At 37.7% G+C, this 144,179-nt stretch overlaps 2 protein-coding genes and 1 non-coding gene across 3 annotated transcripts; 1 reads left to right on the plus strand and 2 right to left on the minus strand.

Annotated features, from left to right (window-relative positions):
- Positions 1-3,013: 3,013 nt before the first annotated feature.
- On the plus strand, positions 3,014-4,342 carry GJA3 (gap junction protein alpha 3). Its single transcript, XM_069467460.1, has one exon. It carries the CDS (start codon positions 3,014-3,016, stop codon positions 4,340-4,342), a length of 1,329 nt encoding a protein of 442 aa, XP_069323561.1.
- Positions 4,343-33,149: 28,807 nt separating this feature from the next.
- Positions 33,150-116,022, minus strand: ZMYM2 (zinc finger MYM-type containing 2). The gene is made up of 25 exons (XM_069467461.1): positions 115,982-116,022; positions 109,225-109,726; positions 108,870-108,963; positions 101,622-101,907; positions 100,089-100,254; positions 99,097-99,309; positions 84,798-84,869; positions 76,186-76,336; positions 75,595-75,710; positions 72,309-72,425; positions 69,994-70,144; positions 67,329-67,501; positions 59,954-60,119; positions 59,255-59,289; positions 52,482-52,611; positions 51,354-51,469; positions 50,671-50,842; positions 49,237-49,362; positions 48,059-48,153; positions 45,888-46,056; positions 45,512-45,663; positions 36,529-36,643; positions 35,641-35,892; positions 35,192-35,312; positions 33,150-33,494 (listed from the first exon to the last, which is right to left on the minus strand). The coding sequence occupies exons 2-25, from the start codon at positions 109,714-109,716 to the stop codon at positions 33,302-33,304; spliced, it is 3,873 nt and encodes a 1,290-aa protein (XP_069323562.1). The 5' UTR covers positions 109,717-109,726; positions 115,982-116,022; the 3' UTR covers positions 33,150-33,301.
- Positions 116,023-143,105: 27,083 nt separating this feature from the next.
- On the minus strand, positions 143,106-143,213 carry LOC138383070 (U6 spliceosomal RNA). The gene has a single exon (XR_011233524.1). It is a non-coding gene; the product is annotated as a U6 spliceosomal RNA (small nuclear RNA).
- Between the last annotated feature and the right edge of the window lie 966 nt (positions 143,214-144,179).

A 144,179-nucleotide genomic window follows, 5' to 3' on the forward strand; every position in this document is an offset into this window, starting at 1 on the left:
TGGTAGGTTGCACAAGGAGGCACATATTTGAGCGTTTTGCAGCACCTGGGCCTAAAGGGCTCTGGGGCAGGCCAGGCCGGCAGGAGGAGTAAGGAGGAGCCGTGGTGGGCTTCCCCAGCCCCTCAGTCTGGTTTACCAATTGAGTAGATAGTTATCGAGCCCCATTTTCTCAACGGGGGCACTGTGGGCATTTGGGGTGGGACAGTTCTTTACTGTGAAGTCACCCCAAACACTGCAGGACGTTTTGCCTCCCTGGCTGCACAGGGATCTGCTGGCAGCACTGCCCATTCTGTGACAAGCAGAAAAGTCCCTTCCCTCCCTGTGCTCTGTGCCACCAGCCCTGTGTGGGAAGCCCACCAGGCCCTCAGTCCCAGCACGTCACAGTAACTGCTCTTTAGCAAGAACTGCCTGAGCATGGGGCAGCAGCCACTAAGTACCCACACCGACCTCTCCTCGGACCCCTCCAGAAAGGCAGGCTGCCCAGCTGTTCTGCCTGCGGATGCCGAGAAGGAAGGGCTGCACGTGCCAGCCCCACCCTGAGGACCAGGCTTAAAGGGGAGAGAGCCCACAGCGGTCGGTGCTCTCTAGAGACCAGAGGCCATGCTGGTCCTGGGAAGCTCAGCAGGTGGGGGTGTGGGAGGACGGAGGGAACCTCCTGGAACAGAGAGGGGTGACAGCCATTAACCAGGGCATGGCAAGGGGGAGAGAGAACCCAGGGCACAGGTGTGGGCCTGAGGTGGCCACCCTCAAGGGGACTCTGGAGGCAGGTCAGCAGGCCGGTTCCCGGACAGGGCCGGGGGTAGGTTGGAGAAATAGCACATGCTGGGCCAGGTCCTGATGTGCCTTGATACTACCATGGTTTTTGTCCTGTGCAGTGTCCACCCAGAGACCTGGCGGTGCCATGCTCAGGGGGGTGTGAGGAGATCGGCAGATCACGGGGTCAGGGGGGAGGGCAGAGTCGACATTTGGGGGCGTTGGGACAGTCTGTGGGGAGCTGCCACAGACAGGCACTTGGTGAAGAAGCAGGGAGTAACTTAGAATGGCTCCCTGGCATCCTTCAAGGGGAAGAATAGATCGTTTCGTGTTCGGCAATTAAGTTTCTAAAGTAAAACGTTCTACTCCCTAAGAACACGCCAAAAGGGGCAGCCGCAGCGCGAGATGAGGAGATTGGCGGGACGCGTGAAGGGTGCGATTTCTCTACAGAGCTCCAATGGTGGAAGCAAAACATTGGAAGTTTATTCCAAGAGAAAGTTTTTTTTTTTTTTTAAGAGAAAGTTGACATTTAGATGTTTCTTTAGATTGTTAGTGAGTTAAGTTTTCTTTTGTTTATTTGCCTTTGAACCAACTCATAAAAATTAATGTTTTTAAAACATTTTAAAATTTAAAGTGAGAAGTGTTTTCTTTGGTTCCACTGGGGCCTTGAGTACATTCTTACAGCCGAGGTCACTTTCCCCACCGCAGAGAATGGAGCTGCCTTTCGGTTCCCCTTGGCAGCCTCTGGCCTGTTGAAGCAGCAGTGACACAGGACTTATCTTTGTCCCTTGTGTCTGCAGGGGCTGCTGCCATCTCAAAAACAGCCCACAGTCTCACCTCCCTCCAACCCTGTGCACGACTGTGGTCCCTGTTGTACATGGGCTTGGAGAAGAAGCCCCCTGCCTGGGGACATTTACCTAATACTGGCTGAGTGGGGACCGAGGGTGGCCACTGCCTCTGTTGTGTGGGCACCTCTGAGCCCAGGCGAGTGAGGCTGGTGAGCCCTGCCCAGCGCCTGTGGGCACTCAGCCCAGAAGAACAGGTCCGGTGCCGCCCCCCAAGGCTGAGTCCAGGTGTGATGCTTCCCGCTCTGCACGCACTGGGCACCCACGAGTGCTGTTGGCTAACCGGCCACTGCAGGCCCTGCTCTGCTGGGCTAGACCCTGCTCTTGGCAGAGTGACTGTGCCCGCTTCACCCCAGGCACTTCCTCAGGCACTTAGCACCACCCTGGTCCCTCTGTGCCTCTGCCCCATCCACCGCCAATCCAGCTTTGCCAGGTGTCCAGTGTGGACACTTGATTTTAGGTGGTCATCAACTGACATTGAATCACAGGATGAAAAGATCATTCCCTTAGTTCTGTTTCCACCTAATGGCAGCCTTGGAGAAGGGCTGAGTTTGATGCTAGTCTATCTTTAACACCTCCTAATGCGCGCAATCCTTCTCTTTTAACCAAAGAGAGCTTACACCCAGACCTTTTGGCAAACAATATCCAGTAGAATGTAACAATTTTGTTGTCATCAATGTATTCATTATTTTTTTTTAAGAGAAATAAGATTTTAGTTTCCTTGTTTCGCAAATAAAGCTGGCTGAGTTGCTAATGTATTTATTTTTAAAGCTACCATCCATTTAAGGTATTAATGCCAATTTTCCATTGACGGTAATGTAAAACTTCCTATTTAAGATAAATTTAAACATAAAAAAAGTTGATGTGAAGACAGGAAAAGCAAATAATACGAGAGAGATTAGTTACGAAGGTGGCATGGGCATGGGAATGACAGCAACTTGGGAAGGGTTGCTGTAATCCCACATGAACAGAAGGGACGCCACCAGGAACGGGCCCTACACCCCAGAGGTGCTGTAGGGACTGGTCTGGCAGAGATGGGCCGGGAGCTGGGAGGCCAGGGGCAGTCATTTCTGTTCCAGCTCTGGCTTCCTCATCTCTGAACTGAAGGTTGACCTGTGGCTCTCCGGTTCATGCCAGCATTTGGGTAGTGTAGGAGCAGCTCAGTAGCGTGCTGGTGCCACAGACGTGTATCACCCTGCTCGCCGGATAATGGGGAGATGTCCGATACACACACATTCTTGCGGGGAGCTGCTCAGGCCGCCCGCGTTTGGAAGTGGGAGCACAGCCACCCAGAGAACGATGTTCTGGCACCATCCGTGACAATGGCCTGTCTCTTGGGTGGGGACTCTGCAACCCACCTGTCCAGCCTGCGTATTAACGAGCGTGTTCCCCTTCCAGGTTAGGAATCGGGAGCAATGGGCGACTGGAGCTTTCTGGGGCGACTACTGGAGAATGCGCAGGAGCACTCCACGGTCATCGGCAAGGTCTGGCTCACCGTGCTGTTCATCTTCCGCATCCTGGTGCTGGGCGCCGCGGCCGAGGAGGTGTGGGGCGACGAGCAGTCGGACTTCGTCTGCAACACCCAGCAGCCCGGCTGCGAGAACGTCTGCTACGACAGGGCCTTCCCCATCTCGCACATCCGCTTCTGGGCGCTGCAGATCATCTTCGTGTCCACGCCCACGCTCATCTACCTGGGCCACGTGCTGCACATCGTGCGCATGGAGGAGAAGAAGAAACAGAGAGAGGAGGCGCTGCCGAAGGGCAACGGCCTGCAGCAGGGCGCGGCCAGCCCGAAGGACAAGCCCCTGGCGCGGGACGACCGCGGCAAGGTGCGCATGGCCGGGGCCCTGCTGCGGACCTACGTCTTCAACATCATCTTCAAGACGCTGTTCGAGGTGGGATTCATCGCAGGCCAGTACTTCCTGTACGGCTTCGAGCTGAAGCCGCTGTACCGCTGCGACCGCTGGCCCTGCCCCAACACGGTGGACTGCTTCATCTCCCGGCCCACGGAGAAGACCATCTTCATCATCTTCATGCTCGTGGTGGCCTGCGCGTCCCTCTTGCTCAACATGCTGGAGATCTACCACCTGGGCTGGAAGAAGCTTAAGCAGGGCATGACCAACCGCCTGGGCGCGGACCCCGTGGAGGCCGGGGTGGCGGCCGCGGAGCCTCTCGCGCTCCCCGCCGCCTCGGGCCCGGCCGCCGTCACCATCGGGTTCCCGCCCCACTACACGCGCTCCGCCTCGCCCCTGGCGCAGGCCGGGCCCGCGGGCTACCCCGGGGCCCCGCCGGCGGCGGACTTCAAAGTGGTAGCCCTGTCCGAGGCGCCCGGGAAGGGCCACGCCGCCAAACTCTACAACGGCCACCACCACCTGCTGATGACCGAGCAGAACTGGGCCAACCAGGCGGCCGAGCAGCAGGCCCCGGCGCGGAAGGCCTCGCCCGCCGCGCCCAGCCCCGCGCCCAGCCCCGCGGGCAGCAGCCCCCCGCCGCTCCCGCCCGAAGACGCGGACGCGGAGGGTGAGGGCGGGGCGGGGGGCGCGGCGCCCCTGCTGCTGGCGGACGGCAGCGGCAGCAGCATGGAGGGGAGCGCCCTGGCCGTGACTCCCGAAGAGGAGGAGCAGGCGGTGACCACCGCGGCCGAGATGCACGCGCCGCCCTCGGTCCCTGAAGACCCCGCAGAGCCCGGCCGGTCCAGCAAGGCCAGCAGCGGGCGGGCCAGACCGGACGACTTGGCCATCTAGTGGTGGTCTCTCCAGACAGCTTTATAATATTCTTGTTTCTAGAAACCAAAACCAAAGTGCAGTTCAAACCAGCAGGTAGAGCCTGAAAGTGAACCGCTGGAGGCCCAGGAGGCGGACGATGGCGCAGAAGAGATCAGGTTTCCGTGTTTAATGCTTGCTGTTCTTAACACTGTGAGTTATAGTGGGGGTGACACAATGTTTCTGAGATAGAGGGGTGGGGGGACACAGGGGAAGAAAGGTTACTGGCCTTTAAAGATCTTCACGGCAGCCCAGCAGCCCAGAAGCCCGGCTGCTGCTGGGCCTGGGCTGCGCGTCTGTGTGGGTAACTGTTCTATTGCGGCAAAGCAACAGGTGTCTGCAGTCCCTTCGGCTCCGGGCAATTGGGTTTTCCATTCCGAAGCTCTGCAGAGCCTCTGGGCAGCCCAGAGTCCTGGACACACTTAGCTCTATCTCTGTTTGATACTTTTAACTTAGAGTTGAATTTCATTTGGGCTGTTTGCCAGACTGCACTAAAAAAAGATTTAGAGCAAGTCTATCTAGTGTCATTTGGGTTTCTGAAATTGCATGTGAAGCCCAGGATATCAAACTACAGGCTTCATGACAAGTGACAAAGAGCATTTACCCTCCAGAGGCAGATTCTATGGGCAAGGGCCACAGAGGTTGCTGGCAGAAGGCAAGAGGAGATGCAGGGACATTTGAGATCCTTTTTAAACTGCTGAGGAAATTGACATAAAAGTGTGTCAGGTATGCCTTAGGTATTTATTTTTAAAATGATACTTTGTGCTTTGATCTGAATGGTACAGATAGGTCTATTTTCTCCCGCTTTCAGGAAAAATGAAAAAGAAATAGTACTGTTAAAATGGGTACTGACTAAGAGTATGCTAATTTGTCCGAATACATATTAGTAAAGATTTTGAACTTTCTTTTTAAAAAAAATTCTTACACTTTATGAGTCAGCTAATCACGATGAGAATGTACCATATAAAATAAAAGCAAGGGAAAATTTTAAGTTCATTTCAAATACCTGAAGTTGTGAAGTTTTTGAATGAGAAGTTAAAAGTTAACTATGTTGCCAGGAAAATTATTTATACAGATGAATCAATGACAATCTACGCGTTGTTGTTTTTTTTTTTTTTTTAAGACAGTACGGAATAAAACACTTCAAGTTTCCTAACCATCCTTTGTGGGCAGCCTATTTGCTTTCTAAAATGTAAATAAAAGTGTCTGGGTTTTCCTGCCTGGGGTAGGCATGTGCCGACGCAGGGTGTACGCCCTGTTCTCCATCCACAGGAGAGCCGTCCTGGCAGGGAGGCTATTTCTGTGTGTGGGCGTGGCTCCAATGGCAGAATTTTCTGTACAGCACACACTGCCGTAGCATCTCGGTCACTATTTGTTTATAAAACCATGAACAATGGTAACGTTGAGCCTGTTTCTACTCACACTTTTCACTTCCAACTTCCACTGAGTACCGTTAGCCCTTATTCAGCTAAAGAGCATACGCTTTCCAATTTAATTTATTTCTTTTTATCAGTTACTTTCATTTCTGGATGATTCATTTGGGGCCACACTCCACAACATAGTTTCTGTTTTATATTATAAAGGGTGCTCCACTAACAATCTGATTAAAAGAATGCTATTTCCAATTCTCAGATTTCTGTGTGCTGCTAGTATTTCATGTCAGTCAAACATAAGTAGTCTATTAGCGCATTCTGCTTGCAGTAAGATGCACTGGACAATAGAAATGCTAGCTTTCCATACATATCCTTGAAGTCTTTCTCAACCAGCTTGAGAAAGAGAGAGAGAATTAAGCCCTTTGGAAAATTATTTGAGTGACTCTTTTCTCACTTCTCCCCTGACTAGTGCCTAACTAGGGCCATTCTAGACGCACAGCTTCTCTCCAAAGTGAACTCATCATGTGCAGTGGATGCCTTAGGCTTAGGGCAGCAGGACTTAGTTCTCCTGAGTGAGAAGGGCGCTAGAAAATCCTAGTGTGAAAGCATTCTGATAAAAGCTTTAGCCATTTTGGAAACTGCAAGAGCAGTCATCAGAGAGCACAAGGACAGTTCACAGAGTGGATGTGAATACTTATTTGATTCTCTAAGTTCTGCCATTATAAATGTTAATAATAATGAGCTTCTTGTTTATCCACAATTTGGTTTTGATTGGGGTTGGAGAGAGTGAGAACTATAATCATATTTAGTTTTTACATTTTAAAATTGAATTCGTTCACAATATGTGTATGGAAATGCTAGTAATATATGATTGACCATGGTCTGGCCCATTTAGTGAATGTATAGGAGTGTAAGATTAGATTCATCTACTTGAAAATCACTAACATATATAAAGAAGTGAGATTTTGCAGTAGAACAGTGCCTGTGCTATTTTTTTCAGGCTAGTGTACTGATTTCAATTCATCTAACAAATGAAAGCATGCCTTGCATCATGTTGCTATGTGAGGTATTCATGATCCTGAAGGCTAAGTCCTTCTCCCTCATGGGCAGTGTACAAGTGTTCTTATTTAACTAGTCATTTTAAGCAATGAAATGTGCAATAAAAATAGAAATTGCTTCTCCCTATGGGCAAGATTCCAGACATATTTTTCCTATCCTGTTAATTATTTGGAAATTGCACTAAAACTATTTTTCTCTTGATGTAATAGAAAAATTTTAAAAATCCCTAAGCCAATTTTAAAACTCAAACTCGATACCTGTTATATTTACACAAATGATTTTTAATCTGTGGTATACAATTACTTATTACATCCCTGTTTTTATAAAATGTTAAACATCACTATAGTCACAGTACCAAAATATATTTTTTAAAATTCTAAAACATTCTTATATTATCACTTTCTTTCTCCTTTTTAAACCTTATTTTACTGAGTTGTTCTTGGTTTTTTTTTTTTTTTATTATTAAATTGACACACAAAAACATCCTTCAATTTAAAACAAAAAGAAAAGGGGAGAGAAAGGGGCAGAGCAAGCCACCATGTATCTGGTAGATCCTGACTTTCTTTGATCTGGACAAGTAAACGGATAGATCGTAGAGTTCTTATTCAAGAATACCTAGAATAATAACTATGAATATAATTCAAACATCACTGTACAAAAGAATAACCTAATAGGGTTTAGGTCTCTTTTCAGTTGAGACTTGTTAAAAATTATTAATGCTTTCTTTAATTCTTTAGTATTGCTGAATAAAGTTCTGTTTTGTGAAATTTTTTCTTTTAAACTTTTTCTCTGATATCTGTAACATTAATTCATGGATCTCCACCAAAATAAATACTTGTAGAGAGTATTACATGATTGAAGAGGGTAAATGGTTTTTGTAAAGGTCAACAGAGTCTTACCACCACCCCCACCCTGCCCACACGTTTTGGATATTCTAAATAACCCTTAAATATCACATATGGACATTGTACATTTACAGTCAGGGAATATATTTCTCATCCTGATTTTATATTACCCTGCAAATCTTGAGCTGATGCACTCTAAGATTCCTTACTGCCCAAAGGATTGTTTCCCTTTACCTTACAGAACGTCATAATACTCTTGATGGTCAGTTAGGGATTTAAATAACACCGAAAGCCGTGAACTTTTTCTAGAGAGTACTATATTTGAAGATGTTTGGTGTGTAAATATTAACTTAGCTCATATATTTACAAAACTCTTACTGAAACTTAATTTTTGTGCCATAACACTGTCTTTCCCAGATAACATTGTAACTGAAAACAAGTATTTTCTAAAATAAGTAATAAAACGTGGCCTTAAATTTAAATTGCTAGTTCTGTAGTTGGTTAATTGTTTTCATTGACAGACTCCCTGAGCAGGTTTTCAAAATGACAGGTTTTATTACATTAGAGCTGATGACGAGCAGCCGGAGAAATCCCTGCGGCGGCTGCGGGGACATTTCACGGACTGTCACTTGAAACAGGCGGCGTCCAAGGGTTCTAGCGTCGCTGACCCTGGCGATGTCTCTTGAAGAAACAATCTCGTAAAAGTTCACCTTTCTGTCGCCTTAAGTCCCCCTTTCTCCATGGTTCTCTCACGCTTTCCTGGGGCTTGGAGAGCTAGCGATCTGGAGTTTGGGTGCTCGGGGGCTTTCGCGGAGAATTGCGCGCAGCCTGCAGCGCACCTGTCCCCGCCACGCTGTCGCCGGTGCGTCCCACGTGCCTGGCGTCCACGCAGTTGCCGCTGACACGGTTCCCGCTCCGTAAACGCACGCGGGCACTGAATGCCGAGGTCGCAGCCTAACACAGAGGGGACCCGCCTGGCTGCTCCGAAGGCTCTCAGAAGGTGCCACGTTCAACACGCGGCCCCGCCAAACACAAATTGGGAATTTGACGTATTTCAGACGACACGTGTGAACGCCCGTGGGATGGACGGTTTGGGGAGATAAGACTCTGCCCTGTGCGGGGCAATGTCAGACCGTAGCCCCAGGTCACAGCCTGGCGGGACCCTCGGGGACCTGGCACCCCTGGACGGGTAAGCAGAGCCGAGGGGTGCAGAGCGCACCCAGGCCCCCGGGAGGGCCGGGCCCAACGGCGAGGGTGGCGACCGGCCGGAGGAGGCCGAGTCCGGGTCTGGGTTCGGGTCAGGGGTGGCCGGCGCGAGCCCCCGCGCCCTGCACACCTGCAGGCTACAGCAGCGCGCTGTCACTCGCGCTCCCGTCCGCTAGCAGGTGTCCTCTCCTGTCGCCGGGGACCCACCGTCCCGCAGGGACCTCCGGGGTCATCACGGCGCCCTGGGGCTGAATTCTGCACCCTCCTCTCCAGCCCTGTGACGTTGGGAAAGTTATTTCCGCACTCTGACTTTATAGGTGAATTTTCTCGTCTGAGAACGCAAATAAAGTTTCAAGGAGCGGATGAGGATGGACGTGAAACGCTTTCCCGGGGGCCCGGCCTGTAGTTGCGCTCAGTAAACGCACACTTCGGCCCAAACGCACGGAGCAATCCTCAGGCTGGCCAGGATTTTCTACACCTTTTTATGTTTTACCTTATTTTAAAACAAAACAGTTTTATACGCACCATGGACTATTATGCAGCCTTAAAAAGAAGAGCCTTGAGGACACTGTGCTAAGTGAAATAAGCCAGTCACATGATCCACCTACGGGAGGCACGGAGGACAGTCACTCGTGGGGACAGAGTGGCGTGGAGGCCGCTGAGGCTGGGGGAGGGGGGGCTGCAACAGGGACAGAATTTCAGTTCCAGCAGCCGGAGAAGTTCTGGAGCTGGATGGCGGCACAGTAGTGTGGATGTACTCAAATGCCGCTGAACTGTGCACAGAAAAATGGTTAAAATGATAAATTTTATGCCATATATATTTTACCACAATTTTAAAATATATAGATTCAAAAGCCCCCCACCCACGAAAAATCCATTTCAAATTGAACGAAAATATACACATTAAATGGTGCGGTGTCCACTGACAAAGCTTGACCAATCTGAACACACCCAGAGCAGGCGACAGAAAGAACATGTCTTCATTTCAAAGTCTCCTCTCTTTTTCCTTTGTTTGTGTCATGACTGCCCTCTTTCTGTCATCGTTATTGACTCTAAGATGCCTCAGGGCGGCAAAGCAGGCCGTTGGGCAGGAGGCAGAGGGACAGATTCAGAAGGCAGGTGGCCAAGGTAGGCATCTGCAGCTGTCCCCATCCTGGACACTTGACCAGAGTCACCCCAGTACTATCCTGTGTCAGCTTGGCAAGCTCTGAGCTCACCCCAAAACACTGTTATTGGCCTTGATATGGAATCTGCTTTGAGCCATTTTATGAGTTTTATTACCTTTTATTTTTTTCAATTTTTTTTTTTTTTTTTTTTTTATAAAGACAGGGTCTCTCTGTGTTGCCCATGCTGGATTTGAACTCCTGGGCTCAAGTGATCCTCCTGCCTTGGCCTCCTGAGCAGCAGGGACTACAGCTGTGTGCTACCGTGCCTGGCCTCATTACTTTTTGCTAAGAAAAACAAAAAGGTGTATAATTTTTTTTCAAAACTCCATACTAAAGGCAGTTACTAAGGAGTTTTCAAAAGAAATTGCACTGGCCTCAGAAATCAGTCCATCTCAGGAAGTAGTGCAGGTTCCTGGGCTCAGAAGGTGGCTGCCCCCTGGCCCTGCCCTAAAAGGCCCCACACTCATCTTTGGAGTGAGCCACTCAGCCCCACCAGACCTCAGTTCCATAAGCCGTTGGTGGGGCGTGCAGGGTGGGGACTGTTGGCCTTACTGCCTAGAGGTGGAAAGAGACCAGTGAGGACACCTCCTTGCCCGCCTATGCTCCAGACAGGCTGGGACTGAACCTGCCTAGACCACAGCTCAGCATGCAGTAGGCACTTAACAGTGATCGAATGAGTGAAGGAAACCTTGGGTTCTGTTTGGAACTTCATCTGACACAGATTGGATTATCAGAGATGCTCAGAGAAGCTGAGTCCCTTGCCAGGGCTGGACAATTCTTTTTTTTCCCAATCAACTTTATTGGATTATAATTTGGCTTTTGCCAAATGCATATGTCAAGGGTGTATGTAGCCAACACCACAATCAAGAACACTCCCAACTCCCCAGAAGTTCCTTGTGCTCCTTCTGGTCAGTTCTTCTTCTCCACCAGCCCCAGGTAATCAATCGCTGATCTGCTTTCTGACACTCTAGATGGGTCTTTTCTAGGGTTTTTGTAAATAGGGCTATACTGTATGAACTCTTCTGTGTCTATCTTTTTTCACCCAACAGAATATTTTGAAGACTCATCTCTGTTGTTGCAGGTTTCAGTAGTTTGTTGCTCTTTATTGCTGAGAATTCCACTGTTGGTCCATCCACCTGTTAATGGACTTTTGAGTACTGCATTAGTCGGGTTCTTCAGAGAAACAGAACTAACAGGATGTGGGTGGGTGGGTGGATAGTTAGATGGAAGGAGATTTATTATAAGGAAATGGCTCATTATGGAGCTGAGAAGTCCCAAGAGCTGCAGCTGGCAAGCCGGAGACCCGGAAAGCCGAAGCTGTGGCTCCAGTCCAAAGACCAGGAGGCTTGAGACGAAGGAGAGCTGATGTTTCAGTGTGAGTCTGAAATCAGGAAAAAACTGATGTCCCAGCTCCAAGGCCATTGAGCAGGAGGAATTTCCTCTTCCTGGCAGGAGGGTCAGCCTTTTTGTTCTATTTGGGCTTTTAAGTGACTGGCCAGGGCCCACCCGCATCAGGGAGGGCACCTGCTTTACTCAGTTTGTGACTCAAGTGTTCATCTCATCCAGAAACACCCTCACAGACACACCCAGAATAAAGTTTGACCAAATATCTGGGCACCCCATGGCCCAGTCACGTTGACACATAAAACTGACCGTCACAAGTGGTTTCCAGTCTGGACTAGTATAAGTTATTCGCACACATCTTTGCAGAGACATACATTGTTGGTTCTAAGAGTACAACGGCTGGGCTGCACAGTGAGTGCATATTTAACTTATTAAAGAAACTATAAACTGCTTGCTAGAGTGGGTGTATGCACCATTGTACACCCCCACCAGCAGAGTAAGTGAGTTTCTAGTAGAGCTGCCTAATTCTTTTTTAATGAAGTTTTTGTTTTCCCAAATACGCAGTTGGATGGACCTGCTCGTGCATCTCTACCAGTGGCTGGGGCACCTCCACCTTTGGCATTTCTTGGAGCTGCCTAATTCTTGGTGAACAAATGATTGTGAAGATAAATATTTTTATTGAAAATAAGACCCTGACAGTGTAGGCCTCACTGGAAAAGCGACATTTGAGCAAAGCCTTGAAGGTGTGAGGTGTCTGGGTGCAAAGTGAGACCTGTATGGCCAAGGAGGCCCTGGGGAGGTGCTGGGTGTTGAGCTCACAAGTGAGGGGGTAGCAGCAGCTCAGGAGGCTGGAGGGGAAGGTAACAGGGAGGCCCTGGTATCAGGTCGCTGTAAAAACCTTGCTTTTGATCTAAGTGCAATGAGGAACCATCTCAGGGTTCAGGGCAGAGAGGTGACATTATTTGACTTACAAAAGGGCTGCTCTTGCTGCTGTGCTGAGAACAGACCACAGGAGGGCAAAGGCAGAAGCGCGAAGGCCACCTAGGAGGCTGGCAGAACCGCCAGGCTGGAGGTCACAGTTGAGGGGATGTGAAGTGGTCAGGTGCTGGATATAACTGGAAGGTAGAACCAGTGGGATTTCCTGTCATATTCTCTGTGCAAAATGCGGAGAAAGAAAGGAGTCAGGATGAACCTGAGCTTGTTTTCATGGTCTCATGGGGCACTGGGGTGAAGGGGTCAAGGGTGAAGTCCAGGGATCATCCATGGAGTCTAGTAGGCACCCAAAGCTGGTGTTGAAAGGACTACACGCTAGCTTAAAGATTAGAGAAAGAAAAAGAGAATTAGAAAACTCCCTCCCGAGACTGCAAGAGACTTTGCCCTTTATAATCCTTGGTGCTGAGTGGAAAGGGGTCGTCCTGTCCCAGATGACTTAGCACCATAAGCTAGTTCTCGTGCGTATTTGCAGCCTGAATCCACATAACTAGCTGGACAAAATTCTTTCAGGCTGAGAGTTGGGTTCACGTTGTTTCCAAACTGGGAGAGGCACCTGCAAATCCCCTCGGAAGAAATCATCTTCATCCTTCGTCTCAAAGAAGCTCACAGATGATTTTCCTGCAAGCAGTTATTGAAGAAGTAATGGTCTCTTTCCCTTTCAGCAGCAAGGAAAATTCATTTTTATTTACCCTTACACAGCTCACAGAAAAAAACTTAGTACATGCACAAAGAAATGAGGCCCCATGGATAAGAGCAAACAGGAACAAGACACAGTAGAAATAGACCTGCAATGACATCAGATTTTAGAATTATCAGACACAGAATGTAAAAATTTAAAGGACTAAAAGACAAAATTAGAAATATGTGCAGAGAACAAGAAATGATAAGTAATGGCCAAAATTAAGTTCTTGATATTAAAAAATAATAATTAAAATTAAAAACTCAATAGATGGATTTAACACACAGCTGAAGAAATAATTGGTGAACTGAAAAATCATCCAGAATGCAGCATGGAGAGTCAAAGAAATGCAAAGTGTGAAAAAGCGGCTCAGAAACATAAAGAATGGAGAGAGAAGGTCTTGTATATGTCTCATCGATATATTAGAATGAAAGGAGACAGAGCAGGAAATCCCCTCTCTGGACAATATTTGAAAAGATTACAGCAGAGAATTTTCCAGAGTTAATGAAAGATCCAATCCATAGATTCAAAAGTCCAATAAATTCCAAGTTAAAAGCAAACACATACACACACCCCCAAATCAAGACACATTATGGTGAAAGTACAAACACCAAAACATGAAAAGGTTTTCAAATTTTCATATTTTTGTGTAAATTCATGACAGGTTGGTGGATTTATTCCCCACATCTTAACTGACTTTCATTTGTGCATCTATCCAAAACCAAAAGACCCCTGATGCTTATAAACTAGTGAAAGGCCACGCTTCACATCTCACTTAAGAAACAAAGTAACCAAAATCCCTCAGGGACACAAAAATATGAAAATTTGAAAACCTTTCAGCTATTTTTCAGCTTCGCTACTGTGTTTTCCAAAATGACCGTGCTTGGTTTACTTGAACAAAACATTTTAAAATGCAGTTGTCATCTATTCTGTGCCTCCCCGAGCTGGGCAGTTTGTTTTAGGATAAATGGTGGCCTTAGCTCATATCACGTGACTAGAGGGAATTCAGCACACGTCCCAGCCTCTAATCGCAGCCCATAATGGCGTTTTCGCATCTCGCTCTGGTCATCCTCCTCGACCCTGCTGACTGAAGCACTTCCATTGTGCCGGGTGAAAGGCCCAGGGATTGAGCCCAAACAAAAGTGAGTCTGAGAATTGTTTTTACACCCTGTGTCCCGGCCAGCTCGACCGCGAACTGAATAGAAACCATCTGGAGTCCAGCCAAAGCCACTTGATGGAAAACTCTGACTTCCAAAAAGTATTCCTGGTGCTTTTTTAAAACATCACAATTTGCCCGTGTTGAAAGAGAGAGCCCGTCTGCTCACAGGGCGCAGCTAGCCAGCCCGCCAGCCACACGGCCCCAGATCCCACAGACCTTTTCTGTGAAGGGCTGGATAGTAAATATTTTGGATATTGTGAGCCAAATGGTCTCTGATGCTGCTACACAATCCGGCCACTGTCACACGAAAGCAGCCATCGCTAATGTGCAGACAAATGGATGTGGCCGGGCACCGCACATCTGCGCCCAAAAAGGGCAGGACAGGCTTGGCCCGGGCAGTGGCTGGGCTCATGCCTGTTTATAACCCAGCAGTTACCTCTGAGTCCCCTTCCAACCCGGAGATTCTTTCCATCTGTCACCTTTGGGGCACGTGTTGCCCAGGATGGGTGGTGTCTGGGACCAGAGCGGACGGCCGGGCGGGCAAGGAAGCTGACCTTCAGTTTCTGTCCCTTACTCTTTTCGCCGAGGTGTTAACGTCTGAGCTTTGCCCACTCGATTGCTGTTGGTTTCTGCAATCAGCGGGGAATCTTCCCGAGCGCAGACGGGGGGATCCAGCCGCGCTGCGGGAGGGCGGGCGCCAGGGCGAGTCTGAACCAGCCACCCACCGACGGCCGAAGCGCCAACTTCCCGGACAGCCTCAAAAGAGAAATCGAGTTCTTACCTCTCCTCTCCGCTTTCACCAGCACATGCTCAGAAGGGGCAGTGTCACTTCTCAGCTCCTGGTCCGCTTCCAGCTCAGCATCCCTGTCGGCCCCGCCATGTTTGACGTGGTCCCCCCCAACGCCTCCTCGGCCCCCACAGCAGAGCATTTAGAGGCGGCTCCTGGGCGTGCCCTCTGTCTCTTCCTCCTCTCCTTAAATGTGGGCACCCCAAAAGCTCCCTCCTTTGTTCCTGTCCCTTGGAACGCCCTCCTGAGAGCGCATCCATCTAGGTCTGTGTCTCTTCCCTGCTCCCGCCTTGCCCCGAGCTCAGCACGCCACCTGGACCCCACAGGTGTGACAGCTGGATTGAGGGCCGGCCTCAAACTGGGTCCTCCTCCTGAGGGTCCCTTTCAGTCTGTGGCATCTGCCATCACCCCAAACTCAGGACCTCAGTGTAGCCGTTGACCTCTCCTTCCCCTGAAATGCCCAACCCTGGCTGTTCTTGCGCCTGGGTAGTTCCTACCTGGCCACCTCTCCCCCGCCCTCCGCCTGCCCTCCGCCTGCCCTCTGCCTGCCCTCCGCCTGCCCTCTGCCTGTCCTCAGCCGATCTTGAACAAGACTGCTCAGATTCATGTCTTGAAGCCCATTTTGAAGTCACTCACCTGTTTAGATGCCATCTTTAAGTTCCCGTTTAAGTAAAGTTTCTAGGCCCTCCGCGCTGGGCTCCGCGCTGTGGGCCTGCACCGTGTCCCGAAGCCGCGACTCCAACCTTCAGCCAGCGCAGACTGCTCACTGTCCTTCTCCCTGGCCTGACGGGTCCCTTCTTCAGTGACTTCGCTTTTGTTGATTCCTGATAATTGAACGTCTTCTCTGTGTTTTTCCATATCTGTTCCAAAAATCCCTCCACGGTATCTCCCAAATCACTGTGGCCAAACTCAATTCTTTGTCCTCCTTACTCTGTGTAGCTTAGTGTCCCTCCCGTGGCAGGTGCCTTCCTGAGGGCAGGCCCTGGTGTTCCTACACACACCCTGCCCACGCACGGTAGGTGTCCAATTAATATTGGATCTGATGAATAAGTATGAATTAAAGAGGGATATTGTTTTCCCCATTCCTGGAGAAAAGATCCACAAAAACCTGTTTGTTTGGGGGTTGGTTTTTTGTAGCTTTTAACCCATTCCATAGATGAGTATAGACATGTATTTCATTGGTGGTTCTTAAGAAATGTCAAATTAATCTTAACAATAAAGAGAAGAACAGTATGGCAGCCCCTTCCCAATGACTTTATGCTTAAAAAAAATTTTTTAAGGTGTCATAGTAAACTTCAGAAATATTTTATATAATCAACACTCCTCAGGGGAACAATATAAAAGCACAACATGCCAGGGGAAAGGTGGAATATATGGATGATTATAGTTACATAAAATAATATGAACATACGGGTAAGGACCAGACGGGGGAACAGTAATGTGCTAAGGGGGTAGAACTTCAGATATATTTGCTGAATTAAAATGTTTCCCCTTTATGATTACAGTCATATATCCTTCATTGCTTCTACAAAATATAATGGCTTGAAAAATTTTTAGATCTAAAGCAGGATATTTTACTGATGAGAATGTGAATTGTCCAGAAAGCTGTTATTTAGAAATCCTAGCTCCCAAAACTAATTAACCACTTTCTACCATCTCTGACACAAAACTCTTCAATATCTTTTTTGCTTCATGTCTCTAATTTCACAGGTTTCACCAGAATGTTTCCACCAGCCTTTGAGGACAGCGTCGCCTGCGGCTGCAGTTCTCCGCTGTTCTCACTGAAAGCTCGGCCACGTGACAGTCTCAGACGTTCGCACAATAGGACGCGGAAGCTTCTGGGCCACATCATCAGACGGGGGCAGGGAGAAGGGCAAAGAAGAAAGAGGATGTAAATCGTTACCTCTTATTTCAGAAGGCTTGGTTCTTTAAAGCAAATTCTTTGATTGAAAACCCACCTAGGTACTACACATTGATAATCAAAAACTCAGAGATGTGACTCTTATTTTCTGCTTGCTGTAAATTAAGCAACCACGCTATAATAAAAACACAATGAAGGGGAAAAAGCCCACCTAGGTTTTTAGAGTTTCTAGGATTTACCACAGAGCTGAGATTTCAGTTATGAAATAAACGCAGTTCTCTCTCGGTCTGTCCCCTCCCTGCCACTGGCTGGCACCCTCGCTCACACGGAGGGCCCCGTCCCACTCTGCCACAGAGAGAACCCTCTCCTCTCCCGCGCTGGGCAGAGCAGCTGTAAGTGAGGCCGGCAGACGCGTCCAGTAGGCGGTGTGCGGGTGGGAAGCTGCCGGACTTACCAGCTTAAGTCCAGCACCGTTTTCCTACCAAAGGAGCAAGCCCAGGTAGAGCCAGGTGGGCTCGGGAGATGACAGATAATTCCCCTGCAATCCTCGGTTCTCGCCCCCGGCTCAGGACGCATAGTGTCACGTGGGAGTGGGTTTGTTGCAAGAGTGAGTTCGGCCCCCTCTTGCTCTCGCTCTGCTCTCTTGCCCTCCCACCTCCCGTTAGGGGACGATGCAGCTTGGTATTGGACTTCCCAGCCTCCAGAACTGTAAGAGAGAAATTTCCTTAATTTATGAACCACCCAGTCTGTGGTATCCTGTTACAGCAACACGGAACAGACAGACACCTTCCCAACACCCCCCGACACACACTGTCTCGAGCACCTGTTTGGGCACCTCGTCCCTCTCAGGTGAGTCTCTGCTGATGAGTTCACTTTGCAGAGAACGAGACGCCGGGTGCTGTCTCCAGCCTACGGCAGGAGGCTGAGCCTGAGCGAGCACTTAACCCGGCCTCGTTAACCCGCGCAGGTTGGAAATTGACTGATCTGCAGTAACAGCAGATTCGGAAGCAGGAACATGCACAGGTGCTCAAAAGATGCTGGGCTTCACCTTCGTACCTGTGGCCACGTGACAGACTCTCACTTGCCTGTGAAGACCCAGTCCCAGAGCTCCATGGTGCTGTCCTGAAGCTCCTCTCTACACGCAGACCAGACAGCACCCTCCTGGGCCACCCGTGTCCTCTGCCCACCGCGTGCTAACCTCAGATCGCATTACACTGCAGGCCCTTTCTGTCTGTCTCTCCTATTAAATTGAAGGGGATATTTTGAGGAAATATTATTCATCTTTTCTTACCATGTGCCTAGCAGCCATGGTACATATTAGATCCTCAAATCCTCCCTGAATGGGGTCTAACATTTCCCCTTGGCAAGTCATTAAATGTCTTATCGAAAGTTGCTCTTTGGCCAGGCACAGTGGCTCACGCCTGTAATCCCAGCACTTTGGGAGGCTGAGGTGGGAGGATCGCTTGAGGTCAGGAGTTTGAGTCCGGCCTGAGCAAGAGTGAGACCTCATTTCTACTAAAAATAGAGAAATTAGCCAGGCATCGTGGCATGCACCTGTAGTCCCAACTCCTTGGAAGACTGAAGAAAGAGGATCACTTGCACCCAGGAGTTTGAGGTTGCAATGAGCTATGACAATGCCACTGCACTTTACTCAGGGCACAGAGCAAGGCTCTGTCTCAAAAAAAAAAAAAAAAAAAAAAAAAAAAAAAAAGCAATGAGAAAAAAGAAATTGCTCTTTGATGTTTATGTGTTTTTCTCTGGTGTAAATATGTTCGAAATAAAGGAAGCAAAGTGTGGCTATTTAATATGTAAGACAGAGGAGAGACAACTTTGGCATGGTAAATAATAAATAAAATGAAATACCCCAAACATCTTTCTCAATTTACTCACAGATGATAATATTGTGAGTCATCAAGCATGAATTAACATTCTTTCTAGCAGAGACTCATACTGTGAATCCACTAATTTTATTAAATTTAACTTTTCTTATTGTGGCAGAATAAACATAATGTTAAATTTACCATTAAACCATTTTTAAGTGTACAGCTCAGTGGTATTAAATACATTCACATTGTTTTGCAACCATCACCATCATCCACCTCTAGAACTTTTTCATCTTCCCAAACAGAAACTCTGTCCCCTTAAATAGTGATTCCCTGTTCCCCTTGTCCAGCCCCTGACAGTAACTCTAGTTCCTGTCTCTATGAATTCGCCCACTCTAGGTACCTCACATAAGTGCAATTATACAATATTTGTCTTTTTGTGACTGATTTACTTCACTTAGCATAATGTTTCCAAGGTTCATCCATGCTGTAGCGTGTGTGAGAATCCCTTCATGGCATGTCTGTGCCACATTTTGCTCATCCATTCATCTGTTGATGGACATTTGGGCCGTTTCCACATTTTGGATATCATGAATAAATTAAAAATTTTAAAATAGTACATTTAAACAATTTAAAAATAAAGTAAGTAAAGCCCCTCCTTATCCTCGGTTTCACCTTATGCAGTCTAAAACTATTAAATGGAAAATTCCAGAAATAAACAATTCATAAGTTTTAAATTGCATGCAGTTTGAGTAGCATGATGAAGTCTTGTCATCCGCTTGCCTCAGCCTGGACGCCAATCACCCCCTGCCCAGCCACCCACGTTGCACACGCCACCTGGTCACTCATCGCTCAGTAGCCACCTGCTTACAGGTGGGAAACACACACAGGGCTCGGCCCCGGCGGAGGTTCGGGCATCCGCTGCGATCTGGGAACGCACCCCCAGGACGGCGGCTATGGCAGTTCTAAAAGGCATGTAACCAAAGCTAGCAGTTCTCCGCCCACTGCCGACGCCTCTCGGTTGCTCCCCAAAGGCAGTAACTTCCACATCATCCAGCTCTTTCTTCTGGTCATGACAGCCGGGCTTCTAAACGTACTTGTAGTGTACTTTCTAGAGTTCTCAAATTTTTTGTGTAACCTAGTGACTTCTCTCCACAGAAGAGCGGTGTCCTCCATGCGGCCACCCCCACACATCCATGCGCAGACACCCCCTCTGCTGTGGTCCCAGTGCGACTACACGGCTCATTTCCACGCACTAAGGTTTCTGTGTTTACAGCCCTGTGCGTGTCAGTCAGGGTCCAGGCAGGAGGCAGAAACCACACCAGTGATATGAACAGAGGAGATCTAATATAAAGAATTATTAACTAGTAATTAGGAAATTAACTACTAAGAGGAATAAAAAGAACTCTAAAGAATGCAGAAGTAGCAGTTGTCGGGAGCAGCTACTACCTCTGGGACCCACAGAGCGAACCCGAGGCAGGGCCGGGGCGAGAGGCCGTGGCTGTGGCCTTCGGGGTAGTGGAAAAGCCAGTGAGCTTGAGGAGCTGAGGCCGAGCTGTGGGTGAAACTCGCTGGGAACCTGCCCGCTGGGGTCCTGCTGGTAGCCTCGCCAGGAAAACAAAAAAAATAAGCCTGAAACCCACGAGAAGGCCCTTCCTCTTGCAATGTCCTCACATGCCTTCTATGACAACGCTTGACACTGTGACCGTCAGCAAGGGAGAAATGTTTGTAGGTCCAGCTCCAGCACCACAAGGAAAGGTGGAAGGGTGAATTTCCAGCTGAGCGACAATGATACTGCTGCCCTGGTCACATCACACAGTTGTCCTGAAGCCCCTCCGCACCTTCAGCACCTCTCACCTGGGTTAGACTGCTGTTGCCTGGACCCGTGTCCTTCTCTTTCCTCATTCACGATCTCATGTTGGTGGAATAGAGCCCCTTCTTGACATAGGCTTCTCAGAGGCGAACCTTCTGAGAACGTGCAAATCTGAAAATGCCCTTCCTCCACCTGGTAGTTTGGCTAGATATAGAATTCTAGGCTGGAAATAATTTCCCCTCAGACATTGCACCATCACTTTCTAACTTCAGCACTGCTGTTTAAAAGCCGGATCATATTCTGATTCCTGATCTTCTGCATGGGATCTGTTTTTTGGATTTTTTTTTTTCTTCCTCTGTGGAACTGTTAGGATCTTTTCTTCACATCCAGATTTTTGAAACTTCACAATGATATATCCTGGTCTGAGTCTTTTTAAATTGATTGCCCTGGGCACCCCATGCCCTTCCAATCTGCATAGCCCTGTTCTCCCATTCTGGGAACTTCGCCTGTGTTATTTCTTTGCCATTTTCCTCCCCTCCACGTTCTCTATTCTTTCTCTCTCGGGAACTCCTCCTCCTCCTCCTCCTCCCCACCCCCCCTTTTTTTAACAGAGACATAGAGACTGAGTCTCACTATGTTGCCCAGGCTGTGGAACTTGCAGGTGTTTGATGTTGGACCTCCTGGGTTAAATCTATAGTTTTCTCTTTCATACTTTGCCCTTTTTCATATTTTTGCTCTACTTTATGCAAGATTTTCTTAACCTTGTCATCCAATCTTTCTACTGAACGTTTTATTTCTGCTATCATATTTAGAATTTTTTCAAGTCTTTCTTAATATTCCTTTTTCATAACTTCTGATTCTTGTTTCCTTGACATTTCTTTTTAAATCTCTAATTATCTGTAATTTAAAAAAAAAAATTCCATTGCTTTCTACATTGTAGCTCTTCCTTCTGCTTTCACTTTTCTTTTACTTTGTTTTGATCCTCGTCTTTCATGTCGAGAGCTTTCTCAAATGTCTAGTCCATTCTTACTCAAGAGTGAGAAAACCCCTGAAGGGAAGCTCTGTGGGCCACAGGAGGGTTTCCTGACTGCTGGGGTTGGTTCTCTGTGAGGTCACCGTGCAAGGTTGAGATGTCAGCAGCTGTAGCTGTGGCTGCCTTCCGTCCTGGGCTGGTCAGTCTCCCCAGAGAGGAATCCTCAGATCTTCTGCCAGATGGGCTAGAAAACCAGCCTGGAGCATCCTGGGTGCCGAGAGCTGGGGCTCTCGCTCTTAGCTGTGGACTTGCACACAACCCTCCTGCCTCAGTCGTGCCTGGTCTCTGAGTCCCAGGCCTCTCTGCTGCACCCTCTCCTGAGACTAAACCTCGACTTCCATGGGTGTGGGGAAGGGCTGCAGAGGCTGGGGAGAGGATCTTGGAAAGGGCTTAATAGTTACTCTGATAGATTTTTAAACCATCTCCTATAACCAGTCTTCAGAGTGTCTGATGCTTCCAATTTCTGCCAATTGGGGGGGGCGGGGATTCTGCAGCACAAATCACTAGCTTGTGTTTAGCTTTACTTTCCACAGACAGACGTTTTAACTTTCTAGGCAGTGTAGTGATCACACACAGACTCCAGAGCCCCAGCTGCCTGCTGGAACCCGTTTCATCATTTGCTAGCTAGTGGGCTTGGACAAGTTATTCAGTCTCTTTGTGCCTCAGTTTATCCATGTGTAAAACAGGGATAATCATAAACTACCCTATAATAGCTTTCGGCGGGAGTTAGCACACCACAGCCCACAGGGCAGACCCAGCCCACAGCCTGTTTATGTAGGGCTTGTGCACCAAGAATGGGTTTCACATTTTTTTATAGTTGTAAAAAAATCATAGAACACTCAACAAAATGTTAGGAGGCCCATAAAGCCTAAAATAGTTACTCTCTAGCCCTCAACAGAAAAGTTTCTGATGCCTGGTGTATAGGGAGGTTGTAGTCACTGAGTTAACACAGGTAAAACACTGGAACAAAATAAGATCATTCATGCATTTATTCCCTGGGTTGGAGATAGATAATTTAATATATTTAATGGAGTTTTTAGTGTACTGATGGCATTTAAAGCCATTGAGACCACATGGAAACTCCAAAAGATTGAGATAAAAGAGAAGGGACCCAAGAGCTGAGCTGCAGGCACCAAACTTGAAAAAGTGAGGAGATGAGCCAGGGATCAGCAGAGTACTGAGCGGAGTTACATGAAGCAGGAGAAAAATCAGGAGAATCTGTAATACTGGAAGCTAAGTTTTTTTTTTTTTTTTTTTTTTGAGACAGAATCTCACTCTGTTGCCCGGGCTAGAGTGAGTGCCGTGGCGTCAGTCTAGCTCACAGCAACCTCAAACTCCTGAGCTCAAGCGATCCTCCTGTCTCAGCCTCCCGAGTAGCTGGGACTACAGGCATGTGCCACCATGCCCGGCTAATTTTTTCTATATATATTTTTAGCTGTCCATATAATTTCTTTCTATTTTTAGTAGAGATGGGGTCTCGCTCTTGCTCAGGCTAGTCTCGAACTCCTGAGCTCAAACGATCCGCCCACCTCGGCCTCCCAGAGTGCTAGGATTACAGGCGTGAGCCACTGTGCCCGGCCTGGAAGCTAAGTTTTGAAAAGTGTTTTAAAGAGAAGTAGTGATTTGCAGTTTGTAACGACTAAGAACTGCCCATTGGATTAGACAACATGCAAGTCACGGGTGACGAAGGTGAGAGCAGTCAGTGGATATTGGGACAAAAACCTTGAAGCTTAAGAGACAACAGAAGATAAATCAAAGACCATGAGGATAAACAACCATTTTGAGAAAATCTGCTACAAAGAGAAGCAGTGAAATGGGGTGGAGGGAAGTAGAGTTAAAAGAGGGTTTTTGGACAATGAGTTCGACAGCAGCTTGTGTGTACGTCAGTGTGAATAATGCATATGCTCCTAGGTGGGGACAAGTGATGGTGGCATCTATGGAAGTCATTTCTGATTGCTTTAAAATTGCATTTTCTTTTAAATTGAAGTAGAAAGCAAGGTAAGCAACTTATGCAGGGATTGACAAGCTACAGTCTGCAGGCCAAGTCTTACCCACTGCCTGTTTTTGCATGGCACACTAAGAGTGGTTTATGTGTTTTTAAGTGGTTGGAGAAATTTTAAGAACTATTTTGCGACAAGAGCAAGGTCGAGTAGTTGTGACACAGCGGTATGTGGCGCTGTCGGCTTTGCACCCGGCACACTGCAAACCGCACTGAGGTCTATGACGTGACAGAGCTTCCGGTGCCATGCAGGTTGCCACAGGCCATTCTATTATTTTCATCACTGCGAATCCATCGTGTCAAAGCAACCGTTCTCTGAATGTCATGCTGCTAAGGCGCCGTGCATACGGACCGGGTTACCAGATTAGACTGCACCGTGCTGCTTGTGAAATGACGTTGTAGCTGTGCTAAAAAAAAACAACATCCACCGACATTACCAGACCAAGTCCTCATCACGGTATTTCCAACACACAGGAAAGCAAAAGCCAGAAAAACTAGAAAATTTAAAACAATATCTCACTCCAGCAGAATTTCCTCACAGAGATGAAAAATTCAAATGAGGCTATGACTAAAGTAAGTTTCCAAGTGGACCATTTGTTAGCTAAGCAAGGAAAGCCGTTTACCAATGGTAAATTAATTAAATTGTATTTGATTGGAGCAGCCAAAGAAATGTATCCAAAGAAAATAAGCTTGTTTAAGATTATTGGCCTCTTGGCAAGAAGAATTGCTTGAAGAGTTGAAAAGAAATTTAAACATTTAAAAACTAGGTAGAAGTTTTCAGGTAGAGTGTTTTTCTTCACTCTTAATGAGTTGAGAGTTCTTACCAATGCTGCTTAGTTGTCTTTTCAAGAAGTCAATGCCAAGTTTGAAGTGACTGAAGAATCGGCCTCTATTAAGAGATCTGTAGGTAACAACTACAGGCAAGAAAATTTTCAAAGAAGTGGAGAAAAACTGAAAGTAGAATCTGCTAAGATGTGTCCAACTTTTTGGCAAAAACGTGTATGAAGTAGAAGTCCTAGTTGAAACGTAAATGTTCAAAGCCTAAGATTGTTCATGATATTATACATCAGCAGGTACTTTGCAGTAAACATTTGAATCTATCACGTCACTGAACCAGTAGTGTCAAGGGTGAACCTCGTTCACTTTCGTGGATTTAACCATCCTTCGTTGTGAATTTTTGTCAGATAGCAAAGCTGAATGTCCTGACTTTGCTACTCCACAGCAGATCAAGGCTTAGCAGCACGTGAGTTTTATTGTGATGTTTTGAGCTCAGGCCCAAGACTGAAATTTTTCTGAATCAGATGAACCACACTCAACCACTATCACTGAACACTGAACAGCTTTGGAAATTAGCTTTTGTTGCAGGCTTGATAATGTTTCTTAATGAATTCAGCCTAAAACTACAAGGTAAAACAGTGCTTATGTGCAAAATATACTGCAGTAAACTAATTGCCAACAACTAATGTTACTTCAATCACAAGGTAACATCAAGCTGCTTGTACACTTCTCAAGCTGTCAGAAGTTAGAAGCAGTGACATTCCCATCCCCACACCTTGACAGCGGACACATTTTCCAATCTCAAACTACAGTTCCAGCAGTGTTTTTCAGAGCTCAATGCAAGTGTAAAGGAAATTTCCATACTTCAAAATCCACTTAATTGTGAAAGTGAGGAGATTCCATCTAACCTTCCATTGAAAGTGATTAATCTGCAACATACTGACATGTTGAAAGGCAAATATCAAGAGAAGAATCTAATAGAATTGCACAAATGCCTTCCAAGTGATGACATGAACATGCTCAATTCAAGTCATATGCTCATGCATCGATATCAGATGTTCTAACCTACCTGTTAGAAAAGACATTTTCAAAGATGAAATACATAAAAGCTAACATGAACATTTGCAATCAATTTCGGTAATAGCAAACTACCTTACTTTGAACCCCAATTAAGCAAAATGGATACTCCCCCCAAAAGCATTCCATCCTTCTCATTTAGATCTGACTAGAAAAAAAAAATTGTACTCAATTATTATTTTGAATTATGACAGTAAAAAATCTGTGGAAATTTCTCTCTTGTAAGTACCTATGGAACATCCTTGACGTTGCCTCTTGGTTCGCAGAGCCTACAATATTGACTTTCTGGTCCTTTACAGAAAATGTTTACTGACCCCTGAGCATAGGACGGAAGTATCCGGAATTTGGAGCAGGGACCCAGCTGCCGCCGGTCGTTCCTCTTGCACATTCAGCTGCGGGCGCACGTGGGGCAGGCGCGCAGTGTTCGGGGCGTCCGTGTCGGAGTCCATTTCCACGTCCATCTGCTTCCTATCTTCCAAAATCTTGCTGCATGCTCACTTATCATTTTTGACTTGCGCTCACTAAACATTTGTTTTATCAATGAGAAGAGGTTCATGGGCGCCTCGAGTAGCCTGGAAGGATTGCCTACTTCATGTCTGTCACAGAAATGGACAGCCAAGTGGCTCAGGAGCACACACGTGGGCTTTTAGGCACAAAGACCTACATGTGGCTCACAGCTCTGCCATTACTAGTCGTGTGACCCTAGGCACTTACTGAGCTTTAAATTGGGGATAATGATACCAACCATGCATCATGGATTGGTGCACAGAAAACACTCCAGGAACTAGTGCTCTTATCCCCACAGCAACTCTTGGGGAGGGGGGGGGGGAATCATGTCTCAAACTTCTGGCAAACAACCAGAGAAATGGGTCTGTTTCAAATATTCCACCGCAATAGTTTCGACTATTACCTATTAAGGCAAAATGAAAAAGCACGTGTCCCCATGAGAGGTGTTCACAACTCTCTGGAACTCAACGTAGATAAAATTATGAAAACAAAATAGGAGGCACAGACTAACACCAAACCCTTCCACAGTGCAGGGTTTCTCTTAGTAAGTCTCCTAGGGGAGGGCTTTCACACTCTGAACACTATAAAAATATATTTTACACTTGCCACCCAATGAACATGAGTATAAAATGTGTTTCATGAAGAAAACAACGTTATAGGCCAGGAGTGGTGGCTTATACCTGCAACTCTAGCACTTTGGGAGGCCAAGGCAGGAGAATTGCTTGAGGCCAGGAATTTGACAACAGCCTGGGCAACATAGCAAGACCCCACTATATCTACAAAGATTAAAAAATTAGCCAGCTGTGGTGGCACATGCCGACAGTCCCAGTTACCCAGGTACTCAGGAGGCTGAGGTGGGAGGACTGCTTGAGCCTGGCGGTGGGGGGGGTGTGTCAAGGTTGCAGCGAGCTATGTTAGCACCACTGCACACATCAGCCTGGGCAACAAGCAAGACCCTGTCTCTCAAAAAAATACCTTTATTACATTTATTATGTTCTATTCCATGCGATTCTATTTCATTTTTTAAAAATGTAAACCCACCTTTGGACTGTAGGTCTTTGGGTTTTTAGCCAAGGCATTAAAAATACTGCTCTCTGGGACTCACCCGATTTACTAAACCAATCTCCAGAGAGTATTATCAGAAATCTCCATTTTAACAGACTTCCCAAGTGATTTTTAAGTGTTAGTATTTTGAGGACTACAAACTATCAAGTCCTACAAACTATTAAGCCCTACATCTCCTTCCCCTTGGCCACCATAAACTAAGGTTAGAGGAACTCAAGTGGCACTAGAATGCTGGGCAAGTCAGAAACGACACACATAGGGCAGAGGAAGGTGGCAGGGAAATTAAAAAAAGAAAGAGAAGACACACACACCCAAATATAAAAGCGCTCAAAGGCACATCAAAAAACAGGCATTTCTCAGAGAGCATGGGTCCTACTTCCAATGGTTCCTTTATTTCCAAAGATCTTGAACTTAACGGTACTTATGATCATGGATTCATTCAATAAACATTGATTAACACCTGTGCTAGGAACTTTTCTAGGAGCTTGGGATTCAAACAGGGACAAAAAAAAAAAATTCCCTACATCACATTCTAGTGAATTATGTTCTGCTCCTGCAGCAAAGTAACTGGTTAAAAACTGAATGAACACTAATAACCTGTAAATGTCAAGCGCCTTGATTACTGCTGTTCTTCAATTTGCATTTTTCTGCATCCTAAAAGTAGTTGGCACCTCTCCCTTTCCAAAAGGGGAAACAAATGGGTATAATTAAAGTCTGGAAGCAGTCAGGAAACAGCTGGCTGGTCTTACTAAAAGTAGGCCCTTGATAAATTACTTGACCTGAGTATTTTACTTTAAAATACAAGTGATCGTGCTTAGTAAGGCCTAAGTGCCCATCTTACTCTGATATTCCATCCCACTCCCATTTCTCCCCAACTAGACTAAGCCCTTGGGAGCAGGGGCTGGGTCTTACATCCTATTGTGTTCCCAGCACCTAGGTTAGTGCCTGAAAGCAGAATCATTCCAGTATTTGTGGAATGAACGGCTCCTTCACGTGACTGCAGCTCTTCATACGGTTTATTGTATTTATGTAGAATACTTAAAATGCCACAAATATTGAGGCCGCATGGAAAGTAAGTGAAGTTATTTTCAAGTGTTTCAGAATTCAGTGGTTCTAGAACTGCCATTTATATTTGTGCCTATTCTAAGCATCTCATGTATTTTTATAAAATCTAATATGCCAATTTTACAGAAGAAAGCCATCAGTTACCTCTACCAAAACTGAGCAATAAAAAAAGAGAAAAACTAAGTATTTTATTAGAAGGAAAATACTAGATCTGACATTAGTTTTCTTATACAGGTCAGCAAACTCTTACCAGCAATTCTGAGATACAGATAAACTCTGAAAACCTAGCTTTTTCCTAAAGTCTGTAACAAAAAATTGACCTCAACTATGTAAGGCTATCTAGAGATAGGCTTCCATAGCCTATTCCGGTTATGATGAATGTCTGATTTATAACTGCAGAAATATTAACCTTTTTGAATTGTGGGGTGCTGCCCCAGACCCCATTCAGGGTGTTATGTAATCTACAGGATATATGCTATATTATCTTTGAAAAGGAGAAAATTCTGAATTCTAAAACTCCCAAATGTTTTTAGTATATTTATAAACAAAGAAAAGTAACTGAAGCCTTGTGCTGTATAATATTGCCATCTGCTGACATCAATTTAGAACTACAAATACATAATCAAAATGAAAAGGTTTCATCTTGCTGATAGGGTTAAGAGTTTTCCCATGACTTGGAAAACAGTTGAGAGATTATGTCTATTTTCAAAAGTTAATTGTTATGAAAAAAAATCCTTAGTGAATTTTTAAAAAACATACAATATGTGCTGGACTTTATGTGTTCCATCCATCCTACATAACCCAGAAGCTGGACTACTTGTCGACTTCAATGCAGTTGAAGACCTTATCTCTAATGCAGGGTCAGGGTGCTCTAGCTGCCCCTCTGGGTACTATTTTTAACCACTCTTGTATTGAGCTGGACTGGAAGTCAGGGATAACTGAGGCCATCAAAACCGTAGCATCAAAATATTCAGAAATTGCTGTGCTGACCCTTTCTAACAGAGCTAAAAGCAGTATCAAGGTTACAGGGATCCCATGTTTTATACACTGTATAATCACAGATGGTAGTAATGCTCTCTATGAAACCTAGTCTGGGCCATAATACCCTTTTGGAGTATTTCTGCGTGTCCACAATTATCTCTATGCTAAACTATTAATTATCATGAATATATTCTCTATACATTCCCTAGGAGTTAAATGTACAGTATACCAGTATCCCAAAAGATGTAAGCTTTGGAACACTAATGTCTTCTTAATCTTTTATTTTCTCTTTCTCCCTAACTACCATGGTTAGCAGTTCTTTGGCACAGAGGAAATATGTAACAAATATTAAGTTTTGTGATAATGAATTTTAGTATGCTGAGTTTACTTCTGAAGAGTTACCTGAATTGGACTTTTAAAAATTAAGTATAATATGTTCTCAGTGCTAAGGCTATTTTAGAAAAGATCTTTTCCCTCTTCAAAAAAAAAAAAAAATGTGCTTCTAAATAAATCAGAAAGATTCAAATGTAAGCCTCTATAAAATTTACTATTAACCATGCTCCATTTAAAACTCCAGAATCAGAAATCAAGGTAATGCCTTCATTTTGCAGATAAAGAAACTGAAGTCCAGAAAGGACAAAGTACCTAAAATCCTGAAAAGAGCTATAATTGTTCTTTTCAATGTACAATAGAAATTATACTCATTTAGGATTTACACCTCCTAACTTATGTTCTATTCTTAATATTTTATTTACAAGTTAAATCTTAGCTTCTCTTTCTCAAAATGCCTAAATTCATGAACTTGCTTAACTCAATAATTAATTAGGGCATCACCTGTCCAGACTTCAGTGACAACTTTCTTCTTCCCAGTTCATTACAGGCCTCAGACCAGAGCCACTTATTTGGAGTGTCCCTGTAACGTCTAACTTCCAAGGAAAGAAAAAACAGTATTAATTGAGACATTACACTTTAGGTGTTTCTATTCTCAGATCCAGACTGATGCAGCTAAGCTCTTCTGCACATCAACTTCTAAACTGACAAGATTTAGTTAGTAGTATCAAGTACAATACACCCAGAAACAAAAAAAAAGTACTTGAATAGTAGAAAACAGCATTAAAACTAGTCTAACCCTAACAATACAGTAGAATTAAATAAATGAAATTCAAAATCTTCTCTAAAAATGAGTAAAGGACTTATTAAGGGGGGAAATCCAAAAGTACTATAATTTAAAGAAATTTATTCTTTAAAAATATTTTCATGTACATGTTCATGACTATTTCGTTTGAAGGGAACAAGAGAGATTACCCTAACAGTCGGTGTTAGCTTAGAACATAAGTGACATCTGTATAACAATACATTTTGGGAATACCTGGCAAAATAAAAATGTAAATGTTTATAGTAACTTAAGACTGCAAGATATTTAATATCTCAGATTAAATGGACCCACATTAGAGTATCGCAAACCAAAACTTGCAATTTTATGACTTCTCCATTACTGTAAGCCTAATACTATGCATAAACAAGTTAACCCCATTCCCAAATCACCACTGGCCAGGACACAGGGAAAGTCCATCAGAAAAACAGTGATAAATTTGAATGCATAGTATAATATGATATGCACCCTCCTCCTATTTCAATGCTTAACACACTGGTACAACTCCATTTAATAAAAGGAAAACATGAATTACTATTTAAGCAAAAAGTATTTTATGGGAAAAAAAAAAAGTTGAGCTTCTTGCCTAGAAAAATTCTTTAATATCTTATGTTCTCTAATACAGTAAAAAGCCTAAAAAAAATGCGTTAATGAAGATTCAATTTTCATGGGAAATCCACTTTCTGCAATATGGATAAATGTTTTTCATTGGATCATTTCAAATGGCAAAATCTTCTTCAGAACAGAAAAATATAGCATCTTAAATAGACAATAAAGACAATAAAGTTGTATTTACAGGATGCTATCTATAATCAGAGATCACCAAGAACCAAAAAGAAATTGCTATCATTTCATTGTCCTTTTTCTCAGCAGTCAGCTATGACATATAAACTAAGAAGATCCAAGAATCAATGAAATGTGTTCTAGGTAAGTTTCACAGAACAAACAATTCTCATAAAATAGGTTTTTTTTTTCTTTTCCCCCTGAGAATCAAGTTAATCTATCGTTGGACTGCAATCAAGATAAAGACAAGAGCTCTAAATCCTCAATCATGTCAAGATCAGAATTATGTAGACATTTCCGCTTAGAAAAGCCAAAATATACAAATGAAGAAAATGTAAATAGCAAGCCAAGGTGCTTAATAGTAGTACTATGGCAGAAACTTATGGTATTTGGTAAAATATACATTAAGTGACATTTGGGAAAAACTTTATTGCTCTTGATGAAATATAGCACCACTTTGAAGAATAAAAGATGGTTAGGATCAACCACCTTTTAATCAACAACAGGCATTAATAGGAAAAGTGCTTAAAGAATTAGTTCTGGAAAAAGGTAAGTTTGAGGAAATTTTTATATTATATATTTTAAATGTTATCCACTTGTCTTCATTAAATAGACAACCGGCAACCGATTTTAGTAATGTAGTATCAGATTTGCTGTCAGTCTCATTATCACTCAACAAATATAAAATCAAGGGACAAAAAAGCCATTCAAACTTATAAAACAAGTTAGAACATTATAATTTTTTATGCCAAAAACATTTCAGATAATTATTGCTTAAATATACAGTGATCACACCTGTGAAATTTTCTAAATCACGATTGAGAAAATTTCTTTGTGTACTAACATTTATCCTAAGTGAGAGAGAAATATCTAAAGAATGTGTAGACATTGCCTAACAACTGTGGAAAATAGCCCAATTTCCCCCTGAACAATTTTTAAAAACTAATGTCACCATGATTCAGGAATTAGAAACAAGAAAACATGATTATACACATGCTATATGAAGTCAGCCAAATGATTTATGATAATTTGCAGCTAGCACTTTGCTTAGTCTTCAGGAAGTAGGATTTTAAATAAATTTCCTTATTCTAAAAGAAAAATGTGAATGGATAAATTGCTATGCAGAAGCAAAGTTTTTTAATGCAATCTTCTATAAGAAGTAATTAAATTTTAAAAGCCAAACAATCTAACATCGAATTCGATTTCCTCTAAGATAGATTTTATCCATCAGTTTCTTTGTCCTTCAATCATCTGAAATATCAGAATTACTATACTGATAATCATCATAATAAAATGTGATGCTATCTTATTTAAAGTAGCTTGACTTTCTAGAACAACTATTTCAGGAGTGGCATTTCTAAAAATAATTTTATCTAATGTATGCATCAGTCATATTTGGAAGCAGGCACAAGAATTCTAATAAAATTGGTAAAGTTTTAGAGTACTACACAGGTAACATTGCAGCATGATCTGTATCCCTAAGGAGGAAAAATAAATAAATAAAAAAAAAAAAAAACCTCTATAAATGAAAGGGATTTCAGATACTTATGGCTGACAAAGAAGAAAACAGAATTTTATACTTTCATCAGACATTTTTACAAAGAAAATGTCTTGATGGTCTTGTTTCCAACTTATAGTCATTCTTTATATATATACATATATATAATTTTTTTTATTTATTAGGGTGATGCAGAAAGCCACAAATGAGAAAAGGACACTAAGGTTTTAATAAGGGAAACAAAAAGTTGTTTTCACCAGTATAGATTCACATTACAGTACACCAATATTGACAGCATTCTCTTGTCTATTTTTGGTACAGAAGATGGTTTCTCTCTACATAACCTTGTAAGGCTTCAGTAACTAAAACGTAAAACAAAACAAACAAACAAAAGAAACCCCAAAACAAAACAAAAACCCCAGCCTATTAGTTTACAGTTTATTTTAAAAATTCTGAAAGACACTGCAAGTTTCTAAACTTTTAGTAGTGCTACCCATACACAACCATCTGGTTAAGAACCCAGTAAAACAGCCCCCTTTCGAGGAAGCTTTGCAACAGTAGAGTTGTGCAATATGGATGCTTCTTACTACAAGAAAAAAAATTATACATGGCACATTCTCATTCATATTTCGTAATGTAAAAAGTTACAAACATACCTAATCAAATAAATAATAATAAAAAAAGAATTTGAATGTATTTGTTAAGTATCCTAAACCACTACATAGAATAATGGCAACTTTCACTCACAGATTATTTACATGGTAATACCCAGTGTGGGTACACTGCTACAAAACTCGAACAGAAGGAGTAAACTTGAAATGTTTTCCATAATAAAGATCTAGCAGCATGACTATCTAATGCTGTTTTATCCTGATTGCTTCTGAAATGTTCCTTTTTAGTCTGTGTCTTCATCCAGTTCATAATTGTCTTTATCATAAATATCTTTTACTAGAAGAACCCGTACGAGCATATTTTCCAAGGTGTTTCGGTCCAGTGAAGTAGATGTGTACCAGATAGGGCTATCTGTAGAACCAGAGCATTCTGGTTGCAAATAAAAAACATCCATTCTCTGATTAAGATTCTGTGGACTTTGGAGGAAAGGAGAGAAAAAGTCAATTTCACAAAACACATACAAAATTTCCCACAACTTTCTTTTTTTCTTTCAAGAATAATTCAGATCCCACTAATCACATTATGTGGCCAGACCCTAGGCCTCATCACCCACATTAAATATTGTCATTAGAATATTCTCAAAAGTTATTTTCTGTGATAAAGAGATTGCTTCCTACCATAATTTAAACTCTGTATTTCACTGAATCCAAGACATTATCAATAGACACACTATTTCTTATTTTAATGTTACCACTAAGCAGGCAAAACACTGCCAATTGTAATTTTAAGATGCATCAATTTAAACATGTATACCAGTTTTAGAAATAGTGAGATGTGAAAAAAAGAAAAGATGTGTCTTAAAATTGAACTATGGCAGCGCATAAAAATCCTTACAGCATTACACAATAGAAACTTAATTTTTTAAAATACCAGTAAGATAATACCAAGATAGGAATTTCCACCTAACAAATAGTTACTATCATTGGAAGAACCCCGATACTGTTGCAGCTGAATAGGGCTACCCTAAAACCATGGTGAGAAATACAGGTTGAACATACCTAATCCCAAAATCCAAAATCTGAAACTTTTTGAGCACCAATACGACACCACAGTGGAAAATTCCACACATGACTTCATGTGAAATAGTCGTAGTCAAAATGCAGGCACATAACACACAGTTTTTTCAGCATCCCCAAGGAAAAAATAAAATTACCTTCAGGCTATAGGTATAAGGTATATATGAAACATAAATGAATTCTGTGTTTAAACTTTGGCCCCAGGCAGGCACAGTGGCTCACACCTATAATCCTAGCACTCTGGGAGGCTGAGGCAGGAGGACTGCTTGAGCCTGGAAGTTGGAGGTTGCAGTGAGCTGTGATGATGCCACTGCTCTCTAGCCAGGGCGACAGAACAAAAGTCTTATGTCCCCCCTTCCAAAAAAATCCTTTGCCCCATCCCTGAGATCTCTCATTATGTATATGCAAATGTTCTAAAATCTGAAAAAAATCCAAAATCCAATACACTTCTACTCCCAAGTATTATGGATCATGGACAGTCAACCTGTACCACTATCACCCTACAGGTGACAATTATTGTTCTTGAGGGTCATCCTGGGGACCTAATTGTGATTTATAAAATTGTTTATATAAGGAAGTACATTCTGAGTTCATGATAAGCTTTTGAAAATTAGGGAGTGCTTACTTAAAACAATGGACAAGGATAAAATAATCTATGGTCCCTAAACATTTCATTGGCTTAAATTTTTAAAAATGCCTGTTAGTCTCAGATGGGGAAAAACAGCAATGGTAAATTGAAAAGTATAATACTTTCAGTACACTAATGTATCTTTCAGACCTTCTTAAAAGGCTACTTTCTCATGTTTGTGTCCCTGCTTTGCAGAGTCACTGAAATTGCCATAATTTAAAAGAAGATGACAGCAGTAGTAATTTCATTAATAGAGAGTGACTTCTTAGTATATGCTTGAATCCTAAAGTATGAAGTATATGCTAGGTATTTCATATAAAAAGTTATAACTGAATGGACTTGGATATATGTGAGAAGAGAGAAAAATCTACAAAAAGGATCAGTAAAAACATGACACCTCTTGCTAGGGTTAAATTCAAACCAACTTTATACTACCATTATAAAAAGTTAAAGTATCATTAATACTCACCTTTTAGACAAGTAGCATTCAAACATTTTCACAGGACATCTAGAAGGATTGGCTGTGTTTTCAATTTGTTCAAATACTGGCTCATCATCTTCATGTTTTCTTTTTCCAGTAGTAATTTTATCTTAAAAAATAAAAATTAAATAAACCTCCTAAAACTAATCTTGAAGAACAGAACAGAAGCAAACATCCAGACAGTACTATTCATTCCTAGATCTGTCATACCAAAAGAATGGGACTAGGTGTCCTTCAGAGTTCTAAGTTACGGCTTTCGGTAATGCATAATTTTTCAAACAGAAGGAACTAAGACATCTTAAGAAGACATAGTTTGCCTTATTTTATAAAAATGACAATCCTTAGGCTCTTAACAAGTGACCCAGGTAGTCTTTAGTAAGGCAAGATTTGTATATCCCCACCACATACAATCTGAAAATAAAACATAAACACACTACCTTCATTATCTGTTCCACATAATGAAGACACTTGGTATCGAAGACACGCTTTGTTTTCCATTGTTAAAGGATTTTTTTTCCAATGCCTAAACACAGTGCCAAAGGAAAGTCTTAAGTGTTGTTCCACTGTTTTCAGGCCAAAATACTTAGTGTTAAAGTAGAACAGTGTATTCAGGAGAGCTACTGGAGAGTGTGATCCTAGTTGTTTTATCCTCCAGAGATAGTCTTCTTCAACTCGAGAGAATATTGACCCTTAAATAGAGAGAACTATTTTTAAAGAATTATAATCAATACAACAGTTTTCATTCAACCATCTAGAAATAGATAATGTTAACTTAGGAATAAACCTATTATCAATCCTCCATTCACACCAGGTCAACTGGAATGAATTTTGGAATTACCTATGCAACTCTTTAACAACACAGAGGGCTAGGAAACACACCAGACTATGGAACTATCATCTCTGGAATAGGGACTAGATGTTTGCTTCTCTTCTTCAGTAGGAGAAGCAGACAATGGTCAGAATGGAATTTAAATCTGTAGAATTCCTGAAAAAACAGGTGATTTCATATACATACACATTTTCTTCACACATCTAAAACAGTGGTTTAAGAGAAATTTACATCAGCATCTCCACTGTAGACCTTAAAACACAACATCCAGTCTCTTATTCCAGATAAAGTCACATTTCTTACAAAGTTCTTCATAAACACTAGTTAATAACCACATTCAATTCTAATTCAACAAGAGGTAAACATCAGATCAGCTCATAAGTACTCAGAAAAATAAGTTATCTAATTTAAATGACTTCCTAATTATTTTAACATATTCTCTGTAAAAATAATCCCAGTATCTAGTTAGCAACACCTTTATTTAAAATAGCATTACCATCTGGAAGTATGCTTGGTTGCCAACTTCGGAGTATTTTATTCAATTCTTGCTCAAATGTCTGGTATCCTGGATCAATAAATATGTTGTCTTTTCGATTACTACCACACAAGTACTATAAGAAAAACAAAAAAATTATTGAATGAAAACCAGCCGATTTTAAACAGTGAACATACTATATTCTGTATTTCTTAAGAAAAAAAATAAACGAAGATTTATGTCTAAGAAAACCAAGTATAATAAATAAAACATGAGAGATGACTGGTATTGTGTATGTACCTAGAAATCATAAAGAACCAAACATTACCAACTAATCTGTTGCTCAAAACACTCAAAGTTGAAATATACACTCCAGAATCCAGAATGTAAAAACTGAATGAGAATCTTCAGTCTTTCAGACAAACAAAATAATACCTGACTCCAATGTTTATTATACAGTGCATGGGGAAAATTTAAAGAGTAATTAACTATTAAAGAAAAACATCAAGTAGTAAGGATGGGATGAAATGTCCCTCTGTAGCAATCAGAAGCTCTCTTCTAACACTCTGACTTTGGCTAATGTTTTTTTTCCTTATTGTCTCTATATGCTTAACTCTCTACCTGTGAGCCTGTACTAATTTATGAATCTTATAACTTACTGTCACAACCTCAAATCTTAACAGTGAAGGCTGTTACAGAGTAAACACTAAAGTTTAAATACTAGTGGGATTTAAAAATAAAATAATATAAAATAAATAGTATGGTAACAACAGCACAAAGAATGGGAGATAGAATTGGGAGTACACTGAGTATACTGTTGTAAGGCTCTTTTACTCCACGTGAAGTGGCATAATATTATTTGAAGGTAACTAATGATTAGTTAAATATGTATATTGTAAATCCTAGAGCAACCAATAAAAAATTTTTTAAGAGGTACAAATAATAAACCAGTAGTGGAGATAAATTCAGAAGAAAGCAGAAAATGACAAAAAAAGAAAAAAAAAAGAACAGATAGAATACAAAACAACCAGCAGGACAACAGATTTTAATTCAATGACAGCAGTAATTATATTAAATGTAAAAGGTCTAAGCCAGGGTTGGCAAAGTAGAGCTCTTGAGCCATATCTGGCCCACTGCAAATAAACAAAGCTTTCTTGGAATACAGACACACTGGCTCATCTGCATAGGGTCTATGCAGCCTTCATGCTATAGTGGCAGAGGTGAATGACTGCACAACACAAACATGGCCTATAAAACCTAAAACATTTACCATTTCGTCTTTTATTTAAAAAGTTTGTTAGTCTCCAGTCTAAACGTATCATTTAAAAGATAATATCAGATTGAATTTTTTTTTTTGAGACAAGGTCTCACTCTGTTGCCTGGGCTACAGTGCAGTGGCATCATCATAGCTCTCTGCAACCTCAGACACTTGGATTCAAGCAATCCTCCTGCCTCAGCCTTTCAAAGTAGCTGGGACAACAGGTATGTGCTACCACACCTGGTTAATTTTTTTATTTTTCATTTTCTGTCAAGATGGGGTCTTGCCATTGCCTAGGCTGGTCTTGAACTCCTGGCCTCAAGAGATTCTCCTGCCTCAGCTTCCCAAAGTGCTAGGATTATTGGCATGAGCCACCACACCTTGCCCAGACTGGAATTTTTTTTTTTTAAAGTAAGGCTCAATATGCCGTCTACAAAACCTATTTTAAGTAAAAACACACAGATAAGTGAATAGTAAAAGAAAAATAGGCCGGGCGCGGTGGCTCACGCCTGTAATCCTAGCACTCTGGGAGGCCGAGGTGGGCGGATCGTTTGAGCTCAGGAGTTCGAGACCAGCCTGAGCAAGAGCGAGACCCCATCTCTACTAAAAATAGAAAGAAATTATATGGACCGCTAAAAATATATATAGAAAAAATTAGCCGGGCATGGTGGTGCATGCCTGTAATCCCAGCTACTCGGGAGGCTGAGACAGGAGGATCGCTTGAGCTCAGGAGTTTGAGGTTGCTGTGAGCTAGGCTGATGCCACGGCACTCATTCTAGCCTGGGCAACAGAGTGAGACTCTGTCTCAAAAAAAAAAAAAAAAAAAATATATGTATATATACCATGTATACATTAATCAAAACCTAGGCCAGGCGCAGTGTAATTACACCTGTAATCCTAGCACTCTGGGAGGCCGAGGAGGGAGGTCAGGAGTTTGAGACCAGCCTGAGCAAGAGTGAGACCCTATCTCTACTAAAAGTAGAAAGAAATTAGCCAGACAACTAAAAATATATAGAAAAAATTAGCCAGGCATGGTGGCACATGCCTGTAGTCCCAGCTACCCAGGAGGCTGAGGCAGGAGGATCGCTTGAGCCTAAGAGTTTGAGGTTGCTGTGAGCTAAGCTGACGCCATGGCACTCTAGCCCAGGCAACAGAGCGAGACTCCGTCTCAAAAAAAACCAACCAAATAAACAAAAAAACCAAAAATCAAAACCTAGACTAGCTGGGTGTGGTGGCTCATGGCTACAACCCCAACACTCTGGGAGGCTGAAGTGGGAGGATCGCTTGAGGCCAAGAGTTCAAGACCAGCCTGGGCAACATAGTGATACCCCATCTCTATAAAAACAGTAATAATAATAAACCCTAGACCAGTGTGTCATCATCTGGGTTGATCTAATGTTTCTCCTACTAGTCAGAAGGAATATTAGCCAGCAAGATTCCAAAATAGAACAAAAACTCCTAATTAATGTCTTTCAAATAGGATGACAGACCAACTGATAAAAGCCTGGCGATCAACGAAGTGATAATGCCAGCTCCCTTCCCTGCTTTTGGGCTAGTCAGAGGGTAGGAGTTCTAAAATACCATTTCCGGCCGGGCGCGGTGGCTCACGCCTGTAATCCTAGCACTCTGGGAGGCCGAGGTGGGCGGATCGTTTGAGCTCAGGAGTTCGAGACCAGCCTGAGCAAGAGCGAGACCCCATCTCTACTAAAAATAGAAAGAAATTATATGGACAGCTAAAAATATATATAGAAAAAATTAGCCGGGCATGGTGGCGCATGCCTGTAGTCCCAGCTACTCGGGAGGCTGAGACAGGAGGATCGCTTGAGTTCAGGAGTTTGAGGTTGCTGTGAGCTAGGCTGACGCCACGGCACTCACTCTAGCCTGGGCAACAGAGTGAGACTCTGTCTCCAAAAAAAAAATAAATAAATAAAATACCATTTCCTAAACTCTGGAGATCCTCACTGTTATATGTATAGCACTATTGGTTAAAATACAGTATCATGATTCAATCTATTTAACATGACTAAATTTTTGTAAAGTATCATCTCTAGATTTTTTAAAAATGGAAACTTAGTTGCACATTATATAAAACAATCACTAAAGTAAAACCTCCAAGTTTAGAACAGCGATTTATGTGTTTTTCTTACCATAAAGCAAGATAAATGATAAAAAAAAAAATGAGAGAAATGGTCCAGAAATAATTATTTTCATCTGTGAGTCTAGCAACGAAGGGAAAATAATTTCTATGTATTTTCACAACTTTAGCAATAACAATGATCAGGTGGGGGCATTAAGGAAAAAGGGTATGTACATTTCCATTTATGATAAATTTGATGTAAGGGACACATGTTCACTTATGTAAAATAGTATATGAAAGACTGGTCTTGAAATCTTAATGATGCTCATTATAGGATTCTGAGATTTCACATATTTCTTTCTTCCTCAAACATTACTATATTATGTATATTATGTGAACATTTAAGAATAACCATGATTCCTTACACAAAATCAGGGGGAAAATTCAGCTATTTTGTTTGTGACAGAGAAAAAAAAGCTGTGCTCCCCTTTTATATAGTATCAGTTAAACGTTCACGATCATATTTAGATTTTCAATGTACAAAACAGAAGTGGCTACTTAACTCTTGTATACATTCACAGGACTGAGTCCTTACAAAAGATGTTACTCCGTCTATAGATGTATCGAAGAAAATCATACTTCCTTTTCAACAGTATTGCAATAAATGCAACAGACAGAAAAACATGACACACTCCTCCAAAAATAGCTTCTATTTCTGTACACAACTCTGAAGTAACATTAAACAGCACTGATTTCTGGAAAGTATATTTTAGATACCTTATCTTCACAGAGTTTTAGGATTATTTTTAAAGCTGCTTATAAATACCATAGTCTTTGAAAACAAATCAAGTCTGTGAAAATGTGTCCAATGATGAGAAAAAAATAGTATGCAATTTTTAAAAATTGTGGTAAACAGAACATAAAAATTACCATCTTAACCATTAAGTGTAAAGTTCAGTAGTAACACAATTTTTTTCAGGTAACATTTATCATTACATAACAAACCTATTAAAAAAGGAAGGAAATTCTGACAATGCTATGACATGGATGAATCTTGAGGACATTATCCTAAGTGAAATAAGCCAGATGCAAAAGAACAAATACTGTGATTCCATTTTTATGAGCTATCTAGAGTGGTCAAATTCAGGGACAGAAAGTAGAATAGTGGTTGCCAGGGCTTGGTAGAGAAGGAAATGGGAACTTATTGTTTAATGAGTATAGAGTTTCCATTTTACAAGATGAAAAGAGTTCTGGAGATGGATGGTGGGTGAATGTACTTAATGCAATTGAACTGCACACTTAAAAACAGTTAAAATGGTAAATTTTATGTTATGTAGATTTTACAATAACAAAAATGGAGAGGAAACCTATTTAAAGATGTAATTAAAAAAAAAAGATGCAATTCATAATCATTCATTAGGCAATCCATTTAGCTCTCAACCCTCTGATAGTATTTGGAGCTCAGATATTTAATCCATCCAACAAAAAAACAATCCAAAGATTCAATTTCCTCTGACAGCGTTTTCCTTACTTGAGTAAAGGAAAATGAAAACACAACATAAAAAAATTTGTGGAATATTGGTTATTTTAGAGGGAAATTTATAGCTTTAAATGCTTTCCTAAAAAAGAAAGGTCCAAAACTAATGATCTAAGCTTCCATCTTAAGAAGCTGGGGGGGCGAGGGGGGGGGGGAGAGGGGAAGAGCACATTAAGAAAAGAAAAAATAAAGATCAGAGATAATAAAAACAATACACCTTTAGTTAGGTAAGTGGGCTAGGCAAACTACAGCCCTGGCCCCACTGGGCTCAATCCCACCGGCCACCTGTTTTTCTGTACAGCCTGTGAGCTTTGTTTTGTTTTGTTTTCATTTATAAATGGTTACATTTAAAGCAGATTCTAGATTTTCACCTCTTGTTCCGAAAAGCCTAAATTATTTACTATTTTGCCCTTTAACAAGAAGTTCCTAAGCTAGACTGTTCAATAAACAAAAGGTACAAATTACCAATACTAGATACAAAAGAAGGATAAAAAGGGGAATACTATCAACTTATGCTAACAAATTTAACAACTTTAATGAAATGCATAACTTCTTGAAAGACAAAATTGCCAAAACTGGGTCAAGCATAGAAAATCAAAATAGTCGACATCAACTAAAGGAATTGATTTAGTGATTTAAAACCACACCCACTCCCCAACCCACCCACCCCTACACACATACACACACACACCCGCTCCCCAATCCCAGGAAGAAACATTTAAGGAAGAAATAATACCAATCCTTACAAATTCTTTCAGAAAATAGGAGAAAGGAATATTTCTCAATTCACTTTATGAGGCCAGTATTGCCCCAAAACAAAACCCAGATAAAGACAAAAATACTATGGACTATTATCCCTAATGAACATCTGCAAAAATTATAAACTATATTACCAAATCTAATCTGGCAATATATAAAAACGACAATATATCAAGTATAATTTACCCAAGGAATGCAAGAAAAATCATATGATCATCTCAATAGATGCAGAAAGTAGCTGACAAAATTCAATAACGATTTATGATAAAAACTCAATTCTCAGCCAACTAGGAATAAAAGAGAACTTCCTCCACCTGGTAACAGCTACAAAAAAAACCCCCTAGAGGTAGCATCATACTTAATGGTGAAAGATGGAATACTTCCCTCCTAAGGTTAGAAATAAGGCAAGGGTTTCTGCTGTCACTACTTCCATTTAACACTTACTGGGGGAAACGGACCTCAAGCAATGCAATAAAACAAAGAAAAGAAATAAAAGATATGCAGACTGGAAAGAAGACTGTCTTTATCCACAGATAACATATCTGTGTATATAAGATATCGAAGATGTTAAAAAAAAAAAAAAAGCAAAAAACAAAACCATCTACTAGAACTAATTGTGAATTGGCACACAACAGAAAACAAATATATAACAAAAAGTAAGGCTGGGCACGGTGGCTCACGCCTGTAATCCTAGCACTCTGGGAGGCCGAGGCGGGAGGATTGCTCACGGTCAGGAGTTCGAGACCAGCCTGAGCAAGAGCGAGACCCCGTCTCTACTAAAAATAGAAAGAAATTAGCCAGACAACTAAAAATATATAGAAAAAATTAGCCAGGCATGGTGGCGCATGCCTGTAGTCCCAGCTACCCGGGAAGCTGAGGCAGGAGGATAAGAGTTTGAGGTTGCTGTGAGCTAGGCTGATGCCACTGCACTCTAGCCCGGGCAACAGAGCTAGACTCTGTCTCCAAAAAAAAAAAAAAAAAAAAGTATTTGACTTTAGGGGAAACTAGTGGACTAAAGATGGGTGGGACAGAGAAGCCCCCATTTTGTTGTGCTTTAGTACTTGATTTAAAAAGTTACATTAATTATCGAGATACTAAGTTTTTAAGCTATGTTTCTAGCAGAAGCCTTTTTTTAAGTGAAATTTTATACAGAACCCCAAAATATAGCAAAAAAGTGGAGTTGAATTACAAGAGAAGGAGCCTAGAACTCAATCTCTCTCTTTCTTACTGAGTAAACTTGGAAGAACCCTAGTACTCTCTATAACATTTTAAAAAATAGTTGAAGCTGATCTAGACAACAGAACTATGTCTAAGATAGAGACATAAATGTTCTTTTTAAAAAACATTGTTCTGGCCAGACGCAGTGGCTCACACCTGTAATCCCAGCACTCTGGGAGACCAAGCCCGGAGGATCACTTGAGCTCAGGAGTTGGAGACCAGCCTGAGCAAGAGCGAGACCCTTGTCTCTACTAAAAAATATAAAAATTAGCCAGGCGTCCTGGCGCATGCCTGTAGTCCCAACTACTCAGGAGGCTGAGGCAGGAAGATTGCTTGAGCCCAGGAGTTTGAGGTTGCAGTGAGTTACGACGACACCATTGAACTCTATATGGGGCGACTGGGCAAGACTCTGTTTCAAAGTAAATAAATAAATAAATAAAAATTTAAAAAAGGTAATGAAAGGAATAGAAAATGGGGTTTATAGGTTTGTTGTATAAAAGTCATGACAACCATCCAGCTCAACAAGTGCCTGCCTACTATGCGGATAGCCATGGCACAAGAAAGGGAAGAGTAAGACCTAGTTCCTATTGGCTTTTAAAAGGATGTATATGTAATAAATAACTTGTTCAAAACCAAAGGATTGAGATGCTCTCTCTTACACTCAGTACAATATTTATAATAAAAGAGGAAGGGGGAAATGTACACACAGATATAGAGCTGGGGTCGTATATTTTAGAATTCATAATATTTTGGATTTTACAGGGGAAATACCAGGGAATGTACATAATTACATAATGGTCCCACAGTAGTCTGGGTAAATACCCAGTACTTGTTTAGAAACATAAACAATTTTCTAGTAAATAATGTAGTTCATAGTCTGTGAATGGATATTAAGTGTAATAAATAAAGACAACAATAGCTTCACAATTCTTCAAGCCAAGTTTTATTGTCAATGCGTTTTCATGAAAAAATATGTTTCATGTTTGGAGATTTTGGTATGGTGGACCTATATTACCATCTAAGCCTGAGGCTCAAAGTACATGTAAATCTATCAAAGGGGAATAAGAAAAAGTAAAACCTATTATATTTCTTTGAGGTTGCTACTTAAAATTTGTGGTGGTTCTTGAATACACAGTAATTTACAGCCATGCACTATTTCCCTACTACCACTTACATAATCTTAGGCAAATTTCTATCCCGAAGAGAGAATAAGTAAAATACAAATTAAGACAATTCTGGTTTTCTTCAGTAACTTATTTCATTATTTAATACCTGTTGACAGAATAACATTAAATTTTAGGCATGTAAACAAAACTCTTAAAGAGATCTCCCCTATAAACAAAACTCTAAAGAGATCTCCCCCGTGATCTACCATATTTCAAAATACATAGGATGTGAAGCTGGAGATCCTTTCCGACCTCTGGGCTCAAGCCTATAGAACTTGTTCACAACTAGAGATCATTACTTAAAGTTGATCTTCATGTTTGTTGCAGAAAACAGGGTTACTCAGATTCATAGACATGTGAATGAAGTTTATTTAAAACCCCGAAAGAATGACCTATTTTTATGAGATGATTCCAAAGAATTAATGAACAGTTATACTATTTAACAAGTCAGTAACACATCAGAAGCCATATTTGGTGAAATAGACCTAATATTCATAGGTAAGACATATTTGTTTACATGTAGATTAGCATGATCTATAGCCAAATGTAGCTATACATCATGCTTAATAATGTGAATTCACTTATTTGCAATTGGTAAGGAAGGAATGGTGTCATCAATTATATAGTATCATTTATAATATGGTGGCAAATATACAACTTTGTTAGACAAAAGATGCATGAATTCTGAGTAGCCTGCCCATACCCTATTTTTCCCATAAATTCTTTCTGGTTTTGGTACACAGTTTTGGAGAACTTGAAGGTTTTTAGGAATATATATACATTGCACTATAGCAAAAACACAAAGTAGCTAAGGAAATTCTTTATAATATTCTAGTATTTCCAAATAGATTAAATTCTTCGTTGTCTTTCTTAATAAGCCAATAAAGGTTCCTTAATATTCTGGAAGCACAACATTCTTCTCTCCAAGAACTACCGCAACAACTTTTCTTACACACGTTGTATTTGAAAGCAGCCATCAAAATACTAACCTCCTGTATTCCAAGGCAAAGATAATAGATGCTGTCAGGTGCATAATTCTCTCCATTTGGCCGTCGGATCTCATTAACAAAATGAGCTAACCCATAGTTAAGCTCAGCTGTGGTGTGGGAGAGCAGGTCCTCTTTTAACTTTACTGATTTAGCTAAAAAGAATTAAAATTAAAAAAAATCAATAATTGCTATTAATGTCTTAATGTTAAGAAACTTACTGAAATTAATTTATTCTTTATAAGAACTTTAAAGTAAAATAAAATGCATTCTTACAATTATTTTAAGCTACATTTTTGTTTTTTAAAATCAAAGGTAGTCCATAACAGAAATCTTGATTTTAAATAGGACTTAAGAGAAACACAATCAAAACACTTACGAGATTTTAGCTCATCTAATACCAGAAGATCTTCATCAAGTTGCCTAGTTTTTACCCAGTGTTTCCATGCATTTACACCATATGTATATTTGAAAGGAAAGCTGCACTCCGAATTGTCAGAACTATCATCATGAGACTGGTATCCCGATACAGCTTTTCTCTTGGCTCCCTGTTAGTAAAACACCACAGTAAAATCTTTTTTATTAGTCTACATTATTTCAGGACTTTATGTAAGCCACCTCTCAACAAAGGCAAATTACAGTTGACCCTTAAACAACACAGGTTTGAACTGCATGGGTCCACTTATATGCAGATTTTTTTCAATAAAGGTTACACTGAGTGTGCCTGCCTCTCCTACCTCCTCCACCTGTGCTGCCCTGAGACAGCAAGACCAAGCTGCCTCTTCCTCTTTCTCAGCCTACTCAACATGCAGATGTCAGGAAGAAGGCCTTTATGATGATCCACTTCCACTTAATGAATAGTAAATATATTTTCTCTTCCTTATGATTTTCTTGATAACTTTTTCTCTAGCTTACTTGAAGAATACAATATATAAAAAAAATACATGTTAATCAACTGTCTATGTTATGGGTAAGGCTTCTAGTTAACAGTAGGCTATTAAGTAGTTAAGTTTTGGGGAAGCCAAAAGTTATATGCAAATTTGATTGCCTGGGGGTGGTCAGTACTCCTAACCCCCACATTGTTTAAGCATCAACTTTAACATTTACTTTCTTAGAATTTGCTGGTATTCCTGAATCTGAGAATAGTCAGTTCCCAATAACATTTCTTGAAATGTATTTCCAGGAATATGATGTTTCTACGCAAATCACTTTGTACAACAAAATCATATTAAATTCTGCTGTGAGAGTCACCAGTGATAAGAAAATAATTAAATATAAGACAATTAACAAACTAATAACCTAAGTATTAATGTAAGAGAGAAAGTGAAGAACTTTTCAACCAACTCCTTTCCACTTTCTTGATGGTATTGTTCGTGTTGCAAAAGTTTCTAATTTTGATGTAGTCCAATTTATCTATCTTTTTCCTTTTCTTCCTTGTGCTTTTGAAATTGTATCTAAAAAAACTATGCCTAATCCAAGGTCATCAAGATTTAAGTCTATATTTTCTTTTAAGAATCTTACATTTAGGTCTATGACCCATTTTAAGTTAATTTTTGTGTATGGTGTTAAGTAGGAGTCCACTTTGATTTTATTCCAGGTACTCCTTTTTTAGTTCTTTCTTTCTTTTTTGAGAAAATTTGTGAAAGCCATCTTTTCTTTCATAGAAAGGTGTTTTTTGATCTTGGTTTATGTTGGAAATTAGAAACAAAAAGTTCTTGATAAAATATTAATATAATTAAACCTGATAATACATTTAGAGGTGGTCTATCTGAATGATCAAACTGTCTAGCATGTCTATGTTCTGGCATGCTTAAAAGAGACCAGATATAATAAACTGGGCACCTCAACCTCATTGATTAATCTCATCAAAAATAATGATGCAAGGCCGGGCGTCGTGGCTCACACCTGTAATCCTAGCACTCTGGGAGGCTGAGGTGGGTGGATTGTTTGAGTTCAGGAGTTTGAGACCAGCCTGAGCAAGAGCGAGACCCCGTCTCTACTAAAAATAGAAAGAAATGATTTGGACAGCTAAAAATATATAGAGAAAAAATTAGCTGGACATGGTGGTGCATGCCTGTAGTCCCAGCTACTTGGGAGGCTGAGGCAGAAGGATCGCTTAAGCCCAGGAGTTTGAGGTTGCCGTGAGCTAGGCTGACGCCACGGCACTCACTCTAGCCCAGGCAACAGAGCGAGACTCAGTCTCAAAAAAAAAAAAAAGATGCAAAAAAACAGCTCAAGAAAATAATCTCAATTCTTACCAAAAGAATTGAATTTACTTTGTTAGCAACTGGTCTTCTATATATCGAGATAAATTTAAAAAGAAAAACTAAGTAGCAATATTCACTCTTCTATGATGCAACAACTAAATCTGATTTATTTTTATGACTTAGAAATAAATTAATTCTTAAAATCTTTTTCAACAGAGAAAACTAAATATCTTCCCATATACTCAGGCACACCAAAATAATCACTGTATCATTCTCAGTAGCTATAGAGATATTGGTATACAGAGGTATTAAATAAATGCAAGAATACTATTAAATTTTGTACCTTTTTTTTAGATCGAGGTCTAGGCTGTTCCTCATATTCTTCTCCAAAAACTGGTGGTAATAAAAATTCATTTTCCATATCAAGCTCCTCAGCAGCTGACAATCAAATCAGAGGAATTTTTATTTCAACTGTAACAGCACAGGTTTATGTGACATAAACACAGCCAACAAAGACACAGAATGTGAAAAAGTATTTGTACATGGGGATAAGCTCGGCTGGGTTGAGGAGAAAATGATGTGCTGTTCCTAATATGGTCTGTGAATTCTGATAAGCCCTGTTCAGGCTCCTAAAAGACCGTATGTACAATGAATATTAACATGGAATTTTCACGGAAATGTGTTTTATCAGAAAAATTACTATAATCTGAAATTCAATTATTAGATCTAAATGGTCTCAGTGCAAATCTGTTTCCACCTATTAAATTTTTTCCAAAAACAAGATGTTTTACATTCTACTTAACATGCTCACTAGCCATCCACAGATAAAATCAACAAGGAAAATTCTGACACATTTCTTTCACAAAAGACCTGAAAACAGTTTTTGCCTCTGAAGATGAACTTATTTTTCAAAACGATCTTAATGCTAATAGTATTTTTAAATTAAAAAAGACACAAACACTTCTTTATTCTTCTAATCTTCAAAACTTTCCATAATGAATTACTTTTAGAAAGTCTAATCCCAGCACTTTGGGAGGCCAAAGTGCAAGGATCACTTGAGCCCAGGAGTTCGAGACCAGACTGGGCAACACAGAGCAAGACCCCATCTCTACAAAAATAAAAAAATTAGGCACGCTGGCATGTGCCTGTAGTCCCAGCTACTCGGGAGGCTGAGGCAAGAGAATCGCTTGAGCCCAGGAACTGGAGACTGAAGTGACCTATGATGATGCCACTACACTCTAGCCTGGGCAATTTCTCTTAAAAAAAAAAAAAAAAAGAAAAAGAAAAAAAAAGATTTTTTTTTTTTTTTTAAGGCTCTAAGAAATTCTTAAGTCCATATAATTCATAATTCAATCCCATGTCTCAATCCAGAAGTTAACTGTTAAATTTTATTTCAGTAAAAAAGAAAAAACAGATATGAACACTAAAGACCAATGACATGAACATTAAATGGTGAATGCTCATAACCATAGTATGACTCCATAACTACGTTCTATAACCACAAAGTAGCATTTTGAGTACCTCTGGGAAAATCTATCTCAATATCCAAATCTGGTTCATATGGTACATCAGGCATGTTGGACTGTGTCTCTGAGTCGGGGTTCTTCAAGAGATCTGAACCAATTATATCTGTCTCAATAATTACACCTGTAATCAATCCATAATATCATTAGAAATCAAAATAGAAAACCCCAACAGTATCTATATTTAATCTGGCAAAGGGAAGTAATTTAATTGTAAATGCAATAAAAACATAAATACTTATGTCACAAAAGGAAAAGGCATATAGCTATCTGAAAATGTAAACTACTATAAATTTCATAATTATAATTAGATAATTATTAAGTACATGAAAACTTTTAATCCTATAAATGTTGACCACACCCCTTCAAAAGCTAACAGGTGTGCTTTGATACCAAAACAAGTCCAATATGTAAAGTATTTCTAAAAGCAATCTCTTGTCAGAAATAAACCAATGAGGGTAGATAACTGCAAATTTCAACACTCTTTTTTGAATTCTGATCTAGATTCTCCACATCATTCAATATATGCTTATGCACAACTGCCTTCTAATGTTTTGATCAGTTTCTTTTGAACATTTTTATATTGTAACCATAGTAAGAAATGCATTTTAGCCAGTACATACTACAGGGTGATTGTGGGAAACAGAAAGACACACGGGAAACAAGTTTCACAAAACAATACTTACCCTTTCTATAGGGGATTCACGCTGCCTTTTTTCCCCCCTGTTCCACTCCATTTTTTAAAACAACAAAAAACACTAGTAGCAACCCACTAAATTAATTTCACAACTCCTTAACACACTGCTTCAAAAACAATGTCACATTATGAAATACAGAGAAAATTATAGTATTTTGATTGTCCTCTAAGGTAAAGTTGAATAGAACTCTAGGTGTCACCAGAGGGTTAAGGATAGGAATAAATATTCTAGGCAACTGAGAACCTCTACGACATACTCATCGTGCTGTACCATGCAGTAAGCACTGCCCAACAGAGGCTAAGATAAGCCCTGGTTTAGATAATGCCAATTACTTCATTAGTATAAGCAATAAATCAAAATTGGGAATAACTACTACAAAATAAAGAGTTTGGATCATTATTAGAACCTACTACAAGTTAGTTTTATGTCTGTGCTACTCCATTGACAAGAGTAATTCTTAGTTGATTTTTTCAGTCAAATCCTGTTAAAATAGGGACCATACACATTTCTGTTGGAGATCGGGCTTGGCTTAAGAGGGCACCCTGGCTATATATAGTGTAGATCTCTTAATATACATTTTTGATATAATGATTTCCCCCATTGCCATGTTAAGCTTAGCACAATCATATGCCCTTGGAAAGTACTGCAACAATTACAACACTTACAAAAACCCAATATACACTTATTCACAAGGTATAATATAGATTCACAAGGTATACTACAGCGTAGCTCACTATTAACATTGGTGGTCTCTGTTTTCCCCTCATCTTCAGTCATCATATCTGTCATTGTAAGCAACTCTGTATCAAGAGGATCTGAAGAAACTTTGCTTTTTAGCTCCTCAATTGCTGCAGGGATCTTCTCACTGCTATCCAGTGGAGCAGGCAGAAAAACAGGAACTGGAACCTAATTAACCAAAGCATAAAACACAGTATGCACAGAGCAGATATAGACATCTGCTAAACTTCACTCTCAAGGACAAACATACACCTGATTAAAGCCAAAGCAACAACAGAGATTTGACCAAATCTAAATTAATTGCTGGAGTAAAGTTGGTTTTACTAGCTTCACTAGGCTAGTAATTGCAACTACAGTCTTCCCCCAGTATCTGCGAGGGATTGATTCTAGGACTACCCACAGAGACCAAAATCTAAATCCATGTGTACTCAAGTCCCACAGTCAGCCCTACCTGTACGCACGTATTTTGCATCCCTCAAATACTGTATTTTCAGTCACGTTTAGCTGTGGCTGTGGAACCCACCAATACAGACACCCAACCATATTTATTTTTTAAAAATCAATGTATAATTGGACGCGTGAAGTTCAAACCCTTGTTGTTCAAGGGTCAACTGTACGTTGTTTTTCCAGCTGTACCTGATAAATCTCAAAATGAAAAAGAACTTAAACTGTGACTTACAGGAACAGGAACTGTAGTAGGAACAGGAATATTCTGGCTGTACATGTGCATAGGTACTGGGATATACACAGGCACAGGGATAGGCACTGGAACATACTCTGTCTTCCAATTATCATCTACAAACACAGAACATGTTTAAGTAGCAATGTTAACCAGCATTTATATATGGCTGCTCAATGTTAAATAATTTGATAATAAAGAAAAGATTTAACTACCTCAGTACCCACTTAAAAGAAATTCCCAGTTTTTAAGTTAGGTAACTTAACAACAAAACAAAACAGAAGGCAGCAGCTGTTCTAACTCATAGAGAATACACATAGGATTCAGGCTTTCTTTTTTTAAAGAAAGAAAAACCTCCTTTAAAAACACTGTATAGTTCCAGACATCCTGCCAGACTCCCCTCAACTCCCTCCAAGGCTTTATTTAATCAAACAATTAGAATACAGCTAACATAAATTATAAATTTGATGAAAATATATATTAGAATTATTCCATCTCTTTCTGATAGGAAAATAATAGAATTATTAACACTATAGACCATGTGTAAAGAGATGATTTTTCTCAGAGGGAACACTGTAATTTTTTTTTTAAGAGACCAGGTTCTTGCTCTGTCGCCCAGGCTGGAGTGCAGTGGCACAACCATACATAGCTCAACCACAGCCTTGAACTCCTGGGCTCAAGCCATCCTCCTGCCTCAGCCTCCCAAATAACTGATATCACAGGCTCATACCATCAGGCCCAGCTAATATTTTTGTTTTTGTTGCCCAGACTGATCTCAAGCTCCTGACCACAAGCAATCCTCCTGCCTTGCATTCCAAAGTGCTGGGATGACAGGTGTGAGCCACCGCACCTGGCCTATTTTAATAGGTCTTAGCCCCAAGGCAATTTCTGATACAGTATTTTTTCATTTGTATGCTAGGTCTTTATCAGAGATTGAATGATCATAAATGATTTTAAATGATATGCTGTCTTCAAGGTAATGTCTAAAATTAGATAAGCAAAATCAACCGAAAATGACAAATTGACCAAACAAATCTATTCTGTAGCCTGTCATTTGAGAAAAGCATGTATTTCATTAAGTGAGGTGGTAAGTATAGGGAAGTATGTAATCAAATTTTCCTAAGTTACCTGTCTGACAAGATTTGGTCTGCATGTGAGGTTTACAATAAGTAGCTTTTGTCATTGTTAAAGGTTTGCAAAGAACTGCTTTGTTCTTCATCTCTTTGTTAGGTGTTGGAGAAGGGGGTGGTGCTGAACCCTGTAGAAAAGCAAAGAGAAACATTTTTATTTTTGTCTCAAATTTTCATTATCTCCTACTGCTACCAAATTTCTGGTTTCTAAGCCCTAAAAAGGTAACACACAAAAGTGGAAGAGTATAACCAAATTATGCTATTTTTTTATGTTCACCACAGTCTTAATCTAGAAGGATCAATGTGACTCTATTCTAACTACTGGCAAAATAGCAGGAATTATTCATTCTATAAATTTATGTCACATTCAAAGGACACCATCGGAGTGTTTTTATAAAAATATAAACAGACAATTCTGACTTTTAAGTACAAAATCAAGGTTGCAAGCCTGAAGTATGAAAATATTAATAATTAGGCTTTTAAAAATTTATTTTAGAAAAAAATGTCCTTGTAGTTACTAGGATTACTTAATACTCTAGCTTCTACTGGATAAAACAGTCTGAAATGATACTAAATGTGAAAAGACAAGAAAAATGATGCAAAGAATTACCAAAGGTATCACCAAACTTTAAGTTGTGGATTTCCTGCAGCGTAGCAATTGCCATTTCAAAAACCTATCCTACAGATGCAGTCTCTCATATATTTTATATTAGGTTCACTGCAGCATTATTTACATTGCAAATAAAAACCAACATAAATAAAATCTGAAATAAGCTGAAATCTGAATGCACAGGACGAAAGGTAAAGATGTTCTCCATACCACTTATCAATATGAGAAAAATGTAGGTACAGAATTCGGGATAGTTATGTTCTACAGTTACCCCAAACACTAAATTAGTGAATATTGAACCACTGCTGCAAGGGGAAATACAGGGATAGGTTCCTGTGAGCTTCTTCAACTGATCAATACATAACCTTGTTAAAGATGCTTTTGTAGTATTTCTTTATATAATATTATTTCATTATAGCATTTCTGTGTAATATATTCTATTGAGATTATCAATTCTTTGACTCAATCACATACACAGTACACAGATACAATACTCACACACAGCACACACACTGTACAGCACTCACAAAGACTTGAATACTGTACAATACTCACATGGAACATGCAAACCGTACAACATTCATAGCACACACTGTTGACGCACACTGCACAGCACTCACGCAGTACATGCACACTGTACAGCACTCACGCAGTACACGCACACTGTACAGCAGTCAGTACACGCACACTGTACAGCACTCACGCAGTACACGCACACTGTACAGCAGTCAGTACACGCACACTGTACAGCACTCACGCAGTACACGCACACTGTACAGCACTCACGCAGTACACGCACACTGTACAGCACTCACGCAGTACACGCACACTGTACAGCACTCACGCAGTACACGCACACTGTACAGCAGTCAGTACAAGCACACTGTACAGCACTCACAGTACACGCACACTGTACAGCACTCACGCAGTACACGCACACTGTACAGCACTCACGCAGTACACGCACACTGTACAGCAGTCAGTACACGCACACTGTACAGTACTCACACAGTACACGCACACTGTACAGCACTCACGCAGTACACGCACACTGTACAGCACTCACGCAGTACACGCACACTGTACAGCACTCACGCAGTACACGCACACTGTACAGCAGTCAGTACACGCACACTGTACAGTACTCACAGTACATGCACACTGTACAGCACTCACGCAGTACACGCACACTGTACAGCAGTCACGCAGTACACGCACACTGTACAGCACTCACAGTACATGCACACTGTACAGCACTCAGTACACGCACACTGTACAGTACTCATACAGTACACTGTACAGTACTCATACAGTACACTGTACAGCACTCACAGTACACTCACACTGTACAGCACTCACACAGTACACACTATACAGCACTCAGTACATACACACTGTACAACACACAGTACACAAACACACTGTACAGCACTCACAGCACACGCATACTATACAGTACTCACAATTAGTAAACATGATACTGTGAATACATACTGTACATTAATACAAATAAGGTTTGGGGAAAAATTAAAGATTAAGCATTTAAAATTTTATAAAAATATTAACTAGGATTTTACTGTGGATGGAGCTGCAGAATGTGTGATGGGGCAGTGTACTGTGTGGTTCATTGGCACGTCCCATGAAAACCAAGTTTGGCATAATCAAACAGGCTCTGTGCCTTGTTGACAGGATCAGTGATTTTCCTCCCCAAGCTGGCTCGAAAAATGTGTCCACCTTGTGTGCTTTTCACCTCAAATCTTTTAAGCATCTCAAGGCACATTCAAAATGGTGCTTAAATTTGAGGCTGTTTTCAAACATAAGGTCACATTTTTCCATGTCATTAACAATTTTTCTCAAGACAGAATTCCATTCCAGTATCATCTTCTTTTATGTCACCAAAGCCTTCTCCATTCATTTACTGTGTGATACATAAGTTTTTAACATTGTTCTTTATAACTTCTGTAACTCCTTCAAACCCTTTGAAATTTTTAGTCTGGCCAAACATTTTCCCAATGGTTATTGATAGTATCCAGCTTGATGCTGTCCTCAAACTGTGTCACCATAATCAAGAAGTTATGCGTTGTGACTGACTTCCAGTAGTCCATCATGGTGGTTTCCTTGTTGGCACCAAGAGTCTCACAAGCCTTTCTAAAAAGCTTTGTCATGTAGTACACCTTGGAAGTTTTTAGTATGCCCTGATCAAGGGATTGGAAGAGAGACACAGTATTTTGGGGGCATGAAAAGAATTCCTATATTGGGGTTGGCATTTTCGAGTTCTTCACAGCAACGATCTAGGTCATCACCTAATAATAAAACCACCGTGAAGACAGTTTTCACCTGGAGATAGATAGTGTTTAACTCCTAAGATGAAGCAGTGGTTGAACCAATCCCAAAAATATTTCAGATGCCATCCATGCTTTTTTGTCCCATCTCCAATGGAAGTAACATATGCTTCAGGTTTTTCTTTGTAAGAGCTCAAGACTTTTGAGCTCTGTACATCATCAGGGTTTGCAGTTAAAGCTGCCCTCAGCATTAGTACACAATAGCAAGGCTGCACTCCTTGAATGAATCATGGGCTTTAGAGACCGTCTGCATTTCATGGGTTCATTTGCCAATGACATTGTAAAAGTAAGCCAGTCTCACTGATGTTTAAAACTATCTCTTTCATATAACCTTTTTCCTGCATAACACTGCACAGATATTCTTCCATGCTGTCCTGATCTGCAAAACCCACCTCACCTTCAAGTTTAACATTTTTCACACCATACTGCCTTAAAATGTGAGAGCCATGAAGGGTTCAACACTTTCCTAACCCTGGGTAACATGCTGGGAGCTGAAAGCCTCACAACAATGCTGTTCACTATGTTTCTTTAAGATTCGTCATAATCTCATGAATCCACAAACTTAGTCACTATTCCATCTTTTCCATAGATTCACCACATACTATAGATGTTACTTCAGCACTTGGAGGGGCCTCATGTATAGACTGGCAAAATTCCTCCTCCTTTCTTTAGATGTGCTGTATTGTTGATTCATTAATATTGAAATCATACCAACAGCACTTACATAGCTTATCCCTAAATGAAACTTATCTAACACATACTTTCTCCATGAGGCACATCGAACTTTCTTGCTCTTCAGTGACACTACACATCACTTCACACCATGCTGTGGGCCCTTATAAATAGCAAAACCATCAAAACGCACAAAAATGCAAAAAACATGGCACTAATTAGACCATGAATAGGACAATCGTTCCTAGCATCAGAGCTGAAATAAGAAAGCACAGCATTGCCTTGCTCTACCTCAAGTGGGAACATTTGCATCAGGTGACTCAAATTTTTCACCACTCTGCATATCTGCAAATGACTGTGAAAGTGTCATAGGTATTGATTTAGGGGTTACAAATAAATTTTGGCAAGTAGGCAAATTCCAAACTCACAAATAATGAAGGTTGACAGTAATGCTGTCCCTCAGAATTCTTGGGAGACTGGTTCCAGGGCCACACTCATCCCACCCCACCTCCTGCATATAGTAAAATCCATGCGTACTCAACTCCCACAGTCAGCCTTTGTGGAACCAGTTTATACGAAAAGTAGGCCCTTTGTATACACGGGTTTTGCATCCCCCAAATAATGTATTTTCGACCTGCATTTGGTTGAAAAAAATCTGTGTAAGTAGACCCTCACAGTTCAAACCAGTGTTGTTCAAGAGCCAACTGTACTTAAAAAAATTTATCTGTGAATTTCTTTAAAGATATGGAAGGGTGTATATTGTTTATAGTGAATATCTTACTAGTTACAAATACTACACATGGCCAAAGGGCTGGCACTAGAATGAGCTTATTTCAGATCATCAGGATTTCAAACCACATACTTACCCAGCTATAAGAGCCAGAGTCCAGAACAAGGAGCTAAGGGACTTGATTCTAACACTATTACTGTGTGACATCTGGCAAGTCACTCAATCCCTTGTGCCTCAACTGTATAATGGGCAAAATAACTTAGCAAATGATATCCATTTACCAGGTACTAGGTAAGCTTGGTCTAAACTAGAGAATACTCTGATATCCCAGAACACGGGGTCTAAAATCATGTATGTCCTAGGATTGCACAGAGTCGTACCTCTTGCCATTTTGCAAACATTACCTCAAGTCAATTAATTATGCCAACTTCCTGAAAACCTTCACTTGACCCCAATCTTTTTGTTTAAGAATACTTCTTACTTTTCTAGTTAACAGGCAGGATCCATAGTTATTTATGCCAGGGACTGTGTAAAGTACCAAATCTTATTTCACCCTCCAAACACCACAATCCAGAAGTCAGGATTCAAAAGTAAGAGTCAACTTATGTCAAAGCCTACGCTCTCAATACTATACATGCTGTCTCTATGAGATCTGGAAAAAAACAGCTACCTTGTATTTAATACTTACTTTGGGACAACCCTGAGGTAGGTACTATATTCATCCTGAGTTTACAAATAAAGAAACTCACACTAAGAATAGTGAAGTAAACAGCCCAAAATTATATAGCTAAGCTCCCATCCTTTGAAGTTTGAATGGAGAATTAGAAGATTCCAAAAGCTTACAAAGGAAAGAGGGGGGAGAACTTTATATGACAAAAGGCAACAGCTGCAGTGGCAGCCAGACTTAATTTTCCCTATTAATAATGCTTCCTCTATCCTTCCGTCTGTCATATAATCTGTTTCAAGGCCTGTAGAAGGAGAAAAATATTTAATATTGTGCCGGTAAAAGGGGTTTCTTGAAGCCTTGGTCAAAACCTTGCACCTTGGAAACAAGGTTGGGGAGTTGCCTAAGGCTGCAAAAAGATGATACAATAAGGAGTAATCATCTTTATGCTCCGCAGTATGGATAAAAGTGTCTGGTATTAAAAATCAGATAATTCAGCTGAATATTCTATGTACTTCTTAATTATCTAACTTAAAAATGTTATTTCTATAAGGAGGGAATAAAGAAAAGAAAGCAAGGACAACACACTCTTATGTTTCTAGGGTTCTGTACAACTACTAACATCAAAAACAAACATTGAATGGAATAAACATAAAAACACACCAATCTTTCATCTGTACCAGTTATCCTCATTTCTGGTTACATATTAGAATCACATGAGGAACTTTTCAAAAATACAGTATTTCTGGGTATGGGGCCCATGCATTGGAAGGTTTTGAAAACTTGCCAGGTGATTCTAATGTGTAGCCAGAACTAAGAAACACTGATCTATTCTTTCTTACCGTAAGAACAACTACCCAAGAGACTTATTGTGATGCCAATTAATGACTCCTGAAGAGCTTCCCTTGGATGAGGATGCCAGAAATACCAGGACCCACCAATGGGTCACACACAGCACGCAGAGGGCAAGCAGGGCCCCAAGGCTCGCTCTCCACGTGTGGCAAAAGCACTGCCTGTTCTCTTTTGAAGTCATTACACATCAATGGGGGCCACTTTCAATGTACAAAACTATTAAAATGCTTACATAAAAGCAGAATTTGACGTATTATTCCAAAACAACAAGGCTAAATCAAAAAAATGAGAGAGAAAAGCCCAGATACACACACTGCCTTATGTATTACCCAAATTTGAAAACTCATAAATCCTAGCCACCAACATAGATCTTCAGATCTCTATTTGCAAAATAAATGCATAATGCAGTTAATAATCTGGCTCAGCCTATTCTTTCAGTCTCATTTCCCGTATTCCACCAAAGATCCCCTTCAAGCTAGGTACTCACGAGTAGTTTGCCAAATACACATGTGCTTTGCACTTTACTATTCTTTCTACTTTTCATTGCCTATCTACCTGGCAACCTTCTACTCCACTATGTGGTAATCAGCTTATTCACATCCTTCAGGAAAAGATACAATCATTTCAAACATACTATTGCTACTGTCTTAAAGATACATCTATTATGGGAACTTCAACTTAAATACCATTCATATGTCTATCTCCCCACTGTGGGTATATAATTAATTCTCCTTTAGCATGTATAAAAGTCTCCGGTATTAACATAATATCAGCTGAATACTTCCAACAAATCAAGAAATTAAAAACTCTTTTACTGTTATGATCAGATTAAATTGGCTTCATTTTTCACCCCCACATTACAAAACATCACAATTTAGCACTCTACTTAAGCAACACATACCGTCATTTTGGTTCGGGATGTCTGACAACCCTGATCTGAAAAAAATAAACAAATTTAAAACAAGACAAATATACGTTCTTCCAAATTTTCTAAATCCCTATTTCTCATTAAATCTCACTGATTTAAAATGTTACTGAAGAAAATATTTTACACTATTTTAAGTGAAGAATCTCAAATTTGAAAAGTATAGAAATACAAAGTAAATAAATGGAATTAACCCTTTTCTTATTTCATCCCCTCCGAAAGTATACATTGCTTTGGGGGAAATACTATATTCTTAGATTTCTCTCTTAAATAAAATATAAAGTCACAGCTTCTAAATGTTTTGTTGTTGTTTCTCCCAACCTACTCTCCCAGAACATACAATTTGCTAAAAATGTACTTCATTTAAAATTGCGTATGACACCATAGGTAGATGACTGTTCTTTTAAAGTTTTTGTTACAAATTCTGTTTAGCTTCTCTCCACCCCAAATTAGGCCCTGTTTTCTCAATTAGCATTAAATTTTTAAAAAGGAATAAAATAAAAAGTAATACATTTATAGAAATATCATACAGGGTACTTCAGCCCAGAGAATCTATGGAATTTAAGTTGCTGTTAAAATATCTCCCTGATTCACGATCAGTGCTTTGGATTCAAACCTACGAATATAAAGACTGATGTTCAGAGTTTTCAATTTATCACCTAAATTATTACATACCATAATGTAAGTTTTCGGGTCCTTTCTGAGTTGTCATGTTGGGCTCGTTTTGCTGACAGTAGAAACGTAATAAGCAATGCTGATCACAGAAATGTTTCATTTCCCCACGCCACTGCACTCGCTCTTTCAGAGTTCCTTGAGATTTACAACAGTCACATCTTGCAGCCTTAATAAAAAAATGAAAGTTTCAGACATTTCAAATTAGAAGATTTAAAACAGCAAACATGTGTATGTATTTTTAAAAATTTCTAAAAGTTTATCAGTGATGATTATTGCCAAATGTGATTAAAAAAAGTCTGATAAAGAAAAAATATCATGTTTTATATGTTAATGTTTATAAACATTAAAATCCATAATAAAAAGTAAAACAAAAACAAAAACAAAAACAAAACGGAGCAATTTTATCTAATTGAAAAAATTCCTTTGTATACTTACCAGAAGTCAAAGACCAGCATTACAAAGATATTATAACTAAGTGAACACTGGTGGGCCAAATTGATGTTTCAATATTTTAAAATAATAATTTTGAGGGACAGAATGATATACTGCTAGAAGTCTCCTACAATCACATTAAACTGAAAATTTCTGATTAATGAACAGACTTTCCAGTTTAGCTGTAGAAGACCAGGGTAATTTTGAAGCAAGCTCTTATGGGAAACTTATGGATGTTAACTTGAAGTAATTTAGTTTTTCAATAGTTTAATATAAATTTGAAAAATCTTTAATGAACACACTGACTTAATTTTAATAACAAGAACTTCAAGTTCATTGAGTTTTAAAACAATCAATGTTTCATTATTAAAAAAACATATCTTAAGACAACCAATTTGATATATCTAGAAAAGCAATCAGCCCTACTGGTCCATAACTTAACATGCAAAAATAAAAATAAAATCAAACCCCTAAAATTCATATATAGAGTTATACTTTATAAGGGTAAATCAATAATCTAAGGACAGATTTTTGCTTTTTTGAGATCCCATTTTTGCTAGATTTTGCCCATTTTCACTATTTCTCATCTTGATCAATGAGTGTACCAAAAGATAGGAATGACTAATTTCAAATACAGTTCTTTTCCTAACTAAGTTTCTGATGTAGCAATAAACTACTATAATTTTTAAAATTACCCTTTGGCTTAACTAACAGCTTAGAAATTTTGATGTGAAACAACAAATATTAAATATTTTGCAGTTCATAATTGTAGCTGTGGTTTTTCCTTTATTACTCGAAATAATCTAGAGTTTTATACTGTGGATTTTTAATTCTCTCACTTTGTATCTCAACAGGAATTCTAAGAATAAATATCATGTCAAAATTCCTAGTCAGACGTATTAACAAATGATTGTGCTGGTAAACAGGTCTTATATAACAAATATACTCCAAGGTCAGTACACAGGCTTTTTTTTTTCTCTATGTCAGGTATTCCCCCTGCTGAATAAATGTTAAATGAATGAAGAGTTGTAGTATACAGTATGACTATCAAGTGATGCCAGTATCACATCCCCTGTTCAAAAACTTATGACTCCGAATTTTACATTGCTGGTACTATTATTATGTGGTAATCTCAGTAATAGTTGCACTTAATACCAACCTAGGTCATATTTTACTGAATAATTAAAAAAGTCCCTATGTTAAATTCTCACCAACCAAAAATTATTCTTCAAAATAACCAAAGAAGTGTTCCAGGTTCCAATTTCTTTTTCCCTTTCTATAATTCATACTCAAAGAAAAGAAAAAGCACAAAGGAAGGAAATGGAAGCTTAACAATCTAATTCACAGAGTCTGAACAGGCAAGAATAAAGCGAAAGTGCAGCTGTAGCCTGACTACCTCATTCACTGACAGACTGAAATACAAGCCCAAAACATCGTATCTGCTCTCTATAATTTTCACAACAGCCCTGCTAAATGGGTACTGGAAACTTAGACCCAAAAAGATTAAAGGACTTCACTGAGGCCAAATATTAAAAATGCAGAGACAGGATTCAAGCAGACAACCAAGTCAAAATGTGGGCTTCATCCTGACCACTAATAAAGACAAAATGAGTTATTCTTTTTTTTTTTTTTTTTTTTTGAGACAGAGTGTCGCTTTGTTGCCCAGGCTAGAGTGAGTGCCGTGGCGTCAGCCTAGCTCACAGCAACCTCAAACGCTGGGCTTAAGCGATCCTACTGCCTCAGCCTCCCGAGTAGCTGGGACTACAGGCATGCGCCACCATGCCCGGCTAATTTTTTTTTTTTTTCTATATATATTTTAGTTGGCCAGATAATTTCTTTCTATTTTTAGTAGAGACGAGGTCTCGCTCATTGCTCAGGCTGGTCTCGAACTCCTGACCTTGAGCGATCCACCCGCCTCGGCCTCCCAGAGTGCTAGGATTACAGGCGTGAGCCACCGCGCCCGGCCGAGTTATTCTAAATGGGAATAAAAATCCTAATATAGTACAAGTAAAATGTTTCAAGAAGATTCTCAGTATCTAAAACCCAAATTAATTTGTATAAAATTTATTCAAATCATTACACGTACTACACTGACTTCTAGTATATGGTAATATTTTCGTTTATATAATAATTTAGAAGGTCAAGGGCATAAAACAAACACATTCCACCAAAAGAATCCAAACAATGGGATCACCTCATCATTCTGTAATTATAGATGCTTGGGATTTGTAGTACCAATACCTGAAGCTCCTTTCTTCCAGAAGGCTCAAAACAAATTTAGATAATTTCTCTCTATCCAAAGAAAAACTGGGCAATATTAATGCCAGTTTACAAATGGAAACAAAATAGGTACGTATTTTTTCAGGCTGCAAGGATAGTGAGAACTTAATACTAATGATTCCAAGCTTAATGCCATAACCAAAATTTGGAGACTGTGAACTCCTTTTTTTGTTTGTTTGTTTGTTTTTTACATCCACTCCTGCAAACTCCTAATGAAGTTTTTGGAATTGAGCTAAAATATAACTGCCAATTTCAAAACATTGTTAATGACCATAATTCTTTACCAACACTAACACCACTCCATTCCACACCCCAGGGAGCTTATAAGAGAGTACTTTTAGAAAAGTTTAACATAAGAACTGAAATAAGTCTCTGGTTTTAAAAGTACTCCAACATTATCTACTTTGTGTTTTTTCATCATTGTGGTAAATTACAGATAGCATGTTAAGGGTTAAAAAAAACCAAAACCAGTAACTGCTTCAAACAATCTAAATAATAGGCATGTACTAAACAATCCAATCTATCAGCCAAACAGGAATTTTATCTTCTATAATTGACTAAAGGTTACTCAGCCTCTACTGACCCAGTCCCTTATCTTTTGGGGATAGTTTCAACTTCTCGTTTTTGGTTGATATATATATCCTTGTAACTTTCCTATCCACTCATTCTCTATTTCACCAAACAGACCTAATTTTGCAGGGGGGGAGCATGAATATGAATGAAATAGGGTATTTTACAGACAAAAGGAATTCTTTATGACTTCTGATTATAGCTTTCCAAGCACAATGGAGTGATTCACTAAAAATAAAAGAATGCAGTGATAGAAGGGTAGGTGATTGGGTACTATGGAAAGCATTTAAGTAACAGAAATTCTTCAGTTATTTAAAGCAAGAATATTAAATATTCTTTTTTAAAAATTAATTTACAAAAACAGACGTTATTTAAAAAAAATCAATATATCTAGCATTGTATACACAAAAATTATACACGCCCAATATTTTTTATTTAAGTCCCATAAGTCATACTCTCAGATTATTACAGGGCACTTGTATTAAAGAATTTAATATTGCTTACCATTCACTACTGGTTTGGAAAACAAATCAAAGCCTGTGTTAAAAAGCTGTGTAATCTAAAGTAATACAGTTCAAGAAAAGCTTAGTTCTATTAGGAAGTACTGTGACATATTTATGGGAAATAGTGGATTTTTTGAAATGTTATCTTTACCATTTACAAATCCTTCTAACTATTATTCCATCACAATACTAAATCCTCTTCCTTCAAAAATTTTAAACTTACACAGATCAAAAAAATTACCCTCTGATCTGGTTTCACATGATACCTGGAAACATTTACTTTGAGGAAAAGTAAAATCGACTTCCTTCTAAAAAGCTATCTTCTAAAAGATGTTAATTTTATTTTCAGCATTTTGGTTGCATGATATCATAGATTTCTTATTTCAATTTAAAAGACAAAGTATTTAGTAAATCTCTATTTTAAATCGAAATGCAAACCATTACAGAGACCAGAAAACATAAACCTTTCAAAGTGTGTTGTCAACTGAAAGAAACATATGCAGAAATTTTAAAAACATAATATTAAATTTAAATAAATAAAAATGTAAAAGTTACTTATACTCTAGGTAGTCTCTTAATCTGAAGCACAAAAATAAGAAAAGGTACAAATACAACATGTGTGCTCCTCTGGGTAGGTAGCAAATGATCATGACTGACCGTGAAATAACTGCCAGATCAGCTAGCTGCTGTTTTTGAAGTTTCCTTGATGAGGCACATTTTAAAATTTGCATTAAAGTTTATTTTTCTGATAAGCTGGATTGATTTGTAGAGTCACAGTTTTTCATGGACTAAAATCTAAAATTTTTAGTACTTAAAAAAAGATAAACTGTGAAATGGAAAGACGGTAAAAAAAAAAACCTTGTAATTAGTGTGAAGTCAATTTACCATATTTTCAAGATAATAGTATGATGAGAGTAGTGAATTGAAGGAATTCATGAAAGGTGTAATAAAATACAGTTCGACTCAGTAGAAAGCACAGAGGACACAGTTACTGTTTGATCACAGTAATGGCTGCCTGCACAGAAAGGCCAAGGATGAATGAAGAGGAGGGACTCTTCACATGTTAAAGGTTGTATTGCCTACTGATTGTTTATCAGTCTCTGTGGCTGATGCCTGTAATCCTAGCATGAAGAGACCAAGGCGGGAGGATCACTTGAGGCCAGGATTTCAAGACCAGCCTGAGCCACATAGTGAGACCCCATTTCAGAAAGAAAAGAAAGAAAAGAAAAGAAAAGAAAAGAAAAGAAAAGAAAAGAAAAATCAGCATTGTTATTTACTTTATCAATTCCTACCATGTGACAAAAACACTCTTACCTTTATTCCTCAGATTAGTATAATATGTAATAATGCTATTGTGCATATTACACAAAGATTTATTGGGTTTAAAATAAGACAAGGGATATATAATAAAAATGTGTTTATGTACAGAATATTCATAGTAAACATTAGATAATTATAACTTATTCTGTAATATATTTCTTATATATTCAGAAATATACTACTTTGTTGAATTTCATCACTGAACATTGCATAAATGAAAACAGAAACAATTATCCTTTAAAATAACTAGCAAAATGGAACAAATGACACCTACAATAATATGGTCTTTTGCCAAAGAGCACATCTTTGATTTCCCACAAAAGAAAAAGGAAAAGATTTCTCTATTTTAATTTATAAGTAACTTTTTTTAAATAACGGGAAATATTCAAAGAAGCCAAACAGAGAAATACATTCAGTGTGTACTGTGAATAAAAAACAAAATCCTCCAAGAAAGATTATTTCAAAATATTAATATTTTAGATTCATAATTACATAATTAGGCAAAAATTTATACAAAAAAACGACAGGGAAATCATCATTATCGCATGGTAACAACTTCTGTCTCAAACAGTAAGATACATTATAAAAAGGAAAACAGGCATAAGAATAAAATGGAATCCCGAAATTTATAATCACTAAATCCCTTTATTATTTTGAGAGGTTTTCAAAAATAAAATCTCCTAAACAATGGGGAGGAAGGTGCATTTGTGTGTGCTAAACTAAAACTGAGCATTTCAAACCACCCATTTTCTGGATGATTTCTCAAATACACTACTGTCTAAACAAAAGGTTGTTTCAGACTAAAAAAAATGCCATGTTTGAGGGTGTTCGTATGTTTGTCCTCTGTGTAATTTCTAAAATTTGAGCCTTAATTTTAAGGTCAAAATCATTCAGAAACAAAAGTAAAATAATAAAGTAACTTTTTAAAAAGTGCAACAAAACTTTTAGTCTCAATTATTTCACCTCCAACAACTTGAAAAGTATCTATCTCTTTTTATTTATAAAATGCTAATTAATATGCTGAATTGTAGATATTCAGGAATTGCACGGAGAATTGCTGCAATTCTCCTAGTAGTGTTATTTTAATACTAACCACCTTCACAGAGAACTAAACAGTATTCTCCATATTTCAACTATTTTACTGTTTGTTGCTTTAGAGGTGTCTTACAATTCTGAAGTCATGATGATGTCTGTCTTCAAAAAATGCTTTACAATTGCATCTACAGGAAGTTTTAGCATTGAGATGGTTTTCCATGTTATTGACACAGGAATTAGTAACTTTTTCTTGAGTAATACCTGAATACCCGAAGTCCAAATTTACACTCATTTTCTTATCTAGAAAGAAACTAATGCAATGGGCCAAAAGAGACTTATCTCAACTTTTTAAAAAGTAGATTTTAATAGGACACACACACACATATTTATTTACAGTTTCAAATTAAAAGTTTTTGGTCTCCAATGTCCTTTCAATTTGAAAGTCTCCAAAAATCCACAATTAAAAAGGCAAAAAAGAACAAAATGTTTTTAAGGCCGGGTGTGGTGGCTCACGCCTGTAATCCTAGCACTCTGGGAGGCTGAGGTGGGCGGATCATTTGAGCTCAGGAGTTCGAGACCAGCCTGAGCAAGAGCGAGACCCCATCTCTACTAAAAATAGAAAGACATTATATGGACAGCTAAAAAAATATATATAGAAAAAATCAGCCGGGCATGGTGGTGCATGCCTGTAGTCCCAGCTACTCAGGAAGCTGAGACAGGAGGATTGCCTGAGCTCAGGAGTTTGAGGTTGCTGTGAGCTAGGCTGACGCCACGGCACTCACTCTAGCCTGGGCAACAGAGTGAGACTCTGTCTCAAAAAAAAAAAAAAAAAAAATGTTTTTAAAACATATCCCAAGTATCTAAAACAATTTCCTGCTAATGTTCAACACTGATAATGTAGTAAAAAATGTTTCTATTTAGTGAAATAAAGACACAACAAATTTTAGGGAAATAATCTGTTTTGTTAAAAAACTACACTGCTGAAATACAGGTACATCTTAGTCTTTTGGTAATGCCTAAATTATATAAAAACAAAAAAAAATAAAAATGCTACTTCAAGTTATAAAGAACAAACTGAAATGACAAAATAATTTTAATGAACAGTATAATAAGGGCTAGGCCTAAAGTGTGTACATTTTTAAAATAAGTTGCCATATTTGTAATGGTAACAGCTACACAATATTTTTCAATACTGGTTAAAGTAGCTGCTGTAATAAAAATTTGGAGTTACTCGCCTTGTAATACCAATCCTGAAATTTTTTACAGCAGTCATCACTGCAGAAATCTCTCACGACACCATCAAGTTCTTTAGTTGCTCCCTTCTTACACAGCTGAGAACAATAGTTGCAAGTAACACATCTCAATCCTAAACGTCTTGCAAAATCCTGTTTGTACAATAATTTGCAACCTGAAAAATATAAGGTTTAAATATTAAAACAAAAAAAAAAAAAGAAAGAAAAACTGTTCAACTGAGACAGATCTTCTAGGTCAAACAGATTCTTTCTATCCTGAACAAAACTGTAAACCTACTGTAATCAACACCAATCTGTAAAAACTGGAACAGAATATGGAATACTATATAATTATATGTTATATATTATATATTATCTAACATGTGGGTTCAAATAATTAACATTTTAAGACATTAACATCCAGTAATGTCTCAGAACTATTTTATTTGATCTATTTAAATAGAATCTTGCTTAAGCATCAGAGTAAGCACACCACAAATAGGAATTTTAGAGAAATGAAACAATGCAGACCACTGAAAGGCTCTGAGTAAATTTATAGAAATGTTCAGCTAAGTTGACATGTTAGCCAAATTTTCAAACTTACCTCTCTTACATGGACTCTTAGGGACATTAAGTGGTTTACAGACTTGCCCAGAGAAAATACTTTGTTATCTATTCCTTTTATAAAATGTTTTTATTTACGATATAAATTCGTTATTTTAAGTATGTTTACATATCAATCTTATTTATTCCCTATAATATCTCTATAAGGATTAAATAATCTTCCATATTTCCATTCATACTGTGCCACTTAAGTAGAACGACCTTTCACTCATATATATCTACTGAAATCCTATCCTAACTTTAATAAGGAGCTCAAAATTACACCTCCACCACAAACTGCCCACATCGACCTAGTTTTAAATGATCTTTCCTATCTATAAACATGAAGTGCAACTGTTTTCTATATAATTTATTTGGCAATCATTTTTGTAATGGCCTATGACTTCTTTTCTGTTACCTTGAACGAGATTTAAAAACATTTTAAAAATTTACCTTTATTAGCTTTATCTAACTAGATTTTGATGATAGTACTAGGCATTATGTGTTTTATTTCTGACAGGTTCCAGCAGAGAACTAGGTATAGTAACAGAAAGCAAAAAATATGTCATTTAACAGGAAAAAAAGATCCTTTTTAACCTGTTATTAAATCCATCTAAATTTATAAATTTCTCTAATTGAAAATTATGTTCTTAAATGTCAATTGCCCATTTGCTAATTGTCTACATTTTAGTAAAGTCCATATAACCTAAATGTATAATATCACTGACATGTGAGCAATCAACATCAATATGTTCTTATGAATCATTAAGACTGAGATTGTACAAAAACCCAAGTGTAAAAAGACAAATTAATTCTGTATCAGTCTTTTCAATGAAACATTTTAAGATCTGTTATTTTTCCTTATAGGCTTTGCTCTTAAATAACAGTAAAATATGGTTACCTTCAATTCCAGGTGAAGTGTATAAAATTAAACTTAGATAGGAATGCCTTGCTTTATAAGCAGTACCCTCTTACAGACATGAGTCTATATTACATATGAAAAGTATAAATGAAGGCACTAGTTTAATGGACTTATAAATCTTTCAATTTTGCTGTCATTCCCTGCTGTCGGCATTTAGGACTTTCCAAACTTCCTTTTGCCCCAAACTAGCAGTAGAAATCCATGTAAAAAGTAGATCTAAGAAAAACTTTTAAAACCTCAATAAAAAATAATAGATGAAGATTCCATGCCCTGGGAAAGAATAGAAAGTGAAAAGCCAACTTAGAACAAGAATGTGACGTTCTGGAGAATAGGAGTAATAAGAAGAGGCCCAAACCCACAGCTACAACCCTAGTTCCTATCTCTGAAGAAGTAGATTTAAAACTTGAGTTTACTTCTAACTGGGCGCAGTGGTGTGTGCCTGTAATCCCAGCTAATCCAGAGGCTGAGGTGGGAAGATCACTTAAGCCCAAGAGTTCAAGACCAGCATGGGCAATATAGTGAGACCTCATCTCAAAAAAATAAATAAATAAAAAAACAATCATTTGAACTTGAGTTCATTTCTATAATCTGCTGCCTGGCACCAGAACAGCAAAAAGGAGGAAGATGAGATGAAAGGAAATTTTTCAATATACTGTAATAGAACCCAGTGTTTCCCTGGCATCCTTAATTGAACACCAAAAAGTAGCTTCCCATTGTAGCACTGCCGCATGTGATTTTCTTTCGGGAACATTATATTGCAAACCTTTGTAGGCTAGGCAGTAAATGCTGGGCAGGGAAAATGAAGCTAATGGACAATTCTAATCCACTTGGAAAACCAACTTTCAGACCATAATGTTTAGATATAACATGGTATGATAATGCTTTTATTTTATTCTAAAACTTTCTTGTAATGGAATAAGAGGTTACCAAATTTTTAGAGATAAAACATCTTAAGACCCAGAGGTCTACAAATGCATACAAAATAACAAAGCAAGTCAGCAGAAAAGTGAACTCTATTTTTTTGTTCAGTGACATTAAAACTGTGAGGCTACTCTTGATATATGTAGTTATATATTTTTAAAATATTTTGGCAAAAAAACATTAAATATCAATAAAAGTTATCAACACTGTATATACACTTGCCTTCACTACAGAAAGGTCTCTTAACGCCAGAGAAATTTACTGTTTCATGAAGAGTCTTCTCCTCTTGACAGTATTCGCAATATGTAACTATGCAATGCAACTTCTTATAGTCATCTGAACAAGTTTTGCTGCAGAACTGATGCACTTTGTTCTAAATGCACAATAGGAACCTTGGTAAGTATATGACAACCACCTCAAGAATAAGTTTAAGAAATAAACAATCCACTTTTACAGAAACAAAGTTAAACCATTTACCTATTTAATGTTACGACCCTTGGGGATACATTTCCCATAGGCCACAGACAACTAGTTTAACCAATTCACTGCTAAATTTAAACATAGCTCCACAAAATCCAATACCATTAACTACTCTTAAATTACTCAGTTAAAGAGTAAAAATATCACTAAAACAAGATGGCAATCTGGTGCTGCTAATAGGATTGAAGGAATGGGAAGAAGAAAATGAAGATACAACACAGGTAAGCTACAAAAAGATGAGAATTATGACACTAATAACATTTTCAACCAAAAAGAAATATTCTTTGTTGAGGACAGGAAAGTAGGCTCAGTCATATTCCTATAACACCTTGATAATAACAGATGTATCACAGGTAAAGTATTCTATTTGGTATCATCACACAGGATGCTGCTAAACTTAAGACAGAGTTATTTCCCTTGAATGGAACATGGTTTGTTATTATTTAGTTATTTACCTTGGCCCCAAATCCAAACTAGCCAGAGCTACTTTTCAAATACCCACCCGAGCAGTTACGAACATGCTAAAACTTACAGGGAGGTAGCTTTTCTGCCCTGTTATTATGGAGGATACAGACTAAGTCTAAACCATCTACTTAATACCTAGCAAAGATACCTGAAGACCAAAATAAGGAAGGTGAAAGAGTCTAGGAAACAATTCAAGTAGTAAGGCAATCATTAGTAGAAAGTTGCCCTGTTATGACTATATAACTTAAAAGAGGAAGAAGGCAACAAAGAAGCCACACTGCCAAGTATGGAGAGAGAAGCAAGAGGCCCCACAATTCCCAATCTCCTAAGGGACAAGCTCAACTCTCACTCAGCATGACAGTTGTCTTTTAGCTGCTTCCAACATTTAACCTCTGTGTAAATAAAAGCAACACAATGACACAACTACAGAAGTGGGTAGCACTGACATGGACATGGTGGAAAAGATCTCACTTTCATCTAGTATTAAATCAAAATTTAGTTCATGCAGGATCTTCATTTCCTATATGATACTATTCTTTGTGCTTGCTAATGGATTTCTTTCCTCATTTCCAAATCATTCCTTTATCTCTTATAAGGCCTTCAACATTCTTACTATTGTTACTTAAAGAGCATTAGTCACTGAAAACATCACTGGACAATGACGATCTTAAAGAATGACTGGTTGCTATGGAGACAGCACCAAACAAAATAATAAACTAAAAAAATTTTTCCAGTCACTACACTGTTAAAATAACGAAATTTCAGATTTCCAAAGTATGTTGGAATCATGCAGTAAAGATCTGGGTACCAACTTTTGCCTAAGACTTAGATACTGAGTGACTTGCCAATAGTTGCTAATAAATTTTGTCTCAAAAACAGTCTGTTGCTAGTACTACACCTTGTATATCATTTTATTACTTACTCCATGCCCTACCTCCCTGACCTACCACGCCTAAAAAAAAATGAAAAGAAAGAATGGCCAAAGGTGTACACTGCTCAAGAAAGCAATGGGCAGCCAGGGCTGCTTCGTCCACCTGGCCATCTCTTACCCCTCATGGAAACAAAAGTCAACAATCAGAGTTGTTGCTAATGGCAAAAAGACATGACGAAATAAATTAGTAAACTAGTGAAGGTAATAGTGATAAGAAAGGGCAGACAAACTTGTATTAGGATTCATAGGCCTCTATTCTTTTATTAAAACACAATTATAAAATGTTAAATAACAACATAGTATATAACAAATTCTGATTTTTACAGGTACTGGGTAACACAAGATATTATAGTTCAGATATTATTTTTAAGGACAGGGAGAAAAATAACGTACACATAGTCGCTCCAGGTATGTAGCTAAACAAAGTGACATTCTGTACACTATTATGAGTGTAATATACCCTGAATACGACTTCAACAGTTTTTCTTTGACTTAAAAAGAAAGAAATCCTCTGTTGGTTCCACTCCCACATAAGAGAGCAAATAATCCAATCACCACAAAATCTGAAAAGCCAAGAAATAGGTTTCCTGATGGAAATACCTTAGTTATACTAGACATTCACTTTAGCACTAGATAATATACATTATAAAATGTGACTTGCCTCCCATTCCAGGATTTCTGGTTTTGAACAAAAGGAATTTTTGCAGTAGTTGCATTTCAGCTGAATATCACTTGGCGCTACAAACTGGCCATTTGGAGATGACTGCATACTTAGAGCCTAAAACAAAGAACAGAATACACTGAGCCTGATATGCATTTTAGAGTTTCTATTTATGATCATTGTCAAATATCCACTATGTCCAGAAAGTAATATATATCTTGCTTAAAAATTTTTCAGCATATAAAACTACATTTCTGAATTTTATCTTTAAAAATTATACTAATATACAAAGTTAGTTTTATGACATTGAAACTGAACTTATTTTTTACCACAGGATTACTGCTATTTACCTAAAATAAGAACATAATATGAAAAAGAAAAAATCATACAGTTTAACGATAATTTGTTCACTTAAAGCAAATGTAAGCAAATAATAGTGAGGTTATTTGCTCAAGTTCTAAACTAGCAAATAAAAGTGAAAAAAAAAAAAAAACAAAACCAGCTTCTATTGCTCTCTCCAAAAACCATCAAATGTCTACTTTACAAATAATCTGTCCAACTAACTGCATTAATTGCTATAAATTTCATCCCAAGTCTAGCAGTGAGATCAGCCTACATTACTTTTAAAAACTGACCATTTCTTCTACAAAGTTAGGGGGAAAAAGATGTACAGATTGATCTTTGTTTTAAAGTTAAAACAATCCGTAGAATAAGACAGGGATATAAGTATACATGAACTTTAGAAGTTTTTCCTTCTAATTCCTAAGTGCTAAGTACACAGGTATTTAATTATCATTCTTTTTAACCATATAACACATTATAAACATAAGTATATAATCTTCTGAATGTATGAAATAGTTAATTATATATTTAAGGTAAGTGGGGGAGGAAAGAAATTTTTATCATTTTTAAAACTTCTGCATACACTGTACAACACAAACTTTGTGAAAAAAATAAAACATGCAGATTTAAGACTATTCAGGTGAATAAACTTTTTAAATAAAAACCATCATTACCCTACAGTTTCCAAAAAATTGAGCCTCATTAAACCATTCTTCCTAAACAAATGAAATACGTTATAGTCTGAATGTTTGTGTTACCCCCAAATTCATATGTTGAAATCCTAGGCCCCAAAGTGATGGTACCAAGAGGTGGGGCTCCCAGACCCACCCTCACGGTCTAATTAGTGCCCTTATAAAAAACGCCTGAGAGAGCTTGTTTGCCTCTTCCACCATGTGAGGACATAGTGACGGGGTATCACCAGACAATAAATCTGCCAAAGCCTTATGCTGGACTTCCCAGACTCCAGAACCATGAGAAATAAACTTCTGTTTATAAGCTACCCAGTCTAAAGTATGTTGTTATAGCAGCCTGAATAGACTAGCATAGTTCACTATCCTATTATCTTAACTTTTAAAAGGAAAAACATCTAATAAAGACATACAGTTCAAAATATATGGTTTACTTTGAGATGAAGAAAAAAGACAAAAATGTTGCTTTTCTATCTGTCAACTTTGTATTATTTATATGCAGACCGAGTGATGAGGCTGCCTGTAGGCTTATCCAGATGCATTTCTCAAAATTAAGAGTCTAAATTAAGTACAGTTGGCCCTATGTGTCCATAGATTCAACCAAGGATCAAAAATTTTTAAAAAATTAAAAAAAAAAAGATGGTTGTGTCTGTATGAACACGGGGAGTCCTTTTTTTCTTTTACCCTTGTCATCATCCCTTAGCAATAGAGTATAGCAACTATTTATATAGCATTTACATTGTATTAGGTATTAGAGGTTATCTAGAAATGATTTAAGTATATGGGAGGATATGCACGGGTTATGCAACTACTATGCCATTTTACAACAGGGACATAGGCATTGTGGATTTCTACAGATGTAGGAGGTCCTAAAACCAATCTTCCAAGGATACTGAGGGACAACTGTATTTCTTAAAAATATACAATGCATATATATACAGAAGGTCTTACCAAGTAATGGGCAATACAAGTTTCAATTAAATTTTTCAATTTACCCAACAACATCAAAAAGGAATAAAGTTCAAGATCTGACAAGCAGCATGCCATAGACGCTACCCTTCTCTCTTCTAATTAATCATTATTCCTTAATTTCTCGTTTAAGAAAAGCCAACAAAGCAGAAACAATATTTATCACTGTAAGGATGTATAATGGCTATGATCCCAATTGCTAAAAATTTAGTCTTGAATGTGGTTTATCACCTGAGCTTGGTGAGGATACAACTAATAACAAAAATGACATTCACTTGGTTGAATTTTAAGCCTCAATTTAAATGCTAGTGTTATAGTAACTATTATAACATACTTCAGAGACTATGTTTTCAGTTCAAATAAATTAACATAAGAGCACAGTACCTGGAACAAAGCAGAATTGTTGGATGAATTAATTCATGAAGCATGGCTTTATGCACGGGTTTGAACCTTTGGGTAATACCCTGAAATTTTCACACACAACAAGTAAACCTAATCGTACCGCCTAACTAATACTTGAATCCCCTCTAAACTATTCCTTCTTAGTGATCAACTACGTTAAGTTCGAACACTTCCAGTAATCTATTTTCTGAGATTATCCATACTCCAAATTTGAAGAGGTATGTCAGAAAGTTCTTTACATTTACCAAAATGGAAAGTATCTCCCTGAAACTGATACTGTATTAAATTAAAGCCCACTATAAGAAGTCTAATCCCCTCTTTACATGGCCCATTTCTAACATACGAAGAAAGCATGTATTCTTATCACTTCTAGGCTAAATATACCTAAATCCTTCATCTATTTTTCACAGAGTTCCTCTTAAGGGTCACATTCAAAAAAAATTTTTTTGGAGAGAGAGTCCCACTAGGTTGCCCAGTCTAGTCTCACTCAAATTCCTGGGCTCAAGCAATCTTCCTGCCTCAGGTTCTTGAGTAGCTAGGATGACAGGCACAAGCCAAAGCATCCAGCTAAGATTTACAATTTATTCAAACCATCTAATAAAAAAAATACTACACATTAGGCACTGAGCTCAACTATATTAAAATTTATTTTCCTTCAAAAGTCTATATCATAGTAACAATTAAAATGTCAATTAGATTATTCGTGCTAAAAGTAGAGAGCTGGTACACCCAGGCATTCTGTGACTCTAGAATCTCCACCCTCCAATTTGACCCTCAACAAACTGTAAAAATTCACCGATAAGATAAAGGTAAAGCATATTACACTGTTTATTTTCTATATGTATTTTACTGGGAACAGGGGTAATTAAAAATAAATAACAAACCTGAAATTTAGCCACACAACTGGAATTGCAAAAGTTATACAGTTTTCCATCAGGCATTGTGGCTTGGTATTGAGGTAAAGAGTTTCGCTTACAAAAATGGCAAATAATTCCCAAACCTAGGAGGAAAAAGGTATATATCTGATTTCATTATAAGGTAATAAGTTTAAAAAAAATCTTAACTGCTGAGATTATTTTTTAAAGTAACCTTCTGTAAACTATCCTTTTATTATCTGCACCTTAAATAGAAAAGATTATTTGTACCTTAAAAAATGCTGTCAAAAAAGAAGACTGGTATTGTCCCTAAAACATACCTGATTACATCAAAAAAATCTCAGTTTTAGATAATTTTTTTGGATGGAACAACAATTTTAGCTAAGAATACAGATATAGAAAGAGCTTCAAAAAATTAAAAGTAGTACAGAATGATCAAAATAATTACAACAGTTTACAATAAGAAAGTTTAGTGTGGTAATAAAAATTTTAAAATAAAAGCAGTTAAAAACAAGGATAAGAGCAAAGTTAAAGGAGTAGTTACTTGTGCAAAAAGTAATTGTGCTGTAAAGTTTAACTTTCCAAATACCTGAAACTTACTTTGTGATTTTGCATATTTTGTCTTGTGACTGTTCATACAAGCAGTTGAACAATATGGCTCCATATATCCGTTAGGACCTATACACTGAGTCATATCAAAAAACCTGCACTGTGTTCGGCAACCAGTGCAAGTTGTCAGTTTTCCATATTTCTAAAATATGAAACATAAAAAGATAACTTTAAAAATCACAACTTAACTAGAAAAAAATTATCATATTTTTCATTACACTATTTGTCTCTGCAAACAATTCTGTTAATCCCTAAACAGGATTAGTCAGAAGTCTGGATGCCAACTCTTAACTACAACAACTGCTAAATTTGGTTCAAAAAAGTAATGACCATCAGCTAAGTCAGCTTCAAAAATAGAGTGTTTTTCTCTGTTAGCTTCATTGAACAGAAACCCTGCATATAGTTAAGGAAGAACTCAAAATCTAGGAAAGGCACAGTATTTTTTGTTTACAATGAGACCACACTTCTTTGTCATGTGGCAGAAGAAATTAAATGGAGCTATGAAATATAAGCCTCAATAATCAAGATTTGATCAAAAGTACATCAAAGGAAGAGTTTAAAGACTTTAAATACTATTTCCATTGAGCTGCTATTGTTCCAAGCACTTTTTAGATCTTCTCTTAAAAAATGATTTACTACCTATCTGCTACATTTAAACCTCATTTGACCACAATAAAATACAAAATTTTTTTTAATTCAACAAATGTTTAAACTACATTGAAAATGATTTTTGGTTATTAACTAAAGTTAGTAATTAGTCAATAGACAATAAAGTTAATCTTCCTGCCACAAGTGAATACAGTCATGTACCGTATGACGATGCTTCAAAGATGGACCACATATATAATGGTAGACACAGAAGGAAATAATACCATATTTTAACTGTACCTTTTCTATGCTTAGATATGTATAGATACACAAATACTTACCATTGTGTTTTAACTGCCTACAGTATTCAGAATAGTACCTTGCTGCACGGATTTGTAGCCTAAGGGGAATAGGCCATACCATACAGCCTATGTGTGTAGTAGGCTACACCATCCAGGTTTGTGTAAGCACACCCTATGATGTTCACACAATGATGAAATCGCCTACCGATGCATTTCTCAGAACATATACCCGTCATTAAGTGATGCATGACTGTATTTGCCAACAATGAGGTAATTCAAAGAAATGAGATAAAGACCAAGGGGGGGAGAGGGTGCTTTAAAAATTACAAGGAAAAAAGCAGTAGCACTGAAATATGAACAGTCTTGCAAAAATATAATTCAGATGAACTGGTATGTTTATATTAAAAAATTGACCTGATAGTCATAATTAGAAATCAACCATAAGGAACAGCAAGCCTTCAAGTGCAACTTGTTTTTTGATCCTCTTTCTGAGTGGTTATAGAATTTCTTGCCTTAAGTTAAATCAAATATCACAAATCGTGTTACAAAATAATTGTATCCATCTTTCTACCTGATGTTGCAATGATTTAACTCCATCTTCATACCCAGGAGAATGTAGTACAATATGAAAATATAAGAAAGCCTCAAAGTGTTCCATGGATGGGTGAATAACAGATGTCAAGGAAGATGACAATCAAGCCAAAAATAACACATGAAATGGATAAACTGCATGGGAAAATTTCACAAACACCACAGGATTTCAGAAAATGAAGGTAATAAACTGAAGGCAAAAATAACCAAAAGGAAAAAAAAAAATACTACCAACATCAAAAAAAGAAAACAACTTTCTCAGTTTCCAACGAATAGAACAACCATGAGAAAACATAGCTATTTATGTGCCAGGAATGTATGTACTATTCACTCTTATACTATAAAAAAAAAAATGCATGCTGCCTATTACTCATTTACCCAAATGTAGCCTAAAGGAAACCCTAGATTTTACTCTTCAAAGTGGAAATCAACTCATTCTTCATCTCTGCTAGGCCCCTAAAAGAAGTACTTATCAACAGCAAAAGAACGATAACAAGGAACAAATAAAAATGGCTGCAAATATTGCATCTAATTATCACTTTTCCAATGGTACAAGGACAATAGAGGAGAATATTCTAATTTTTTGTGTTCCTGAGATCTATTTGATGACTTAAATTTTTATACTAGAAAAAGGACAAAAGAAAGCAGATCAATAATAGAAGATAAAAGAATGTTTAAAACCTAAAACCACAGTGTAAATTAGTAATACTAAAAAACATCGACGACATCTGCCACCGTGTTTTGCAGGGTTAGAGAAAAAAATAAACCAGCTCACACTAGATGTACGTATGAGACCTCCAGGTATCAGCACCTATAAAGAATTCTTTTACCAATACAAATGAAGCCTAAACATCTACTCAAACCTTGGATTTGATTTTAATTATAAACATTCAAGTTGACAAAGTGAGTCTTATCACTTGGATGTGATTCTGACACTGATTTTATTGGCAGAATGATTAAATAATTATTAACAGTTTTAAGACATCAAGTAAACAAGGAGCTAGGCAACTGGTCCACACTGACAAGTACTTTTACCTGAAGAGAATGAGAAAGTACTATCAGAAAGACAGAATCATTAGTATTGAGATTATTTCAACACCACCACTTTCATAGCTACCACTGCTTCAAAAACTAAAGGACCCATTTAAAGAAAGAGTATTAGCAAAAAAGGAGATATAATTTCATGCCATGTTTGCTCAGCTTCAAATGTATTAAAAATAATCTTTTAAATTTCATACAAACTTTCAATGCATCCTATAAATTTGCATTTAATGATGTAAATGAAAAAAAATTAAATGGAACAAATTCAGAATTTAAATATTCTCTTTTTAGGCATGGGGGAAAATAAGCCTACATACAACTGTGGTAAAAAAGAATAAGACAGAACTGATTGAAATAAGATATTGGTAAGGTAAAAAGTAGGTATCATGGGGAGTTTATGGCAAATTGGTTCATTTTCAGTCTACTAATTTAAAAGGTGTACCTTATATTTTAGTTTTAACTAATTTCACATGAATATCAAAATTAACCTTCACATGATTTTATGCATTTAACACATTAACTGCCATGTGCATTGTATTTAACTCACTCTAGTTTTGAGCCTGGGGCCTCGTGAAGCATATATAACTCACAGGTCTCTTGACCGTGGGAGCAGCATGGTGCACAGGCAACTCACACTGCCATGCTATATCATACATGTTACATGATGGGTGGCCCCATGGGCAAAACCCTGCAGTTGGCTCGTGAAAATCTTACTTGTTGATGTTCTTACTGTTACAATTAATGTTGACAAATTAATTCTGAAAATGTGGATTCAATGAATAGAAATCAATAAATTCCATTTTTCTACTTATGTTTACCTTTAAATTACACTTAAGTCTCATAAGTCAAGAAAAACACTTTACCTCTATGAACCACTTTTCAAGTTTTCACATTACTTTTTACATTACTAATTTTCAAGTTTTCATATTATTTTTTCATTGATGTATGTTTTAGGAAAAAGCATTCTACACAAAAGTACACATTACATTTGCTGCATTTCCATGCTGTCTGTTTACATCTTTTCATGGCATATTCACGTCCTTTCTCAGCTTGTGTTTTTTCATAACACACAGTACATCTTCTTCTGGCAGAGCCCATGTTCACGAGGGAACAAGTCACAGATGGTGAGGGAAGGGACGGCACCGCAGATGTTTCATCTGTCTGGAGCAGTTTTAGGCAAACTTGTTCTTTGAATTTTGTGATCGAGATCTTCTTTTTGTTCACAACTCTGTAGAGAACAAGTGAGTTCACCAAAGCTGATCCTGTGATTAGCTCTATTGCTAATTTTCTGAACCACTTTATGCCACGTCTCAAAGAACATGAATATGACTTCAGCTGATCTGAGAGGTCAATGAACGCCTTCGAATTATTATAATCTACAATCATATGTGGTTTTTCTACAACACCTTTTCTTGTTTCAACCACTTTAGTGTCTTCGCCATGCATAGTACTCAGCATCAACACATCTCTTTTATCCTTCCATTTGAGGACAACGACTCCTGTGTCACTTTCTCGAGCAATTACTTCATTCTTGTTCAGCTTCGCCTTCACTACATCTGGCGGGTTTAGCTTCCTGTTACTTCTCAGGGTGCCCACCAGATACGTAGAGCGCTCAAGGAGTTGATGAGCAAGGTGGATGCTGGTGTAGTAGTTGTCAGTGTATAAAACATGTCCACTATCTAGTAAACCTTCTATTAGCTTCATGACAACTGAGGATGAAACAGGAATACCAGATCTTGCTTCCTTCCCACAATAAATTTTCACATTCCAGGTGTAACCATCTTTTAGGCAAAGTTTGAAAAGTTTTATTCCAAATTTATGGCACTTGTTTTTTACGTACTGTATGAAACTCAAACGTCCACGAAATGGCACCATTGTTTCCTCAATACATATTTCCTTATCTGGAACTACAGCAACCTGAAACCTTTCAAGAAGACGATCAAGAAGTGGCTGGATCTTGAAGAGACGGTCACCAGGAGGACATTCTTCATTGTTAGAGAAATGCCACATTCTCAGAAGCATTTCAAAGCGGTTACGTGATATAAGCTTTTTCACTGAATTGTCATACAAAATATTTTTTGACCAATAGTCCGGAAGTCTTGGCTTCTTGCTAAGGCCCATCCAAAACAATACTCCCAAAAATCGCTCCATTTCTTGAGAAGTAACATCATACCACTTTTTTAGCCGGGAGTGGGGTTTGACATTACCCTTTTGTAAAGTCTGACTTGCGTAGATATTAGTTTCCTTCACCATATAGTCAATAACATCATCTGTTATGAAGAATTTGAAAAAATCATAAGGTGTTTTTTCATGGAGATTTACCGCAACTTCGGGTGGAACACCAGGGTTACTTTCAACGAAGTCAAAAATCTTCATGTTACTTCCTGACACTGGACCCCAGGTCAGAGAACTTACACTAGTCACTACAGGTTCTTCAGAAACATCTGACGGAGAATCACTCTCACTGAAATCGGCCACAACTGCTTCGACTGTTTCAGTAATAGATTTTGAACAACCTTCCCCACTGGAAAGATCTGTATGTAATGTTCTTCTTCTAGTTTTTCTCGGTGGGCTGCAACTGCTATCAGAACTGTCCCCACTATCTCCACTAGGACGGCACTCCTCTGAATCATCACTAAATAGATCAACATCTTCATCACTCATGTCCAAAACTTCGTTCACCATTTCCTCCAACAATTCCTTACGCTCATTTTCTCTAGACATTTTCTCCTGAGAACGAAAAACGCAAAATAAACTTATGTGATGATCACAGCTCTGGTCACAGAAGCTACACTAAAGTAGAACTGGTGGATAGGCGGGAAGGTCCATAGCAGCCTGCGCGCTGTGAAACCTCTGCTCATTTCGCTGTCAATCGGCACGTCTCCCCCACCTCCTGTCGCCCTGCTCCAGCCGCCCGCCCAGCATACCACGCGTGCTGGACTGTGTTCTCCAATTACCATAACTTCCAATTGCGCATTTTCCCTTGAATGTTTGCCTGGCAGCTCTTTGAACGAAATCAATGATAGTATGCGGCGACGTGACATTGTTGCAAATACTTAGGGGATATGGTTCAGAGGTCGTCATCCAGGACCATCCAAGGTCCACTCCAGACACAACTAAATACTTGTAGAATGACCAAAAGACTCAATTCTCAGAAACAAATTCAATAAGTATGTTATGAGTCACATACAACTCACGTGGCATGCAATGTATAAATTGATTCAAGTGCCGCGTGAGTCAAACCTAACTCACACACAGAAAACAATATAACAAATTTTTCATTAAGTTAGAAAGGATCATTTTGTTTTCAAAGTTTTTATTCTATTTTCATAATAAAACACCATGGCCCCAAGGAAAAATTTCTTTTTCTAGTGTGGCAGTCAATGTGTTAATAACATTCTGAGAATGGTCTGTCCATATACACTAAAAAAGTCCAAAGCACGGAAATAGCAAAGAACTCTGATTAGAGGAAGTGGTAATCAAACTTCACTAATGATATATATTGTGCTATTTAAGATTAAGAGATAAATTCAATTAAAAATTATAGTTCATTTATTCAATAAAACCCTGTAATCATCTCTTTATGCTGCAAGATCTGTTTGTATAAAGAAAAAAAGGTCTAAAAATTATTCACCATTGTGTTTTAGTTTTTTCACTACTGTATCATTTACAATTTTTCTTTTAACACAAATATTCTACTTTTGTAGTTTAAAAAAAATTTCTGATTGACAATGGATGCTAAAAATAGTGGGTAAAAAGTTTTCTGAAGAGGATATTTATATAGTATCATATATATACCACCCAATAAAAAAAATTACAGATACAGAGGAAAAAAACAGCAACTTTACCTTAGAGAAACCTGACATTCACTTAACCAAGTTAACATACATTAATGGGACAAAAGAGACACCAAGTATCTGATGTGCACAAAGAAGGGCACAATATCACTTATTAGGTATTCATGCCAAAAATGCTTTACTACAATCTAATCTTGAAAAAATACTAAACAAATGCAAATTGAGGGGCACTCTAGAAAATGGTCTATATTCAAAAATGTCAAGGTCACAAAAGACAAAGAAAGACTTTGATTACCACTTCCTCTAACTAGGGTTCTTTGCTATTTCCATCTAGATTAAAGCAGAGGGGTCTTCCACTCCTAACCAACAGAGACTACATTTAGCCTTTAACAACTAGAAACTAGACAAAAGATATCAAATAATGGCTTTCAAACTTTGCACACAAGGCAGTACAAGACTGTACACCTAAGAAAAGGAAACAAATCAAGTGAGCTCTACTGCCACCAAAGCTTATTTCCTGGAGGCAACTGCAGGGAAGGGGAAGCTAACAGAGTCTGTCAGTTTCACTAAGTTGAGGAAACAGATGGAGTTCAGGGCAGCTAGAATTTGGGAAGCTGAGTACTGATGAGGGAACTGCACAAAAAAGAGCTTTGAGTATCTACAGAGAGGTGTGCATAAAATAAGTCTTTGGCTGAAAACTGATCTATGCATATGTGAGAAGAAACTGCCTGAGGCCAGAGAAAGAAGCACAAACCCATAAGAAAGCATTAGGCCAAACAATTCATGAAGCACACATAGGCCAAGAGTACTCTGTGTTGCTACGTGTTCAAGAGTGAGAAAATCTTAAAATACAGGGAGATTCAGGTAGAGTAGTCAGAAGGTATCACTACAGTAGTGGAATAAACGAGCCCTGGACTAGTCTGCCCTATCAAAGGCTATTTAAAAAGCTTAAAAGCAAGCCTCATAGGGATCCAAATAAAAATAATTCCAAGTAATCTGACAGCATGCCAGAACAAAGTGCAACAACAAAATCCAGTAACCAACAAAGCAAAATTCACAATATTCAAAATCAAATAAAAAATTACCAGGCATTTTGCAAAACAGCATGAAAATATGACCCATTACCAAGAAGGAAAAAAGAAATTCAAACTGTAAAAACAGACCTATATGATAGATATGAAAATAGCAGGCAAAGATATTAAAAGAACTATCATAAATATTCTGATATATTCAAAATCTAGTAGAGGAAAACATGAATATAATAGTTTAAGGAATTTATGATATAAAAACACTCAGGCACAGTGGCATGTGCTTATAACCAGCTACTCAGGAGGCTGAGGCAGATCACTTGAGCCCAGGAGTTCAAGACCAGCCTGGGGAACATGGCAAGAACTCATCTGAAGGAAAAAAAAAAAATCCTCAAATGAAACTTTTATAGATAATAGAACATCTGAGATGAAAAATACACTGTATGATATTTACAGTTGATCGATGAACTTAGAAACTCTCCCAAATGGCGCACAGAAGGAAAAAAAGACTGAGGGAAAAAAACAATAAATAGAATTCTCCTCAGTGACTGTTGGACAACAGCAGGAAGTCTAATACATCTGAAATTGGGGTCTCAGAAGAAGAGAGGGAAAGGACTAAAAAAATATTTAAAGAAATAATGGCCTATGATCCTGAATTGGACAAGAAACAAGAAATCATGTTTTAATTTGCTATGAGGGACATAAATGGGAAAAATTTGAATAAGATCCATAGATTAACCTGATAACAGTAGTTTACAGATGTAAATACCCTTATGTAAATTCACAGTACTACAGTTAAAATTACTCGTTATTGCACACATTTATTATCCATATACTAATTTATTCATCTGGATTAACAAGAATATAAACAGAAATTTTTTTGAAAGAAAAGATTTTGGTTGTTTTTTTAACCTTTCAGTTTGGCACAAAAGACAGGGATTTTTATATCCCATAATTAAATGCCTACTGTATACAAGGTACTGTGTACTAAAAAATTATATCTGAAATTAGTTTTCTTAGATTATAAATATCTGAAGGCAAATGAGCATATCCCAAGAAAATACTTACATGTGAAATTCAATAAAATTAGAAAATCTATGTCTTGGAGACAAAGAAAATATTCATCATCTGATATATTTTAAATTCAGAAAATTTAATATAGTTCAAAATGCACAGGACCTTTGAGGTACATATTAAAGACCGTAGCAATGCTTGAAAATGTAAAGGCCTTAAATCCCACCTATATTCCTGCTTACCTCAGGCTGCATTAAGAAAGAGTCCTGCATGTGATCTCGAACCTCCTTCAGGAAGCTTGGATGGCTACCTACCTAAAAAAAAAAGATTTAAAAAGACTTTATAAATACACATAAAGAAAGGCTGCTAAGACTGAAAGGTAAATAAGCAACATATAAAAGCTGCTTCTCAATTATGTTTTGTGATTTACAGATTCATTCCTACTTTTCAAAATGCCTGTCATGTCCCCACTGCTTTTCCCCAACTTAACACAAGAATATCAAATAATTTCAATTACCCTAGAAAAAATGATATGATAAAATAATGTAATAATTGAGGTAAGGAATTAAAGATAGATACTTAGATTTGACTCACCTCTAATTAAGAAAAAGCACTTATGTCTCTTAGATGGCTTAGTGAGTTCTAATATCTCTTTAAAACCCATTACACTACACTAATAATGAAATCTCAAAACTTACTAAATTAAGTGACTTGGAGATTACACCATCTGCAAAATGGGTTGTTTAGGAAATTCTTTTTAAAGCACATATAACATCTTCCAGCACGTAATACAAATTTACATCCTTACTCCTTGCAGAAAAGTTTTAAAAGGTATGCTTCCTGCTTTCCGTGAAAGTCAAAACACTATGCAAGAAGAGGAAAACTACCGAAAGGCAAGGGGTAAGCATTATATAGTCTCCACTAACAGGATCCAGCTTGTTTATTATATAAGTATACTCCAGAAACTAATTGAGCAATGAGGACACAGATAAACAACAAAAGCAGTCAAGTTAAATGTTAGAGACAAAGGTCAAAGTAGGGGAAATAAAGATCACACATCAATTTTAGTTCCCAGGCTGCAGAAAAAGAAAACATTCACTAGAGCATCTCATGTAGTGATCTCCGAACATGTCTGACTGGGTCTCTTTATCACTAAAACAGTATGCATGGGATCCTACTTATTTACTAATGAATTAAGAACATACAATATGTGAATTATAAACATATGCAAATAATTTTAAAGAATGAAAGATGAATCACTATTTTAAATTAACTTTTATTTATTGAGAGTACAAAGAACATTTTCTATATCCACTATAGTAGAATCATTTGGTATCACTGGAGCCTATGTGGGGTGCAGTAACAAGGAACTCCTACTCTCCTAAGTCAGGGTGGTATTAGCCAAAGCCCAAAAAGGAGCCAGAACTCCCACAACACACAGCAATAACAAGGAGCTTCTCCTCCTTCCATGAGCGCACAAAGGCTGGACATCTATTTTCACCTGGTGGATAATGGAGTATAGGCTTCCATCCTCTTACGAGAACAGTGCCAAATGAAGCCAGTTAAAACAAAAGTTTACAGAGCCTCATAACATAATACCCAAAATGTTCAAATTTCGATTAAAAAAAAATCACTTACACCAAAAACCAGGAAAATTACAAATAAAAAGGACAATCAATAGATGCCAATACCGAAATAACAGAAAAGTTAATAACAAAAGTAACAAATAACAAAAATTCTGACAGATTTTTAAAGCAGTCTTCATAAAAAATGCTCCAAGAACCAATATAAATGCAATTAAAAACAAATTAAAAAATGGAAAATCTCAGCAAAAAAACAAAAGATACAAAGAAGAATCAAAGGAAAATCCATGATAGATTAATAAAAACTACCCAATCCAAACAGCAAAGAGAAAACATACTTTGGGGCAGGAAAGGAGAGGACAAGCACCTCAGGGATCTGCAGGACTGTAACAAAAAAATGTAACATTCATGTCATTGGAGTCCCAGGGGACAGGGCTAGAAAAATCCTCAAAGAAATACTGTTTGAAATGTCTCAAGTTAGGCAAAAGATATAAATCTACAGATAGAAGGTTAGCAAAACCTAGAAAGGACAAGGCCAAGTAGGAAACTAGAACTTCCACCCCACCAGGCAGTAACAGGATACCTTACCACCAACAACCACTCCCCAGCCCCACCCCCACCCCCACCCCCCACTGAACTAGTAGAAAGTCAGAACATTTCCCAACAACTACCAGTAAAGAGTAAAATTGAAATAGAGATTATAAAATCTGAGGAGCATAATGGAAAAGAGAAAGAATGAAGAGTGAGGAAAAGCCTAAGGGGCCTGTGGGACAAGATCAAATAGACCAATAGGCACTTTATGAGAGTTTCAGAAGGAGAAGAGAAAAGAGCAGAAAGATTATTTGAAAAAAATGGCTGAAAACTTCCCAAATATGATAATTGTCACAAATCTGCAACTATAATAAGCACAAAAGATTACAAGTAGGATAAACTCAAAGAGAAATACAGTAAGACACATTATAAACAAAATGTTGAAAGACAAAAAGAGAATTTTGACAGGAGAGAGAAATGACTCTGCACAAGAAATCCTCAATAAGATTGACCACCAATTTCACAAAAGAAACCATGGAGGTCGAAAGGCAGAGAGATACCATTTAAAATGTTGAAAGAAAAAAAGCTTTCAAACAAGAATACTATATCCAGCAAAACCATCATCCAAAAACAAAGCAGAACTAAAGAGATACTCAAATAAATGAAGGCTGAAGGAGTTTGTTATCAGTAGACCTACTCTACAAGAAATGCTAAAGGGAGTCAAAGCTTTTTATTAAAATGAAAGGACACCTGACTCTATCTTTAATAAACATATGGACAAATAGAAAACACAACATTATTATATTTTGGGGTTTGTAAGTCCACTTTTTATTTCCTACATGATTTTAAAGACAAATACAAAAAAATTTTATATATCTATGTTAGTAGAAATACAATGTTAAAGATGTAATTTATGATAACATAGGAGGCAGAGATATAAGAGCAGAGTTTTTAAAAGTTAATTTATTGATTCATATTAGATTGAATTGTAGGGTGTTAAATGTAATGTCCCCATGGTAACCACAAATATCTAAAAATTATACACATAGGAAATGAGATGGGAATCAAAATAGTTCACTACAATCAACTAAACGCAAAAGAAGGTAATAATGGAGGAAATGAGTTACAAAAATAAGACATACAGAAAACAATTAGAAAAATGGCAGAAATAAATCCTTCCCTATCAGTATGTATGTATTTATTTAAGAGACAGGGTCTTGCTCTATCACCCAAGCTGCAGTAGAGTGGCACAATCACAGCTTACTGTACCTTGAACTCCTGGGCTCAGACAATCCTCCCCCCTCTACACATCATCACATCAGCTATTAATTACTTTAAATGTAAATGGATTAAATCTAATCAAGATGCAGAGATTGGTAGAATAGAAAAAAATAATCTAATTTTATAATGTCTACAATAGGCTCAATTTACATCTAAAGATGCAAATAGGTCAAAAGTAAAAGTATGGAAAAAGATATTCAATGCAAATAGTAACTAAAGGAGAGTTAGAGTTGCTATACTAAGCAACTTAAAGGCAAAAAGGGCCTTTAAGTCAAAAACTGATAGAGACAAAGAAAAGCAATACATACTAAACAAAGGGGCAATTTATCAATAAGACACAATAATTATAAAAATATGTGTACCAAATATCAAAGCCCCCAAATACACTAAGCAAACACTGACAGGAGAAGGGAGAAATAAACAATAATTGAAGGTAGAAACAGAAAATTCTACTATAATAGTTGGAGATTTCAATATACCATTTTCAACAGTGGATAGACCATACAGACAGAATTTCAATTAAATAAAGTCAGATTTTGAACAAAACTATAAAGCAACTAGAGCTCACAGACATATATAAAGTATGCAACAAAAGCAGAATAAACTTTCTTCTCTAGTGTACATGGAACATTTTCCATGTTAGGCCACAAAAAGTCTCCATAAATCTATGAAGATTAAAATCACACAGAGTATATTTCCCATCACAATGAAGTGAAACTAGAAATTCATAACAGAAGGAAAACTAGAAAATTCACAAATATGGGGATATTAAACTACACACTCTTAAACAACATGACTCAACGAAGAAACCACAGGAAAATTTAAAAATACTTGGAAATGAATGAAAACCAAAAAACTACCAAAAGTTATGGGATACAGAATAAGCAGTAATCAGAGGAAAATTTACAATTATAATTACCTATGTTAAGAAAGAAGAGAGATCTCAAATCAATAACCTAACTTCATACCACCTTGAGGAAAGAGAAAAGAACACCAAACCAAAGCCAGCAAGAGAAAGGATATAATAAAGATTAAAGCAGAGAAAAATAAAATAGAACAGAAAAACAACAGAGAGAAGTAACAAAACCAAAAGTTGATCATTTAAAAACATCCAGAAAATAGAAAATCCTTTAACTAAACAAAAGACACAAAGAACAAAATACAGAAGCGGGAACATTACTGGTGACATTCCTGAAATAAAAAGTATTACAAGAAAATGCTATGAACAACTGTACACCAACGAATCAGAAAACCGTCCTAGGTGAAATGGACAAATTCCTAAAAACACACAAGCCACCAAAATTAACACAAAAAAGAAACAGAAAATGTTGACGGACCTAAAACAAGAAATTGACTCAGTCATCAAAAACCTCCCAACAAACAAAGGTCAAGATCAGACACCTTCACCGGTAAATTCTACCAAACATTTAAAGAATTGACACCAATTCTTCCAAAAATCACAAGAGGCAACAACACGTCCAATTCCATTCCATGAGGCCAGCATTATCTTCATTCCAAAGACAAATAAAGACATCAAAAGAAGGAAAATTAGAGATCAGAATCCCTTATAAACAGGGTCAGGTACTACAGCTCACACCTGTAATCCTAGCACTTTGGGAGGCCGAGGTGGGAGGATAGTCTGAGGTCGGGAGTTCAAGGTCAACATGAGCAAAGAGATCACATCTCTATAAAAAACAGAAAAATTAGCCATGTGTGGTGGCATGCATCTGTAGTCCCAGCTACTCGGGAGGCTGAGGCAGGAGGATAACTTGAGCCCAGAAATTTGAGGTTGCAGTGAGCTATGATCATGCCACTGCCCTCATGCCTAGCCAACAAAGTGAATCAGAATCCCTTATAAACACACGTGCAAAAATCCTCAACAAAGTACTACTAAACTGAATTCAACAACGTATTAAGGTCGGGCGCGGTGGCTCACGCCTGTAATCCTAGCACTCTGGGAGGCCGAGGTGGGCGGATCGTTTGAGCTCAGGAGTTCGAGACCAGCCTGAGCAAGAGCGAGACCCCACCTCTACTAAAAATAGAAAGAAATTATATGGACAGCTAAAAATATATATAGAAAAAAAAATTAGCCGGGCATGGTGGTGCATGCCTGTAGTCCCAGCTACTCGGGAGGCTGAGACAGGAGGATCGCTTGAGCTCAGGAGTTTGAGGTTGCTGTGAGCTAGGCTGACGCCATGGCACTCATTCTAGCCTGGGCAACAGAGTGAGACTCTGTCTCAAAAAAAAAACAAAAACAAAAACAAAAAAAAAACGTATTAAAAGGACTATACACCATGATCAATTTATCTCAATAATGGAAGGGTGATTCACTATAAAGAAATCAATCAATATATTATACCACATTAATAGAACAAAGGTAAAAACCACATGATCATCTCGAGGCAGAAAAAACATCTGATAAAATTCAACACCTTTTTATGACTTAAAAAAAAAACCACTAAATAAATTAGGCACACAACGAAACTACCACAAAATAATAAAGGCCATACAACCCATAGCTAACATCATACTTGATGTTAAAAGACAGAAAGCTTTTGCTCTAAGATCAGGAAACAAGACAAAGAAGCCCACTTTCACCACACTTCTTTTTTTAAGAAACAGGGTCTTGCTCTGTCTCCCAGACTACAGTACAGTGGTGTGATCATAGCTCACTGTAACCTCAAATTCCTAGGCTCAAGCAATCCTCCCACCTCAGCCTCCCCAAACAGCTAGGAATACAAGCACACACCACCATACCCAGCCAATTTTTAAAAGTTTTTTGTAAAGACAGGGTCTCACTATGCCCAGACTGACCATTTCTAGTCAACATAGTATTGAAAGTTATAGCCAGAACAATTAGAAGGAAAAGGAAATAAAATGTATCCAAATTAAAAAAAAAAAGAAGTGAAACTACCTCTACTCTCAGATGATAGAGAAAATCCCAAGGAATTCACAATAAAGCTACCAGAGCTAATAAACAAATTCAGCAAAGTTGCAGAGTGCAAGATCAATGCAAAAAAATCAGTTGTATTTCTATACACTAGCAATGTACAATCTGAAAAGAAATAAAGTAAGTCCATTAACAATAGCATCTGAAAGAATAAACATCTAAGAATAAATATAACCAAAGAGGTGAAGACTCGTACACTGAAAATCACAAAAGACTGCTGAAAAAAAAAAAATTAAGGACCACTTAAATAAATGAAAAGACATCCTATGTTCACAGATAGGAAGACTTAATATTGCTAGGGTGTCAATACCACCCAAAATAATCTACGGATTCAATATAATCTCTATCAAAATTCCAAACACCAAACTCTTCTACAGAAGTGGAAAAGCCAATCCTCAAACTCACATAAAATTATAATCGGTCCAGAATATCCAAACAATCTTGCAAAACAACATAAGTTGGAGGACTCACATTTCCTGATTTCAAAACTTATTACAAAGATACAGTAATCAAAATGGTGTGGTACATACATAAGAACAGATATAAAGACCAATGGAACAAAAAATTGAGAGAAATCCACAAATCTCTGGCCAATTAATATTTGACAAATGTTCCAAGTCCATTCCATGAAGAAAGAATAATCTCTCCAATAGATGGTGGAGAAACAAATGAATTTCCACATACAAAAGAATGAAGTTGGACCCCTGCATCACATCATAAATAAAAATTAACCAAAATGGATCAAAGACCTAAATATAAGAGTTAAAATAATTAGTCTCTTAGAAGAAAAGGTAAAGGTAAACCATTTTGACCTGGGATTTGGCAACAGATTCTTAGATGACACCAAAAGCATAATCAACAAAAGAAAAAAAATAGATATATTGGGCTTCAATCAAAATTTAAAACTATTGTGCATCAAAGGACATTATCAAAAAAGTAAAAAGACAACCAACAGAATAGGAGACAATATTTGCAAAATATATACAGGTTGAGCATCCCATATCTGAAAATCTGTAATCTGAAATGTTCTAAAACACAAAACTTTGCGAGCAGCAACATGACACTCAAAAGAAATGCTCATTGAAGCATTTCAGATTTCAGATTTTCAGATTTGGAATGTTCAACTGGTTAAGTATAATGCAAATATTCCAAAATCTGAAAAAAATTCAAAATGTGAAAACATTTCTTTCCCCAAGCATTTTAGACAAGGCATACTCAACATGTATCTGATAAGAGATAAATATCCAGAATATATACAAAACTCCTACAACTCAAGAACAAAAGTACAAATGAATATAAAATTACAGATAAGCAGGAGGAATAAGTACCAGTATTCTACAGCACTGTAGGGTGAATATGGTTAATAATCATTATGTATGTTCAAAAAAGCTAGAAGAGAAGATTCTGAACGTTCCCAACACAAAGAAATGATGTTTGAGGAGGTGAAATCCTAATTACCCTGATTTGACCACTACACATTGTATACATGTATCAAAATATCACTCTGTACCCTAAAAATATGTATAATTATTATGTGTCAACCAAAAAAGAAACAAAAGTAAAAACAACCAAATTAAAAAACAAGCAAAGGACTCTAATAGATACTTTTCCAAAGAAGATATACAAATGGCCAATAAGCACATGAAAAACTGCTCATTGTCATTAGTCCCTAGAGAAATGCAAATGAAAACCAGAGATACCTAGTAGGATGACAATAAAAAACAAATAAAAAATTTAAAAACAGAAACAAGTGTTGACAAAGATGTAGAGAAAATAGAAGGCTTGTGCATTGGTGGTGGGAACATAAAATGGTACAGCTGCTGTAAAAAATAGCTTGACAATTACTCAAACAGCTAAACACAGAATTATCCTATGACCCAGTAATTCCACTCCTAGTTTTATACCCACCAGATAGGAAAACAAGGATATTATATCAAAAAACTGATACTTATACACCAACATTCACTGCAGCATTATCCACAATAGATAAAAGTGAAACCAATGCTGTATCCATCATATGGACAATGAACTGATAAACAAAATGTGATGTGTACATACAACATATCATCCATGGCTATAGCATGGATGACACTGAAAACATCATGCTAAGCAAAATAAGCCAGACACAACAGGAGAAGTATAATTCTACTTGTATGATGTATCTAGAATATGCAAATTCATAGAGACAGAAAGTAGATTAGAAGTTACCAAGAACTGAGAGTAGGAAGAGATGGGGAGTTAATGTCAGAGAGCTTCTGTCTGGAAGTGATGAAAAACATTTGTAATGAGGTGATGGTCACACAACACTGTGAATGTAATTCATGCCACTCAATTGTACACTTTTTTTTTTATTTCATCTTATTATGGGGGATACAGAATTTCAGGTTAGATACGTTGCCCATGTACCACCTGTTCCCCCCAAGTCAAAGCTCCAGGCTTGTCCGTTCCCCAGACAGTGCGCGTTGCACCCATCATGTAGGTATATATCCCTCCCCTCCCCACCCCTCCTCCCCGAGTCAGCACCTTCAAGCGTGACCATTCCCCAAACGGTGCTTTTTATGTTATACTTTGCCACAGTTTTTTTTTAATTTTTGAGTTATTTTCTTCCCTTTTTATGCTCTGGAATTGTTTAAATAGCATTGAGATTTAATGGTCTAAATTTGATGGAATTGCCCTTTGAAAACATCTGGGCCTGGTTCTTGTTATGGGGTAGCTCTTTGATAATTATTTCTTCCATAGAAATTGCTCTGCTTAATTTTATCTGCTCTGGAGACAATTTAGAGAAATTACATTGTCATAGAAAATTACTCAATCTAGGTTCAACATTTTTTATATACGGTTGTATAAATTAGTCCCCATGATTGACTTTTATCAATTTCCTCTGTTTTGATGCTTACCTCTACCTCATCATTTCTTATTTTTGTGTATTTGTTTTTAAACCTCTTTTCCTGATTGAATTAACTTTTTTTCCAGTTTTTCCAACACCTGATTTTTCAAAGATTTTATGTATCTATCTATCTACCTACCTACCTACCTATTTATTTCCAAGTAGCTAGGACTACAGGCACACACCACTCTGCCTGGCCAAATTTTTTTTTCTTTTTAATTTCTTTGTAGAGATGAAGTCTCACTATGTTGCCCAGGCTGGTCTCAAACTCCTGCCCTGAAGCGATCCTCCTGCCTCAGCCTCCCAAAGTGCTGGGATTACAGGTGTGGGCCACTGTGTCCAGCCTTTGAATTATTTTAATACTATTTTTATTTCTTAATTCACTAATTTTTACTTTTATCTTTATTTCTTTTCTTCTCTTTTGTTTCAGGTTTTCTTTTTCCAGCTTTTTAGGTGAATATTTAATTTATTTTCACTTTTACTGCTTTAAGTATGTAAGGATATGAATTTTCCTCTGGAGATTTTTATACAGTAAATGTAACACCAATATCTTAAAGAATGTACCAAAAAAAGAAAATTACAAACCAATCTCACTTGTAAATATCAATGGAAAAGTACTAAATTTTTAAAGTATTGGTAATCAGAATGTATGGACATTTAAAAAAAATAATCTGGTACAATTTATTCTAGGAATATAAAGATGGTTCAATGGATTAGGAAATCCATTAATACAGTACTCCCTACTTATCCTCAGAGGATACGTTCCAAAACCCCCAGTGGATGCCTGAAGCCACAGATAGTACTGATCCTTACATATACTATACATACATACCTATGATAAAGTTTAATTTATAAATTAGGCACCATAAGAGATTAACAACAAAATAAAACACAACAATTATAACAATATGCTGCAATAAAAGTTATATGAATTTAGTCTCTCAAAATATTTGATTGTACTATATTCACCTATTTGGATGCAGTGGTTGACCACAAGTAGTAACTGAAACCAAGGAAAGCAAGACCTCAGATGAGGGGGAAACTGCTGTATAATACACACATTAATAAATCTGAGGGGTAAGAAAAATATACAATCTCCTCCAAAGATACCAAAAAGACCTTCAAAACTCAACACTCATTTCTGATTAAACACTTAAAATAGAAATCAATGGATACGTCTTTAATATGATAAAGTATATACACCTCAACTCTAATGCTAGCATCTAATTTAACAAGGAAACATTAACAACATTCCTGCTGGAATAAGAAAAAAAAATCTACTATCTCCACCATTTAAAATTATATTATAGTTATCAGGAAACACCATCAGGCAAGAAAAAACAATAATGGAATGAGAACTAGAAAGGAAGATTTAAATGTTCTCTATTTGCAGATGATATGATGGCAAAGCCAAATAATCTAGGAGAATCAACTAATAATGATGACTCAATTAGGTAGAAAATATTTAAAACCAATAAAAATATACATGTATGTACACATGAACACAAAATAATGAAAGAACTCATTTAAAATAGCAACAAAAAAGTAAAGTATTTATGAAAAACCAAGAAAACTGATTTAACAAATGGAGCCAAATATCTTGTTCTTTCACAGGACAGTTTAACATCATAAAGATCTTAACCCTCCTTAATATGAACATTTAAGTTTAATAGAATTTCAATAAAAAATACAAATGGGAGGAGGATAGCGTAGCCAGACAACTTCATTCTAAAGTTCATATGGAAATAAGAACAAGAATAGCTAGTAAACCCTGAAAAAGAAGTGTAATGAGAACAGCCTTGTTCTACCACATATTAAAACACACAATGAAAAGTCAATTATTAAAATAGTGCAGAAAGAGCACATGAATAGGCCGGGCGTGGTGGCTCAAGCCTGTCATCCTAGCACTCTGGGAGGCTGAGGTGAGAGCATATGAGCTCAGGAGTTCCAGACCAGCCTGAGTAAGAGAGAGATCCCATCTTTACCGAAAATAAAAAAATTAGCCGGGAGTCATGGGGCGTGCCTGTAGTCCCAGCTACTTGGGAGGCTGAGACAAGAGGATCGCTTCAGCCCAGGAGTTTGAGGTTGCAGATGACACCACTGCACTCCACCTAGGGCAACAGAGCAAGACACTGTCTCAAAAAAAAAAAAAAAAAAAAAAGGGGGACACATGAATATAGTGATAAAACAATGGAAAAGACTAGAAGGCCCAGAAGATATGCATAGGAATTTAAAATATGATTTTATATATGATCAAGGTGACATCTCAAATCCCTAGGCAAAGGGTTAGGTAATTTTTAATTCATGATTTTCAAAAAAGGACAGTCATTTGGAAGCAGATAAAATTTGATCCATAATGCAAACATACACCAGAATAAATTGCAAATGGACTAAAAATTTAAAGATTAAATTGAATACTTATAAATATTAGAAGAAAATATGGAAAGTATTCATTTACAACCTAAGAGAGGAGAAAGTCTACGAAGCAAAATCCAGAAAGCAATACAACTATTAAAGTAGACTATATTAAAATTAAAAACTTTACAAGACCAAAAAGTAATGACAACACCACTATGAGCAACCAGTTATATACAATAACAAGGATGATTCTAATGACATATTAACGCCATTTATATAAAGTTTATAAACAAGTCACAAGTCAAAGTGTGATGTCAGAAGTCAAAATATTGAGTACCTTTGAGAAGGTTAGGAGATGGTAATTAGGAGAGACCACAAAGGAGCTGATGGAAAACTGGTATGTTCAGTTTCTTGAACTAGGTTCTTAAAAATCAGGATGAAAGGCACAGATTTGATCTTTATAATAATATTGAGATAACGATTAATATTTTCCCAACTTCAGAGATGATGAAAGGCAAGCACAAGGAGGTTAAGTAATCTGCCCAGAGCACACAGTTGCTAATTGCTGGGACCACGACTTTAACCTGGGCCAACTAACCCTAAAGCCAGCACTCTTAACCTTCTAGGTATCGAAGATAACAAATACAACATCAGCAACAATATTAAACAGCATGATTAGTCTTGGGAATTATAAATAGTCTAATCCTTTTCATCACCATATAGCCTTCCTTATTTACAAGAATTTGAGCATGTCACTCCAATGTAAACCCGATGAAGGTAGGAACTAAGTCTTCTTTACCACTCACTGTATTATATCCTGTGCAACTAGCACAGTGCCTGGAACATACTACTTGGTGAATAAATGTTTCATAAACAAATTACAGATTCATTTTGCACATTAAATAAATGTTCAAGCTAATGGGAAAAAAATTAAGATCAAAGCCCCAGTAGAAAAATTGATGTAGGATAGAAACAAACAGTTCCCATAAAAGGAAAGACAGCTTTGAAACATGAAAATCTGCTCATCATCATTCCTAATGAAAGGAATACAAATTAAAGCTACCATTTTCACCTATCATAATGAGGTGTTAATATTCTCTGTTGGTGGGGCTACAGGGAAACAGAAATTTCCACGTATTATTGAAAGAAATACTAACTGGTAGGACTCCAACAGAGGGGAATTTAATGATACATAACAAACTAACGTATGCATTTAACATAAGCCAAACAATGTTACTTCAAAGAATCTACCCTGAAACCATACTTCCACAAATACAGAGTAAAGCAGATGGCAGTTTATTCATGATCAATTATTTGTAACAGCAAACGACTGGAAATAACCCAAATGCCATGAAAACCAACTGATCAAATAAACTACCATATAGACCAGTGTTGATTCATACATGGTCAACCACCAGCTCCTGGGGAGTGAGGGGAGTGCCAGGATTTGTAGGCTTTGCTGTGAAAATACTCCCACTATGGCTACTTCCAGGCTACAGACATGAAACTGAACATGTAATTGGAACAAGATGCCCAGAAACACATCATTACATATAGTATTTCTACCATACAAATATAATGAACATATAACCTTAAGAGTACAGATATTAAAATGTAGTAAAATAATTAGAAAGTAATGAGTTTTGAGTATCTTCACTTTTAATATTGTTATGGACTGAACTATGTCCCCTCCAAAATAGTATCTTAAAGTACTAACCTCCAATGTAAACTATTTGGAGATAGGGCCTTTAGGGAGATAATTAGGATTAAATAAAGTTATAAGGGCAGGGCTCTAATCCAACAGGACTGGTGTCCTTATAAGAGGAAGAGACACCAGAAATCCATAAATACAGAGTAAAGCAGACACCAGTTTATTCATGATCCAGAGATCTCCCTTTCCTTTTCCCATCTGCACACAGAGGAATGCTCAGGTAAGTACACAGCAAGAAGGCAGCGGTGTCTAAGTTAGGAGAGGCCTCACCAGAAATCAATCCTGATGGCACCTTGATCTTACACTTACAGCCTCCAAAACTATGAGAATATAAATTTCTGATGTTTAAGCCACCCAATCTGTGGTATTTTCTTACAGGAATTATAGCAGACTAATATAAATATAATTTACCTATAAGTTTCTATAATTTAATTTTTAATGGGTCTTTTTAACAGCCAGTTCACAAAATTCCTGAAAATTTATGCAGCCACAAAAAAAGAATGAAGAAGGTCTATGTATATAGATAGATAGGGAATGATTTCCAAGATATACCATGAAGTGAAAAATGGAAGATGCAGAGCAATACATACCATTATGCTGTCTTTTGTATAAAAAAAGGGAAACTAACAATCAAGTATTTCCTTAATTTAAAAAAAACAGGAAACAAAACAATAGGAATTGAAAAGTGATAGCTATAAACGATGTGTAAGAACCAAGAGGAGAAAATAAAAATCAGAGCTAAACTTCTGAGTGTATCGTTTAATGTACATTTTACTTTTGAGCCATATGTATAAATTGAAAAATAAACTAAATAAAAGATTTTAAAATTGAAATTAATCTTAAAATTATATATAATCTACATATACAGATGCTCTTCGACTCACCATGGGGTTATCCCAATAAACTTTTAACTTAAGGATACTTAAAAGTACCCTAAGTCAAAAGCGCATTTTAAGACGATTTAAAGACAGGATGGTTTACCGAGACTGAACCCCATCATAATTCGAGGAACTCACTGAATGAGTATTGCTTCTGCACCATTGTAAAGTTGAACCAAGTCAGGGACAATCTGTATTTCAGAATTCGTTTGAGGTAGGTCATCTACATGATATGATGACAATAATGGAATTAAAAGCGATTCCAAGATAAATCTGGTTAATAAATGCTGTCAGAGTAAAACTATTCCAGCACTTTCAAATCCATTCTAAGAATACTGAATTTTGATTAGAACATGAATTACCTGTTTGTATTCACTGACACAACTTTGACAGCAAAATCTTTTCTGCTGACCGTCAATCACCAGAACATTATTTCCAGCACCTTTACTGGGCAAGTACTCTCCACACTGTTCACAGCAATTCATTATTAGACCATTAGCCATTCTGTATCTATTAAAGCAGTGGTCACTGCACAGTTTATGAGTCATATTTTTAAAGCTAACTTCATGGCGAATCTAAAAGAAAAATAATAAACAAAATATTAAAAACCAAATCAATCTGACGTAGGTGTTCCAACAGAAACAAAAATGCCTCAACAAGCCTTGTTTGGGGAGAAGGAAAAACAAAGTACATTTTATAATTCTTTAAACTGTTTTTACACAGACAGGAACACATGTATGGCACTGAAAAAAGAAAAAAGCCCATCAGTGATATCACTACAAATTTTTCCAGAGGTATCAAAAACTGATAGAAAACAACCAACTTTGGATGGTAGTTATACTGAACTTCATAAACAAACTGACTGAAAATCTTTAGACAAATTCAACAAAAACTATAAATACAGTGCATTAGAAAAAGGAGGAGAGGGAGAACCAATATTATAAATAATTCAAAAGAGGTATGTATAAACAGACTACTTAATACCATATTAATGATGTAAAAATATTCTCTCTACTTGTTCTACTTCTCAGAAAGATTTGTAGTATTTCTTGTATAGTCAGCCTATTTGCTTAAATAAACATATTACTAGACAAAAATCAATGACAATATTATGGTTTTGTCCGTGAGTGCTCCCAAACTCAAGAGGAAATAAAAGGCATTTCACACAATAATTTTCCTAAATTATCCTACCTACAGGAGAATGGGATTACATAATAGGATATGTATGAGATAATTTTTATATATCTTCACTTTTAAGGAAATATATACTGATAAGAATATGTAACAGCATTTATTAAATAAAGTTTAAAATATTCCTATTAGAACTAAATGATAAAAGTACAAAAATACAAACCTCTGTTAGTTTACCACAGATTGTACATCTTGATTTATTTAGAGCTCCTTTAGTAGGATTCTGTTTGTCTTCATAGAGAGACAAACAAGATGTACTACAGAATTCCTGGAAGGACTCACTTGAATCCACTTGAGCAACAATGGTTCCTTTCATTGTAGTTATATCTCTGAAAAATAAGAGATATAAGTTAATGTAAAATTCAATTTTAAAAGTAATCAAATATAAGAGTAGTAAGTGACAATTTTCATTTCTACAAATTGAATCCTGGAAATCAAACACCATTTTTGGATCTAGTTAAATCACTTTTAATATTTAGAAAACTCTTGACAATAAAATATGAACTCTTATAAAAAAAGATTGAGAAGCAAAAATATTTTATACTATTCAATCCTTGCCACCACCTATCTTCAAATTCAGTAAAAAAGATTTCAGATATTGGAATCACTAAAATAAAGAAAAGCTATTATTAATTATATAGAATTAATCTCAAGGACTAATTCATTCAAGTATAAATTTATAATACCTATTCAATAACCATTCCCCAGGTAAGTAGAAAACATGAGATATCTGGGTCACAAGAATAGGACATCTGTTCTAAAGGGGTAACTGAACTTAAATACACCTCCCACCCACCTTACCACCCCCAAATAACCTCCCTTACCCATCATTCCTCATGGCTGTCCAATTACAGTTAGAAATCTTAGGAACTGATAATACTGATGACCTATGAAGTTTTCCTTTAATCCTGAATTTCAAAATTCTATGTTAACAGTATTTAAATTTACTACTATAAAGCAATCTAAAAACTGTAATAATTGTTTTAATATTTGAATTTATTAAACTTGTACAGAACACTAAACCCTTTCCAGAGTTCCAAGCTCTAATTTCACAGACTTGGGCTGCTCCAAGAAATGGTACAGAAAGTCCACCTGGTTTGACCTTACATATAATATACCATATTCCAGCTATTTTTAACCAGTGAAGTCAGACCTTAAAAATGGCAGAAGATGCTGTCTTTCCAAGGCAGTGAAAAAATGGTACAGGAGTCTTGAAACAGTATTTCTAATGACTGAATTATGTTCAAAACAAACATATATATAATCCAAAGACTTGCCAATTTTTAATAATTTCAATCTGAAGATAGTATAAAATTTGACCTATTTTAATACAAAATTAGTTATAACGGCTTAACATTTTTATCTGACTAAAAGAACTAAATTCTTACAATAAATATGCATTGTTACAAATACAAGGAATCTAATGGAGATTACAGACAAAATTAATTACAAGGGCCTATCTTAATCAATCCCAAAGTCTATTCAAACAGGAAGTCTTCTATCCATAAGCTACCTGGACTTGATAGAGGAACTTCCAAAGCCATTACAAATTTGAGTTTGGCTTCAAGATTCAAACTAGCTTACCAATTTTTAAAATATAGTAATTCTCCTCTGTAACTCTTTATTAACAATCTTCTTAAAATTTTACACCACCAATATTCAACTTTACAGAATGATGTTGAAAGGTAAACCTTACTTTTTACACATAACACAGAGTTTCTTTGGAGCAGGCTTATGAGAGAAGGAAGAAAGGCAGGTGGTAGAACAAAAGAGGTGAGCTGATCCTTTTCGTTGATAAGCTGTCTGTCCTTTCTGTAAAGGTTTTTTGCAGTTTGCACAAGTGACTTTAACTGGTTTAGTGGGTTGCTGCTGGGCAGAAGGCTGGAAAATCTGTTTAGGAAGTGAGGCCACTGGTGATAAAGAATCCACTCCGGGTTGTTTCTGATTACGGGGAAATGAAGCTGACTGGGAGATCCAAGAATCTTAAAAACAAAACACACAAGAAAGAGTAATTGTTTATACACACTGAAAATTATATCAGAGAAATAATTTAAACTTCCCATTTTGTACAAGTTTAAGATGTTAACGAAGCAGCAATATGGCACAACAGGTATATAAAGGAATATAGCACAAGTTTTAGAGTAAGAACATCTGTCATAATAATGACATATTGTATTTTTGAAAATTGTTTACAGAGATTTTAAGTGCTTTCACCACAAAAAAAGATAAGTACAGGAGATACAGCATATGCTAATTAGCTCAATTTAGCCATTCCACAATGTATACATATTGTAAAACATGTTATATATAAATATATATGATTTTTGTCAATTTTTAAAAAATTAATTTTAAAAAATAGAATGTCTGATTCCAGCTAGCTTCATCACTTAAGACTGGGAAGCTACTTAAACTGTGTGCCTCACTCTTCTTTAAACTGGAAATGGTACCAACCTCATACAAATGGTAAACATTAAATGAAATAATACATGTAATAAAGCATAGAAAAAGCATACAGAAAGCATTAAATATTAGTCATTAGTTATTAAGCAATAAGTATTCATGTATTTACAGAATTACTTTAAGCAAGGAACACATATATCAACATAAAAGTAAAATACAATCCTGACCAACTAGAACCTTTGACAAATGTTAACACAAATCTGAAAGTTTATATACAATTATTTCTAAAACATCTTGAGATTTTCCATATATATGTTTAGTTTATAGCCTCTAAATACACCACATAATCTCACAAAAGTAGAGTGTAACACAGAAATTATTTAGTTTAGCCAACATAAGGTAAGCATACCCTCAGAGATATTTCAGATTCAGTTCCAGACCACCATAATAAAGCAAGTAACACAATAAAGCAGGTCACACAATTTTTTTGTTTTCCAGGAAATTTAAAAGTATGTTTATACCATATTGCAGTCTATTAAATAAGCAACAGCACTGTCTTTTAAAACACTCTACATACAATAATTAAAACATACTTCATTTCTAAAAAATCCTAGCAATCATATGAGCCTTCAGAAAGTCATAATCTTTTTGTTGGTGGAGGGTTTTTCCTCAATGTTGATGGCTGCTGACTGATCAGACTGGTGGCCACTGAAGGTTGGGAAGGTTCTTGCAATTTCTCAAAATAAGACAACAATGAAGTTTGTCAACTAATTAGCTCTTCCTTTCATGAAAGATTTCTCTACGGTGTGCAATGCCGTTTGATAGCGTTTTACTTAAATAAAACTGCTTTCAAAATTGGAGTTAATCCTCTCAAACCCTACCACTGCTTGATCAACTAAGTTTATGTAATATTCTAAATCCTTTGTTGTCATTTCAACAGTTCACAGCATCTTCACCAAGAGTAGATTCCATCTAACGAAACCACTTTCTTTGCTCATCCATAAGAAACAGCATTTCATTGTTTTAAGTTTTATCATGAGACTGCAGCAACCCAATCACATCTTCAGACTCCACTTCTAATTCTGGTTCTTCTGCTACTTACACATTTGCAATTACTTCTTCCACGGAAGTCTTGAACCCCCTCAAAAGTCATCCATGAGAGTTGGATTAACTCCTGTTAATGTTAATATTTTTGACCTCCTCCCATGAAACAGGAATGTTCTTAATGGCATCTAGAAAGGTGAATGCTTTCCAGAAGGTCTTCAACTTACTTTGCACAGATACATCAGAGGAATCACTCTCTATGGCAGCTATAGCCTTATGAAATCTATTTCTTTTTTTTTTTATTTCAGCTTATTATGGGGGTGAAATGTATTTCTAAAATAACAAGACTTAAAAGTCAAAATGATGTCTTGATCCACAGGCTGCAGAACTGATTTGTTTAGCAGGCATGAAAACAACATTCATCTCCTTGTACACCTCCCTCAGAGCTCTTGGATGATCAGGTGCACTGTCAATGAGCAGTAATATTTTGAATGTAATCTTTTTTGCTGAGCAGTAGGTCTCAACAATGGGCTTAAAATAATCAGTAAATTATGCTATAAACAGATGTGCTGTCATCCAAGCTTTGTTGTTCCATTAATACAGCATAGGCAGAGTACATTTGGCATAATTCTTAAGGGCCTTAGGATTTTTGGAATGGTAAATGAGCATTGGCTTCAACTTTAAATGACCAGCTGCATTAGTCCTGACAAGAGAATTTGAAGCTTTGAAGCCAGGCATTGACTTCTCCTCTCTAGGTACGAAAGTCTTAGATGGTATCTTCTTCCAGTAGACGGCTATTTCATATACATTAAGAATCTGTTGTTTCACGTAGCCATTTTCATCAGTTATCTTCGCTAGATCTTCTGGATAACTGGCTGCAGCTTCCACATCAGCACTTGCTGCTTCACCTTGCACTTTTAAAATATAGAGATGGTCACCTTCATCAACCTCATGAACCAACCTCTGCTAAGTTTTCTTCTGCAGCTTCCTCACTCTCTCAGGCTTCACAGAATTGAAGAGAGTTAGGGCCTTGCTGTGGATCAGGCTTAGGCTTAAAGGAATGTTGTGGCTGGTTTGAACTTCTATGTAGACCACTCAAACTTTCTCTATATCAGCAATGAGGCTGTTTCACTTTCTTTTCATTTTTGTGTTCACTGGAATAGCACTTTTAATTTCCTTCAAGAACTTTTCCTTTGCATTCACAACTTTGCTACTTGTTTGGCCCAAGAGGCCTAGCTTTCAACCTGTCTTGGGTTTTGACATGCCTTCCTTAATTAATCATTTCTAGCTTTTGATTTACAGTGAGAGACATTCAACTCTGCCTTTCACTTGAACAATTCCAGGTCTTTATAGGGTTACTAACTGGCCTAATTTCAATAGTGTTGCATTTCAGGGAATAAGGAGGCCCAAGGAGTGGTAGAGAAATAGAGGAATGGCCAATCAATGAAGGACTCAGACCACACACAATTATCAATTAAGTTTGCCATCTTTTATGGGTGCAATTTCATGGTGCCCCAAAACAATTACAATAGTAACATCAAAGATCATCTACCATAGATCACCATAACAGAGAAAATAATGAAAATGTTTGAAATATTGTGAGAATTACCACAATGTGACATAAAGACATGAAGTACTAAGCACATGCTATTGGAAAAACAGTGCCAACAGACTTGCTCAACTCAAGGTTGTCAGAAACTCAATTTGTATAAAATGCAGTTATCTGTAAAGTGCAATAAAACAAAGCACAAAACAAGGTATGCCTACAATGATTGATTAATCCTACATCAAATTACTCTACCACTGCAAAGATTCAGCACAGCACATAACAGCACTGAGGTATGTTAAACTATTAATGCTACAGTGTATCTTCTCTCTTCCATACTAAGGTCTTTATTACTCAGCAGGAAGTCTCCTGCCTACTACTGCATGAGAACTACTGCATGAGTTCCTGTTCCCCAGGTCTCTCAGGACACTACCAATACCATCACCTGTCTTCATTTTGAAACTTTTAGGCCACTGCTTTTAATTTCTACTACTTTGGTCTCTCATAAATTTCTTTTTCCCTTCTAATTTCTTCTCAATTTTCACGTTCCATACATAAAAGCTGCCCTTCCATAGGAAAGACAAATAAAACAAGAGGTTTTACTTACTACCAAAATCATAAAGAGGATGATTTCTTAGTTCTGACCCATTCCATCACCCTAATGGTTTCACGGGGCTACATGCACTCACTGCCATTCCGATTTTATCTGATTGTGTAATATCTCTCAATTATTTAAAAAAAAAAACAACTTTATACATAAACAGAGAGTTCATTCTGGAATCCTGTTATCTTGCTATCTTGACCAGTTTTAACAAATAGGTAAAAATACTAAACAAGAAGAAAGAAAATCACCAAAACTCCTGGGAATTTCATCTCATGAAGCAAACAAAGACCTTCAATCAAAAATTATGCTTGAACATATGCTAGAAGGAATAGCTCTTTGCAACACAAATACTGGTTCCTTAGAATTTTCAATTTTGTACACTTATCATTTGAATGCATAAAGAAGACTTTTTAAACTTAAGGCTATCTATTGCCTTGATATTGAAAAAACAGTGTTTTTTTTCTATTTAGCTTTAAGTCCTGTATAAATAATGTAATGGTTCCCTTTATATTTCAGTTCTTACATTTCCCTTATTCTCACATTTTCACTTCCCCTAAACATCAAACCAAATTCTTAGGAATAGAAGAGACCTCATCATTTACACCCTCAGTATCATACAAGGGACATCAAAGGATAGTAGTTAAAATTTGTCCAAGTCACAATTAGTCCAAGAAGCAGTATAAACAGCCAAGATTTTATAACTCTTGATCTATTATCCTCTATTGCAAATAAAAACAGCATATAAACACAAGAGCTAATTCATACATGCAAAAGGAACAGCTATGTCTGTTTGTTTACAGTTTTTCTGATGAGTAGTTTATACTCCCTCATGTAAGAGTTTAACTAAACAGAAACACAGTTCCTATGATGATATGGTCCCTTTGACCCACCTATATTCCTAAAGAAATAAGTATATAACAATATTCTTAATGAGAGTTACTTAAATAGGAAAAACTAGAACTGTGTTAGAGAATAAACAAATTTCATACACATATATTAATACTTGATATGGACAAAAGTTGAAGATCTATTGTTAAGTATTTAAAGGAGTGGTAGAAGAGAGGTTTCAAAACTAGACCTATGCTATGATCTCAAGTTATATTAGTAATTTATGTACCATTAATTAACTGATTTTCTTCTTCATATTCTTATGTATTTAATATATTTATAACAAGAAAGACAAAATAGCCATTTTAAAATTAATTTGAGCACTATCTTTTTTAAACTTTTACATAAGCTGCAAGACTATGATGAAGACTAACATACAGAAAGACAGTATGAACTGCTAAGAGCTTTCTAAAAAGCAATATGACAATATATTTCTACAAGTTAAAAACGCTCAAACTCACACATACACCTATACACACATACACACACCCCTACCTACCTACCTACAAATATATATACATATTGGGGGAAGAGGTCTTAGAGGGAACAAGAAATTTCAAAACTGAGTAATAAGGAACATATTTCTTTTAAAACCACCATAAACCAGATATATATATTTCTAAAGCAAAAATCTTTGGGGGTATGAAGGTAAATCATATCCTTTGGCTCAGTAACTTCACTTCTAGGAATATATTCTAAGGAAATAATCAGAAATGTGAACAAAGATGTTCATCATAGTTCTACAACAGCAAAATATAGGAAACTGTGTAAAAGCCAAATATGGGAATAGTACATCAAAACCCATTGTACAGCCATTAGAACTTATATAAACAATGTTAATGGTATGAGAAAATACAGTGTAATATTAAGAGAGCAAAAAATAGGAAGCAAAACTATACAGAACTGCATTTCAACTAGGCTAAAACAAACAAGCAAAGAATGAAAGACAACCACCCAAAACATTGGTCATTGGTTATCTTTAGTTAGTAGGACTATCAAGGATTTTTTTTTTCTTTTGAAAGAGACAGCATCTTGCTGTGTTGCCCAGGCTGGCCTCGCATTCCTAGGCTCAAGCAATCCTCCCACCTCAGCCTTCCGAATAGCTGGAACTACAGGCCTTGCTCTCATATTTAATTATAGATTTTCCAAATGTTCTTCAATAATTAGATATTTCTTTCCAAATGAATAGAAAAAAATAACTAGCAGTTCACAGAGTATTCTATACTGCCTAGGTGTTAGTTACTCCACATTATTCTCCACAATTCCTAGGCTAATAAAGTTGTTAATGAGCCTAAAATGATGAAAGAATGAAACAGACACAGGAGGAGAGGTAAAAGAGAAAGACATACATAGACATGTCATGCAAAAACCAGAGTGCTTGTAACTTTCATGTTTTAATGTTTTCACAGAGCAAAGCTGCCCACAGAAAAAAATTTCTTTACTAGAAACTACCAACTTTCAAAATTAAAAAAAATTATTAAAATGCTAACTAAAACCTAACATCAGATAGGTATTCAAAAATAAACACCGGGACACATCAAGTTGTATACATTAAATATGTACCGCTTTTTGCATGTCTATCATACCTTTAAAGTGTTTTTCCCCCCTGTCCCTCACCCCTATAAAGTGGTTTTAAAAAAGAAAAGAAAGGAGGATGTGTTTGGCTCTCTTCAAAAGTTTGATAGAAAATAAAAGAAAACCTTAGCTAACTCTTAAGTAAAAAGTAAAACACAGGGCAAGTAGAAACAAATCTAAATGCAACTATTATATAACATTACATTGTTATTTAAGTGTGCTATTCATCTTTTTGTTCTCAGTTTACACATTAAAACAATACCAGTAAAAATCTATTAGCAAAACGTAATACATGACAAATGAAATGACAAATTATCAGATTTTGGTGGTAAGTGTAATCACTTTGTGATTAATTTTCCAACAATCCACAGAGAGATACTACACATGGTTTCACAATTCTTTTTTTTTTTTTTTGTTGAGACAGAGTCTCACTTTGTTGCCCAGGCTAGAGTGAGTGCCGTGGCGTCAGCTTAGCTCACAGCAACCTCAGACTCCTCGGCTTAAGCGATCCTACTGCCTCAGCCTCCCGAGTAGCTGGGACTACAGGCATGCGCCACTATGCCCGGCTAATTTTTTCTATATAGATTTTTAGTTGTCCATATAATGTCGTTCTATTTTTAGTAGAGACGGGGTCTCGCTCAGGCTGGTCTCGAACTCCTGACCTTGAGCAATCCACCCGCCTCGGCCTCCCAGAGTGCTAGGATTACAGGCGTGAGCCACCGCGCCCGGCCCACAATTCTTTTCTTAATATTCCAAACTTAAGATAACAGTCAATAGAATTAACATATGTCACATGAAACTAACAAAGGTAACACCAATTACTACAATGAAGAAAGAATCAGCCAAAAGCTTAAATTCATTTACATGAGGTAACACTTACTGCTTACCAGGATTATGATGAGTTGCAGATTCTCCATTCTGAAATACGTCTCCTGCCACATTCATTCTACCAGGATTAAAAGGTCCTACTCCAGTCTTGGTCTGTGAAGTTAAAGATGGGGTGTATGTTTGCATATTAACACCAAAATTACTTGACTGCAGTCCGTTAGAGACATCTCCCAAGTTGGCATTCTGCAGTGATGTTACATGTGTAATCATTAAGTTCATATCTCGCCCGTCAGTATTTTCTAATTGGCCATCATTCACAGAGCTTACACCTGTTTCTAAGGTTGTAACATTAGCAATCTGAATTTCAGAGTCTGGTTCTGTGGTGATACCACTATTACCCATTCCTGCATTTACCTTACTTCTTGAAAAACTGGAAGTGGAGAAATCCACATCATTGGTTCTGTTTTTAGTCTCAGAAGGTCTCCGTTCAATAAAATTGGAGGAATTTTTCTCTTGCCCTTGATTTGTTTCCATGTCCTCTTCATCATCAATGACAATTGTCTCACTTACACTTCCCTTCTGAGATGCCAACTCTTTTGAGGAAGGGAGAATTTTGGAATCATTCCCTTGTAGTTCTTCATTTTTTGATGATGTAAATGTTATGGTTCTTTGATCAGATACCACTGGTGCAAAAGGTGGGGGAGGTTGTACAGGTTCAATAAAAACAACATCATCATCATCTTCCACAGATGAGTTTTGAAATTTATTAGATCTAGACACCAAAGGATTAGTCGGACCACTAAATGAATTTCCTACATTTGTGAGACTAGTTGCCATGGTCGTACTCCCTAATAAAACAGGAGTCTGATCAGTCAATTCTAATCCTCCCACTGAACTTGTGTCCATGCCAAAGAACCTGTTAAGGGATTGAAAAAAAAAATAAAAATGTCAGCATATGACTTTTAATGTTACTATAACTGAAATCATTTTTTTTAAAGGTACTTTTCCTTTTTATTCTAAATGAGAATGATTATTATCTAACATTCAGGAAAATATGTGATATCCATTCTGTGATCTTCTCATTCATTAATCATTTCACATAGCTTACATGTTAACCTCTATAGGATAATAAGGAAGACAATTATCCAACTTTTAGTAACCATATGCAATATAGTCCCAAAACCACCACATCCTTTCCAGGGTACACATACTATGTACTATATAAACTACCTAAAAATATAGATAAATCCTCCCACAGATTTGAATAGGAAAATATTCAAAATGTGACAATAAAAATAATCTTCAATATAAATTTATCCCATTTATTCACTGTATTAAATAAAATGATATGATCGAATCCCTAATTTCCCCTATCTCATCTTTTTTAATCCCTTTTTTTCGTACTGGCTGGCTCCAACGTAACTATGATTAAATCTTTCTGAAAATTTGAAATCTTTCTTGACCCTATCCAGAAAGCAGAAGTTCTTCTTTGCCAGGCACTATGCTGTGTGTTTTACATTCAACTAGCAGGCTGAACAATGGCTGCCAAATATATCAGGTCCCAATCCCTGGAACCCAAACACGTTAGCTAACTCAGATGGAAAAGCAGTCTTTGCAGAAACGATTTAGGTTAAGGATTTTAGAGTGAGATTACCTGGGATTATCTGGGTAGGTCCTAAATGCAGTCACAAGTATCCTAATCAAAGGGAGGTGGGGGAGGTTACAGACAGAAGAGGAGAAGGCAATGTGACCATCAAGGCAGATCAGAAAACACTGAAGTGATGCAGCCAAAGAATGCTGGCCATCACCAGAACACAGACAAGGCAAGGAAGGGATTCTCTCCTAGAGCCTCCAAAGGAAGGTGGCCCTGCTGACATCTTCATTTGATCCCAGTGAAACTGATTTCAGACTTCTGGCCTCCCGAACCCTAAGAGAATAAATTCCTGCTGTTTTAAGCCAGCAAATTTGTGGTAAATTGTTACAATAGCCAAGAAGGCTAATACAACCCACTTTTTAGCTAAATCTCCCAAACAACCATTTATATCGGTATTTTTTTTTTTTTTTTTTTTTGAGACAGAGTCTCATTCTGTCACCCTGGGTAGAGTGCAGTGGTGTCATTGTAGCTCACTGCAACCTCAAACTCCTGGGCTCAAATGATCCTCCTGCCTCAGCCTTCCAAGTAGCTCAGACTGCAGGCACACATCACCATCCCTAGATAATTTTTCTATTTTTTGTAGAGACAGGGTCTCACTCTCTTGCTCAGGCTAGTCTCAAACTCCTGGCCTAAAGCAATCCCCCTGCCTTGGCCTCCAACTAGGATTACAGACATGAGCCACTGCATCCTGCTTATATAGGTATGATTTTTGTCCCACTTTAATGATTAAGAAGTTGTGGCTTAGAGATGCTAACTTGCCCAAGTCACCCAGCTAGAATTAATACCCAGATTTGTAAAACTGAAGAGTTCAAACTCTTCATCATTCTGCTAAATTCAACTAATATTTTCTGAACACCTACTATGTGCCAGGCTCTCTTGAAGCCAGTGACACCAGAGTTAAGAAAATAATTTCTAGAAAAAGTTCTTCAGCAAATGGAGAAGATGTGTTCATAGGCACAGGTGGTAATATCACTAATTCTGAACAGGAATCACTTTGATCTCATGGGTCAAAATGAGAAGGAAAAAAAAAAAAAAACAACTAGAAGGGGGAAAATGAAGTGTGAGTATAGACCGTAGGCAACTTTGTAGAATGGGAAGTTGAAATAGTTTATACATGGTAGCCTCATTTTCATAGTTACCTGAAAAGGTGAGGAGACAGTCGTTGTATAAGTCTTAAAGACCAGTTTAAGAACACTTACTCCAGCCTGGGCAACATAATATGACCCTATATGACTAAAAAATTTAAAAATTAGCCAGGTGTGGTGGCATACGCCTGCAGTCCCAGGTACTCAGGAGGCTGAGGCGAGAGAATTGCTTGAGCTTGGGAGTTCCAACTATGACCACACAACTGCACTCCAGCCTGGGTGACAGAACAAGAACCTGTCTCTAACAAATAAAAAAAATTAAAAATTTACTGGAAAGAGCTTCTGTAAGGACAAAGAAGAGACTATGGGTGACAGGGTGGAGAAACTGTTCACTATATACCTTGTAAAACTTTCTTAATTTTTAGACTACATGATTTATCACTTATTTTTTTAAACTAAATTTAATTTTCTTTAAATGGGATGATGACACAGATTAAAAAGGTAACTACTTCAGTTTGGTGATCAGAGGATTGAGGAAGTGACATTTACACTGAAATATGAAATGACAAGAAAGATCCACCCATGAGGAAACTGAGGGAAGGACATTCTAAGCAAAGAACACAGCTCCTGCAAAGCCTAGAGGGAATGAGGCTGGCCAATTCAAGCAACAGAATAAAGCCAATGCAACTGGAACAAAATAGGAAGGGAAGAGGAGGATGAGATGAAATAAATTAGCACAGAACAACTCATCAAAGCCAACAAGTCAATTCATTAATTATATTCAACAGATCTAGAGCACCTAGTATGCACAAGACACTGTTTTAGTATCTTGTAAAAAAAAATCAGTAATCAAAACAGGTAAACATCTCTGCCCTTAGAAAGCATTAATTCTCAAGGTAAGAGTTTGGATTTTGCTGTAACAGGAAACACTGCTGTGTTTTCAGCAAAGAGCTGACATAATCTCAGGTTTTAAATAGATCGCTCTGGAAGCTATGTGAGAAGTAGATTATAAGCGAGCAAAAACTGGAAGCAAATAAACCAACTAGATGGTCACTGGAATGGTCCAAGTGAAAGATGACAGTAACCGAAACAAGGGTGATGATGGGAGATGGAAAAAGTGAACAGATAGGATATTTTAATAGGTAAATCTTACTGACATGAAAAAACCTACAAGATATACTGTTGACTAAAAACAGTTACACAACACAAAAAGTATCACTACTACAATGTTACATATACCCCAAAAGCCTATATATATTTTTCCTGAAGTGTACATATATATATATATATATATATATATTTGTACATAAATTCATGAGGGAAAAAAATATCTCTGGAAAGATCACATCATACTGCCAAGTACTTTGCTAAGGGGGACAGGAAGTTTAGGTAGGTGAAGTGATCAACAAGATAGATACACTTTATTTTTTTTATTTTTTTTTGAGACAGAGTCTCACTCTGTTGCCCGGGCTAGAGTGAGTGCCGTGGCGTCAGTCTAGCTCACAGCAACCTCATACTCCTGGGCTTAAGCAATCCTACTGCCTCAGCCTCCCGAGTAGCTGGGACTACAGGCATGCGCCACCATGCCCGGCTAATTTTTTGTATATATATATTTTTAGTTGTCCATATAATTTCTTTCAATTTTTAGTAGAGACGGGGTCTCACTCTTGCTCAGGCTGGTCTTGAACTCCTGAGCTCGAGCGATCCACCCGCCTCGGCCTCCCAGAGTGCTAGGATTACAGGCGTGAACCACCACGCCCGGCCAAGATAGATACACTTTAGATTCTGCTTCAATCTAGAAACTGACACAGCTAAGCACATGACTGAATAAAGGGGAGAGAGAGGAGTTAGTAACAGAGTAGAGAAAACTCTAGTCAAAGATGAAGGGACTATCAATCTCTGGATACAAAGAGAGAGATACAGAATAAGCACTTTTCACAGACATCAAATAAGGATATACCGACTCTTCAACGAAACACTGTATAGAGACTATAAGAAACTTGTCTTCTCAATTTATCTCTAAGATCTAACATAGTGCTTGGGCATAGAGTAGACACTGAATTGTCCCAAATATTTGTGGAAAGACCAGAAGGCAAAACCAATTATGTTCACTTTAACTATCAGAGCTATTTTTTAGTAATACCATTATTTATTTAAGTACACAATCTCACCCTTTAATTTATACATAATGTGTTATTCTCTGACCATTAAGCATCCTCGTCAAACCAAGTTCTAGTGTTGGGAGGGTACTTTTTTCCACTCAACACAGTAATGAAAATGAAGTATTTTCAATAACTTATACAGTATTTTATAGAATATAAAGATTTTTATTCTCACTTAACTGTGATTAGTTAAGTAAAATAGATGTTAACTTTTTTCTATAATAAAACAGAGCTCACATAAATGAATTAAAACTGCCCAAGGTCCCAAGACAATGCAGGATTCAAACACTGCACCCAGAGCTCAATTTCAAAACCAATCTCCAATCCTCTAAGAGTAAGAGCTGTGTGTCTATGTCAGGACGAAATACATGCTGAGGTTGAAAAATGGCAAAAGATACATTTATACCTGCACCAAAGAAAATGGATGGCCGGGCGCGGTGGCTCATGCCTATAATCCTAGCACTCTGGGAGAACGAGGCGGGTAGATCGCTCAAGGTCAGGATTTTGAGACCAGCCTGAGCAAGAGCAAGACCCCGTCTCTACTAAAAATAGAAAGAAATTATCTGGCCAACTAAAATATATATAGAAAAAATTAGCCGGGCATGGTGGCGCATGCCTGTAGTCCCAGCTGCTCGGGAGGCTGAGGCAGTAGGATTGCTTAAGCCCAGGAGTTTGAGGTTGCTGTGAGCTAGGCTGACGCCACGGCACTCACTCTAGCCAGGGCAACAAAGCGACACTCTGTCTCAAAAAAAAAAAAAAAAAAAAAAAAAAAGGAAGAAAATGGATAATTCTATTTGAAAATTTAAACCAGGTGCCAACTGTGCCTATAGTCCCAGCTACTCAGGTGGATCTCTTGAGCCCAGGAGTTCAAGTCCATACTGGACAATGTAGAGAGACACCATCTGGGGGCGGAGGGGGGACTTAAGGGGTGATTATTTGTTTTACTCAAAGATCTACAAGTTGCTACTTTATATCCTAAGGCAGTATTTTAAAAAACTAAAATATAAACACCATTACTCTAAAATAGCTTGTTAATAAGAAAAACTTCCTTATAGTAAAATAGTTAAGATATGCTAAGGGGAAAGCTTCAAATTTTAAATAAACCTGAAAAAATGTTTAACATTACCATTACTGAAAGTTTTAAAAATTGAAATATGACGAATAACATCTTATTCAAAAATTTCACAACTAATTCAATCAAAAATTTTTTTTGAAAGGCAAGTACAGGCATTCAGTAATAGTTAACATTTATTTGATGCTTATTATGGGCCAAACATACATGTCAAATATTACAGCAACCCTTTGAAGTATAATCATTATCATCTCCATTTTTTACATTTAAAAAACAAACAAACAAAAATTCTCAGCCGGGCGTGGTGGCTGACGCCTATAATCCTAGCACTCTGGGAGGCCCAGGCAGGTGGATCACTCAAGGTCAGGAGTTTGAGACCAGCCTGAGCAAGGGTGAGACCCCCATCTCTACTAAAAATAGAAAGAAATTATACAGACAGCTTAAAATATATATATAGAAAAAATTAGCTGGACATGGTGGCACATGCCTGTAGTCCCAGCTACTCGGGAGGCTGAGGCAGGAGGATTGCTCGAGCCCAGGAGTTTGAGGTTGCTGTGAGCTAGGCTGATGCCATGGCACTCTAGCCTGGGCAACAGAATGAGACACTGTCTCAAAAAAAAATAAAATAAAATAAAATAAAAATTAAAAAAAAAAAATTCTCAAAATTTAAGTAAGCTGTCCAAGACCATAGCTAGGAAGTCGCAAAGATCAGGATTTAAATATTCATAACTACTAAACAATATGATATTTAGTATTATAAAAAACATAAATAAATAATGCAGCTATTATTTTAAAACTCAGCCATTCAATAAAACAATAACCACATCAGTATTGAAAATACATAGGCTTCAAAAGGAAGAAATATCATCTCAAAGTGTCAGGCTAAAAGGGGACTTAAAAAAAAATGAAGTTAAACCTATAGTTAACATGCACTTGTCCTAAGGTAGGAAGTATCCTGATCAACACAATGATTTTCTGAGAAATGAGGCAACATAAATCCACTAATGTTACGAAATGTGTGGGTTTTTAATTTGTAAGTTCTTTGAATCTTTTCTATGTTTTAACATATCCAACACAGAAGAAAATAATTTCTGGGACAGAAAAGTTAAAACTGACTTTGTATTACCCTTTGGGGGCTGCTAGGAGTCAATTCAGTCTCCTCAGAAGATAATGTGGCACAGAATAGGATTTTCCTTACCAGTTAGTTCTCTGCAGTAATCTACTTCTCAAAACAGAGTAACAGCTATTTTCAAATCTTAGAGTGTAAATAAATTTAGTCACTTCTATACGTCATTGAGAATATGTTTCAATCACAAAACACTTCATCCTGTAAAGAAAAACAATCCAATTAAAAGTTGACCACTTCTCCATTATCCAAATAAAATCTGCTCCATTTAGCCACTTTTCTAGCTCAAGTCAATTCTAATTAGCTATTTAACATGGAGCTTCACTTCTCCGAGCTTCAATTTTCCCTACAGCAAATGATATAAAAATGGTTCACAGGGCTTTTCTTAGAATTCAAAGAAATAACTGGATGTAAAAGCCATTTAGCCCACTCCAAAACACTTACCTAACTCCTAAACAATTATCAGGCAATCTCTGCCTGTACCTCAGGATTTCAGTAAACTTCCAATTAATTTTTAAGTTTCATTGTGATCATCATAAATCATAAATAATCAGCATAAATCATAAATGCTTTCATAGTTTTATCTGGTCTTTACTTTGAATCAATGAGAATCAATTAACACAATAGTTGATGCTCTCATGAAAAAACAATGAAAAGGTGATAGTTAAAACATAAATACTGACATATAAGAAAATATCAGTACTTGCTGAAAAAAGGTGATGAGGCTTCAAAAAATAAAAATCACAAAGGAAGCAAATTAAAGTGCTTCAACAAAAATATTCATCATTCTCTCACTGACAAGCTTATCTAAAAGCTTTCCAGGTACCAAAAGAATTACAAAGAAAGCTAAGGCAAATTCTTCTCTACAGCAAAGGGTATTAGTGTTCATGGCACTTACAATAGTTCTAAGGCAACATGACAAATATAAAATTTTAAGAATAAAAATTCCTAGTAAAATAGGAATAGATGGATTTATTTATAAATATTTATAAAAAATATCAAACCAAAATACATCAAACTTAAAGGGAAGGCCAGGCTCGGTGGCTCACGCCTGTAATCCTAGCACTCTGGGAGGCCGAGGCAGGCGGATTGTTTGAGCTCAGGAGTTCGAGACCAGCCTGAGCAAGAGCGAGACCCCATTTCTACTAAAAATAGAAAGAAATGATTTGGACAGCTAAAAATATACACAGAAAAATTAGCCAGGCACGGTGGCGCATGCCTGTAGTCCCAGCTACTTGAGAGGCTGAGGCAGGAGGATCGCCTGAGCCCAGGAGTTTGAGGTTGCTGTGAGCTAGGCTGACACCATGGCAATTTAACCCAGGCAACAGAGTGAGACTCTGTCTCAAATAAATAAATAAATAAATAAAATAAAAACTTAAAGGGAAATGTTAAAAGCATTAATATTAACATCAAGAATCAGACAAGGACATTTTTTTTTTTTACTACCATACAGCACTATTCTGAAAATCCTAGCCAATGCAATTATGCAAAAAAGAAATAAATATAAAAATTTGAAAGGAAAAATATCATTATATATGATTCTTTACCTCAAAGACCCAAAATATTTAAGTGAAAAACTAATACAAATAGTGAGATAACTTAGTAAAGTTACTGGTAAGAAATTAAAATGTAGAAATTAGTCAACTGGATTACAATTGAAGACAGATAAAATTTTGCTCCCATCCAAAGATCAACTAAAACTACATTAATTAAAAAAAAAGAAAGAAAGAAAGAAAGAAAGATAGCCCTACAATGAAGGGAAATAGGGCAGAATTCAAGAGCACTGAAATTTTGGAAGAGGAGATGCAGGTAAGCATGGATTAGCTGTAACTGACCTAACAGGCCTGAAAAAGGTAAATACTGAACCCACACTAAAGAAAGTTCTGAAATGAACAAATTACAAATTAAATTGAACTTGTAGTTAACATGCACTTGTCATAAAGTAGGAAGCATTCTCATCAATACAATTTTCAGAGGAATGAGATAACAGCTCAAAATAGAATCCTCAAAAGGTTCAGGAACCAACAGAACCACACCACCTTTTCTGCAAAGGGGATAGTATATCTATGATAGCTTAACTAAGAGAACTGAGTGAAATCTACTTGAGCAGTTAGATACCTATACTTCCTTTCCCATCCAAATAAGTCTAGAGGTTTAATTTGTAGAAAAAGTACAAGACTGACATTAGACAGGATGATGCCAGGCACAATTTAGGGTCAAGCACCTTAACTTCATCTGAATCTGAGGTATAAAATAAACCTATACATACTTAATGCTGATGTTGAGACTTAACCCCCACCTTAAATCCCAGGTCACATATCTCTCCTCTCAAGGAACTGAGGACTTTTTCTGGGAAACATGATTTCATTAAAAAGAAAGACTTAAAGATACCAACAATGGGGATTTCCCAACAAACACCCACCCAGATCATCCATAATAGAGTGTGACACCAACAGTACCCTGATTGCCAAGGGCTGAGCATATCCAAACAACTTTTAGACAACCATCTTAATCATGAACAGCCAGCCAAGGATTACCTGACAGCTGAGAAAAGATACAAAGGCTCACGCCTGTAATTCCAGTACTTTGGGAGGAATATCGCTTGAGGCCAGGAGATCGAAACCAGCCTGGGCAGCAAAATGGTGAGACCTCATCTCTACAAAAAATTAAAAAATGAGCCAGGCATGGTGGCACACGCCTGTAGTCCCAGCTATTAGGGAGGCTGAGGCAGGAGGATCCCTTGAACCCAGGAGTTGTAAACTGCAGTGAGCTGGGATCACATCACTGCACTCCAGCCCAGGCGACAGAGCAAGACCTTGTCATTCATTCATTCATTAATAAATAAATAAGACAGTATGGTACAGAATAAGAACAGGGAGACAAACAGAAAAAAGAGTCTAAAACTGATCCAATAGATCAAGCAATTTAGTGTACAATGAAGATTTCAACAAGGGATACGAATTTTTCAGTAAAATAGTATGAAACAACTAGAAAGCAACTGAGAAATATTATTTCAATCCCTGTCTCACATCAAAAGAAATTCCAACATTAAAAATTTTAATGTGAAAATATATAAAATATTGAAAATTTTTTATTTTTACTAATTTTGGAGTTACAAGGTCCTTGTAAATCCGACATAAAAAACAGATGAAGACAGACTTAAGGCAAAAATGATCATTCATAAGTGCATAGCTCAAACTAGCCACCATCCCCCATTCCAAATCCCAACTCAGCTGTGGGGATAGCATACTACATTCCCAGAGCAGGTAGCTGGACACAGGGCTGGCAGTGAGGAAGTTTTACTAAAAGTTGGGATTATGTGTTTGGGTTGGTCTAGAGCAGGTGATACTTTTACTTTCAGCCCTCTGGACAACAGCAACAGCTTTCCCTGAGGCATCTATCAGAAGATTTAATGAGATATGATCCTTTTTCTCATTTTTTTCATCCAGACATTTAAGGAAATCTTCAACAGACCACTACCTCACCACAATAATAACAGAACAGAAGTGTCAGAGACCACAAACAACAAGATATAAACTGTGCAAAAAGGGTCGGGCATGGTGGCTCAAACCAGTAATCCTAGCACTTCGGGAGGCCGAGGCAGAAGGATCACTTGAGGCCAGGAGTTTCAGACCAGCCTGAGCAATACAGCAAGACCACATCTCTACAAAAATGGAAAATTTAGCTAGGCATGGTGGTGCACACCTATAGTCCCAGTTATTCAGGAGGCTGAGGCAGGAGGATCATTTGAGCCCAGGAGTTGGTTGTAAGTGAGCTATGATGACCCCACTGCACTCTAGCTTCGGGAACAGAGCAAGATCCTATCTCCAAAAATAAAAAAATAAATAAACTGTGCATTAAAAAATGTTTTTAAAAAGTAACATTGAATGGCTCTATCCCTTAACAAGTAAAAATAAGCAAACTATTATAAAGACTGAGTTTCCAAATCATTTGAACAAAAAGTGGCCAGAACCTTCCCAAATATGAGGATATATATACATGTCCAAGAAGCTCAGTGAACTCCAAAATCAGGATAAACTCAAAGATATTCATATCAAGACACACTGTGGACCCCAAAGGTAGCAGAAATTTTGAAAGCAGCAAGAGAAGTGATTCATCATTTACAAGGGATCCTCAATAAGATTATTCAGATTACCAGCTTATTTCCCATCAGTAACTGTAGAAGCCAGCAGCCAATGCTCTTAGCACTTACTAAAAGAAAAAAAAAAAAAATATCTGTCAACCAAGAATTTTATAGCCAGCAAAAATTTCTCAAAAAATAAGGAGAAATTAAGACATTTCCAGATAAGCAAAAACAGAAGTTCATTTCTTGCAGACTTGCCCAACATGAAATGCTAAAGACAGTCCTTCAAGCAAAAATGAAAATACTCTAGACAGTAACTCAATAAAGAATACAGGTGAAGAAATAAAGAATACAAGTGAAGGTAACTACAACGGTAACTGAAAAACCAGTGTGAATGTACTTTAGGTTTGTAATTACTTTTTTCTTATAATTTAAAAGACAAAGGCATAAAATGATCATTATAAATTGATATTAATGAGCACACAATGTATAAAGATGTACTCTGTGACAATAATACAAAGGAAAAGGTCATAGATGTAGAGAGTAGAGCATTTCTATAATGTTGAAACTAAATTATTTGCAATATGTTGTTATAAATCCAAGATAACCATTTTAAGCCCCAAGGTAACCACCAAGAAAATAATTTTAAAATATATAGAAAAGGGAAAACAAGAATCAAGATGGTATACTAGAAAAAAATTTAACACAAAAGGCAATAATAGAGGAAATAGAAAAACATATGAGACATACAGAAAACAAATAGCAGAAGTAATTTTCTTATCAATAATTACCTTAAATATAAATGGATTAAATTCTTCAATTTTAAGAAAGGGATTAGCAGTTTGAATTTAAAAAACATGATCCATCTATGTACTGTCTACAAGAGACTCACTTTAGATACAAAGACAAAGTGGTTGAGCATACAAGGATGGAAAAGAAATTATATGGAAATATTAACCAAGTAGAGTGGATATGCTAGTATCAGACAAAATTAACTTTAAGTCAAAGTTACAAGAGACAAAGACAGAAATTATATATTGACAAAAGGTTCACTCCAGCAGGAAGACAGGGCAATTCTAAACATATAGATACCTAACAACTGAGCCCCAAAATAGACAAAAGCAAAAATTACCAGAATTAAAAGGAGAAATAGACAGTTCTATGGTAATAGTTGGAGACTTCAATATAACACTTTTAAAAATGTATAGAATAAACAGAAGATCAATAAGGACATAGAAGGGACTTGAACAACACTATAAACCACCTACCTAACAGATATATACAGACATATGGATATACAAACACACACACGATAGGATGTTATTCAGCCTTAAAAAGAAAATTCTGACACACCCTACAACCTATTAATAGAAGAACTGTGAGAACATTATACTACATGAAAAAAGCCAGTCACAAAAAGCCAAATACTGCTCCACTTATATGAGGTATCTAAAGTAGTCAAATTCATAGAAACACAGATACAAAGGAAGTAAAATGGTAGTTACTAGGGGATGAGGGGGAATTGTTGTTTAATAAGTAGAGTTTGGGTTTTGCAAAATGAAAAATTTCTGGACATCTGTTGCATGACAATGTGAGTATATTTACCACAGAGCTGTACACTTAGAAGTGCTTAAGATGGTAAATGTGTTTATATGTTTTTTTCAACACAATTAAAAATAAAGGAAAAATGAAATACCACTTCATACCCATTAGAATAGATATTAAGGGAAAAAATAAAGAAAACAGGTGCCAAAAAGGATCTCCAGAAATTGGAACCCTGTGCATTGCTGGTGAGAATGTAAAATGGCACAACACTGTGAAAAACAGTTTGACAGTTCCTCAAAAAGTCATACATAGAATTAACATATGACCCATCCATTTCACTGTGAAGCATATACCCAATAGAATAGAAAGCGAGGACTCATATATCATAGCAGCATTTTTCACAATGGCCAAAAGACAGAAACCATCTAAGTGTCCATCAACTAATGAATGGTAAACAAACAACAACAAAAAAAATGTTAAGGCCAGGCGCGGTGGCTCACGCCTGTAATCCTAGCACTCTGGGAGGCCGAGGCAGGTGGATCGCTCGAGTCAGGAGTTCGAGACCAGCCTGAGCAAGAGCGAGACCTCGTCTCTACTAAAAATAGAAAGAAATTATCTGGCCAACTAAAAATACATATAGAAAAAATTAGCCGGGCATGGTGGTGCATGCCTGTAGTCCCAGCTACTCAGGAGGCTGAGGCAGTAGGATCGCTTAAGCTCAGGAGTTTGAGGTTGCTGTGAGCTAGGCTGATGCCATGGCACTCACTCTAGCCCGGGCAACAGAGCGAGACTCTGTCTCAAAAAAAAAGAAAAGAAAAAGAAAAAGATTGTTATACATATACAACAGAATATTTCTCAGCATTAACAATGAATGAAATTCTGATACATACTACAGCATAGGTGAACCTTGAAAACATTATGCTAAGTGAAATAAGCCAAACACAAAAGGACAAATACTGTGATTCCACTTATGAGGTACTTATATATAACAGGCAAATGCATAAAGACAGAGGGTAGGATGGGGGAGTAGAGACTGGCTTTGTTTTATGAGTACAGAGCTTCTGTGATGATGAAAATGTCTGGAAATGGATAATGGTGATTTTTGCAAAACATTGTGAGTGTACTTAATGCCTTGAAATTGTGTACACTTAAAAATGGCAAAAATGGCAATTTTGTTATTATATTTTACTACTTTTTTTTAAGAAAAGAAAAAAATACTGTATAAGATACTGTATAGGGAAAAAAATACCAAAAACACAATGATAAACAATGAAAAAAAAAATTGCAACTCATATCCTTAAAAATTGAAGACACAGAGCCCCTACAATCAAGGAGATAAATCAACAATCAAATAGAAAAAAGGACAAAAAAAGAACATAGTTCCCAAGAAAAGGAAATATGGCTCTTAAAAATATATAAAATACAAATTAAGAAAAATATAAATTTAAACTCTAAAGGGTCACCAATTTTCTCTTATACTGACAAAGATCAAAAGATTTAACAATGTCCTATGTAATAAGAATCCCATACTGTAAATTGGTACAACCTCTATTGAGGGCAACTCAAAAAAATATTTCCCTGACCAAGCAATTCCACTTCTAGGCATCTATCCTACAAATATTAATATATTATTTCATATTCTAAAGAACACAATATAGAAGAAGGATATTCACGGTTAAAAACAAAAGACATATGGTAAAATTAATGATGACAAACACATACAATGAAATACTAAGCAACCTTGGAAACATGGAGCAACTCTAAATGTACTTACACGCTGATAATGAACAACCTCACATATAAATTAAGAGCAAACAATGAGGTACAAGACACTGCACACGCGCGTGCGCACACACACACACACAAAATATCTCTGGATAAATACCCAAGAAAATGACAACAGTGGTTTGCCCCTAGGGAAGAGAATTATCTGGATGAATCAAAGGGAAGAGTCTGTCTTGTTTCCTCTCTTTTACCTTTTAAAGTTGGTACCATATGCATATACTGGGATTTGATTAGGGTTTCATTAAATTTACAGATTAAATTATTGAATTCTTCCCATTCCAACATATGCATATATTTCCACTTAGGTTTTCTCGTATATCCTATAGTATTATAGTTTTCTTCATAAAAGTCTTGTATATTTACTGTTATAGTTATCCCTATTTCTAGCAATAATGAAATGGATTCCCCCCCATTACATTAAAAATGTTTACACAGCAGAAAGAAACCATAAATAAGATTTTAAATATGCAAATTGAAAAGAATTGGTATCTATACTTTAGAAAAAACACACATTGAGAAAAATTTAGCTATTTGATAATAGCTTTCCCAATGGTGAAAAGAATGTAGAGAAACCGGTAGAAATGCAGTTGGTATAGTGAAACAGTGGAGGGCAATTCGGCAGTATCTATCAAAATATATACTATGCATACACTGACTCAGCAATTCCTATTCTCAGACTCTTCCCTAGAGAAAACACATATGAATCCAAAGAAACTACAAGTATATTCTTTGCAGCATTATCTATAAGAAAAAATTGGGAATAGACTAAATGTCCACCAAATAGAATATCTAAACTATATTAAATCCATGCCATAAAATACTACAGGACAGTTAAAAAAGATCCTTCTGTACTAACTGCAAAAGTTTTCTAAGATACAACCCACTAAGTGAAAAAAAAGAAGTTGCAGAAAGATATAGTATACATTTTTAAAACGCATACACAAGATTACTATAATATATAATTCTTATGGGTACATGTTAGTATAAGCCCAGAAAGGGTCACACTAAATTGATAATCCTAAGAAGTGGGGAAAGAGACCAGGAACCAATGACAGATGACATAACATATATATTATGCTTTCATATTGCTTACAATCTAGCCACAAAATCTTTTTAACCTATCTTTATCAGATATCTAAAACAATACTACTCTGGCTTTAAAAGCTGATAGGAATCATTTAATTCAAGTACTCAGCCACTAAAAATCTATTCAAGGGTTATGACAGAGTCTAAAAAAATCCCTTCTGATCTAATAAATAAATGAATAATCAATTAATTCATTCAGGTATCTAGGGTACAAACTCTCTAGGGCAAGAAGTAATACCTTCTCTCTAATAGAACCAAAATTTAACTACAAGGTACTTTCAAGTAATTTTAACTTTCTTTAGGGATCTCATCCACTAACATTATTTTAAATAATAGTTTAATACCCCAGACTCCTTAATTTATCTCAATCAAGATGTTTCAAAGTGTCAGGTGTGGTGGTTCACAGCTGTAATCCTAGCACTTTGGGAGGTCAAGGAGGGAGGATCGCTCAAGCACAGGAGTTTGAGAACAGCCTGAGCAAGAGAGAGACCTGTCTCTACAAAAACTAAAAATATTAGCTGGGCATGGTGGCAGACACCTGTAGTCCCAGCTACTGGAGAGGCTGAGGCAGGAGGACTGCTTGAGCCCAGGAGTTGGAGGTTGTAGTGAGTTATGGTAACAACACTGCACTTTACCCCAGGCGACAGATAAGGCGACCTTATCTCAGAAACATAAAATAAAATAAAAAATCAACTTTTTTTAACTTGCTCTTTCCTCCTGTATCTGCACCTCTTCCAGTTGTTGCCATTTCAGGAAGTCTAGCTACTCATACCAGAAATCTGGAAGTCATTCTTAATTTCTTTTTTCTTCACCTACGGCCTGCCATCACTGAGTCCTATCCTACTTCCAAAATAAACCTTGAAAATATCCACTTTCACCCATCTCTATTGATAACTCTCTAGCACTTACAGTCCATCATTTCATTTTTCTGCTGACATTACCTTCTATATTCCCCAGAATATCCAAAGATGTTTTTAAAAATTAAATCAAACTACACCATTCACTTCTTACATGGCTTTTCAGCATACTTAAGAGAAAACCTACAATTCTTTCCCTGACCTGTAAGATTGCTGCCTACAATCCAGGCTCACTTTCAGTCCTACTCTTCCCCACCCACCTTGCTCATTAAGCTTCAGCTAAACTAAGCCTTCTTTTGGTTCATGGAAGCTCCTCATCTCAAGATCTTCCTCTGCCTAAAAGACTCCTTTCTGCACTTCTCTTTCTAGTGTGAGCTTAAATGTCACTCTCTCAAAGGTCCTTCTGTGTCAAACACTCCACTAATTCATTGCTGGTCTAAATTAGGTCTCCCTTGTTACACTCTCAGATCATCATACACACTTTCTCAGCTCTTTTTATCCAATTGTTAATTATGCTTACTTATTTATTTGTAATCCATTAGACTACATGCTCCATGAGGGCAAAGACCCATGTTTTTATTGCCTCTCACTGTATCCCCTGAACTTAACATAGTACCTAGCCAATAATTTATTGAATGAATACCTTTCTTTAATAAAGAGAGACAACAAATAACCATTCTGCATTTTGGGGTTGGTTTGGACGTATTTTTTTTTTTTACTCCTCCCTAACCCCACTGAATTCTGGCTCTTTCCCTTCCTGTGTATCACTTCTTCACCCCTGAGCCTCAGTTTCCTCGTTATAAAACAGGAAATTAGAATAACTTCCTCAAAAGATTCAACAAGCTAAAATAAAAATATCTCTGCCTGATGTCTTTGGTCATGATTTTTTATCACTTCTCTATTCATCTACATAATTACAGTAAATTGACATGACCTGATCTTAGTCCCTAATAAAAGGTTATCATATCCTATCCCTATGTTCCCCTTAACCAAAGTTGTTAAATAAACCCATACTTCTTTCTCCAAGCATAGTTTTAAAAGTACAACAACACAACTAAACTTCAACTACATATGTTGATTTGGAAACAAATCATCAAAACATTCATTTATTCTTATGACCACTTGGTATTCCAAATCTATGATCTGGTGTAATGACTGTTTTTGATAACCAATTTTCCATAATGTTTACACATGATGGAGTAGAGGGCTTTAAAAAGAAATTACCTTCTTTATGTGACTTCAAATGTTCCACAATTAAGACCTCATCTAACCTAAAGAAACAACAATACTTGCATCAATAAGCAAATGAGACCAGAGATTCAAAAAGGCTACACTTCAAGTACTAGGAACCAATTTCTCCAATACCAATTACTATTAAATAAAAATCTATTGCTTCTGTTCCATAAGATTCGAAACTCATGACAATTTTTACCAACATTTTTTCCTTGAGATATATTCTTCAGATGATTCACTGATTGCTTTTAAAAATCGAAGGAATACAAATAGAACATGGAGTATACCAAAGAAAATCTGTTCTCTCCATTAATAAACAAATTTCAGAAAGTAAACAGAAAATCCTATCATGTACAATTCAATGTAGTTTTTATTTTTTACATTATCTAGTAAATATTTAAATCCCTTTTAAAGGAGCCCAAAGCAAAGGCACTCGAGTCTTATTTCACTTTCTTTTTTTAAATCCCTTCATGCCTGAGTTCTACTATTGTCTCTGAATCTCCTCACACATCTCATATGATAACAACTACCAATTATAAAACATACTTGAGACAACTCTCATCACAACTACCTTGAAATCTCTTATAATAGATCATAAATATATTATTATCCCATTTTGCAGATGGGATACTGTTCTGTATAATCAAGTAAATTTCCTGCAGAACACAGCTGTTAGGTGACAAACCCAAAGCTTAGAGTCCACATACCTCTCATTATACCACCTTATCTCCCAATCAAATGGAACTAAGGATTGTGAACTGGTCTAATACACTGACCACTGTGTATTAGACCAGTTCAATTCAAACCACCAGCTAAGACTTTTGCAACGTAAGAATAGGGAAGGAACTACAAGAATGTCAGACTGTGTTAAATATGTCAATTGTTGATAGTAACAGTATTTATGCAAAATATTAGTACGATGATCAGGAAAAACAATCATAAAAATATACTTAAAAAGTTAAGTATTGGTCTCAAGGGGAGTGTGATTACAGCGGAACTTTCATTTTCTATGTCATATATTTTATTGCTTAAAGATTTTAAGGGCATGTTTTATTTTTACAACCAAAATATTCTTTTAAAACTGTCCTTTCTGATATGCCTATGATTATTCTTTATTACATATTGTCTATTACACTTCATTGTTTATATTAATTCATTTACATAACTATCTCTCTAAACTGAACAGTGAGAACCTACCTAAAAATCACACATAACATGACTGATTCCTAGTTGATTTCTCCTTTTCAAAGGTTTTAAAGTCCAGGCTTAGTTTTTATTTTGTTTCACGTGTCAACAGAAATCCTCATGATTTTGGAAAATGAGAGATGTGATCAAACTGAGCTTTAGGAAAAGCTGTGGCTGTAGACCAAAGAATAGGAAGAAACTGCCTTAAAAATAAATTCCCTAACACAATGGACTACGGTGCAAGTGCAAAGCAAAACAAGACAGCACTAAGGATGGTGTCTTTGGCAATAAGAACACTTAAAGGTCTCAACATTTGACAGTCTAATGTAGGGAAGAGAAGGGGATGGTCCTAAGTATGAGACCATGGTAAGTCCCAGACAGCTTCAAGAAATAAACATTAAATTTCAAATGTTACAGAATTAAGACTAAAAAGAAACAAAGATTGGCAATTAGTCACTAGTGACCTCAAAAGAGCAGATCTGGTGTAGCACTGAGAGTGCAAATTAAATAGTGGTTTTCTTTTCGAATAGTGCAAGAAAAAGAAGAAATACATAGTAGTTTGCAAAGGATGCAGAGATTCTGGAAGACAGAGCACTTAGTATACTTGCAGACTAATGAAGGAGTCAACAAAAGGAAGTTGGTGAAAAGGAAGATATAAATCCTTCTAGCCACTATCAAATAAGCACACAGTGAGTTTACCATACCACTGGTGGTAACAAATTCATGTTTGGTCCATACAGACAGAAAACTTAAGAACTGTAGCTGTTATTAACTGAGCACCTACTACTGGCCAGTAGCATACCCTATATTATTCTTAATTCTCGCCTCAGCAATCTCAGGAAAGTAGGCATGACTATACTCATTAGTCAAATGAGTAAACTACAGCTCAGAGGTTAAGTGACTTGTCTGAAATCACAAATTGGAAAATATTAGACAGAAACTGTTTTTTAACAGTTTTACTGAGGCATAATTTACATACATTAAAACTTATTTTTGTAAAAAAGGTTTGATAAATTTTAGTAAATGTTTACACTTCTACAACTACAACTACAATCCGGTTTTAGAATGTTCCATCATTCCAAAAGTTCCTTCACGGGCAGGGCGAATTTAAACCTGAATCTGTCTATTCCCAACTCATGTCATGCTGCAAATCTCCTAGGCAACATTCAGGTGAGAAAAATAGCCCTTTTAGGTAGAAAACCTAAAAAATTAAGTTATTATCCTTCCAAATTCTTAGTCCTCACTAGTTAGTTCCCTTTCCACATGAGGCCCCAGCATACCTCTATCCACACCCATATCCCATGATGTCACCAAATTTACAAGTTTACTAAAATTTGGAAATGTGACCCCAAAAGCACAGCATAATTAGACTTACAACACAGGATACTATAAGACTTAGGATACTATGGGGTCTTTTTATAAAATGCAAAACGAGTTCAGATAGGGAAAGCCAAATGAACACTTAAGTCCAGGAGGAACACAGAATGAAAACAGCCAGGTAAGGCCATTAAGGATAGAAAAATGTGACATACAAATGGGAAGAACATGGAATAACAGAAGTCAGAGTTTGTGTCACGGAAGACAGAATAACCCAATCAGAAGCTTCTCTTCTATGAGCAATGCAAAACTGTTTGGAGATACAAGATGGAATGACTTCCTCAGCAGGAGGTAACACTTGCTTGGATAAGAAACAGGACTATACAACATTAAAACAAACAAAAATAAAAACAGAAAGTGAGACAATATTCACAGTAATCAAAGTTGTAAACCTAAAGCTAGTTAAATTTATGATTTTATATAATTAAAACAAGGGCAAATTTTTTCATTACTTAAAAAATAGAATAGAATCACGAACAAATAAGAATTCAGCTACCACATTGGGGGTCACAATTAAAGTAACTTAAAATATGACAAGCTTCGAAGTAAAAATGTACAAATCTAAAATAAGAGAATAAAATAAAAATCTCATTCAATCTACATTTTCACTTCTACTCAAATCTTTCCTTAGTTCTATAGAACTGGAAACACAATTCACTAATCTGATCATTACTAGGCCTAACCAAAAACTTACAAATTTCAAGTTAGGATCCTGGAGGATAGTATCAGAAGTTTAGATAAAATGCTCTTCCAAGCAAAGGGCCAAAGAAACTGTTAGCCCACTATTAACAGAATACATCTTTTGTGACTACCTGGTTTATAGTAAGTATTATAATATCCAATTTGTTGAATAAATGACTTCTACATACCCTGATAATTACCCTGAACATTCGTAGTCTCATCCACTTCAATATTCCAAGAAACACTACTCTTCCTAGACAAAAGATGTGCCTCTTTGAAATGAATGATTATAAAACTGTTCCAGTATTACAAGAAAAAGTTCTTTTTTAATGTTAAGTAACCCCAACCCAAAATTTTAGTTCCAAATCATCTACTAGTAAGTCCAGACAAGGTATCTAGCTGGATACAGCAAAAAGTAATATATGTATGCATTGCTATAAAGTAAAAGGACTGAAGAATCTGTCTCACTGTATTATAGTCAGATAGTCACAGCTTATAAACATTCTTCTGTCCACAACTTCTAACTGTACATCAGAATTTTACTAAAATAGCTATTTAAGTATTTTTGTTATGCAATCTAAATGTATGGTCAGAAATAAGTTTACTGCAGAAGTTATAACAGATATTTCCCAACGGTTTTATATGAAGTTGCAATAATTAATTCTACTCCTAGTAAATCTATCTTGAAAGATTACAATGATTTTAACTAAATCAGAATCATACTTAAAATATTTAATAAAAAATTTTAAACTCTTTAGACTAATTTATAAATTCACAAAAATAAATTTTATCTTCAAATTCACTAAGACCACTAGAGAGGAAAAACAAAATCTAGAACCCTCTGGAGAGTGAAAGAAAACCTGATCCTTGGCAGCCCATTGATACTAAAGAGATGGGTCTAAATTCTCCAGCAATAATTTGGTAATATTTCAAGAAGAATAAGCAAAAACAAGATAACGTGTACTATTGTAACAAATGTACAAAATTTTTTTTTAAATCAGACATACTAAACACTCATTACCTATTTCTCTAATATACAGTTTACTCTTAAATCATTTATTGAAATAGCAAACATGAATACTTATAGAACATTTATCAAATCAGTAAAAATAAAACCCAGTTAAAATCCTTCTTTCAAATTAAACACCATTAAATTTTCCCGAAGTTCATTACTTCTAATTTTCAATGCACTGTTATAAAATTAAAAATAGAATAAATCCCAAAATACTCATGTTATCAAGTGATTTTGCTAACCTCTGCATTGTTTTTTAAACTACAAAACAGATTTTTCAACCATTTACAAAAATTCATTCTGCAGCTCCACAGATATGCTTAAAGCATTGTGTAAAAATTGATCCAAAAAATATACTTTAAAATACACAATAAAACAGGTATGTTTAAATGTGTTGTAAAAATCGAAATTTTAATACCCTTTAGGATGACCAACACATCTTGTTGCCAAATATTTAGTGCTGGCCTCCACGAAGATGATCCTCTTCTCTATTTTAATAAGACAAATCTAAGATTACAAAGTGACTTGTTTAAAAAAACAGGCTGCAAACATAAAAATTTGCAACTCCAACTATGTAAAACAGTCTTGTTGATATACAACCAAAATAAAATATAAAAATATGCCGCAATTGTTACCTGGATCCCTGTATTCAAATTTATGGATCTATCCAACAGCAATTTTTCTCAGTGACAACTTTGTAAGTCTTACATATCAGAGTTCTGCATAAGAACTTTTAGATCTGAATACTTCCAAAGCGCTGTTCAATTTAAAAATTCTAATTTTACACTTTGACAAGAATATAAGAAAATTAACCAACTGAAATTTTAAAAAAGGAATGTGCACGGAGTCCAAGCAATCTATTTCTTTCCTAATTTGAAATGCCCTACATAAAATACTGTTAGAGAATCCAAGTGTTTTGAGAAAAACACACTTGAGTTTGAGCTCTCCTTGCATTCCCTCAAAAAAAAAGGCAAGTTGAATATTCCAAAGTATTCTTATAATAAATGTCATTTAATATGAGATATATGTTAATAATACTGTCAAATGGGATGGAGACAGATAGTAATGCTTAGAAAAACAGAAAATACAAAATCTCTGATTGTATCACACCTTTTGACAACAAAGAGTTCCGGCATTTCATACATATTCTTCTCATGACACTAATACCAGAGTATCTAATGACAAAGATTCACTTTGTCTCAAATGCACTAAGTTTGTGCACTTTTGTACCTCAAATAAGGGCAAAATACAATGAAATCTTTAAAATATGAACACTGTTGTACAAAGATGGTATGACAAATTCCATATCCACACAAAAATCTGAAACACTCATGTGTTAGCATCTGTGTGATACTTGAGTGATTCCCGGTTGACTCATATGAGGTACAAAAGCCTACCTAGCCCATGGTTACATAAAAGTAGAACATAGGAAAGTAGGGACTACCTTTTATCTTTCCCCCAAAAGTTTAAAAGTATAGGTGGGAGGAAGTACATACTATTAAGGGTGTACTAAAGAAAGATGCCATAAATATGCAAAGTATTTTCAACTGTCAAAGTACTTCATAAATACATCTAAATGCACTTACAAATGTTAGTTCTATATAATAAAAGAATTTATTTAGTCAAGGTCAATTAAAAAGTGTCAGGTTTTGTTCTTCTTTCTATCTAGCACATTATAGCACCACTAGTTGGTGTTTTTAAGTAAAGAAATTTTTAATTCTGAGCTAAATCACTAAGCAAAATAACACATGTTGGTATTACTTAAAAGAATCACTGCTTTCCATTAGTATACATGTGTTGACATTACATAAAAGTCCTGATTGCACATTTTTTTATGTTCCTCATCTCCAAATATCTACTAAATGTAATCAATTATCAAGCTTCCCTATCAACATCACAAGTAAGAACAAAGAAAAAAATCCTAGAGAGGTAAATCTTTTGTGAAAATATGTGGTGATATGCATCACCCATCTATTTGAAAGATCTGATCCTTGAGGCATTATATTTGAATGATCTAATGCCTGAAGAAAGCTTTAACCTCACTAGAGAAGTTATATTCACTTAAGTTACAGTATGTAGTAAACAATTAGACTATTAATTGTATAGACACACTGAAAAAGAGAGTATGTTAATTCTGCTCCAAACAGACACTGTCACTTTTGAAACAAGGCAGTATAAAAATCTAATTGATAACTGTGGTTCTCTTACTTAAAAAAGGGGGGGGGTACTCAATACGGTACAAGCATTTTCCATTTCTTTACAAACTGTTCTCTAAGCAGGAAAAGAGCACAGGCTAAGACTCTAATCTTAGATGTTTTCCACTGTCTCAATTTCTAGATTTGTAAAATGATATATTATGTACTTTAAAGCAGTATAGCCTAGTTGCTGAACTTAGGCTCTGTAATCAAACCGCTTAAGTTCAAACCCTTGCTTTACCAAACACTACTAGCTGGGTATCTTCCTATGCCTGTTTCCTCTTCTACAAATTAGAAATAAAAAACAGTATCTACATCACTGGATTTTCATGGGATCAAATTACTTAACACATGTTAAAAATTAGTTTGGACATGTACTGATAATTTTAGAATGTAAATGATGGGTACATCAAGGTTCCAGTAAACTATCCTTACTCATGAAATTGAAAGATTCCATAACAAGCATTTTTTTTAAACTCAGAATTAGGCTGGCATACGGTAAGGGTTCAACACATGCTATTTTTATTATCCTGCAGACTACTTGCTATTATTAAAGGAACTACTACATTAAAGTATCCTGCACTGTGCCTAGAATGGTGTATATTTAATAATGTTCCCATTCTCACATCATCCTTCACAATCCATACTCGCCAAATCCTTATCATTAATTAACTACCTTTTGACCCATATGGACTTATTACTTAAAACATAAGCTCCTACACTTAAGACCCACTTCTGACAGAGATCTACAAGTTACACTATGAACTATCAACGGGCTGAAAAGATATAGTGTGTCCACAGCACTGACTTCACTAATATTTTATAACCAGTTTCAATTGAAGGGAAATTTGACTGGTTATCCTTATCTCACTTTCTAGCACATTACAAGACTGCCTGGAAACCAATAAATTTCAAGCGTTAAATGACAATTCTCATGTAACACATTCAAGAATGATCTTAAGTAAAGACTGATCACCATGGAAGATGGGAGACTAAAAGAGTAACTAGAGCAGTACACTGGTCTGATCAGCATCCTAGTTGGTGAACTAAGACAGTAGTACCAGCAGAGGACTCCATCCCATTCGTAAGCAAAGACATGAAAAAGGCCTAGCAACTCATGAACCATAAGAGTCCAGATTTGTGTTTTAGATCAGACAAAAACAAAAAAGTAAAGGGTTCTTTCTACGTTTCCAATCACTTCAATCAATTATCCATTGTTAAAGAAGAAAAAATTAAAGATGGTTGCATGCATAGTATTTAAAACGAAATAACTTTAATTCCCACTTGGGAACTCTAGAGGGCACCAGAAATATGCCCTCCTTCGCACCACCCCTCCTCCCCGGTAACGTGAGCAGCTGCAGAAGCCCGTCGTCTGGTTGCTGAGGTTGGTATTGCAGCAGCAGGAGCGATGTCTGCAGCGGTGGAAACAGCAGCGCCCACTCCCAGCTGCCTCATCAACCATTACCCAGGCTTCGCCCTGGGGGCAGCTGCCACCCAAGGGAAAGATCCTCCCCCTCAGAACAACGGGGAGGGCCAAGTCCCAAGACTGAACCCCTACAACCTGACAATGTCCTCTATTAGCAACAAATTAGGAGCAAAGGACTCACAACGGGGGTGTTTTCCTCCTCACTTTCTGCCAAAGACGCACCAGATGGGGTTGAAGGCAATTCCTGGTCCTGGGATAAGAGGAAAAATGAAAAATGGATCAAGATAACCCAAGCTGGTGGGAGAACCAAATCCTTTCCGCCAGAAGGAGGCAGAGAAGGGAGTAAGAGGTCAAGGAGGTTCGGTCCTTCTATTATTACCTCCACCATGCGCACAACAGCCCCCTCCTGCGTAAGTGGAGCAAAACAGCGCAAAATATATATTTGGGGCCAAAACCCAGGTGAAAAGCAAAATCTGGAAAGGAGAGAGGCCTGAGGGCACCAAGCCTGCTCCCGGGAACGGAGGGGGGGAAGGGCAAACGTTGCCTCGACGCCAGCAAGGGATTTGTATTCCCTCCTAAATTTACCCACCCAGCGTCATCCCCGTCATTCTCAGCACCAATTCAGAGGTAAGGGGCGGCTCACGTCACCGCTGGGCCGATACCGTCCATATTTGCCCCAAGCAGTTGCCCTGGGCCCGAGGTTTGCCCCCCCCCCCTGCAGTCGGCGACCGGCAGCGCTGCCTCCCCGTCCGCCATTAGAGACCCAGCCAAACAATACGTGAGGAGCAAGAGCCGCGCAGCGCTGCGCGGGGGAAGAGAAGAGCGAAGAAGGGGACCTGGCAGGGCAGAGGCAGCAACCCTCACCCCGAAAAACTTGGGGACCTCGGCTCCGGAGGACAAGGTGGGAGCGCAGCCCCGAGAGCGCGAGAGCCGACCGGGGCGCCCCTCCCCCCCACACCCCCGCAGGAGAGAAAGGAAAATACCCCGCGACCTCCCCCGGCCGGCCGGCACCCGCGCCCCGCCGGACCCCGGCGACCCTCGTCTCGGGGGCCTGCCTCACCCAGCCCTCCCGGCCTCGCCCGCACTCTTGCAGCCCTTCGGGCCGCACGCGAAGGCGCCTGTGACATGAGCGCAGCCCAGAGCAGCCCCCGAGGCCCCGACGCGGCAGCGGCGACGGCGGCCGCGCCGCGGGGTATTAATCCCGGGTCGGTGGGAGGCTCCGGAGGCTGCCCTCACCCATCTCCGCCTCCCCAGTCGCCTCCGCCTCCGCCTCCTCCTCCAGAGGCTGCGCTGCTCCCAGCCACCCCCACTCTCGGCGGCCCTGGACTGGAAAGACAGCGGGGATAAGCCTCACCCGGTTCTGGCTGCGGCTCCGCGGAACGAACCTCCCCTCCCCCGACCCACCCCCCTTCGGCGACACGCACAACTCCGCTCGGTCCAGTCCCGGCTTTAGCGCTGAGGAGGAGGAGGAGGAGGCAGCGGCGGAGGAGGCGGCGGCGGCGCGGCCGAGCCCGAGGAGACCCCGCCCTCCGCGCGCTCATTGGCAGACGGGGAAGGCGGACCGAGGTGCCTCGGGCACGTCCATTGGCTGCGTCGGCCTTCTTTCAGGACCCCCCTTGGTAGGGTGGTCCGCGGGGCTGTCCGTCAGGGCGGGCCACACCCCCGGCCCTGCCGTTCCACTCCCCCCTCCGCCGGCCCTGGGCTCCCGGCCGCATCCCCTCCCCGCCGATCCCCCGCCCCAACCCGCCGGGTCCGCCAGGGTCAGGAGCTCGAGTTTCGGGGCCCACCGCACCGGCCTCCGCTCGGCCCTTGGGGCAGGGGGCTCTACGGACCCGGGACAGCGCGAGAGACTGGGGCGGGGCCGCCTGCCCTCGCCCGGGCCTGGGCGCACAGGCCGCTGCAGCGGCTCCCCACGACTCTGCCCGAGGAGAGGCGCGGCCTCGATGCCCCAACGCCGTCCCTGTCCAGTTCTTTGAAGCCCCCCGCGAGGGGCGAGACCGGGGAGGGGCTGGAACGGGGCTGAGTGGGCAGTCGGGGCCGCGGGTGAAGTGGACCCTCGGGCGCTCTGAGGGCGGTGGAGGCACTTCCAGCCTCGCCGCGCCCCCGTGGGGAATAGTCCCCCCACCTCCCGTCATGGCTGCAGCAGGAGGAGACGACGTCCTCCATTTTGTCGGAACTGCTGTGGGAACTTGGGACCCATTCAAAACCAAACCCCGTGGGGCCGGGAGACTCGTCCCCGAGAACCCCCGACTGGGCTCTGCCATTCGGCCGAGGGAACGGCCCCAGCTTCCGGCGTCTGCGTCCGCCGGGCCGTGGGGGACAGGCGCGACGGTGGGGAGCCCCAGACGCCGCTCCCCGCCTCCACAACCAAGATGGAGGGAGCTGCGGGTTCCCCTGGAGCTGGGCTCCCCGCCCGTTGGAGGGACCGGGGCCTGCCCTGGGGCGTCCCGCGGCGCCGCCGTCCTTCCTGTTCGCAGCCCCGGGCGCTTGCCTTGCCCCAGCCTCCCCCGGCCTCTCCACCGCCTGCCACGGGCTCCTGGTCCTCAACGGTTGATGGAGGCTCCACTCTACAGCCCGCTCCATCGCTTCGCCCACCTGGGGCGGCCCCCGCGGGGAGAGGCCCAGCGCCCGGGAGCCGAGCCAGGGGCGGACGGCGCCGTGCGCCCCGGGGAGGGCGCGCCCCAGGCCGCCTCCTCGAGGGCCTCGTCTTTTGTTCCTAGTCTACTCCTACGTCTTCGGTGGACGTCATGGTGCTGAACGATTTCCAAGACTCCACGTAAAGATGAAGCGATGCCGCTTTCGTCTCGCCCTGGCGGTTGTCAGTGGGATTACAACTGATGGTGTTGGGTTATTTTCCCACCCAAATGGATGGGTGACTTAGACGTCTCAATTTCACGATTATCTGACACTACTGCCTATTAATAAATAGACATGTGATGTTACAGTTTAAAGTTCAACACGATGGTGAACATGAATTTTTTAATAAAGTTAATCATCCACGAAGGACTCCGTAAAGACTGATCTGTACATTGTAATAGACGCCACTTACAGAGGATAATCTAGTAGAAATTGAGATTCATTCACTCATTATCAATAAAAATTAAATCAAAATAGACTTTCCACCTGGGACTAAATGTTTAAATATACTGCTGTCTTTTTTTTTTAAATACAAAAACATTCACAACGTGTATTTGCTCCAGCCTTTGAAAAAAATACCACTTATTTTCCAGGAAACTTTTTATTTCATAATTGTTAACATTTTTCCTTTTTCAATAGACTAAAATATCTTTGTAAGATTTTATATTACACCGTACTGTTTAATATCGACATGTTTGATGTCACTGTCACAATAGAAACATCCCCTGTTACCAAATTGTAATTCAGTGAAAACTTACACCATCCCTTTTCTGCTACCATGTCTTATTGCAATAGCTTATTGTGCTTATATTTAAAAGAGCTGAGTAAAGGTACTTTCAAATAAGCTCCGTCTTAAACTGAAATGATAGATTGGGTTGCCACATGCTATTCAATTGGAGGAAGCTCTATACTGCTACTGATTCCCTGACATGATCGTCGTTTTATAACTAATTCACTACAGTAATAATCACAATAGTATTTATTATTCACAAAAAAGTTTCTGTCATAATTTCAATCAAAAATTATACTTAATTTTACATAGAAGTACTTTTAAAAATATATGAATGTTCATGACAGCATTAGTCATAATTTCCAACAACCCAAAATGTCCATCAACTGATGAATGGATAAACAAAATGTGGTATATCCATACAGTGGAATACTATTCACCTGTGAAGAGCAATAAGTTATTTTTTGTTTTTAGAAGGAGATCTGGCTGTTCTGTCCAGGCTGGTCTCAAACTCATGGCCTCAAGCAATCCTCCAGCTTCAGCCTTGTGAGTAGCTAGGATTTCACGCTGGAGCTACTGCACCCAGCTAGGAATGAAGTTCTGATACATGCTACAACATTGAGAAACGTTGAAGATATCATGCTAAGTGAGTTAAACCAGACATAAAAGACCACATGATATATAATTCCATTTATGCGAAACGTCCAGAACAGGCATATCTGTAGAGACAGAAAGTAGATTAGTGGTTGCCCAGGGCTGGGGAGGTGGGGGGTAGGGAATGACTGCTAAAAGTTATGGGGGTTTTTTTAAATGTAGTTATGAAAATGATCTAAATTGATTGAAGTGATGATTACACAACTCTGAATGTACTAAAAACTTTTGAATTATATACCTTAAATGGATGAATTGTATATATGTGAATTGTATCTCAATAAATCTACAACTAAAATTGTGTGTGTATGTGTAGTTATTCTATACCAATAGCAAAAGCATACTAAACATTGCTGAGAGGCAACATGAAACCTCTCAGCCTTGAGTAGAAGCCTTGTATTCCAAATATTTGTTTGGCCACCGAAAACCTCAGAAAGTTACCTTCTCTCTCAGCTTCGGTTTCCTCATTTGTAAAATGAAGTAATACAGAGTTATTGTAAAGACCAAATGACTTCCGTGAAAGTAATATAAAAATGTTAGATATAATTGGATTTTGAAAACCAAGAGCTCATTATTAATTTAGATGTACTATAACAGTATTTCTGAGCACAGCTTAGGAGCTAGACTGCGCCAGTCCTAATTCTGGCATTACTAACAACTAGCTAGGTTATTGTAGGTATGTGTTAACTTCTCTAAGCCTCAGATTCATCATGTGTAAAATGTAGATAATAATTTCTTTCTCATAGAATTTGGGGGGGATTAAATGAGCATACACACATAAAACTTGTACCTTACTTGGTAGCTCAATAAGCTTTTGTTGTTTTATTCATAACTGACTCAATGGAATATTAGAAAAATTTTTTATAATATTTTGTGAGGACCATATTGCTATCTCTGCTACCAATAGTGTCCTAGTGCATAATCCAACTAGCAACAATACGAATTGCAATAATCAGATTAAATTGAGTAGTCTAGGAAGAAATGTACTTCAAATCAAAGTGGAGTTTTGTTTGTTTTTTGAAAGGACCTTAATATAATCAGTCTCATCTTCCCAATATGAATACTAGGAGACCAAAAGTGCAGATCAAAGAATTATTTGGGGCTGAAGATTGGACAGCTATTATAGACTAGCATTTTAACTTTTACCATTGAAAAGGGGAAAAAGCAATATTTTAATAATTGAAATACTGAGGAATTCAATATTCCTCAGTATTGAGGAATAGAAACCAAAACAAGCTTCGCATGGATGATTACTATATAAAAATAGTACACCTGAGTAGGGTGCTACTCATAGAATTAAAAAAATAAAAATTTTAAAATAAAACTTAGTTTTAGCATGTTTAACATTTATTAATTTGTTTACACTGAACGATGTTTGGTATTATAGTAATCAAAGATCATAATTTTGTTTGACCATTGTGGAGAAAGGGTGAAGTTCTGATAAAATATGGGTTAATTAAGCAATTTTATTTAACAAACTACTTGTATAGTACTTATCAGGTGCCATGAATTAGTCTGTGTTCATTGTGAGCAATAACTCATTATCCTCTTAACATATCATCTTCAGTAATTTAAAACACAATAAATAATACATTCTACAGCAGTGGTTTATAAACTTTTTTTGACCACAACTAGTACACTATACATTGTACATCAAGACCCAGCACAGGCCGGGCGCGGTGGCTCATGCCTGTAATCCTAGCACTCTGGGAGGCCCAGGCGGGAGGATCGCTCGAGGTCAGGAGTTCGAGACCAGCCTGAGCAAGAGGGAGACCCCGTCTCTACTAAAAATAGAAAGAAATTATCTAGCCAACTAAAAATGTACATAGAAAAAATTAGCCAGGCATGGTGGCACATGCCTGTAGTCCCAGATACTCGGGAGGCTGTGGCAGGAGGATCACTTAAGCCTAGGAGTTTGAGGTTGCTGTGAGGTAGGCTGATGCCACAGCACTCTAGCCCGGGCAACAGAGTGAGACTCTGTCTCACAAAAAAAAAAAACAAAAACAAAAGACCCAGTACAAATCCCCCAGATACATAACTATATAACTGAAACACAAAATTCATATAAGAATTATTTCCTTCACTACCTTAGATGCATTTGAATATTATTCTATTCTATTTAAATCTAGTCTATCTAGTTTTATTCCTTCTTTTAAAAAAAAACGGTGGTTGCAGCCCACCAAATTGATTTCATGGCTTACAAATTGTGGTTTGAAAAACACTAGAGAAAGCAAATCATGGACAAGTTTAAGTCCTAAATCAGAAGAGAAAACACAAAAATGATCATGGGAACTGAGAGTAATCTGAAATGAACTATAGGTTGAAAATGTTAAAAATAGAGATTTAAGTTGCCATTCTTCCCAAATACATGAAATATTTATTCCTTCCAAACAACATGTTTTACACTTTAGCAAACCGTAAAGCAGCTGATTAGCAGTGCCTCTGGGGAAGCAACGTGATGACTGGAAAAGTATGCAGAGTTGAAGCTGATGCTGATTCTACCACTCCTTAGCTAGGTGACTGTCTGAGTCCATTTTGTGCTGCTATAATAGCTGAGACTGAATAATTTATAAACAAGAAAAATTCATTGGCTCACAGTTCTGGAGGCTGGGAAGTCCCATATCAAGGCGCTGGCATCTGGAAAGAACCTTTTTGCTGCATCATAACATTGTGGACGGCATCACATGGCTGAAGGACTGAGAGGACAAGACAGAGCAGGAGGGGACGATCTATTCCTGCCATAAGGAACCCACTCCCAGGATATCAGCATTAATCCATTTGTGGGGCAGAGCCCTCTGACCTAAACATCTCTTGAAGGTCTCACCTACTAATACTATCAGGTCAATTACATTTCAGCATGAGTTTTACTGGGGACATTCAAATCAATGACCCTAGACCTTTTTGAGCCTCAGTTTCTTCTTCAATAAAATGAGGAAATTGTACATTCTATGCCCTTGAAGAAAAATATTCTTCATTCTCCTCTTACTCTTCTCATCCTTTGGGATCCCAATGCCTCCAACCAAGCCTTTCTTATTTTTCCAGTTTATTATGAATATTCCCTCCCTCTGAGTTCCTGTGTCTTTATTATTGAGTAATAAAATTATGTGCCACTCTATACTTCACTACTCCTTATCAGTTCACACTGAAATATGAGTCCCATCATGTTGCTCATTTTTGTTTTATTAAATTCATTTATTTTAATTAGCAAAAAATTGAATATATTTATTGTGTACAACATGACATTTTGAAATATGTATACATCATGCAATGGCTACATCAAACTAAATAACATGCATAACTTCACATACTTATTATTTTGTGGTGAGAACACTTAAAATCTACTCTTTCAGCAATTTTGAAGAACACAATAGACTGTTATTAACCATAGTCACCACCTTGTACAATAGATTTCTGGAACTTATTTCTCCTATCTAACTGAAATTTTGTATCCTTTGATCAACATCTCCCTAATCCCTCTACCCCCACCCACCAGCCCAGCCCCTGGTAACCACAATTCTACTGTATGCTTCTATGAGTTCAACTTTTTTTAGATTCTTCATGTGAGATCATGTGCTATTTGTCTTTCTATGCCTGGCTTATTTCATTTAATATAATGTCCTCCAGGTTCATCCATATTGTCACAAATGACAGGATTTCCTTCTTTTTAAAGGCTGAATAGCATTCCATTGTGTGTATATACCACATTTTCTTTATCCACTTATCTGTTGATGGACACTTAGGTTGATTCTATTGTGAATAATGCTACAATGAACATGAGAGTTCAGATATCTCTTCGAGGTACTGATTTCATTTCCTTTGAGTATAAACTCAGTAGTGGGATTACTGGATCATATAGTAGTCTATTTTTTTTTCTTGAGAAACCACCATACTATTTCCCATAATGACTATACTAATTTATATTCCCAACAACAGTGAGCAAGGGATCCTTTTTCTCCACATCCTTGCTGACATCTTTGCCATTCCAACATGTGTGAGGTGATTAATTTGCATCCCCTTGATTATTAGTGATGTTGAGCATTTTTTCATGTACCTGCTGGCCATTTCTGACTTCTTTTGAGAAATGTTTATTCAGGCATTTTTAAATTGGGTTATTTGTTTTCTTGCCATTGAGTTATTTGAATTCCTAATATATTTTGGATATTAACCCCTTCTCAGATGTGCGGTCTGCAAGCATTTTTTCCCATTCTGTAGGGTGTCTCTTCACTCTGTTGGTTATTTCATTTCCTGTGCAAAAGCTTTTTAGTTTGACATAATCCCATTTATCTATTTTCACTTTTGTTTCCTGTGCTTTCATGTTCTTCATTTTATCTCCCAGAAGCATAGCCCACCCACGTACCATCTAAGCTTTAGAGGTACTCACCAGAGGACAGAAGCAAATTTTAAACAAGAAGGTTATATTAGATTATTTCAGAAATGCTTCTCAACAATAAAATTCTATGAGCTTATAAAATAATAAGCTGAAAATAATTATTTTAAGGCTTAAATTTTGCCCACTTAAGTGTTCCTTGTATTGTCTGCCAGTATTTATTGAGTTTCTGTGCCAGGTAGCTATTCTCCAGTCTCTAAGAGGCTAAACTTAAAATTAAGCAGATCTAAAAGTTTTGAATCACAGCATACTTATATTTTTAAACACTTTTTCCTACCTTCAAAGTTAATAAATACAAATTCAGTGATTTTTTTCTTTTGTTTTCTAAAATATGAAACACTTCACAAATTTGCACATCATCTTTACACAGGGCCCAGGCTAATCTTCTCTGTATCTTTCACAATTTTAGTATATGGGCTGCCAATGCAAGCACTCAGTAATTTTTTCAAAAAAACAAAAAACAAACTGCGAAAACTTTAAAAGTACAGAGAAAAAAATGACCAATACCTCTTACATCTGAGGATAATCATTGTTAACACTTTTTATTTATTTATTTTATTTTTTTTAGAGAAAGCATCTTGCTATGTTGCCCAGGCTTGTCCCACCTCCTGGCCTCAAGAGATCCTCCCACCTTGGACTCACAAAGTGCTGGGAGTATAGGCATGAGCCACTGTGCCTGATCCATTTTAAATAGACTTTATTTTTTAAAACAGTTTTAGGTTCACAGCAAGATTAAGAGAAAATACAGGGTTTCCATATAACCCATGCCACTACAAATGCATAGCCTTCCCTACTACCTATGTCCCCCACCAGAGTGATACATTTGTTGCAACTGATGAACCTATATCAACATATCAGTTCATACTTTATATTATATTTTACTCTTTGCCAGGCAAAGGGGCTCACGCCTATAATCCTAGCACTCTGGGAGGCCAAGGCAGGAGGACCGCTTGAGCCCAGGAGTTTGAGGCTGCAGTGAGCTACAATGACACCACTGCACTCTACCTGGAACAACAGAGTGAAATTCTGTCTCAAAAAAATTAAAATTAAAATTAAAAAGTACTCTTGATTTTACATCCTCCTGTTGTTCACCCCTCCTTTCTTCACTTCCTCCCCTGTAACCTCCAGCAACCATTGATCTTTTTACTGTCTCCATAATTTTGCCTTTTCCAGAATGTCAGAGTTGGAATCATACAGCATTTTCAGATCAGTTTCTTTCATTTGGTAATATGCATTTAAGATTCCTCCATGTCTTTTCAAGGCTTGATAGCCTATTTCTTTTTAGCGCTGAATAATATTGCATTGCCTGGATGTACCAGTTTATTTATCCATTCACCTACTGAAGGACATCTTGGTTGCTTCCAAGTTTTAGCAGTTATGAATAATGTTTCTATAGCCA

Source organism: Eulemur rufifrons, chromosome 4 (genome assembly GCF_041146395.1).
Source record: "Eulemur rufifrons isolate Redbay chromosome 4, OSU_ERuf_1, whole genome shotgun sequence".
Lineage (NCBI taxonomy): Eukaryota > Metazoa > Chordata > Mammalia > Primates > Lemuridae > Eulemur > Eulemur rufifrons.

Coding starts and splice junctions, on each gene's coding strand:
- GJA3 (XM_069467460.1), top strand. CDS start 3,014: ATGGGCGACTGGAGCTTTCTGGGGCGACTACTGGAGAATGCGCAGGAG.
- ZMYM2 (XM_069467461.1), bottom strand. CDS start 109,716: ATGGACACAAGTTCAGTGGGAGGATTAGAATTGACTGATCAGACTCCT. Junction 101,908..108,869: donor TGCAACTCATCATAATCCTG/GTAAGCAGTAAG, acceptor TTTGTTTTTAAG/ATTCTTGGATCTCCCAGTCA. Junction 45,664..45,887: donor ATTAGATGAGCTAAAATCTC/GTAAGTGTTTTG, acceptor AATTCTTTTTAG/CTAAATCAGTAAAGTTAAAA.